The sequence below is a fragment of the Astyanax mexicanus genome, chromosome 25, assembly GCF_023375975.1.
Source record: "Astyanax mexicanus isolate ESR-SI-001 chromosome 25, AstMex3_surface, whole genome shotgun sequence".
Lineage (NCBI taxonomy): Eukaryota > Metazoa > Chordata > Actinopteri > Characiformes > Acestrorhamphidae > Astyanax > Astyanax mexicanus.
The window spans coordinates 7,084,271-7,206,166 of NC_064432.1; the positions used below are offsets into that span (position 1 = coordinate 7,084,271).

A 121,896-nucleotide genomic window follows, 5' to 3' on the forward strand; every position below is an offset into this window, starting at 1 on the left:
AGTGAGGTGTGTTTAGGTACATTTCTGGCATGTTTTTATCTTGGCGGCGGGAAATACAGGTGCGCTATTGACTGATCAAAACCCCGACAGCAGTCAGCAGTCAGCCACTCAATCCTATCTTAGCCATTTTGCACACACACACAACCCTGCTTGTTACACACACAAATAAAAAAACAAGACCCTAGGAATGGGAGTCAGATGGCATGTGATGATACGGTATTACCCACCATAACAATGTCATGGCATTTGTTACTGTTACTGAAGAGAATAAAATACTCTAAATAGCCTAAATAATCAAATACTAGGGATTATGGATTTATTGGTGTCAGTTTCACACAATTTTACAACCAGTATTCTTCACCCAGCTTTACTCTATTCATTTGATTATAGCGCCACCATGTGGAGTAATGAAGCAGTAACTTTAGTAAGTCAAATTAGGGGGTGTGAGTCTTAGAAAGGTTAAAGCATCTAATTTCCTATAAAAATATTTAACAAGTACAAATATATTTCTATATTTTTGTAGCTAAATATCTCAATATGCATCTCCTGCCTCTAGACTATAAACTCAAAGTATCAATGTATCACAGCCTGAGTTGCTGAAGGAACTGTTCACCAAAGCCTTATTTAATCTGGCTTAGTTTTACTTGGAAGTAGCTGTAGTTTAAGAGATCTAGAATTGATCTGATCAATCTGGCAGTGTATGTCGTGTCTACACTTACCTTAAGCAGATGGGCTTGGGCATACACACTCCGGTATAAGTTGCGAAGTGGTATCTTGTGAGTAAGGTTGATCACTGGCCTGAGGGAGACCTGATAGTAGGTGCCAGATGGATGGGACCTTTTGCTTTCAAACGTTTTTTTAGGGAATTTAGTTAGTTGTAGTGGTGTACTGGTTCGTCCGGTATATTAAAACCAGCACTGCGTACAGCTGCATAGAACAGCACCGCCAAAGAAGCAGATACAGCTTGCTAACTAACGCTAGCCAGTTAGCATAACAAGCTAACACACTGTAGTAATAGTAGCTCAGCTCTGTGGAGTTAAACGCTCGTCTCGCTCAGTCCTGCCTGGAGAGAAACGAGAACACAACTTTATCTGAGGAGCTCCTGCTGCTGTTCCTCACTGTATGAGTGTTTTTATCAGAGTAAAACAGACAAACAACAGCAAACAGCATTTATTCAATCAGAAAAGAGGGGAAAGGAATTTGAAGGATGATGATTTTAATACAGATTGAACTGAATTTATTTGTTAACTGGAGAAAGAAGGGAACTGTGGCTGATTTAAATACTGTAATGTCTCTAATGCCTTCAATAATAATGTATTGTAAATTGATATAAAATTTTTGACTTACTTGTGCAATAGAGCTTCTGAGAAATATTTTTTTAAATACATTTAGAGGTATATTTTAGGTTAATTTATAGTGTTTGTGGAACTATTTAAAATATTACGTATGTCTTTTAATGTCTATTGTTTATTATTCAGCTGCTTCTTCTGCTAATTAAGTCTGATTTCTACATATATTGTGTAATTTTGTGGGACAAAGTAGACCCAGTAGTAACCAAAGCTTTAATTTAAAGCCTCAGCGTTTTATATTATATGTACTCCTAACTGTGTGTGTGTGTGTGTGTCTGTGTGTCTGTGTGTTTTATTAGAGCCCACAGAGGAGTGTGTATCAGAGGGAGAGCAGCAGGAGGCCGATGCCTGGGCCAGACCTCTGGTTCATCTGTGGCAGAACAGAAAGCCCCATTTCCCCTCCGAAAAAGAGTACAACAGCACTGCAGCTAAAACCCCTCCACACTGCGCCGTCTGCAGCCTCTTCATGCCCTACTATCAGGTAGCACCACTGCAACACATTAATGCAGCACACAGCAGTATGAAGTACTGTTTAAAGTACTTTTTAAACCAATTATTCCAATTAGTATCCAGTACATAAAATAGTAGTCACTATTTTAGCAGCTGGTTTGGTAAATTGGAGCTTAATGATGGTAAATAAGGTGAGCTGGGGATGGAATTGAACTCAGATGATCTTAATTCTGTTGTGTTTTTTTTTTTGTACTGTATTATTCTTTACTCAGTTTACCATAATTGTAACTAATTTTGGTCTTTTTTTTACTTTAACCCATTTTTATCCTTCCCTACTGCGTTTACCGTGAACTGAAGTCAATTATTGCCTTTTTTACTGAATGAACCTGAATTTAACTCATTTGTGGTCTTTTTCACTGCAAAAGTCAATTTTGTTCTTCTTTACTACATTTACCATGAAATTAACCTTTTTTTTTTTTTTTTTTTTTTGTATTTACTATGAAATGATAAAAGGTTTGTACCCAGACGTTGTCCAATGTGGACCCAAACCAATAAACTACAGAGAAGGATTTAATTCTGACAGTGTTTATTTAAAGCGGCAAAACTTTTCTTGTTTACACTGCAGCGACACGGCATCGCTCTCAGTCGCTTTCTCCGCCTTTCTCTCGCCGCTTTGGGGGGAAAGACCAAGCAGTTTATCTGCCACCAGCAAGAATGTGTAGAGTTGTAGTTCAGTGCTGTGTATGAATGAGACGCTGTTCTTTTTTTTTATCACTCTGTGAACCCTGCTAAAACATCCAGTTCAGAACCAGCTGGCCCACCATCTGTTATTTTACAAAGGGGTCTCTTGAAGCACAAAAAAATCCTGTAAAAGCTGTAATCAGCCTCTCCTATCTCAGCCTCTCCTGTCTCACTCTGTAGTTCAGTCTGTGGTGTGTGTGGTGAGGAAGCCCTGTCCTCATGGCGCTGATTGGCTACTGCCCAGCGGAACTCGCTTCTCATTTGCATAAAGTTTAAAATATTTCAACTTTTTGCCGCTCGCTTCGCCTCGTTCGCGCCACTACCGCTCCCAGAGTTCTCTGTTCTCTGCCACCGCTCTCCATAGAAAACAGTGTGAGGCTGCCCCAGACCGCTGCCCCAGTGAGTGAATTAAGACGCGGCCTTTATAAAGAGATAGGGAGGCCGAGAACAGGCGGAAACTAAAGACACGCCGAGCGCGAAAGAGGGACAGGGGAGGATGTACACAATATCTGGCCAGAGAGGCATTTTATTATTATTATTATTATTATTATTATTATTATTATTATATATTTTTTTTCATCATAATTCAAACAACCTCAGGGGTCAGATGTTTCATACAAAAAATGTCATAAATTATTACATTATTATAAAATATATATAGTAGGGGTGGGCAGTATGGTCCTTAAATAATATATCGTTATCGCAAAAATACCATGAAATATCGTGATATTTTGCGATATGACAAAACACTTAAGGAAAATAAATATTTTAAGAATACACTACTGCAACAAAATGAAAATATGAAAAATTAAATGTTATTATTGCATACGATATGATATGGCACACCCCTTACTAAGGTATTAAAAAAAATCAATGTCAATGATCCAGAATGTCATGATATTAATACTACACTTTAAATATCTACATGTATCCAGGATTAAAGTAAAATAAATGGTACTGGACAGAAATAAGAACAGTGTGAATTATTCTTTTGCTAAAAACAGTAAAAAAGTAGAACCCTGATGTGATAATTAGGGGTGGGTGATATGGCATGATATTTCAGGGTATAATATCGTACACGATATTCAAAAATGTTGGCGATATTTTATATAAATATATATATATATATATATATATATATATACGCACATACAAGACATGGCACTGAATCATAACACAAGTTAACATTGGTGACGGTCCGGACTTTAAACTGACAAAATTTCTCCAACTGGACCGTACTGAATTCTAATTAAATACCCCTGACCTAGAGTTTCTACAGTTCTAAAAAGTGTTAACAGTTTGCTCTGTTTCCACAGCCTGAGGAGAGGTCAGATGAAAAGGAGGTTACGATGAGGGCTGAAGGAGAGTCTCAGGGAATGAGGTCGCGCCCCCTGATCCCGGAAATCTGCTTTGCTTATCGCGAGGGCTCCTGTCCCCCAAACACACTTCTGGAGGAGGATGGGTCCAGTCCCCTGGTGTCCTGCAGCCGGTGCTGTGTGCAGGTTCATGCTAGTATGTATCTGAACGCATCACACATACTTACATACATACTTACTTACTCATAAACACTGTTAAATGATTGTTAAAGGAGAAATCTGATGTGAAATGAACTTGGGTTGTAGTGCAACATGATAACAAGTATTAACGTTTGAGGAGTATCCCAACTTTATTAACCCCCAGCATTCCAAAATGCAGCGCTTTTAGCTGTTGATCCCAACAGGTTTACAATGCTAGTGATTGGGGCATAGTGTTACCCATGAAAAGAAATCACTTAATTCTGTGGAAATGCATGAATTCCAGCTGTTCCAGCTGAATATTTTTCTCTGAATTAATTTTGAAATCTGTTGCAGTGATGATAAACATTATCATTAATCTGTTTTAATGAAATGTGTGCTTGGATTTGCTCTTTACAGATCTGTGTTAGTTTTGTCATGTGATCAGAATGATGTGTAAATATGTTAAAAAAAAAAAAAAAAGTGTTGAGAAGGGAAATAAGTTTTGAATAAAGATGTAGATGTAGCTTACAATGCTAGTGATTGGGGCATAGTATCCCCTATAGGGATAGTGTTACCCATGAAAAGAAATCACTTCATTATGTGGAAATGCATGAATTACAATACCCAATTCTATCTATTCATTCACGCTCATTAGTTGACTTATCGCAACTTAATTTTAGGTCCATTTTACACCAGAGTTCTCCTTTAATAATTAGTTGAGATATTCTATTGAAAGTACTGGTAATCGATGTACTCTTATTGTAAAAGGTGTGTGTGTATATATATATATATATATATATTAGGGGTGGGCAATATTATATTGTATACAATATATCGTGACACAGAAATATCGTGATATTAAAAATCCATATCGTGATAATAGGACTGTTCTGTCTTAAAAGTAGTCTATTATTTACTGTGAAGCTTTAAGTGTATTTATTGTATAATTGTTTTAGTTTGCAGTTTATATGCATGCACTAAATATGCTGCAATATTTTTTTGCTGCATTATATTATTTTATGCTATATTATTTATTTTGCCACATTATGATTATTTTGTTATACTCTTATACTATATTCCTGAAATGAATTAAATATTTTTCTGTTTTCCTATATCGCCAAGTATATCGTTATCGCAAAAATACTCGGAAATATCGGGATATTATTTTAGAGCCATATCGCCCACCCCTAATATATATATATATATATATATATATATATATATATATATATGTTTAGTGTATTGTATAACCTATACAATGAGTATCAATATATCAACTAGTTTTGTTGAATATAAAAAGCAATGTACTTTTATGTTACGCATAAACAAAAATATCTTTTTTGCCTCTTTAAACCTATCCAGGTTGTTATGGTGTTGCTGCCCATGATGTCAGCCAAGACTGGACATGTGACCGCTGTTCATGTGGAGACGTAACAGCTGTACGTAATTAACCAGTAATTAAAAATTATATTTAAATAGTGAATCTTTTTTTTTTTTTCTTTAATTTAATCATTTATAACATTGCAGAGTAATTCGGCAGATATCTAAATATATATTTAATTTAAGAATTAAAAGCATTAAACTCTTTTCATTTACTAAAGTAGTCCTTATGTGTTCCTCGATAGTTCATTATTGATTTAATAAAAGAAAAGAAAAACAATTATGAATTAACATTAATGGAGGACATGTTTCCAAACTTTTGAGCTACTGTGTGTACACATAAGAAGTACTTGTCTATGTCCGCGTGTGTGTGTGTGTGTGTGTGTGTGTGTGTGTGTGTGTGTGTGTGTGTGTGTGTGTGTGTGTGTATTACAGGATTGCTGTTTATGTAACTTGAGGGGAGGTGCATTAAAAAGAACAACAGATAACAGGTAAGACCCTTAAATTGCGTAATCACAGTGAACTGCTCTTAATTCATTCATGTTTTATGTTGTAACATTATTATCATTAATCTGTTTTTATGTAATATTGTTGTAGATGGGCACATGTGATGTGTGCTGTGGGTCTTCCTGAGGTGAAGTTCGCTGATATAGTGAAGAGGAGTCCCATAGACGTCAGTGCCGTCCCCGCACAGAGATACAAACTGGTACATCTCTCTCACACACACACATATATATAAACACATATATATTATATAGATGTATTAAACACAGAGTGATCTATTTTAAGCATTTATTTCTTTTATAGATAATGATTATGGCTTAGAAAATTAGATTTTTATATAAGACCAATTGGTACTTTAGGCAGTGTGGGCAGTGTGCCAAATCCTGCTGGAAAATTAAATCTGCACCACCTTTAAAGTTGTCAGCAGAGGGAAGAAGCATGAAACATTGTGTGTCTCTCCACTCTTCCTTCAGACTCTCTTGATTTACAAATGAAATGTAAAATTTACTGATGATCAGTGATGGTTTGGAGAGACATGTCTGTCATCTGCTGGTGTTGATCCACTGTGTTTTATTATCAAGTCAGTGCAGTTTTGTCTTCCCACAAAATCTTACAGCACTTCATGCTTCCCTCTGCTGATGACAACTTTTATGGAGATGTAGATTTCATTTTCCAGCAGGACTTGGTTTTTTGTAATGCACTAATAGTGTTTTCAAAAGCATTCAATCCAGAGTAGGGAGGGAAGGCCCACTCCTCAAAAGTCTATATTAGCTTAAATAGTGTACTTTACTTATGTTTAATGCTATTGATAACTTATAATTGATCATTTTAGCCTCTTCTTATTTTGTCTGTATTGGAAAAATGCATTGAACTGAGACACTGAGTTTGGCAAATTGAGAATTAAGTATAAATACATTTCTACACTTCTTTCAAAATGTATTTTTGCACAGTTGGTACACTAACAATCTCTGGAAATGTAGAATATGCAGGTTTTAACTTATAGTGTCTTATATTTCGCAGTGCTGTGCTCTTAAATTTGCAAAATAAATGACTTAACCGAAATTAATTACCACTGCATACAACCATACATAGACATAAAAGTTCATATTAATGTTCTTATGACCCACAGTTGTTTGTAAATTATAGGGAATTTATTATACATCTTTTTACTCTTTTTACACAAGTTTGAATAGGTCTATGGGCTATAGTGTAGCCGTTTAAGGGCTCTGTCACTTTTATGCGAATTACACGTTACATTTACACGTTAGTGTTAATTTGTTCTTAATGGTAAAACACAAAGAAGCTATGTGATGTTTACTGTGACAAGAGCCCAAAACGTATTATTTGAAGGTACTTGCATCTTCCTCATCTGCTGACTTGCCACAGACAGTAGGTACAGATCCCTCCTTCAGACGATGTCTGCTGGCGGATTCTGCGGTGTACTGTCTGGGGTTTAAAATTAGCAGATAGAAACTGATCTATTGGGTCTCTCTCTCTCTCTCTGCAGAAGTGTATATACTGTCGTAACCGTATGAAGAAGCTGTCGGGGGCATGTATTCAGTGCTCCTGCGGCCGCTGCCCCACCTCCTTCCACGTCACATGTGCTCACGCGGCCGGCGTCACCATGGAGCCCGACGACTGGCCGTATGTAGTGTTCATCACCTGCCACAGGCACCAATCACGGAGCTCCAGTGCTGTGAGTATACTCACTGCTGCTGCGCTTCAGTCCCGCCCCCTATAGGTAAAGTCCCGCCCCTCACCTGTCAATCATGGAATCACTTCATTTCTTCTGAATAAGAACATCCGTTTTGCCTCTTTGCTCTACTAAATCCGTTCTGTAGCGTTTTCCATGGATTATGATCTTTTATGTTCTTTTTCCCATATGCTGTGTTGCTAAATCAGAACCATGCAGTAAACGACATGTCGTAATAATGTACGCAATAGTTGACTTGTCTTGTTAATCTTCCATTCTTGCACAAATTTTACAGAGCAAGTTAACATGCTGGTTCACAGGCCAATCAGTAACTATGTGTAAACTCCTGAAAGACAGGGTCCGAATGATCGCCTTAAGCCACGCAAACCCTTGACAGATATCTAGCGAGTTTGATATCTGGACTATCTGTTCATCAACTGCTACAGCCAAAACTATATTTTCTGCACTATAAAGAAATATTTAGAAACAACAATACTTGTATTTTAAGAGTTCAGAAATCAGTATTTGGAATCAGTGTCTTGGCATGCTCTCCACCCTCCACCAGTCTTACACACTGCTTTTGGGTGACCCTTTAGTTAAAAGGCTTGTGACCATCCATCTCTCTTACTCTTGATTACTGTTAATTTCAGAGATTTTAAATGGGGTTCAGAAAAACTGATCATTTTGAAGTGGTTTCTTAATTTTTTTTTTCCAGAGCTGTATAAACATTAACTGAAACATTTTAGCAATGACCAGTATTATTTCTTTCTATTTTTTTAAGTCAGGTTGTTTCATTACATACAGATTACTACAAATCAGCTGTACCCAGTCCTGTTTCAGGGTTATTAAGGTCAACGTTTAAGGGCTAACATTTTGTTTTTTCCTCAGAAAATGAAAGTGAGCCGAACGGAGCTGGCGCTGGGCCAGACTGTGATCACCAAACACAAGAACCTGCGCTACTACAGCTCCCGCGTCACTGAAGTAATGGCGCAAACTTTTTACGAGGTCATGTTTGATGACGGCTCGTTCAGCAACGACACGTATCCCGAGGACATTGTGGTGAGTAATTTAGTTCAAAATGTGAAACTTGTATATTTTATATATATATATGTATTAAACACAGAGTGATCTATTTTAAGTGTTTATTTCCTTTATTATTGTTGATGATTTTGGCTTTCAACCAATAAAAAAAAACAGAAATCAGTGTCTCAGAAAATTAGAACCCCTCTGAATACCCCTCTGCTAGCCCATGCCTGGCGTTAAATATGGTCCCAATAGGTTTGTATTGCACTTGTATGTGCTTTGCAGAGTCCTATTCTACAGGGACTAATCAAGCTGTGTCATCAATGTGTTGCAACTTAAAGTAGCTGAACATGTTCATTAAAAGGGGTCTATAGCGTATGTTGATATATTTGTATTATATTATATTGAGAATATGTTTAAATAACGATGTTCGTCTCCATCATACTCCACACAGAGCAGAGACTGTGCCAAGCTCGGCCCACCGGAGGTTGGTGAGGCTGTGCAGGTGAAGTGGCCTGATGGACTTTTCTACGGAGCTAAGTACCTGGGCTCTAACACCACGTATATGTACCAGGTAGGCAGTGTTGGACACGGTACTTTTTTAAAAAAGTAATTAGTTATAGTTACTAGTTACTTCTCCAAAAAAGTAACTGAGTTACTCCACTATAAAAGTAACTAGTTACCAGTAAAAATAACTATTTCGTTACTTTTGTGTTATTCGCGCCGTAAAAAAAAAAGAAAATAAATGATGTATATAATGATATTAAATGATATTATTTTTAGTAGAAAAATAACAAACGAAAATAAATCCAAAATGATGACAAAAAATATAATGTTTATTTACAGTAAGCTTAAGTTTCCAAATTTCTTCAGCACTAATGCTAAACCATTAGCATTAGCAGCTATCTGTTAGCGGGTAATGCTAATGCTGCCCCAGCAGTGCTACCCGGGGTTAGTAGCAGGGTACAGGCCGAGAATACTCCCCTCTGAACAGGGTAATAGTGGTTAGCGGCTAATGCTAATGCTACTTCAGCACCAGTGCTTGAGCACTAAACTGAGTCTCCTGTGTAACTCTGTTCTTCAGCAGAGTGGCTTTACAGCTCCTTAATACCTGACTGATAAAATGCATTATAAGGCGCACTGACTATTTTTGGGAAAATTAAAGGATTTTAAGTGCACCTTATAGTGTGAAAAATACGGTACTTCCCGCTAGCTAGATTTCTCATTCCACCTTAAATGGTACAACACACAGCTGCATCATTTAAGGTGGAAAAGAAAAATCAAATCATAATACTTAAAGGTATTTTTTTTTATTTTAGCTCCCCATCACAGAGGAATTTAGGAATATAGGACTATTATAATTAATTATGTATATAATTAATTAAAGTAAAATAAAATTCATGATTAAAGTCAAGTAGTTAACCCTTTCAGACCTGAATTATCTTCAGTGATGGAAAATAAAATGTAAGAATGCTGTTTTCTGTCTGTAATGCACAGAAAAGAAGACACTCTTAATAATCTACTTTAAAATGTATAAAGCAAATAAATCCAATTTACGAAAATATGATATTTTTAATTTTTTTTAAATGCCATGGGAGCCTGTGTGTAATAGTATATATTTTATATTCCATCCCTAAACAGTAAAAAAAAAACATGATTAAAAAGGGTTACACAGGAAATAAGGAGTAGGGGTACAAAAAAGAAACAGGATTGGGCCAAACACTATAGAAATATTATTGTTTTATAAATTAATTAATATCCAAAAAGTAACATCCCTAAAGTTTAAAATGAAAAAAGTTCTGAAGTTTAGAAAAAAGTAAAAAAAAAAAAGGACTATCAAAAAACAAAACTTGATTGATTGAAAGTTCTAAAATGTTAATTGTAACATTTAAAAAAAAAAAAATGTTAGCTGCGCTACTAAATCAATATCAATAAATATCATTCTTTTCCACATTTAAACATCATCTGGACATTCCAATGCCATTTAATCCCATGTTCAGCTGTTTCTATCGTTTTAATGTGAAGGAGACAGAAATAATTGGTGACTAATCGACTAATTGAGAAAAAAAAACATTAATTAGTCGAGTCTTAAAATATAAAATAATAATTAGTACAGCACAGTGTTGTAGAATGCGATTTAAGAAAATTTGCTTTAGTACCATTTTATTTGTGCACGTTTTAAACATTGAGAGAGTGTGTGTGTGTATCTGTGTGTGTGTGTGTGTTTGCAAGGTGGAGTTTGAGGACGGCTCTCAGGTTCTGGCTAAGAGAGAGGACATTTACACACTGGAAGAGGACTTGCCCAAAAAGGTCAAGGGACGCCTTGTGAGTTGTCAGTTGAGCTTTAATTTTTACCTTCACATGACACAGATATCAGAGTGGACAAAATATTGGAAACACCAAAAAAAAAAAAAAAAAATGATAAAGCTAATTGTCTCCTTGCAGTGATAATGCAGCTTTGATTTTTTTAACAGTTGGTGGTGGTGCTGGAGAAATCATACAACAAATAAACAAACAAATAAACAAATAAAAAGGGATAAAAATACAAATTTCTACCGAAGAAATGTCTGCGACAAAGTGTTCGAAATTGGTTACAATACAATGTACAATTTTTCATAGCTTGTTTTTCTGTCCGTCATAAAAAGTTTAAACGTTCACATTAACTGTAGGATTATTATTTTTTTTGGTGTCAATTGATTGATTAATCCAATTAATTAATTGATTTAATTAGTCACTTATTTGATGTGAAAGGAGTGAAGCTACTTTTTTAATGGCTAATTGTATGTATTTAAAATTGCCTTTTAAATACATACAGTTCCTGTTTTCAATTTATACAGAATGATTTTGTAAAATGAAACGTTTTAACAAACATTGTCATTTTAAAGAAAAATATAATAAAAAAAAAAAATATATATATATATATATATATATATATTTTTTTTTTTTTTTTCTCAGAAACAGTAAAGGCTAATAAAGGGTTGTCATACCAGGTCCCCATTAGTCAGCTGCTTAATGTTAATGTTCTACTGAGGTTTCCATTATTTTGTTCATTTATGGTGCACATTTGCTTCCTCGTAATTTAAGTTTACGATAAAATCCTTCCTTTTTTCGGGGGCTTATATATATGGATTTGTTGGTTGTGTGTATGTGTGTGTAGTCCACAGCCTCCAGCATGCGTTTTGAGGATGCTTTCTTCACCACGCAGGGCGAGAGGAAGAGGCAGCGGACGCCCAACTCTCGCTTTCAGAACGACTACGTCGCCCACCTCAGCCCCCGCGCCTGCCGGACCCCCGAAACGCGCAGCAGCAAAAACAACTGAGGAGCGCGAGAGGAAGATCGGCGGGGAGGAAGAGGAAGAGCGCGAGAGCGAGCGGGCGGAGCTGCGGAGGAACTGTGTAAAGAGTGTTTTTAGAGTTTAGAGTGAGAGAAACACTAATCGACGGAGTGCAGTATCAAGAGCTCCGCAAAACAACAGATTTATTTTTTTGTTTTTTTAAACATTTGTTCCGCGATCGTGTCTGTAACCAAAATCACTTAATTTTCGGGGATGGCCAAAATCCCCCCAAAAAAGTCAGGGACAGGACATTTTGTTTCCCCCCTCAGTGAATGTTGAAACATCTGAAGAATGCTTAATATTTCCAGATACTCTCTTCGTGTTTTTTTTTTGTTTGTTTTAGTTTTTTTTTTTTTGCTCTGAATTGTTTCCTTATTATTTTCATCGCACTTTAGATTGAAAGCTATTTTTGAGAGATTTTTTTCTTTCTTTCTGTCTTGTGCACTGTCCACAATCACTAACCTTATTATTAGTATTAACATTTAAGAGATAAAAGAAGTGCTAATTATGTTTAAGAAAAAAAAAAAAAAAAATCAAGAAACGATGTTGCTACTGACGTCCCTTTCCTCCGACCCGCTCCCCCCCAAAGCACATTTGGCCGACTTATGACTTTAATTCATCTTTGTATCTTATTTATTTGGATTTTTTTTCGTCTTATTTTTAGTGTTGCTCAAAAGCTGTAAAGAAAATTAAAGATATAATTGTTTGCCATGTAATTTGGATACTTTACCAGCGTCAGTGAAATTCTTTGTGGTTTCGTTTTTACGTTTGTTTAAACTTGTTTGAAGTTTAAGTTCTGCCAGTTCTGTGTTGGATGTATCAACGATTCCATCCGAACCCAAGGTTGATGTTCATGGTGTGCACCAAATTTAATGCCTGTGATAATCACAAAATGCTGTAAAGTATCATCATTGTTTAGGTAGTTGTGTTTACTGCCACTAGAGGTCAGCACTGCCCTATAGAAGAAGAAGAAGGAAAAAAAAAAAAAAGTCTGGACCACTGACTTCATCTCAACACTGATTACAGTGTTACCTGTATAAAACACATTAAATTAACAGACATTAAAAGTGTTTCTAACCAAACAGGAGGGCGTGGCTGAAGCATGACAGAAAAATAAAAAGCTTAAAAGATTAGTTTAAAAAGAAACCAAGGACACAAACTGAAGAACTGGTCATGGTCGTGTAACGTGTTCAGCTGTCAGGCTCTGGAACTCCTTGATGGCTCCTGTGATGCTGGAGAAAATGAAACCGAAACTTCATGTGAAGCGATTCAAACTTCAGTGCAGTCTATCAGTGTGGAGGAGCATGAACTGTTTTGGTGAGTAGAATGATTTCTACAGTTCTAACTGCCCTATCCGGACGTGATTCGTTTCTCAGGGGGTTCTGGGGTCATTTTCTCTTTCATCCAGAACGACCATGTGTGAGTTTTTCTCTGAATTATCTACTGTTTTTTTCTGAACCTTTTCGTGGCCTCCTGTAACGTTAGTCCCATCCAGACGCACATCTCTGAGTTTCGTCTTCTCTCGTTTAATAAAATAGCCTTTTGTCCACTGACGCACACCGTAATTACACTTTGGGTGCCATGCGTTCCCACGGAGATCCACGTAAACACAACACAACAGCGAGTGGAAATGGAGGAGCTACTGAACCTGATGTCATGTGACCGAGAGAGCCTAAAAACTCACTGCTCCTTCTCTTTTTTCAATTCCAATTGAGTTTGTTTTATCACTGAGTAGAAGTGTGAAATATTTTTCACAGACGTCCCCCTGAGAAACCAATCCCGTCCAGGTTCTTAAATTCTTAAAACGTTTTTTTTTATATACTGCTTATAGAACGTTCTGGGGACATTGTTGCAACATCACTTGAGCCAGAGTATTAATAAAATTAGTTTTTGGAATGTTACTTTCAAACATTTCCACAATATTAGTAGACATCTAGCTTTGAAGATTATGTGAGAAACGTTCTTAAAACGTTGTAATGCAACATTCCTAGAAGATTATTCCTGGAAACTTTTCAAAACAATGCAAAACATTCTTATATTGTTCACTGTTAGCCAAGCAAACGCTTTAGTTATGTCAGGGTCACAGGGTTACAAAATGTAAACATTTTTTAAACATTGGTGAAAACTTCTTAACAAACAGCAACAGAAATTCTAGAAAAAATTGGCATTTTAACATTCAGAAAAGTAGAAAACATGGTTCCTTCTTTGGCGCTACCTGGATATCTGGAGATGTTCATCAGTTCTGCATCCTTTTATCTCCATGACAACATACAACATGACAAGATACTGTAGTACCCTGGTGGTGGTTCTTTTTTTTTTTATATAACAGACCAAAGAATCACATGAATAATAATGATCTTCCTTCCGTCACAAAAGACAGTGATGCTTCCTGAAGTTGCATGTCAGGAGATGAAGCCACGTCTCGGGATGAGGGCATCACCTGAGGGTTCGGACGGTCTCCTTTTTCCGGAAGACTCGGGAGCAGGAAGTGCAGCAAACGTCCTGGTAATACGAATACACGCACAGCCGAGCCTCTACCACCAGCACACAGTTAAAGTATACGTCCCTGCAGGACTGATCTAGAGGAAAAAACAGAAAGACCAGGAACTAGTTTAGAAAATGATTGCATTTTTTTTTTTTTTTACATCTTTAAAAGTTTCCTCAAACTCGTACTTCTATCTCTTTGGGTCCAAAAGTGTTTCTACCGTGGCGTCACTCAAAGATCCCTCTGAAGCTCCATCCCGGCACAAATGTTTTGGTTTGTGGAACGTTTTCTGAACGTTACTTGAAACTTTGGTTCTTGGAATGTTCAATCTGGCAAATTTTATGGAGCTTTTTTTTATTCATGGTTTTTAAAAGTTCTGGTAACGTTGCTACAACATTAAATGGTATCAATGTTTTAAGTAGAAAACATGGTTCCTTCTTTGGATGCTACCATGAATTTTTGTTCGTTTGTTTGTTTAACATTAATTCAGAACATTTTTCTGAACGTTACCTGTAACTTTGGTTCTTTAGAATGTTCAAGCTGGCAAATTTTATGGATGTTCTTAGAGCTTTTTTATTTATGGTTTTGAAACGTTCTGGTAACGTTGCTGCAACATTAATTCTATCAACGTTTTAAGTAGAAAACCTGGTTCCTTCTTTGGACGCTTCCATGGATTTTTTTTGTGTTTTCTGAACGTTACCTGTAACTTTGGTTCTTTAGAATGTTAAATCTGGCTAATTTTATGGGTGTACTTACCATTTTTAAATGTTCTGGTAACGTTGCTGCAACATTAATTGTATCAACGTTTTAGGTGAAAAAAAAAAACAGGGTTACTTGTAACTTTGGTCCTTTAGAATGTTCAATCTGGCAAATTTTATGGATATTCTTTAGAACCTTTTAATTTACCGTTTTTAAACATTCTGGTAACGTTGCTGCAACATTAATTGTATCAAAAAACATGGTTCCTTCTTTGGATGCTACCATGGATTTTGTTTGTGTAAGATTAATTCAGAACATTTTTCTGAACGTTACTTGGAACTTTGGTTTTTAAAATGTTCAATCTGTGTCAGTGTTTTAAGTAAAAAAAACATGGTTCTTAGAATGTTCAATCTGGCAAGTTTTATGAAAGTTCTTAGACCTTTTTTTATTTATGTTTTTGAAACGTTCTGGTAACATTGCTGCAACAATAATTGTATCAACATTTTAAGTAGAAAACATGGTTCCTTCTTTGGACGCTTCCATGATTTTTTTTTGTGTAACATTTAATTCAGAACGTTTTTCTAAACAGTTTTTGGAACTTTGGTTCTTTAGAATGTTCGATCTGGCAAATTTTATGGATGTTCTTAGAACCTTTTTATATTTGCAACATTAATTGCAATGTAGAAAACATGGTTTCTTCTTTGGACGCTACCATGGATTTTTTTTTTTTGAGTCAAATTAATTCTTTAGGATGTTCAATCTGGCAACTTGGATGGATGTTCTTAGAATCTTTTTTATTTTATTTTATCTGGTAACGTTGCTGGAACATTAATTGTTTTAACGTTTTAGGTGAGAAAAAAAAAAAACATGGTTCCTTCATTGGACACTACCATGGATTTATTTATTTTTTTGAGTAACATTAATTCAGAACATTTTTCTGAACGTTACTTGGAACTTTGGTTCTTAAAATGTTTAATCTGGCAAGTTTTCTTGAATGTTTTATTTAACGTTTTTAAACGTTCTGGTAACATTGCTGCAGCAGTAATTGTGTCAACGTTTTTAGTGGAAACATGGTCCCTTTTTTGGACGCTACCATTAATTTTTTGTGTAACATTAATTCAGAACATTTTTTCTGAAAGTTACCTGTAACTTTGGTTCTTTAGAATGTTTAACCTGGATGTTCTTAGGACTTTTTTATTTATCGTTTTTAAATAAAACGGTCTGGTAACGTTGCTGCAACATTAATTGTATCAACGTTTTAAGTAGAAACATGGTTCCTTCTTTGGACGCTAGCAAAAAAATTACAATGCTACCTTATTTGTCTTGCTGGGATTGTTATAAAAGAAAAGTTCTAATAACAGTGATGCAAGCTAATATTATGTCTAGAAGATTTAAAAAAAAAAGAAAAAAAAAGGCTTTCTTTTATTAGCTCCACACTTTAATCAGTTAACTTTAATTATCACCAGGGGGCGCTATAGAAAACTACAGCTTCACATCATTAATGCTATGTCTATTCTATTCTAATTTATTTATTTATTTATTTACCAATCTCTGGCAGGCAGATGTGTGTGTTACACTCTTCCTGTCCAGCAGGGGTCAGAGCAGGATCACAGCCATCACTATGGGTCAGGTCATCTCCTAAACACTGCACCTCCCGGACCCTGTAGCCGCCTTCGCAGGAACGAGAGCACTGATTGGATAAGAGAAAGATCTGTGAGAAAAAGACATTTATCATACTGCCCTTCAGCAGCGGAGTCCAGCTCAACATGCTTGGAGGAGAACACGAACCAGGAGTGGAGTATAGCTATCCAAAAGCAGTGTGTAAGACTGGTGGAGCAGAAAAATGATAAATCATGTCCTGGAAGTTACGCACTTGCCCTCCCTGGCAAAAATTCGTAATTGGGTCTGTAGAATTGACTCTAACTCGACAATCTGCTCCACTGTGTGTTTTTTTTTATTGTGTATATAGTGTTTATTTGTGTGTGACATACTGAACTCCAGTCGGTGGTGTACCACTGTGCTCCACAGCTCTTCAGAAGGCAGGGTTGTGAATTCGGGGGGCGGGAAAATTGGGAACAGTTCGCATCTGAAGTGACTTCCAATTGGCTGTTGCTGTGGAGAACACAGACCACACCCCTAGTCTGGGTACCATTGCCACACTCAGATGAGCACTGTAAAGAACACAAACACAGTATTGTGATTAAGATATAGAAGATAAACCTGTGTAAATTGTGAGATATTGATCCACACTTTTACATCACAGACCCGTAACGTCACACTGTTAGACAACCTGTGACCTGTAACACCGATTACTGTTACACCACTCTTTCACAACACTTTATGCTGTTACACAATAGTCCTGTAACACTTTGCTAATAGTTATAACTTTAAAATCGAATGCTATACACTGTTACATGTCAGTGCTGTAACAGAAATCTGTTTTTAGTCAATGGTGTAACACTTTTCACAGTTTTTTTTTTCAATTTTACCAAATTGGAATATAATCAGGAAGAGGAAGATGGATGATCACAAGCCATCAAACCAGCAAACCAAACTGAACTGCTTGAATATTTGCACCAGGAGTGCAAAGCATAAAGTTATCCAAAAGCAGTGTGCAAGACTGGTGGAGGAAAAATGCCACATTAAAAAAAAAAAACAGGGTTATTCCACCAAATATTGATTTCTGAACTCTTAAAACTTGATTATGAATATGAACTTGCTTTCTTTGCATTATTTGAGGTTATTTCAGCCATTTCTCATTTTTTTTGCAAATAAATGCTGTAAATTACAGTATTTTATTTGGAATTTGGGAGAAATGTCTGTAGTTTATAGAATAAAACAACAGTGTTAATTTGACTCAAACATAAACCTATAAATAGCAAAATCAACCGGTAACTCCTTACTGTTACACCACTGACCTGCAACACTTCAGACAAGTTAATTTAAAGGAATTTAAAGTACAGGAATTCAGTAAAACTACTGTTGTAAATGTATGTAGTTTTGGGTACCTGTCCCCAGGGTCCTGTGTACCACTCTGTTCGGTGTGTGCAGGCTCCCAGGTTACAGGGTGTTATTTCCCCTGGTTTATCTTCATCCTCACAGCCGTCCAGAGGAAGAGAAGCAGTCTGACCCATCATACACACCACTGACCTACTGCGACTGCCCTGACCACAGTCTGCAGAACACTACAGACACAAGACAGACTCTTTTTTTTTTTAAATACCACTGACTTTATCTTTATCTACATTCTGTACATCTTTACACTCTACAGACCCATCAAAAAAACGATGCATCCTTTTCTTCTTGCATGACTACGTGGTGCTTTCAAGGTAAAGTATCTACAATGATCCATAATGAATCCGCTATTTATTAGGCTCTTTCATGCTATTTCTACTTGAAAGGAATTGCATAGTTATTTTAGGTAATCAAATGATTAATACAAAAAAAATCTAGAATTAATGTTGTTAGAGTGATATTAAAAGCAGCTGTAAGGAAAGCAGAAACAAAGCTTTAATGCTTTAAAATATTGTAATGTTTACCGTATTTTCTGCACTTAAAATGCTTTAGTTTTGCCTAAAATCATCAGTGCGCCTTATGTATGAACGTTTGCACGTTTTTTGCACTGTGCCTACAGGATCCAGCAACTTCTAGTGATGTAAAATGACCGTGCATTTGTCCTGTGTGGGCATCCATACTTTGATTATGTCAGGAAAGCATGGCAACATTCTTGTTCACTTCGATATAGGCATCATTAGTCGTGTACAACATTAAAAGGAGGGAAAAAAAAAAAAAATTAGCCCTCACACTACGAAAACTTAGTATGCTCTCTACACAGTTAGCAATGCTAAAATAATGTTTTATGATGGGATTTTTTGTGAGAATAAAGTTGAATTGTTCGTCTAAGGTGGGAGCAGGCGAGTTTTGGCACAGGAAGGCAATGCCAGGCGAGTTACGCCACTATCTGGGCTTCGAGTATGCTTTATGCTAAAAAATCACTCAACTGATAAACACTGAAGATGAAGAATTTAACGGATTTGTGGAAAGGAACAAACTAAAAAAAAATCAGTGTATTGTTTTGTATTTTACGTCTTACAACTGAACAATCTTGAGTTCATCTTGTTTCACGTAATGTGCCTGAGTGTGCCGGAGAGAGGCTGAGAGTCTTCAGCACAGTGATGCTTTTACAAAAGTTTGGAGGAAAATGAAGTGTGGATGAAAGTAGCAGATGGCTCTATAGGTAGACAGCATGGCCTTGAACACACTCCCAACAGTACGCATGCTTTAGAACATGGAATCGTACAAGCCTACTAGGAGGCCAAAGTGCGTTCCCATTACGCAAAATCTGTGCATGCTGTCAGCTCTGAATAGTTTTTTACCATTTGTAAATCAATTCAGCATCATCCACATCTGAACGAATCGAGATGCATCCAAAATCAATTATTTTTACCACCCCTACATTAGATATTAATAATTAAAGTATGTAATTAATGTGTAATGTAAACTCACCCGGTCACTCCAGTGTGTGTAGAACCAGCTCTGAGTGCAGGTCCCCATGTCACAGTTCTCCAGGTGCTGGGGGCGCATGGGTACGTTACACTCTTCATCGGACGCCACATCACCCAGGTTATCCACGCACACCACCTCCCTACTGCGCTGACCCACGCCGCACGGTACCGAACACTAGCCGAGAAAGAGAACACTCAGCACTAACCTGTAGCACTCTATACTATTACACCAGAGACCCATAACACTTCATATTGTTACATCACTGACCAGTAACACTTTACATTGTTACACCATAACCTCATAAAACACTACTTTTGTTACACAACTGACTTGTAAAACTCCACACATTTTACACTGTTACACAACAGACTCTCCGCACCCCACACTGTTACTCCCTTGACCTGTAACTTTCCATACTGCGACACCATTGACACATAATACTCTTCACGGTTACACCATAAACCCATGAAACTCTTACTGTTACACCATTGACTCATAAAACAGACCTGTAACTCTCTCCACACTCTACACTGTTACACCATTGACATGTAACACTCCATACGGCGACACCATTGACCCTGACACATAATACTCTTCACTGTTATGGCATAAACCCATGAAACTCTTACTGTTGCAACACTGACTCATTAAAATAGACCTGTAACTCTCTCCACACTCTACACTGTTACACCATTGACCAATAACACTCCATACGGCGACACCATTGACCCTGACACATAATACTCTTCACTGTTACACCATAAACCCATGAAACTCTTACTGTTACAACACTGACTCATAAAACAGACCTGTTACATTCTCCACACTCTACACTGTTACACCATTGACCAATAACACTCCATAATGCGACACCATTGACCTGTAACAATCCACACCGCTACAGTACGTACAGAAACATCTTCAAGCGGAATTTAGAGAATTTTTATTTACAATCTTATCTCTTAAACACACACCTGACTCCACTCCGAGCGGATCTGCCACTGACTGCAGATCTTCAGCTGGCATGAGGTCATCGTCTCTGGCATCTCCGTGTGATCACACAGCGCCGTCACCACGGTGACCGTGCTGTTGGTGTGTCGGTGTCCTCGGGTCTGGCGGCAAAGGACTTGCCGGTACTGCGTGCCCAGACCACACGTCTTACTGCACTCTGACCATTCCCCTACATCCCAACTACACACACAATACACACACACACAAACACACACACAGTTCAAGTCATGATAAATTTAATGATGGGTATAATGCACACCCTAGGGTCACACCTCAGGGGGTGGTCACTCACAAGGCTGGACAAAGCTGTAATTGGCAGTCCTCTTCTTGGGGGGCGGGGCGAGGGGTGTGGCTACAGTGTTCTGCTGGCACAGTGGTTTGAGTGGAGCTCTCCACACAGCTGAACAACACCTGGCGCCTGCCTAACACACACACACACACACACACCAAATTTAAATTGGTAGTTTACCTCTTGAAAGGTCCCCAAACTGAACCCTGTGGGACCTCAAAATAGATATTAAACTAACCAGTTACCAAATCAGCTACAGTTAATTAAACATATCAATTAATATCTGAATAATAAACCTAGGGTTCTTTAGGGTAACTGCAAATTCAATTTAATACAATACAGTTGCAGGCAATTGCTTTATGGTTGAGGCATGCAAATCCTTGGATGCTAATTGGTGTACATAAACTTTTGAAAAATTACCATTACCATAAGGCACACCGCATTATGAAGCACATTATCAATAAACGTCTATTTTATGGTCTATTTTTTTATACATAAGGGGCACCGGATTATAAGGCTTATTATGCAAAACTAGTAAGGAACAGGGGTGTCGCCATGTTTTCCTTCTAATTCAGCAGGTCTTGCCCCTGGTGGTGGTGGTGGGTGGTAACTAAGTTAAGTAAAGTTAAGCTGATGTTAATGTGTCTGATGTTAATCTACACAGATTTCTCTTCTGAAAACTGTTTATTTGGGTGAGTAAAGTGCTTCTGCTTATCTACAGTAAGGCTAGCCACAGTTAGCGCTAGTTCCGGTAAGCCAGGGCGATATTAGCTAGCAGTTCATCCCACGTAACATGTTTTAACATCGTAAATATGCAGGCTAGAGTCCAATAATACTCACCTCTGAACGGTGAAAAAACTACAGCTAGTGCTTAGCGCAGTTAGCAGCTAATGCTAATGCTGCTCCAGCAGTGCTGTCCGGGGTTGGCAACAGGCTACAGGCTGATAATGCTTACCTCTGAACAGCAAGAGAGATAGCGCTTAGCACAGTTAGCGGTTAATGCTAGAGAACTAAACTGAAACTCCTGTATAACACTGTACTCCACTATAAGGCACACTGATTATTTTGGGGGAAATTAAAGGATTTTAGTGTGCCTTACAGTGCGAAAAATACGGTACCTGTTAGCTACATTAGCATTACAATAAAAGTAAAAGGTAAACATTTGTACGGTTACCATGGACCACAACTGCAATACAATCCCCTGATCTGATGATACAAATCTGAATAATACTTAATATAGAAGTCAAAGAGCAGAGAATGAAACTAAGTTTAAAATCTAGTTTAGAATCACTTCTTTTTATTATAAACTTTAATGGACTTCCCTTTTCTGCTATCCCCTACCTGTCCCACAGGTGGCGCTGCAGGGAGTGGTTTTCTTGGCAACCCAGCTATAACGGGGGAGTGGTCCAGGGGTTGTGGGGTCAGATGACACCTCATTAGTGTGGGCTCTGCCCACTACCTCATTAGAATTGGCCCCACCCACTTGGTTTGGGGTCCTGTCATTGTTCCCCAGTCCGTCACTGTCTTCTGACCAATGGAGAAAGAATGATTAGATACAGAAATCAGCTCGTATTTAAGAACGTATATTATTGCTATCAGTAGTGTAACACAGTGTTACAGTTCTGTTTGGGTGTTACCTACCCAGAGGCAATATTCCTGATGAACTACGAGTTTCGGGGAGGGTGTTGATGTGGTTTTCTTTGGGCAAAATATATTCGTAATACACTGTTATATTCGGCTGCTGATATATAACCTGAAAAGGACAGAAAACATATTATTTAACCTTCCAGCAATTATGAATCACGGCATAATAACCTGCAATGAATTGTTTTATTTATATTTTTATGCCAGGTGGTTGCTAAGGCATTTCAAGATGGTTGGTCATGCCAGTTGGTTTTAATGGTACAGTCACATTCCCTGTCCTTGTCTCAGTAAGGCGACAATAAGGTCTCACATAGAGATGGAGCTCCTGATTGGTTGGTCCCGGAGCAGTGATGGACTCTCCGGCTCTGCTGCGGATCTCATTGGGTCGTTTATAGGTCAGTACAGTTCCAGCAGCATGGAACCGCCCCGGTCTGTCAATCACCCACGCCCCATTTATTACCGGCTCACCACTGGAGGTCCTCAGAGCTGAGAAAACGAGAGAGAGAGAGAGAGAGAGAGAGAGAGAGAGAGAGAGAGAGAGAGAGAGAGAGAGAGAGAAAGAAAAGAGGTAGAAACAGTAAAGGAGGGGAAAAAATACAAGAGAATGTGAAATTTTTCACTAAAAGAAAAGTAGAATTTGATATAGAATTTCAAGTAGGATTTCATTTTCCAGCAGGACTTGGCACACTGCCCACACTGCCAGTTGATCTTGTATAATATTAAAATTTTGTGACACTGATTTTTTTAAATATTTTTTTTTTATTTGCTGTAGCCATAATCATCAACAATAAAATACCAAAAGAAAAGAAAAGAAAGCCACGAAAAAAAGGAAAAGGCCTCAAAACCAAAAGGCTCACAAAAAGAAGCAAAGAGATCTAAAAAGAAAGCCATAAAAAAAGATATAAAAGATCTCAAAAGAAAGCAAAAAGTAGAGTTTTGAGTTTGGTTATGTTTTAGTTTGGTTTATTTGAAGCTGAAAGCTGTCTTTGGTTTGTACGTGCCATTTTGAGGCATTTCCTTTGTTCTGTTTCCCGCCTTTTTTTGTGCACTGCTTCAGGGTTTTGTTTTAACAGAGTCTCGTAGTACTGGATGTTGTTGATGCCACTAGAGCGTGAACTTTAAGGGAAAGTGTGCAGGGTGTAAGCAGTGATTTGGGGCGGGTCCAAAAAACGGATAAATTGTCCTTAATGGAGTCAGATTAGTCCCTGGCCATGTAGCACCATCTTGTGCAAAGAACCTACTACACCTAAATCTGTCTGGATTAACATTTATTAACTATTTACCCAAGTAGTTCCTGGTTTTTCCAAGCTCCTGGATTCTGATTCGCTGAGCTCTGACAGGAAGTTCCAGGAGTTTGTGGTAGCCACTAGAGAGAAGCGAACGAGAGACTGTTCCATTTCTGAGATCACATGACGTCCCGTCACCTGAACACACACCACACACATCCTGCTGATGTTCGTCACACTCCTGCAACACACACATATACAGGGGTTGGACAATAAAACTGAAACACCTGGTTTTAGATCACAATAATTAATTGTGGTGACGGACAGTTCTGGTGGAAACAGGAGAGTTGAGGTGCACATTGTATTCTGCCGTGATTTGATCAGCCGTGGTTTTATGTTTTTTTACACAATCCGGGTTAGCCCCCAAACATCCCTTTCAGACAGCTTCCTCTTACAGCGTCCACAGTTAATCCTGTTGGATGTGGTTGGTCCTTCTTGGTGGTATGCTGACATTACCCTGGATACCGTGGCTCTTGATACATCACAAAGACTTGCTGTCTTGGTCACAGATGCTCCAGCAAGACGTGCACCAACAATTTGTCCTCTTTTGAACTCTGGTATGTCTCCCATAATGTTGTGTGCATTGCATTATTTTGAGCAGTAAAACTGTGCTCTTATTTCAGTGTGGTTCTCTGGAGTCCCAAAGCTTTAGAAAGACTTTGTTACCTTTTCCAGACTGATAGATGATCAATGACTTCAATGTTTTCTCATCTGTTTTTGAATTTCTTAAACACACTCTCAAAAACTTCTGAGGAAAAGTGTTCATATTACAAGTGCTAAGCTCTGTTCTCCCCAATTTTAGTCCCTTTCAGAATGAGCCGTTTAAGGGCTCTATCACTTTTTTCACAAACTCTATGTTAATTCTAAGCGTTTACCACACGTTAGTGTTAGCTTGTGCTAAATTGCGAAACAAAGTTAGTTCTGTGGTAGAAACACACAAAAAAATAAATCTCTCTTCTCTGCTGCCTTGCCACGGACCGTAGTTCTAGATCCTTCCCTCAGACAAAGTCTGCATGCTAATCCTGCTGTGTACTGTGCGATGTTCTAAACCAAAAATATCACCTGTTCTAGTGGGTAGTTGATGGATGAGGGGTGGCACCAGGGTGCCAGGGTGGTTCTATGCAGGTTTCTCTCTATATCTCTACCCTAAGGCGTATTTAAAGACCCCCGGCCACAACATAGCAGCCATTCCAGGACCAATAAAAACTGACTGCAGTAAAGCAGAGCTTTAAAGCTGAGTGATCTGCAGTGGGCAGTTAAGACTGTAATGATTTTTTTGGCTCAGGCAGCGCCGGGCACTCGCTCAAACAGTTGTTTCCACTTTCTCCTCCTCTAAACCCAAATCACAGGGATGATCAGAGAGATTTCACTCCTTTATCTGGGAGCCTTGCCCTCCGCATTCCCTCCATCACATCCCTCTGTTTGTCCGATCTGCTGACGATTAAAAAACATTAGCTTTACAGAAAAAGATTCAGCAGCGTTCGCCTTATCTACAGAGAGAGCTAATCAAAAACAAACACACAAACAATCTCCATAATAACACAGATAACAGAGAGAGAGAGAGAGAGTGAGAGAATGAGAAAAAGAGAATACAGGTTCAGAAGAGGAGAGTGTAAAACAGGATTCTCTCAGAGAAAGAGAGAGAAGAAACAGAGCAAGTGAGAAAAAGAGAAAACAGGGAGAGAATAGAAAAGAGCAAAAGAGTAAAAGAGAGACAGAGAGAGTGGCAGATAAAGAGAAAGAGAGAAAGACTAGAAATGAGAAAATGAGGAAAGAGGAAAACAGAGCTTTAGAAAGACAGAGAAAGAGACGAAGAAAAGAGAGAGCAGGCAGCACGATATGTTACAGACTGTCATAACCTGAACCTATAGCCGACTAAGTTAAGTAAAGTTAAGCTTAGTAAACAAAACTGTAATAAAAAAAAAGACTCTGAGTGTTCCGGTAAGCCACAGACTACAGTCGAATATCCTTTCCTCTGAATGGAGAAAGAGCTAGCACGGTGAGCGGTAATGCTAATGCTACTCCAGCAATGCTAGCAAGCGTTAGCTGCAGACTGAAGGCCGATAATACTCACCTCTGAACGGGAAAATAAATTCATACACAAGGAGCATCGGATTAAAAGGAGAACTGACGATTTTGGGGAAAATAAAAGGATTTTAAGTGCACAAAATACGGTAAATATCTTTGAGTGCACTATAGAGGCACCTCTCACAAGAAATTAGACTACCCCAAAGGATAATAGCCTTTTAAAGTGCACTGGAGGAAGTATTTTACACCCCTCTTGTGGCAAAACACAGTATCTAATCTGATCATCCATACCTGTGCTGGTAATGATGAGCTTCAGTAATGACAGTTTTCAGTTTTTTTTTTAAATAAATGTTGTGTTGATAGGTAAGCTACCTATCTACACTCACTAAAAAAAGAGTGCAAACCAATAAATTATGCATTAAAATAATTGTCTAATTGAAAAACAAAATACAATTTTAGAATGATTTAAAAAAAAGGTCAATTCATCTTAAAAAAAATGGTTTGAAAAGAAACGTTAATTTATAAAAAAAAAAAAAGTTAGATTAAAGTTTAAAAAGTAATTATTCATCTTTGTTATTATTCAAATTATAAAATGAATTAAATCTTAAATCTTTATTTTATTATAAAATGATTTAAATTTATTATCAAACATTGTTAGTTTAATCTGAAAAAAAAAGGTTAGATTACTCGTAAAAAGATAAACAATAAATACATTCAATTAATCAAAATAAATATTGCTTGAATATTGTTTGAAGTTTTTAAGTTTCAGAGTCTGGGTTTGGCACCAAAGTAGACGAAATATTAACGTTTAAAATAGTTTTGTAAAATAAAATCAAATGAAACAGATTTTAGGCAGTGTAATTAATAAGCAACTTGTTGTTTTGATATAAAAAAAAAAGTTTTCTAAGGAAAGGCTGGTAGTAGCCGGTGTGTGTTCAGAATGTGTGCAGGTGGGGGTGGTCCGGAGGGTCTTACCTGTGTGGGGGTTGTGCTGGAGTGGCTGTGCTGGGGTAGAGGCTGGGAGGGTGGGCTGAGGAGAGACAGCAGGAGGAAGATCTGGATCAGAGTCTGGATCCTCCTGAAGCTGAAGCTCCACACTGCCTGCTGCTGAAGAGCCATCAGGAGACTGAACCCACCAAACATCAGCAGAGAGAGAGAGAGAACAGAGAGAGAGAACAGAGAGAGAGAGCGAGAGAGAACAGAGAGAACAGAGAGAGAGAACAGAGTGAGTGAGAGAGAGAGAGAGAGAGAGAGAGAGAGAGAGAGAGAGAGAGAGAGAGAGAGAGAGAGAGAGAACAGAGAGAGAGAGAGAGTGTAAGGGGTTTTATCGTTATCCCTCTGGTGTTTTTGTGTGTTCTTTTGTAACGACTCACTCATTCTCTCTCTCTCTCTCTCTCTCTCTCTCTCTAAAAGTCTCACTGGCATCTCTCCATTTATATCACCCTATCATTTCTCTCGCTCAGTTCTCCGCCCGCCCTCATCTTTCTCTCTCTCTCCTTCACTCTCTCTCTCTTTATATCTCACTTTCTCTCCCTTCTGTCTCTACAACTCACTCTTTTCTCACTTTCCCTTCTGTACTCATTTCTTTCTCACTCTTTTCTCACTTTCCCTTCTGTTCTCATTTCTTTTTCCCTCTTTTCTCACTTTCCCTTCTGTACTTATTACTTTCTCCCTCTTTTCTCACTTTCCCTTCTGTTCTCATTTCTTTCTCCCTCTTTTCTCACTTTCCCTTCTGTTCTCATTTCTTTCTCCCTCTTTTCTCACTTTCCCTTCTGTTCTCATTTCTTTTTCCCTCTTTTCTCACTTTCCCTTATGTACTTATAACTTTCTCACTTTTCCTTCTCCATTTTGTAAATCACTTTCTCTCTCTTTTCTTTTTCACTTCTTTCCTCCCTCCCTCTTGTCTTTCTCTCTCTCTACTCTCCTTTACTTTATCAGTTAAAATCTCACTTTATCTCCCTTTTGTCTCAGCAATTCTCTCTTTTCTCACCACACACACACACACACACACACAATGAAAACAGTGACACCTGGTACTGTGTGTGTGTGTGTGTGTGTGTACGTTAGCTGTGTGTAATTAAGGGTGTGAGGTATGTAATTTAGGGTGACCTTGAATAAGGCCTGAAGGTCATCAGAGAGAAAAAGAAAGTGTATGGAGAGAAGTTCAGTGTTCTTGTACTGCAGACCTACAGACGCTGGACCTGTAAACCAATCAATTATATCTAAATCTGAATTATTAATCCAGATGTAGAGGCTTTCATTTAGATATATAATGAGGCAATGTGAGGTAGACCAAGTGAAGCGAGACAGAGGGAGTTAGAATGATCGTAGCAAGGTAGAGTAAGACAGGGTGAGGTAGTGTGAGGTAGAGATCTAGATTAAACACCATACAAAACCAAACTACTTGATATTTCTGGGAAAATGAGAAAAGGGAAATCTAATACTTTTGCTTCCCTTGCAATTAATTGGCAACAAGCACAGGCCATGTGCCTGAAACATGGGGTCACAGTTAAGATCCCGGGTGGGACATTCAGCTCCTCCTATTTTAATGATCGACCCCCCGCCCGATGTTTTGTAATTATTTACCGATTTTTATTGTCATTCTTGGTCTTTGAGTCTTTTATCGGCCCTCGTTTTACAAGTCCCCATGCTCGAGTGCACTAATGAGAAAGAGCTGTCACTTTTACTAACGCTGACCCAGAGGACTGATGGTAATGCTGCAGAATACTGTTAAAAATTATACTGTAATAATAATAATACTGTAATTCCTGCAGAACACATAAAAAGATGATTAAAGGTTTAAGCCTGATGATCTGAGAACAGCTGAACTGAACTGTATACAGAACTGTACCTGTACCTTTAATAGTCAAGTCCAGGTCAAGACCATGACTTTTAGTAGTAGAGTCCAGGTCAAGACCATGGCTTTTATTAGTAGAGTCCAGGTCGAGACCACGACTTTTAGTAGTCGAGTCCAGGTCAAGACCAAAAGTTTTAGTAGTCGAGTCTGAGTCAAGACCAAGACTTTTAGTAGAAGAGTCCAGGTCATGACCAAAACTTTTAGTAATCGAGTCCAGGTCAAGACCAAGACTTTTAGTAATCAAGTCCAGGTCAAGACCAAGACTTTTAGTAATCAAGTCCAGGTCATGACCAAAACTTTTAGTAATCGAGTCCAGGTCAAGACCAAGACTTTTAGTAATCAAGTCCAGGTCAAGACCAAGACTTTTAGTAATCGAGTCCAGGTCAAGACCAAGACTTTTAGTAATCGAGTCCAGGTCAAGACCAAGACTTTTAGTAATCAAGTCCAGGTCAAGACCAAGACTTTTAGTAATCGAGACCAGGTCAAGACCAAGACTTTTAGTAATCAAGTCTAGGTAACGACCAAAACTTTTTGTAGTCGAGTCTGAGTGAAGACCACAACTTTTAGTAGTCGAGTCCAGGTCAAGACCAAGACTTTTTATTAGTAGAGTCCAGGTCAAGACCAAGACTTTTAGTAATCGTGTCCAGGTCAAGACCAAGACTTTTAGTAGTAGAGTCCAGGTCAAGACCGTGACTTTTAGTAATCGAGTCCAGGTCAAGACCAAGAATTTTAGTAATCGAGTCCAGGTCAAGACCAAGAATTTTAGTAATCTAGTCCAGGTCAAGACCATGGCTTTTAGTAATTGAGTCCAGGTCAAGACCAAGACTTTTAGTAATCAAGTCCAGGTCAAGACCAGGATTTTTAGTAATCAAGTCCAGGTCAAGACCCTGACTTTTATTAGTAGAGTCCAAGTCAAGATCATGACTTTTAGTAATCGAGTCCAGGTCAAGACCAAGACTTTTAGTAATTGAGTCCAGGTCAAGACCAAGACTTTTAGTAATCAAGTCTAGGTAACGACCAAAACTTTTGTAGTCGAGTCTGAGTGAAGACCACGACTTTTAGTAGTCGAGTCCAGGTCAAGACCAAGACTTTTTATTAGTAGAGTCCAGGTCAAGATCAAGACTTTTAGTAGTAAAGTCCAAAACAAGACCAAGACTTTTAGTAGTCGGGTTCAAGACAAGTCAGGACTGTCTTGTAGGCCTGCTGTAGGAGTGCTGAAACTGTTCCAGCGCTGACACTCAGTGAGACGTGATGGGAAAATGATCGTAACATTCAGAGCTATAAAATTAATTTCAAACCGGAACATAAAGTGAAATGATGTGAATTACAGCTCAAATCTGGTGTTACAGTCTTCCTTCCCACAAGAAAACTGACCACTCTCCACATCCCAGAGAAGAAGACCGACAGAGTGGCCTAAACGATCGTTTTACTTTAAATTGTTATTTCAAATATTTACAATTAGGAGTTATGCTAACTCCCATAACGTAATTGCTGATAAATTGCCAGCATCTCAGCATTTGTCGACATTTTGAGGTAAAATAAAATATTAAAGCTTCAAAGCTGACCTGTGGTCAGCGCAAACTGATCACCAAGCAGTTGCCCAGGTATCGCAGGGTTGATAGTTGGGTGCTGTTAGGCAGGTAATGCTTTGTTTTGGGCGGCTGCTAAGGTATTGCATTCCTTCCCATGGGAAATGACCAAAGTTGAAACAGGAAGATTATGAAGGCTGCTATTGTATTTCTAGGGGTTTCTTGAAAGTTACTATGCAGTTGCCCAGGTATTGCAGGGTGGTTACTTGGGTGCTGCTAGGCAGTTACCACAAAGTTTAGGGAGGCTGCTAAGGTACTGCTAAGCCGTTCCTTCCTGTAGGAGATAACCAAAGTTGAAACACCTGCATTGTAGAGCTATGGTACCTAGTGGCTGCTGCGGTGTTGTTTGTTCGTTCGTTTCAGTAATGTCACTTGAAAATTATCTGAAACAAATAAGTTGAAACAGCTGCTTTGCAGACACTGTACAGACAATAAGCAAAGCACCGTCTGCAAGCCCCCCATTCTCAAGTTGGCGCCAAGCTGGTTCGGTGTAGATAATTCAGAAAAATTGGGGAACAAGAGAAAATCCAGCAGAAAATGAAGATTGGTGGAGTTCAAGTGATGGAGGTGCCCAAGCAGGACATGGCTTGCAGTCCACATATGTTCAGAAATGGCCCTGATCCAGGGAATGCTGGAGTTTTCCACTCTAGTGAAATATCAGTGTGGCTCATTTTTGAAGAATCCGTTTCGTGGTTTGGTGTTACGGTAACCCTCAGGATTAACTAATCTCAGTGGACTGACTCATTGGCTCGATCGGACTGATTCACAACTAGACCCACAACTGAGCGGGTTCTGACTCACCGGAGTAGAACCCAGCGTGATTACCGTGAGCCCATGTGTGTAAGTGTGTGAGGCCTTCGTATGTTGTCGCCCTCCTTGTTTTTGCTGCCCCGCTCTGAGTCATGACGCTGCCAAGTTCCCGGAGACGCTCCAGTTGACACGCTGTCTGAGAATGCTCTGGAAAAAGGAGGAAGTTTGACATAATACTTTTCTCTTGGCATGAGGGGTTGCTCTGCAGAGCTTGGCATGAAATCAGTATTTGGTTTACAACACTGCGCTCCCTAGATTTACTAGTGGAGATCGTCCACCCACAGCCTTCAAAGGGCAACACAAATAGCATGTGAGCACACACACAAAAAAAACGGACTAAGCGACTACACAAACATTACAGAACACATCTCCCGCACAAACCTCTCTCTACACAGTCTGAAGGTTCACGGCTAAAAACAACAGCTTGAATTTACTAAGGCCAGACTTGAAGGGAGCAAAGAGTCCACTCATAAGGCCACTTTAGTTACATAACTCAGAAAACAAAGCTTATTCTCACAGCCTACAACATTGAGGCCAGGTAGTTAAACATGATATATGATCTACAACATTACCTATAGCCTGGGGACATGACTACACACTGATAGTGAGTGTCAGAAACTGAACAACTGGGTCAGAAAATGTTGCCGTGGTCAGTTCCTACCAGAAGTGGTCCAAGAAACATTATAGGACCAACAAACAAACCTCATTCTTCACAGTCTGAAGGTTGAGTTTACTAAAGTTACCAAAGGTAGCCTGGGGAAATGACTACACACTGACGTTGAGTGTCAAAAACTTGGTAAACATCCAGTATGCAAACAGACAAAGTGGAAAAGAAGCTACCAATGGCATCACAATTACTTAATTCAGGTTTTTAAGCAGATTCAACTCAAAGATCCCAAATGAATGTACGTTTATGTAGCTGTCGAAAAGGTGTCTCCACAAGAGCAGGGTTGGAGCTTGGTTGCTTGTCCAGACAGATGACGGGCATCTGGACAAATGAGGGAAAACTGATGGCGGAAAGCTTTTAGACAGGAAGAATGGACACAGGTCCATCTGTTTGAGGGTCTCTGATTGGATAGTTAAGTCTGTGCTGCACTTCAACCTGTCTTCTCAGGAAATTAGCACGTAGCTGTAGACAGTTAGACAGGTGGGCTGAAGGACAGCTCGTCTTGCAAGGCCAGACAGGCAGTGCTGTAACAGGAATGCATGTCTGAGGACAGCCATGAGGTTGGGAACAAGAGGTGGGGTCTACATATTAGGCAGCGAGTGAACAGACAGTTCTTGTGTAAGAATTTGAGACGCTACAAAAATGGCCAAACTGTGACTGTTGGACTACTGTGTCAGAACATGTCCAACATATCCAGTAGTACTGGAGTGGTCAGTTCTTAACAATAGTGGCCCAAGAAATGAACTATTTACAGGACCTCATTAAAGCATCTGCTGCAAACTTTAGGCCCAGTCCCATTTAACCCTTTGGCCCTACCAATTACGCCTAACCTCTTCTTTTCGGCCCAATCCCATTTCACCCCTTGGCCCAACCACTTTCCCCATCCCTTCTTTTTGAGTGTAACCCTTCCCCTTGGAACAGAGTCAGAAGAGGAAGAGGTTAAAATTCCACTGTAAGAATTGGGACAACAGTTCAAGCACTCAATATGTCATCAGGAGCGCTAAAGTTTCAGGAACCTACCTGGTTAACTAGGTAACTTTAGAGTTTATTGTATGTCTTCAGAAAGAGGGAAGATGTTGCAGAAACGGATTATTATTATTATTATTGTCCATTCCTTAATTCCTCTGTGATGAGGAGCTGAAATGAGCTCTCTTTTAAGGCAGACTTTCCCATTTCGCCTTAAATGCAGCCACTGCCTTCTGTTGCACCATTTAAGGTGGAATTGGAAACAAACTACTAGTGATCTCTTTTGTGCTTGTTATAAATAATTTGGCCATAAAATATTGATATTGAAATACACGTTAAACTATGGTAACACAGTACTAATCGTAACATTTAACAAGAAAAAAAATACATTTGTGGGTTTCTTTGGTTGCTCGTTCCTTCATCCTACCAGTGATTGTCATACCTCTTGGTTTGAAGTGTGCCTCTGAAAAATCCCTTTCCCCTACGTCTACAAACAGAGGGGTAGGGGTAAGTGGTAGGGCCAATGGGTGTAATGGGATTGGGCCTAGGTCTCGGTGTACCAGATACCACAGGACAATTTCAGAGGTCTTTTGAAGTTCATACCTCGAATGTTCACATGTGTTGTAGTGGCACAATGAGGTCACAGACAATATTAAACAGGTGGTACCAATGTTGTGGCTGATTAGTGAACCTTAGTCCAGACTTAAGCCATACAGCCGTAATACAGTTAATTAAAAAAACAGGACTCCAGCGGACTAAAGCTCTATCTGGACGGGATTAGTTTCTCAGGGGGACGTCTGTGAAAAATATTTTAAATTTCTACTCGGTGATAACACTCTTACATCCAGACCAGTGAGTTTTAAGGCATTTTCAGTCACATGACATCGCGTTCAGTAGCTCCTCCATTTCCATTGCTGTTGTGTTGACCTGGATCTCCATGGAAACGCACGCTCAACGTGTGATTACGGTGCGTAGCAGTGGACACATAACTATTTTATTAAACGCCAAGAGACAAAACTCAGAGAAGTGAGTCTGGAAGAGACTAAAATTAACGGAGGACCACGGAGTTCCGAGAAAAACAGTAGGTAATTCAGCCTGTAAATTTCTTAGAAGACATCTGAGAAAAACTCATACATGGTTGTTCCGCAAGGGAATAAAATCACAGAGGACCCCCCCATAAAAGAGAAAATTACCCCAGAACCCCCTGAAAAACTAATCCCGTCCGGATAGGGCTTAAGTCGCTGCCACTATGATTCCAGCAGCATGATCACTGGTTCGAATCCCGAATCATGCAGATTGCCTCAGCAGCTGGGTCCGAGAGAGAGCACAAATAGCCCTACTCTCTCGGTGTGAGTAGATGGCGCTCTCTCCTGTCATTACTCCTAGTGTGATCTGAGACAGTTTACAAAGAGGCGGAGTCTGGTTTCTAATGCCTTATGAGCTAATCTTGAGTGTTTGAAACATGAAATTATAAAAGAAAAAAGAAAAAAAAAAAACAAGGAATCCAAAAACTGCTTTTATTTGAGAGGCATGTACACAATATAAATAGAAAATAATCCATACATTTATGTACAGGAAGGGGAAATTATCAGCAGCAAATTACAATTTTCTAATCATACTAAGGACAAAATGGCACAAGTTTAAAAATAAAAAAATTACATTGTTAATCATATTATTGTTATCGGAGACTTTTGAGTAATGGAGATTGAGTATTAGAATTTAAACCTGAAGGATGAAGAATGAGTCGCAGTCTTGTATGAACTGTAATGTAGAGTTATATAGTATGCTATACAGAAAATAGTTCCAATTAACTATGTATTAAACCACAAACAAAACGTATTTAAGAATCTGTCTGATTTATTACATTGTGTGGCTCAATAACTAATCAGTTTTCTTCTTTTTTATACTGGCAAACAAATAATCACAACATTCTTGGAGGAGCTGAGTTAAAGGAACTGCATGGCTGCTAACGGAAATAAAAATAAAAGAGCTTTTGTTACTTCGTTAAAATTTGGTAGAATTGCATATACAATACTAACTGATTGCTACGCACAACCATGTTTATCTACCGCTTAGCGTATTTGTTCATTTTGATAGTTTTATACAGTTTCGGAACAGTTTTACCAGAAATGCTAAAGCTAACACTAGGCAGCATGCTGTATTTTATTCATGCTAATTCATGGCTACAAGTATCTGTCCATGTTTATGAACCTTAGCAAAAATATATCTATACTGACAGAACTGTTACTTTAGCATATTTGACAAAAAGTTCACTACAGTGTGAAAATTCAAACAAATTTGCTAAGCAGCAGCCATCAATTAGCTCAACAAACAATGTTGTACAGTGTTATCAGCTTTAGCATTTCTGACAGAACATTTATTTCAATGTTACAATTTCTGAAGTTTTTTTTAAGCCAGTTTTAATTGAAGCCAGATGCTAGCTTGCAGTTAACATGATATATGTATTGGAATCTATATCTATCTGTTTTAGTTGCATTCACTTTTCTGTTGATATGCTAAAGATGCTAAGAGTGAACAGTAACAATTAGTACTAATCATAGCATGTTTGTTCCAAGCTTTTATCTTTTAGAAATGCTACAAAAACAGATACACATAAATACATATACCATGCTAATTGATCACAAGCGTCTGTCTTTAGTCATCATTAAACAATTACTTCAGATTAGCCACTTTGCTTTACAAATTTGCTGTCAGAAATGCTAAGCTGCTAACAGTACACAACATTGTTTATTGTGCTAAATCATGGCTATAGTTTTTCAAATTTGTTTAAATTGTTACATTAAAGTAACATTTCTGTCAGAAATGCTAAAACAGCAAACATTAACTGTATGAGTTTCCCAGACAAATTATGAGTTTTTTTTATTTTACCAAATTGAAAACCTCTGGAATATAATCAAGAGGAAGATGGATGATCACCTTTGATCAACCATCAAACCACCAAACTGAACTGCTTGAATTTTTGCACCAGGAGTGCAGACATAAAGTTATCCAAAAGCAGTGTGTAAGACTGGTGGAGAAGAATGTGATGCCAAGATGCATGAAGAAAACTGTGATTAAAAAAAAGGTTTATTCCACCATATATTGAATTCTGAACTGCATCTTTTTTGTTATTTTAGCCATTTCTCATTTTCTTCAAATAAATGCTCTAAATGACAATATTTTTATGAGAAATTAGAAATTTATAGAACAAAACAACAATGTTCATTTTACTGTTATTAACAATGTTCATTTTCCAGAGCTGTACATATAACCGATGGCTAGCATCTATCAACTTCAATTACATTTGCATAATTCCTACACAGTTCTTACTTCAAGTAGCAGTTCTGTTAGAAATTCTAAAGTGGCTAACAGTGACCAGCACTCAGTTTATAATGCTAGAGTTTTTTTCTCACTATAAGGAGCACTTAAAACCCTTTAATTTTCCCCAAAATAGTCAGTGCGCTTTATGTATGAATGCCACTCTGCTGAAACACAGCGTTATACAGGATTCGAGACTGGAGCAGTATTAGCATTAGCCGCTAACCACGCCGAGCGCTAAGCTTACTGTGAATAAACGGTAAACACTTTACTCACCCAAATAAACAGTTTTCAGGAGGGAAATCTGTGTAGATTAACTTCCAGTACTCCAAGACTTTAAAAGAAAATGTTTTTTTTTTTTTAAGAATTACAGTTTTGCTGCTGAATTAGCAGGAAAACATGGCAACACACCTGTTCCTTAGAAGTGCCGCATAATGCACCTTATGTATGAAAATAGACCAGAAAATAGACGTTACTTTATAATCTGGTGCACTATCCTTATAATAATGGGAAAAAACGGTAATTGGAGGCTATTTGGAAGCATTTGCCCTTCTATTACAAGTTGCTACAAGTAACAGTTCTGTCAGATATGCTAAAAAAAAAAGAAAGAAGCTAACTGTAGTGAAACAGCACTTTGTTTATCATGCTAATTCATGGCCTTTCCTTCTTTTAGTCACCTTAGCATGTTTGTGTCTGAGTTGCTGGACTTTCTAGAGGAGTTAGCAACTTAGCCTTGCATATTTGAGCCAACAGGAAAGCAGCTAAGGCAGCTAACAGCGCTAATTGATTAGCAACACGCTAATCAGGCTTACTGAGGAGTTCTGAGGAGTTTGGGACTGATTTAGCCACGTTAGCATGCTTGTTTGACCCAATCCTTTTCAATTAAATTAAATATCTGTGAGAAACGCTAAGACCGCTAACTTTGAATAAACAATAATTGTGAATAGCCATTAATTAGCATTAATTATCAATAGAAAACGTAAAGGTGTCTATCCTATTTATCTGTTGTTAGCCATGCTAGCCTTTTAGCTCAAGCTGTTCCTGAAAGATCAGCACTGGAAGAAGCGTGTGTGTCTGCACCTGTAAATTTGGCCAGTAGAGGGAGACAAATTCTGAAACTCGTTTATTAACAACTGTTTCTTGCACAGCATCTCTCACTCTTTCTCTCTCTCTTCTTTCTTTTTCTCTTATTCTCTCTCTCATTCTCTCTCTCACACACACACACACACTGACACACACACACACTCTCTCTCTCCGTTATCTGCTACGCTTCCTTTGTTTGATTAGAAACAGGTTCTCGTCAGACGGCTGGTTCTTCAGGTCGTTCGCTGCTTTCCTCTCCCACTTCTTCATTCTGTTCTTCTTCTTGTTGCTCTTCTCTGAAGAGCTTCTCCCTGAGCCGAACAGCCCGCCAGACCTGAAAGGCTTCCCCGCGGACGACGGGGTGCAGGTTCCTCTGCTGTGGGGGCTTTTCTGAAAGCCTCTGGGGAAGTCCTCGTCCACGTCGACGATGAACGCGCTCTTGTTGTTCTTCTTGTTCTTCTTCTTTTTACCTTCCAGCTGTGGAACGGGCGTGTTCTTCTGCGCCGGCTTCCACGCGCTCTGTTTAGGCGTGGTCTGAGGGTGGTGCTTGGGGGTGTGCGCGATGCGTCTCTTCGGGGGGCGTCCGGTCGGCGTGAAGGGGAAGAGCGTGTTTTTGTTAGGGTTGGGTTTCTGTTTCTTTCGGGGAGGTTGAGGAGTTTGAGGAGGAGCTTCTTCTTCTTCTTGCTGCTCTAATAAACCAGCTCTCTGCAGCTCTGAAACAAGAGAGAGATAGACGCAAACCGAGAGACATCAAAGAGCAATCAAAAGTATTGGGACACCTGTTTATTCATAGTGTGTCTTCTTCTAACAAGTATGTCAGTTTTGGTTGATTTTTAGTTTACTACAAATTTTATTGAGGAATGAAGCAATAGAAAGCCTCCAAAATTACCTGAAATAAACTCTTTATACAGCTCTGGACTGAGTTTCTTAATCAGTTTCTCTGATTTTGCTATTTATAGGTTTATGTTTGAGTAAAATGAACGTTGTTGTTTTATTCTATAAACTACAAACAACATTTTTCCCAAATAAAACTACAGTCATTTAGAGCATTTATTTGCAAAAAAGGGGGAAATGACTGAAAAAAAAAAAAAAGATGCAGAGCTTTTTAGACATAAAATAATGCAAAGAAAAAAAACGAGTTCATTTTCATTTGTAAGTTTTAAGAGTTCAGACATCAATATTTGGTGGAATAACCCTGTTTTTTAATCACATATTTCATGCATTTTGGCATCATGTTCTCCTCCCCCACCAGTCTTACACACTGCTTTTGGATAACTTTATGCTCTTTACACTCCTGGTATTCAAGCAGTTCAGCTTTCAGGTTTGATTTGCTAAAATCAAAGAAACACATCTTTAGGGTTTTTAAGTGGTCTATTTTTTTTCAGAGCTGTGTATATATATATATATATATATATATATATATATATATATATATATATATATATATATAGACTTACACTGAGCTTAAGAAGGTTTTATCTTTCTGCTGTTTATGTTGAACTAATTCGTACAAAGTTTCTTAACAAAAGGAAAAATCTAATAAAATAAAACCTTTATTTAAACGTTGAGCGTAATTCAACATGTAATAAAAAATAAGTCTTTCATTTGGTTACTTACATAAAATATATATATAACACTGTGATACACAGGACCTATCAAAAGTTTGGACACACCTTAAATTCAGGGGTTTTTATTATTTGAAAATGTTCTGTATTGTAGATTAATAATAAAGTCATTCAAACTATGAAGAAAAACATATGACATTATTTAGTAAACAGTCACCTGGAATAGCTTTCAGTTAACAGCTGTGCTGAACTCTCTTAATGTAAACTCTTAATGTGTTTGAGAGCATCAGTTGTGAAGAGGTACAGTTGGTTGGTATACAGTGAATAGTGAATATTTTTAGTAATATTCTAATCAATATTATGGCAAGAACTACGTAACTAAACAAAGAAAAAAAATTACTTTGAGAAATGAAAGTCAATCAAAATTTAAAGTTTCAAGAACTTTAAAAGTATCCTTAACTGCAGTCGCAAAGACTGTCAAAAATATAAGGATGAAATTGGCACTCATCAGGACCACCTAAGGAAAGGAAGAGCAAGACCTACTCTGTTGTCCAGGACAAGTTTGTTTGACACTTGACTACTATGTGATTAATTTACTATGTGTTCCTTCATAGTCTGGATGACTTTATTATTCAGTATAATGTTAATGTTATCGGGATATATATTTTTAATTATATTGTTTATATTTTTGGCTTGGGGTTTACTAGAACGGTTCTAAAGGACTACATTCTACCAACCTTGCACGTAGTTCCTGGCTCGGTTCTCTAGGTATCTGAGGTCACATTGGGTGTTGTAGCCGGAGACAAACGGCAGCGTGGGATACGTCCCGTTAAACATCCTCTTCTGGGTACATTCCTACAAACACAAACACACATAAACACAATGTTAAATACACGTTAAAACTCCCCAAATGTTTGCCTTACTGTTACAGATTACAGTTTTAGTCACAAGGCTATAAAAAAAAAATAATAATAATAAATGCTGTATTTTGCACACAGGATCATATGGACCACTATCAATAAACGTCTGTTTTCGGGTTTATAAGGCGCATTAGCATTATGCGACATTAGTAAGGAACAGGGGTGTCGCTATGTTTTCTTTTAATTCAGCAGCTAGATAAACAAACAAAAAATATATATATTTTAAAGTCAAATGAGCACTGGATATTAATTTACACAAAAACTCTTTATTTGGGTAAGTAAAGATCTTCTGTTTATCTATAGTAAGCTTAGATTTGCAGATTTCTACAAATGCTAGCCGAAGTTAGAGCTACACTGAGCACGGTTAGCGGATTATGCTAATGCTGCTAGAGCAGTGCTAGCCGGGGTCAGCGGCAAGTTACAGGCCGATAATACTCACCTCTGAATGGTGAAAAAGCTGGCGCTTAGCGTAGCTAGCGGCTAATGCTACTCCAGTCTTGGTGCTGGAGAACTAAACCGAATCTCCTGTATAACTCTCTACTTGTAGTGGAGTGGCTTTACTGCGCCTTTAATACCTAACTGATACAATTCATTAATAAGGCGCACTGGATTATATAAGGTACACTGACAATTTTGGAGAAAATAACAGGATTTTAAGCGCACCTTATAGTGCATGAAAAAAACAGGTACTACAACTCTGGACTAGTCTTGTGTCCCATGACTTTTGCCATGTCCAATGGAAGCTAATTCTAGCTAAATTCTAGCCAGGTACCGCTGGTCACAATCATTACTTGGGTCCTGGGGTAATTTTCTCTTTTATGGGGGTGGGGTCCTCTGTGATTTTATTCCTGTCCAGAACGACCATGTACATGTTTTTTCTCAGACGTCCTCTGAGAGAAAATTACAGGGCCAATTATCTACTGTTTTTCTCTGAACTCCGTGGTCCTCCGGTAATTTTAGTCTCGTCCGGACGCACATCTCCGAGTTTCTTCTCCTCCAGTTTAATAAAATAGCTATTTGTCCACTGCCGCGCACCGTAATTTGGAGACGTGTTTCCAAGGAGATCCATGTAAAACACAACAGCGAGTGGAAATGGAGGAGCTACTGAACGCGAGGTCATGTGACTGAGAAAGCCATCTTTACATACAACTGTCCATACAGGTGCGGAGCATTCCCAAGATATTATTTGCACATGGCAAATGGAAAAGCTGGCCTGAAGCATCTAGTTCTAGGTAAAGTGTGTGTGGTTTGAGCAAGGTGTGACTTACGTGGCCGAAGTGTCCTCGTTTCGAGCAGTTGTAGCAGTACGCAGGGGACGTGGCTTTCAGATTAGGAACTTTCACAGGGGGACCCACTCTAGTCTAGAGATGGAGAGAGAAGAAAAAATAATGAAAATTAAACATGTGCTTCTGTAATACTTTTTTGGGTATCAAACACACCCAGCTAGCTACTGTAAAGATGCTGTAAAGGTACATTTCTGTTCAACAATATACAAACAAGGGCTGGGCGAAATATCGAGATTTTGAGAAACATCGAGAGATTTCCATACGAGATAAAAGATGATACACAATATCGTTTATATCGATATAGATCAGGGGTGTCCAAACTTTTTTTGTTGGGGGCCAGAAAGAAAAATATATTTGAAGTCACGGGCCACAGACTCTGTAATAAAACAAATAATAAAATATACCACTTTAAATAATACATTTTCCTGATTAATTCATTTACACACCATTTTACTTGACTTACTATCTTTATCTATCTTTGACAGTGTTGTGTAAACTAAGATTTTTCAAATTGATGTTTCATTTCATGATGTCTCTTAATATTAAACTCCTTAATTACGGCGACTTTTAGACTCTTTTGTCCTTGTTCTGCACTACAACTGAGCACTCTCTCCTCTTTTAGACTCTTTGGCCCGTTTTTCTGCGCTACAACTGAGCACTCTCGCCGCTTTTAGACTCTTTGGTCTGTTTTTCTGCGCTAGAACTGCGCACTCTCTCCGCTTTTAGACTCTTTGGCCCGATTTTCTGCGCTAACTTACATTCTATTACTAAAATACCTCGCGGAGCGCTCCAAAAAAGGAAACGGGCCGCAAATGGCCCGCGGGCCGTAGTTTGGACACCCCTGATATAGACTTTACTGCGTTCCAGCAAGTCCTGCAGGCAGCAAGAGTCTGGAGCTGGATAAACACATGACAAAAAGGTACAGAAAAGAAGCTATTTAGCAAAGTATATTTGCTGGTCAGATATCCCCATAAACACACTCCTAAACCCTGTATAAAGCCTTCTCAGAAAAGTTAAAGCTAGGCTCTACATCAGATAAGCAAATACTTCAGTATAGAAACAGAAACTGGATCGAGATGTTGCCAGGTAATGCCGCGGCAAGGCTAATTCTCATTTATCTCCCCCACATAATGTTAAATCGCCACGTTGAACCTGGCAACCATCCCATCTCTATTCATTACCAGAGTCCAGAGAATGGGAATCTATCTGGAGATGCTTACAAAAGTATAGCAGAGCATAACACCTCGTTTATCTCACGCAGTCCCCTCAGACAGAGTGTCGAGTCGCACCTTTAGCCGGCCCCCCATTCTATTACCCGCCGGCATCTTCCGCGGCTCCCTTTGTGCGGAGGGATGTGTGTTTAGCTGCACCTTCAACCTGCCCTCATTCTATTACCCGTAAACACTTCCTTTTATTCACTTCTTCTACACACACTGAATAAGAGGAGCTTGCTTATAGCCTGTCTCCTTCGTTCTCTCTCTCTCGCTCTCTCTCTCTCTCTCTCTCTCGTTCTTTCATCCCCCTCTCCTCCCTTTCTCATAGACATTCCATTTCTTCTTTCCATTAAGCAGATTGGAGGGAGTGATTACTGAGCCTATCAATGAAGCTCAGTAATACGCTACTGATAACACCGCCTTTGGAGAAAGTTGCTCGCTCGCTCTCGCTGTGTGTGTGTGTGTGTGTGTGTGTGTGTGTCCCCATCTGGTCCCGGAGAGCCCAAAGGCGTTTCACGCTCCATCGCCCTCCGTAAATACGCTCTGATAAAGAGAGAGTAAGCCGACTGGTGTGGGTGTGGATGTGTGTGTGTGTGCGTTATGCGTAAGTGTGTGTGTGTGTGTATGTGTGTGAGAGCGCCAAAAAAAAAAAAAAAAAAAACTATGCACATATTCTCTTTTAATGTCTCCTCAAGGGGCTTACACACATTCGCAGAGGCACACACACACACACACACACACACACACACACACTTTCAGTAAGAAACGGCACGTCATATTATAAATACAGTGCCCTCTCCTCTCTCTCTCTCTTTCAGTGTCTCACTCCTTCTCTGTCTCTCTTGCTCTCTTTTTCAGTCTCACACTCCTTCTCTATGTCTCTCTCTCGCTCTCTTTTTCAGTCTCTTACTTCTTCTCTATGTCTCTCTCTCTCTCTCTCTTTCAGTCTCTTACTTCTTCTCTATGTCCCTCTCTCTCTTTTTCGGTCTCTTCCTCCTTCTCTATGTCTCTCTCTCTCTTTTTCAGTCTCTCACTCATTCTCTATCTCTCTCTCTTTTTCAGTCTCTTATTCCTTCTCTATGTCTCTCTCTCTTTTTCAGTCTCTCACTCATTCTCTATCTCTCTCTCTTTTTCAGTCTCTTATTCCTTCTCTATGTCTCTCTCTCTTTTTCAGTCTCTCACTCATTCTCTATCTCTCTCTCTTTTTCAGTCTCTTATTCCTTCTCTATGTCTCTCTCTCTTTTTCAGTCTCTCACTCTGTCTCTATGTCTCTCCCTCTCTCTCTCTCTCTCTTTCTCTCTTTCTCTCTCCCTCTCTCTCTCTGTTTTCTCCACAGTAAACGGAGGGTCGAGGGCAGAATGTTATTAGAGGTGTTGGTCATTATCAGCTGGGGTCTGGAGGCCGCACCTCCATCACCATCACAAAGACCATAACCCCCCCAATATCCCACCAAAACCCATTCTGTCTCTCCCTCCATCAGCCCTCATATTCTCCAGCTCGTCAGTCTGTCTGTCTGTGTCTGTCAATCCCTCTCTCCTGCTCTTCCTAAGACCTGCAGCTCTAAACACTGGAATCATCTTCATTTCTACTGTAATCAGTACCAATATAGTGTACTGTAATCATACAGTGTTAGCTTTATTAAAACAATTCACTCTGGATACTAGTTTTCTAGCTGGACTCATGGATTCATGTTATGACAAGAGAATTCTGAATAATCCTTTCTAACAAATGAACAAAATATAATGCCGGACAAATATTTTTAACATGAATTACCATGTTAACATTCCGGATATTCATTTATCATCAATTTCTTCTAGATATTTATTTGATCAGAAATTGTTTCTAAATTATTTTTTTTATTATGAATTCATTCTGGATCTTCATTTAATCCAAAAATAATTCAAAAAAGTTAAATCAACTCCCATACGGCTATTCCATTTATTAAATTGATCAAATTTATTCTGGATACTTATTTGATCATAAATTCATTCTGGATATTCCTTTTATCACACATTCATTCGGCGATCCTTATTTTATCATAAATTCATTCTGGATATTCAGTTAGTCAGGAATTCATTCTGGATCTTTAGTTAGTCAGGAATTCATTCTGGATATTGATTTTTATCATAGATTCATTTTGGCTATTCATTTTCTCATAGATTTATTCTGGATAATTAATTTATTATAGACTAATTCTGGATATGCATTTTATTATAGATTCATTCAGGATCCTTATTTTATCATGAATTCATTCTGGATATGCATTTTATTATAGACGAATTCCGGATATTCATTTTATCAGGAATCCATTCTGGATATTTATTTTTATCATAGATTCATTTTGGATATTTATTTTATTATAAATTCAATCTGGATAATTATTTTATTATAGACTAATTCTGGATATTAATTTTTATCATAAATTCATTCAGGAAATTCATTTTATCATATATTCATTCAGGATATTCATTTTAGCATAGATTTATTCTGGGTATTTATTTTATCATAGATGAATTCTGCATAATGATTTTATTATAGACTAATTCTGAATATTAATTTTATCATGAATTCATTCTGGATTTTCATTTTATTATTGGGGGGGGGCTTGAAGTACTCCACAGAAAACTTCAACAAAAAGAAGTCGCTTAGGATTCTGTTACAAGGTGGTTGCTGTGGTGTTGCAATGCTAGGCAGTTGATCTGAACAGTTTGTGTCTTAAGAAGTTGTCACAACAGAATTCACAGTGGTTGCTATGGTGTTGCTTAAGTTGCTTTGGCACATCAAGTGGTTGTTACGGTATTTACATTGAATGATATGGTCTTGCTTATTGGCTGCAAGGTGGTTATTATGGAATCCCAAGTGGTTGCTTTGTTGTCACATAAGTGATCGCTATGGTGTCTCTTATTGGTTGTGAAGTGGATACTAGGGTACTTCTGGTGGGTGTTTGACAATGCTTAGTAGTTGCTAGTTGGATAATATTGTGGATATCATCAGCATTGCAAGGTGGTTGCTATGGTGCTGTGTTCAGTGTTTGCTAGAGTTGTGCTATAGATCGATTCTTTATTGCTTGGCACTTGTTATGGTATTGCTTACTGGTTGCTAGAGTGATGCTAACTAGCTGCTGTGGTATTCCAGGCGGTTGCTATGGTGTCTCAGGTGCTGTAAGCTATATAACAATATTGTACACAAGCCTGTATCGGTAAATAGTTATATATTTAGGCCTATTTTGAGTATTATGCTGTTTCTTGAGGAATCTGAAACCCAACTTTGCGAAGTATTAGCGCCCCTGCTGGGCTGCAAACCTTGTTTAAGGTCTTTTTTTTTTAAGGTGGACTGGGTTTAAACAAACACTCTCTTTTTCTTTCTCGCCTCTCTTTCCTTCTATCCTCTTTTGTTACTCTACCTTGCTCGCTTATTTCCTCAGCTCACCTCTGTCTTCTCCCTCTTAGCGAGCTATCTGTTCTTATCTCATCCCTTCTGCTCTCTCTCTCTCTCTCTTGTGCTCATCTCTCATGCAAATTGGCCTGTGGTACAGCCCCCCTTCAACCACCCCACCCACCCCCCCCCCCCCCAACACGCGCACCCCCCCCCCCCCCCCCCCCTTGACCTTGAGCTGCAGTTATTGCGCCTGGCCTCAGAGGTGGAGGAAAAAAGGAGGAAGAGAGCGAGCGAGGGAACAAAAAAAGACCACCCCTGCCCCCCTTCACCTCCCTCGCCCCCTCCATCCGGTCCTCCATGCATAAAGCTCTATAGCCCTATTAATTACCGCGCTTTTGTGCTCCTCTATCGGCCCCATCTAAACGGATTAGCAGGCCAGAGGGTGGTCTCTGATACGCTTGTGTTACAGGGCCAAGAGTCAGCCGCCGCTGTCGGGGGGTCACAGGACAGACACACACACTTAAGAGACACACACACACACACACAAACAGGTTCTACACGCATGCAGCATAGACACGTACATGCAGCGGAGATGCACAAATGTCTGCGTTTATGCAGTGATATACCTGCAAACGCAGGCATATGCATTTACACACACACGTGCATAAGTGTGAATATGTTCCCATATCCCATAATAAGTCACAATAAAGCCACAAAGGATGCAAAGGTGTTACCAGGTGGTTTCTATGGTTTTGCATTGTTAGGCGGTTGGTAATAAGGCTGGGTATCAAAATTCGACACAGAAAAGGCACCGACCAAAATGTCTCGACACAACTTGCACTTCTCTTTCGTACTTGCGCTGTCTCTCGGTAATTTGCACTCTCTTTTCCTCTTCCAACTCTCACTAACTCGTGCCAACTCTCTCTAACTCGCGCCGTCTCTCGCCAACTCGTGCCGCCTCTCGCTAACTCGTGCCGTCTCTCACTAACTAGTGCTTGCTCTTGCAAATTTGTGTCGGCTTTCGCCAACTCGTGCTGGCTCTCGTTAACTTGTGCCGGCTCTCGCCAACTCGTGCTATCTTCTGCTAACTCATGTCGGCTCCTGCCAACCCGTGCCAGCTCTCGCTAACTCATGCTGTCTCATGCTAATTCGTGTCTTGAAAAAGTATTGTATCAGTATAAACAATTTGAAAACGTTACCCAGTCCCAGTTGGTACAGTACACAGAGTGCTTCTGTGTGTTGCTACAGTGTTAGGTGGTTGCTACAGTGCTACTTTGGTATTCACGGCGGTTGCTTTGGTATGCCAGGTGGTTGCTTAGGTCGTGCTAAGGGGTTGTAACGGTATTAACAAAGCGTCGGTATGATGTTGCTTAGTAGTTGCAAGTTGGCTACTATGGAATCGCAGGTGGCTATTAGTGGTTGCTAGATTAGTGCTGCAGTTTTCTAGTGGTTGTGAAGTGGATGCTAGGGTATTTAAGGTGGTTGTTCGTCTTTGCTTTGTCACTGAACAATAGAAGCTACAGTATTGCAAGGTGGGATGAATGCTATAGAGAATACTAAGTGGACACTAGATGGGTGCAATAGTGTTTTGCCATTTAAGGTGGTTGTATGGTGGTGTTTACTGGTTGCTAGGGTGGTTGTTATGGTGCCTCAGGTGATATACACTGCATATTGGCCTAAATAGTACCAGCTGCAGCAGAGTAATATGAACAAAACCCGATTGAGGATTTCTACTTTCTGTTCCAGCATTCTCCACCAATTTATATACAGTACGACCAACTGTATCATCTCCTTAGTTAAGAGTCTTCTGATCTAGATATCTTTTAGAGGTTAGCACAGCCATACAGCAAAACCGGTACACACACACACACACAGTGTGTTACTGGCGAGCTGCTCTTCACTTTGGCTGCAGCTGGAGAAAACACTAATCCTAAAAACCACACCAAACTCAACTGTTACCAGTACAAGCAAAGAACACACACACACACACACACACACACACACAAAGCAAACAGTCTTTGTGTGGTTGGCGGATTAGAGCTAGGTAGTGGGATTTGGGGCGAGTTTTGCATACGTTACTGAAAACTCTGGGGGAGCCCTGGAGAAAGATTGATCAAACACTGCTCTGTCTGTCTGTGTGTTCCTCTGTGTGTGTGTGTGTGTTTTTGTGTACGTGTGTGTGTGTACGTGTGTGTGTAACTGAACTGAATCTATTTGCTGTAAAATTTAATGTAACTAATCCTTTCTTAAAAGAATATATTCAAAATGAATCATTGGTACAATTAGGATTTAGTGATACACTAAATCATTAAAAATTATTAGGTGATTTAATTGTGTTTAAACTGAATATTTTGTGATGTAATCAATCACTCTTAAGAACTTTGAAAAAAAAATAAGTCCTATATAAATGTTGGTTATATTTGGGATTCTGGGATGCACTGAATCATTCCTGAAGAATCAGAATTGTGTCGGGGTTCAATCTGACATGAATTGATACATTGAATCATTTATAAAGAATCTTATTGAAACACTTAATACCTTAGAAATAAATCGCTTTTGACCTTTTGACTTTTATGCCTGAAAAATCGTCGATGCCTTCATGCCTTGAGAAGAGACACATCTGTTATAGACTGAATCTTTTGAATGAACCAAATTGTGTTTCAATCTGAATGGAAATTGTTAAATCATAATATTTTGAACCCATTCTTAAAGAATCATAATTTGATCAAATTGGTAGAATTTTAGTGAACTGTTCCTCAAGAATCAGAACGGAATCATGGCTAAATAAGTACTGCAACTGAACTGAATCATGGTAAAGAGTTTCTGACACAGTGAATCACTGAATTTTGGAGGCCTTTTGAGATTTCTGCACTTTCTGAATCGTTTCCTAAAGAATCATAACCAAATTGAATCATAGTGAAACAGGAAAATTAAAGAGTGACTGAATCTTTCTTAAACTGAATCATTTGAAGGTCAGAGACTCAAACTGGGGTCTAAATAAATACTCTGTGAGGTATTAGGCGTGGAGAAATGATACAAACCGGGTGGTATTTCAGGTGGATGTTTGACTTTGGTTGATAATAGTTGTAAGAATTGCAAGGCTAGATGGGTGCAATAGTGTTTTGCCATTTCAGGTGGTTGTGAGGTGTTGTTTACTGGTTGCTAGGGTGGTTGTTATGGTGCCTCAGGTGATATGCACTGCATATTGGCCTAAATAAGACAGTACCAAGACAGTACCAGCTAAATAAGACAGTACCAGAGCAATATGAACAAAACCCGATTGAGGATTTCTAATTTCTGGCCTCGCATTCTCCACCAATTTATATACAGTACGACCAACTGTATCATCTCCTTAGTTTAGAGTCTTCTGATCTAGATATCTTTTCTGTTTCTCTTTCTCTCTGTCTAGTTTATTCCCACAGTCTCTCTCTCTCTCTGTCTCTCTCTCGGCTGGTTGGTCGGTGGCCGGAGCGGGTGGCGGCTGGGAGGAGGCGGCTAACAGATAAACCTTTTTTCTCATTTCCATGCCAGCAACACACACACACACACACACACACACACACACACACACCTTGTAATTCTATCGACCTCTGGTTCGCTCAAGCAGTGCCATACACACACACACACACACAGACACATACTCCACACACACACACACACACACACACACACACACACAGCTGCCATTCGACTGATAACCAAAAACTATCCCGCAAACCAGTGGAGGAGTGAGAGACAGGGAGTGAGTGAGTGTGTGTTGGAAGACAGAATGCATGTTTATGCACATGTGCATGAGAGTGTGTCAGTGTGCATGTATGTGAAACACACACACACTTTCTTCAGTGATCTAAAACTTCCTCATGACGATAATGACGATGCTCATCTGAATTCCCCTCATTTGGGAGAAACACGACTCAGCACAAACAAGAGAACACTACAGAACATAATTCAGACGATTACAGCAGATCCACACTCGTTTTACAGAAAAAAAAGCACAGAAAGAGAGAAAGAGAGAGAGAGAGAGAGAGACACTTGCTGTAACACACATCCACAGCATGATGCACCCAACCCCAAGCTTAACAGTTGGACAAGGTGCTCTTATCATGAATTTCTGAATACTTTCCTAACAGTTCTTGCCAATAAAGTTTGCACCCTTTTTTCTTTCAAAGCAAACCTTTCCTTAATGTCCATAAAGGTCATATTGGTGCAGGTGTGGCTGCACAGTAGAACAGTGCACCACCACTCCAGAGTCTGATAAACAATTACCACCTACCGTGCTGCCCACGGCGGGTGGTAATGCCTTCTATGACGTATGACGGATATAGGAATGCTAAATACCCACTAACCTTTTTGTTTAACAAATAAAAACAGTAAGAGGAGCAGAACATAAAGAGAGAGAGTGAGATAATGAAGAGATACGGCTCTTAAAACAGAAAGCTTTTATATATTTATTTGTATTACATCCAAAGGGTAGAAAATTGCATCAGCTGGATTTATTAATAATGACTCTGAACAAGTAACAGCTCTAACAAGCTTATTTAGCTCTGAGACCGGGGTTAAAGTTATCTGAGAACTCAAAGCACTTTAAGGTTCCTTAAAAGCATCTTAAGAGGTTCCTCCTCAGTTTTAAATGGAAAGAACCCTAAAAGATATGTGCACAGATGTGCAAATTTACACACAGCTTATCTAGTCCCTGGAAGAAAATGCATTTTGAAAGGCAAATACAAAATAGGTATAGAATAAGGTAAAGAGTGGTAGAGAAAAAGGTAGAAAAAGAAATACAGAGAGGCCAAGAGAGAGATATCAGGAAGAGGCAAGTAGAGAGAGATAAAGAAAGACGTAAAAAGAGGTACAGAGAGGTCGGGAAATGATAGAGTATGGAATACAGATACAGGTAAAGAAAGGTAGAGAGGTAAATAGGAGGTAAAGAGAAGAAAAGAGAGTGGTAAACAGAGGTAAAGAAAGAGGCAGAGGTAAAGAGACAAGCAGACAAGAAGGCAAAGAAGTGTGAAGAAAGTTAGAAAAGGAGAAAGAATTGGAAAGAGAGGTAACAATGAGCTAGAAGGAGGTAAAGAAAGAGGTCAGGAAAGTTTAAGAGATGTTGAGAAGGAGGTAGAGAGAGGTAAAGACGTAGACAGAGTTAGAGAATGAGGTAGAGAGAGGCAGATTAAGTCAAAGAAGGAGGTAGAAAGAAAGAAGGAGGTAGAAAAAAAGAATGAGGCAAAAAAAAAGAGAGAGGACAAGAGAGGTAAAAAAAAAAGAAGTTAAGAGAGGCCAAGAGATGTTGAGAAGGAGGTAAAGAGGTAGAAAGGTAATGAATGAGGTAGAGAGAGAGGAAGAAAAGGGTTAAGAGAAGTTAAGAGATGTTAAGAAGAAAATTGAAAGTGGTAAAGAGGTAGAAAGAGTTAGAGAAGGAAGTAAAGAGAACAAATGAGTCAGAGACTTATAGAAGGAGATAGAGAGATAAACGAGGTAGAGAGATAGAGAGGTAAATAATAAGCTAGAAACAAGTAGAGAGTTAGAGAAGGAGGTAGAGAGAAAGAATGAAGAGCGATAAATGAGGTAGAGAGGTAGAGATTTAGAAAGGTAAAATAAATATAAAGAGAAATATACAGAGTAAAAGAAGGAGGTAGAGAGAAAGAATGAGGTAGAGAGTTAGAGAGGTAACAAAGAGGTAGAGAGAAATATACAGAGTAAAAGAAGGAGGTAGAGAGATAGAGAGGTAAAAAATGAGGTAGAAAGATGTAGAGAAGTAGACTGGGGTAGAGAAGAGGTAGAGTGAGAGGTAGAGATAAAGGTTAAGAGATATTGAGAAGGAGGTAGAGAGATGTTAAAGAATGAGGGTAAAGAAAGAGGTAAAGAGAGAGGTAACAACGAGGTAGAGGGAGGTCAGAGGTCAAGAGAGGTAAAGAAAGAGGTCAGGAGAGTTTAAGAGACGTGTAGAAGGAGGTAGAGAGAGGTAAAGACGTAGACAGAGTTAGAGAAGGAGGTAGAGAGAGACAAATGATGTTAAAGAAGGAGGTAGAAAGGAGGTAGAGAGGTAAAGATAGAGGTTTAGAGATGTTGAGAAGGAGCTAGCGAGAGAATAAGAATGACGTAAAGAAAGAGGTAAAGAAAGAGGTAGAGAAGGAGGTAGAGAGATAAAGAATGAGGTAGAGAGAAGAAGAGAGTTAGAGAAGGAGGTAGAGAGAAGAAGAGAGTTAGAGAAGGAGGTAGAGTTAGAAAAAATAAGGTAGAGAGAAAAAGAATAAGGTAGAGAGTTAGAGAGGTAAAAAATAAGGTAGAGAGAAATATACAGAGTTAGAGACGGAGGTACAGAGAAGTAGAGTTAGAGAAGGAGGTACAGAGAAGTAGAGTTAGAGAAGGAGGTAGAGGGATAAAGAATGCGGTAGAGAGTTAGAGAGGTAAAAAAATGAGGTAGAGAGAAATATACAGTTAGAGAAAAAGGTAGAGAGATAAAGAGGTAAAAAAGGAGGTAGAAAGACAGAGAGGTAGACTGGGGTAGAGAAGAGGTAGAGATAAAGGTTAAGAGATATTGAGGAGGAGGTAGAGAGAGGTAGAGATAGAGGTTTAAAGATATTGAGATGGAGCTAGAGAGAGAGAGATAATAAAGAATGATGTAAAGAAAGAGGTAGAGAAGGAGAAGTAGAGATAGAGGTTAAGAGATGTTAAGAAGCAGGTAGAGAGAGAGGATAAATAATGAGATAAAAAGAGAGTTAGAGAATGAGGTAGAGATAGAGGTATGAAGAAAGCGAGGGATGGAAATGAAGGTATAGTGAGCTGTGCATTAGGAGGCACTGTGTGACGGGGAGCGCTGACGGATTCGTGGAGGAGCAACAAAGGGGAAGCGCTCGACACATTTGGAATTTAAATCTGCCACAATTAGTAAGGTACACTTAATTACAAACATCATTTGCATGTAAACACACACAGCGGCGCACACCTCACAATGCGGCGCTCCGCACACACACACTTAACATTTGCCACGCATGACTGAATGTCAAAGGATTAATTCAGCACCACGGGAAGAGCAATGCCCATCCTCAGCGCTGTTCCTGCAGCGGCCACCAGGAGGCGTCCTACACCTACAGTCCAGACCCAGCTGAACCAGTGCAACATTCCCATTACTCCCAATTCATTCCCAAATCATTCCATTTCAGTATCTTTAGTCAGTTATTCCGAAATTTATCATTGTAAAAAGAAACTTCTGCTTCTGTTCTTCTGAGAAGACTATACACTGCATTTTAAAAAGATGGCTGTGATGATTTGATTGTATTCAGCCACAAGAATCATTGCAATAGTGATATGACATTTTAGGGGGAAGGGAAAATTTGGAACTCTCCAATTAAATCTTTTTACTGCAGTTCTTTAAGTGCTTTTCTATTTTTTTAATGACCTCCTGGACGAGCTGTCCATGCCCTTTTGGAGTAACTCTGGCATAATGTGTTGCTTTCTGAGATCTTTTATCCTGCTTCTTGTTAACTTTTAGAAAGGATTTTACTCCAAGTCCTTTTGTGGCATTTTTATTAGTCCATTTATCTTGAAATTCGTACACAATATAAACATTAAAAGACAAAGAACAGCCATTAAAAAATAAAACAATGTACAACCCACCAATTAACATTACTCAAAATGTTTTCCATACTCATATTTATTAAATAAATTATATTTTCTTATACTTTTCTCCATACAAATAATGAAAAAAAATTTTTTTTATTTATTTTAAAGAATAAATGAAGGTAAAATACTTCAAAAATATAACCATGTTATAAAATTTCAAGATGAATGGACTAATAAAAATGCCCCAAAAGGACTTAAAATAAAATATTATCTAAAAAGTTAACATGAAGCAGGATAAAAGATCTCAAAGAGCAACACTTTATGTGGAAATTACTCCAATAGGGCATGGACAGCTCATCCAGGAGGTCATCAGTGTCAATCAATTTATTCTTTTATAGCTGTCTCTTGTTTTTCCTTTTATTTTGTTATTGGTTTTCGGTTTGTTTTGTGTATGTAATTTTATTTACTTATTGTTTAATTGAAAATCTAATTTTAAAAAATCAATAAATAATAACAATAATTAAAGAAGAATTGTCTTTTAAAATAGGACTTCTCATGTCTAAAACAATAAACAACTGATTAAGTTTTGTATAGACAAAAAAAAATTGATAGCTAAAAAAAAAAACATATAATTTCAAGTTTATTAAATAAAAGAAAAATAAGAAAAGCAAAAATATGGAGGTTCCATCATTTTTTGTGCATGTTTGTGTAAACGCCAATTCAAGTTCACGAGTTGCTTCAGTAACTGTCTGAAATGACCGAGCTGAAGTGACCTCTGTTGCTCTGTAGTAATTAAAGCACAAATGCTTTGAAATCAGACGCAGATGAAGTTTCTCAATCCCGGCTCAATTATCCAATAGCAGCGCATGAAGGATGATTGACGGACAGGACGGGAAGAAGCAGATGGATGAGGAGGAAAAAATAAAGAGACCACTTCAGTTTATTTGATTAGCTATTTAGTGGAATAACCCTGGTTTTTAATCACAGTTTTTTTCATGCATCTTGCCATCATGTTCTCCTCCACCAGTCTTACACACTGCTTTTGTATAACTTTATGCTCTTTACACTCCTGGTGCAAAAATTCAAGCAGTTCAGCTTAAATTGGTTTGATGGTTTGTGATCATCCATCTTCCCCTTGATTATATTCCAGAGGTTTTCTATTTGGTAAAATCAAAGAAACTTATCATTTTAAGTGGTTACTTATTTTTTTCAGAGCTGTATATCGAGATCAGGAGAGAACGAGAGAGCGAGAGAACGATAGAAGGAAAGAACGAGAGAAGGAGGGAGAGGAGGAGTGAGAAAATGGATCAAACAGCTTTATCTACGAGTACAAGCTCAACGTTCTGACAAGAAATCCTGCTGAGATGTTCACCCTAGGCTAACGATCAATAAACTCAGACACACACACACACACACACACACACACACACACAATTCTATATTGCTGTTTATAGCATTAGAAAAACAGCACTACATGAAAAATGTAAGGTGCCCTTAATTACGTTTTCAGTTATAACATAGTAAAACTACTTTTAAGTCCATAAAGGAAAATGTTTGTTAGAATTTGTAGAAAATCTTTAAGACCTTTAAAAAGCACTAAAAGTGGTTTGTCATTGGTATCCCTCAAGTAACCATTTAAAGCTCCTTTATTTTTACTGAATTTTTAATTTTACAGTAATCATAAAAAATCTAAAACTTCTCTTATTCCAAAAAGAATCATGTTTGTAAAATGGGAAAGACTAAAAAGTGGTTCGTCTTTGGTATCCCTCAAGTAACCATCTGAAGCTCCTTTATTTTTAGCATTTTTTTTTTAATGATTATCATTTAAGACGAGTTATGCCACAGAAACCCACTTCTAATTCCAAAAAGAAACATGTTTGTAAAATGGGAAGGACCTTTAAATTGGAAAAGAGAACCTTTAAGAACTAAATCTCTAAAACTAAAAATCCCTAAAACTCTAAACTCCTCTTATTCCAAAAAGAATCATGTTTGTAAAATGGGAAAGACTAAAAAGTGGTTCATCTTTCGTATCCCTCAAGTAACCATCTAAAGCTCCTTTATTTTTAGTAATTTGTTTTACAGTAATTATATATATATATATATATATATATATATATATATATATATATATATATATATATATATATATATATATATATATATATATAAGAAGAGTTATGCAATAGAAATCCACTTCTAATTCCAAAAAGAATCAAGTTTGTAAAATGGGAAGGACCTTTAAATTGGAAAAGAGAACCTTTAAGACCTCTAAAAAAAAGAAAAAAAAAGAAAAAAGTACTTTAAGTGGTTCTTCTTTGAATCCCTCAAGTAACCATCTAAAGCTCCTTTATTTTTAGTGCATTTTTAATTTTACAGTAATTATTACAAAAATCTAAAACCTTTTTATTTCAAAAAGAATCATGTTTGTAAAATAGGAAGGACCTTTAAATTGGAAAAGAGAACCTTTAAGACCTTTAAAAAAGTACTAAAAAGTGGTATCCCTCAAGTAACCATCTAAAGCTCCTTTATTTTTAGTGAATTTTTATTTTACAGTAATTATAAAAAAAAAAGTAAATGTGCTTTTTAATGATTATTATTTAAGAAGAGTTATGCCGTAGAAAACCCACTTCTAATTCCAAAAATAACCATGTTTGTAAAATGGGAAGAACTTTTAAATTTAAAAAGTTTTAGAAGTGATTTTTCTTTGGTGTCCCTGAATTAACCATCTGAAGCTTCTTTATTTTAGTGACTTTTTACAATAATTGTTATAAAAAAAATAACAATAATTATATAGTGGCCATTTGAAACCCCTTTATATTTTGAGTATTAGATAGTGTAGCCTGCTGTAAATAATTATTTGAGGTATTAAAGGGGTTCTTCTTTGGCATCCCTCATCTGAGGTCTCTTTATTTTTAGTGTATTTTTTGTGTAACCGTTAAAAAAAATTTAAGGCGCTTTAAATGATTCTTTGAGGGACACCATATTTGTAAGAGAACTGTGTGAATGGGAAAATGAAAAATCAATTGATAGAAAGAACAATTTTTGACATTTAAAAAGTAAAAGTGGTTCTTCTTTGGTATCTAAAGCCCCTTTTATATTTTGAGCATTTCCAGTATTTTCAGCATTGAAGGTGCATCAAACTAACTAAAGGTGACGTAAATAATTTTTTTAGTCATGCATATAGCTTTAAAAGTTAATAAAAATGATTTAAATGATTCTTTAAGGGAAACGATATGTGTAACAGAACTTTGTAAACAGAAAGACATTTTGAAATTGATAGAAAAAAAAATATTTAGACATTTAAAAAGCACTAAAAGTGGTTCTTCTTTGGTATCCCTCTAGTAACCATCTGAAGCCCTTTTATATTTTGAGCATTTTCAGTATTTAAAGGTGCTTTAAATAATTATTTAAGTGATGACATATAGCCTTTAAAATGTATTAAAAGTGTTTTTTAATCACAATAATTATAAACTTGCATGCATATGAACTTAAAATCATTTTTGTTGACTTTAAAAGTCTATTATGTTTTTCCTTGCATGTTTGTTCACATACCAATAAGCTCACAAAATAAACAATATTTTAATATTATATACTAGTCGAAGAATGATTAATGCATTAATAATAGTGCATCCTAATATTAAGTAAAGGATTTTTGACCTTTAAAATTGTGTAATCACAATCCATGGGACAAAAAAAATACTTAATTATTATTATTTTTTATTTAAAATTAATATTATTTAACCTAATCAGAATTTCTCATAAAACACAATAAAAACACACAATAAACACGACAACAATGCATTACAACAACTCATACACACTTCTTTCACCCTGATCATTCCTCCTGCAGGCCTACAGATGGCGCTGGGAGTCTAACTCAACTCCATTCATTCCCATACACACTCAACCACACACACTCAAACAGGGGACTCTCACTTGCTCAAACTCCCACCCCCCCACAAACCAACCAATCAACCCACCCCCTCCCACCTTAAACCCCTCCTCCCTCCTCTACAGGCCGTTCTCCAGCCAGGTTGAGTTTTATTCCCTCGTCTCCTCCTCCTGACCTTCTCCTGATCTTCTAAATTAATAGAAACTCTCTCCATTTTCTCCAATTCCCTTATTTCCATCCTAATTCAATTCCGCCAATCTTTCACTTTAAGGATTAATACACTAATCAATTGGCGGAGAAGCCGGATTTCGGAAAGCGCTTTTGGAAATGGCAATTAGGAGCCGATATCCGAGATCCGCAACGTGCCGGAAAGCTCTTTTTATTGCGACATGATTAGGAATGGTGGGCTTGTATGCAGCTTTTTGATCGGGTTTTATTATTCCATCGTTTTTTCGTTTATTTTAAAATGTCTAGTTGTGGTCTCTAGTATAAATAATTTATATTTTTTTTCCGGTAATCCGGTTTCAACACTGCTTTAGTCTGGTGAAGGAGTGGGCCAGGAAAAACGTTAGGATTTCGGCTCTTGCTCATGAATATTCATACATTGAGAAAAAAAAAAACAATCGCCTGCGACACCAGGAGGCAGCGAGACGGACAACAGTTAGAAACCTTTTAAAATAAAGACTTTTTACACTAACAACAGTCTTTGCAATGTCATATGTTACTTTACAGCGTGTGTAATAATGCCCTGCTAAGTGCAGTTCAGCCTACACTGACCTAGTCTTAGAGTCTCTGTAAAACACAAAATCCACCGGAGATCCTATGTAAACCTATAATACTGAATCAGGTGGGTAGTCCAGGTCCAAAAAGTAAAAACCACAGCAGCCACAGCAGAGCCTCCCTGGTGCAGCAATTTACATACCGTTGAGTTGTGAATTTAGGTGACAGTGTATATACAGCTATTTTCACAGCGTTTCACTACATGATTTAACAATTCCATTGTGATCGTCTTACACAAGAAACACTGTTGAACCTTCCCAGAACTGGCCTGTCTACTGAAATTACTCCAAAAGGGCATGGACAACGCATCCAGGAGGTCACGAAAGAGCAACTGGCCAGTTAAGTGTTTACCTACTGGCCTCATTCACAAGATAGCACCTCATAACGTAGACAGGAGTGCAAGATAACGCTAAGGTAACATTTCGTGAACAATTTACACACTATTGCCTCGTGAATTTGGGCTAATTTCATAGCGTTTTACTACACGATTTAACAATTCCACTGTGATCGTCTTACACAAGAAACACTGTGGAACCTTCCATGAAGTGACTGGTTTATTAAAATTACTCCAAAAAGGGCATGGACAGCTCATCCAGGAGGTCACGAAAGAGCAACTGCCCAGTTAAGTGTTCACTAACTGGCCTCATTCACAAGATAACACCTAATAACGTAGACAGGAGTGCTAGGTAACGCTAAGGTAACATTTCGTGAACAATTTACACACTGTTGCCTCGTGAATTTGGGCTAATTTCACCGCGTTTCACTACATGATTTCACACGTCTCGCTTAGAAACCAGCAGCTTTCGTTCACTTGCTTTCCCTCCTTTTTCTCTTCATGCTCTCTCTGGGGTCTTGTGGCGGCGTCGGAGGAGTTGGGAGGTTGTTTGTTAGTGAAGACAGGTGCGGGAGACACACACACACACACACACACACTTGCGATAAATAGACCCAGTAGCAAGGACTGGTCTGACAGAATGCCTTTTCACACCTGACTGGGCCTAGCACAGGGCGACAGGCCACAGCTCCCCAAAGCAACACACACACACACACACACACACACACGTACCTGCACTGTATTTAACTTTGAGCCCTCAAGTCTCAGATAGTTTAAAGGCCTTAAACGCCGTCTGTTGAGGGTAAGTCCATTTTAACCACGTTTACACACACACACACACACACATACACACTCCATCACACACACACACGCAGTCTGCAGGGCAGGACCCAAAGGATAGGAGTAGCTCTGCAGCAGATGGGCAAAGCGCAGCAGAACCGAACAGGTCCATATGAAACTATCATCAACTGCTAGACTCCATTATAAAGTCACTCAGAACCCATTATACATCATTACACCCACACCACCGCCGGGGCGAGGCCGGCCCACTCAACTGTGGAAGAGTCACCGACACCACCATGCGTTATCACTGATAAAATATACACACGCCACAATTCACGTTTTCACTTTTCTAAAGATGTCGAGAGCATCTTCGGCACGTTTTCACAACACCTAAGGGCAGATTTTGAGCAACAGCTGTAAACAACAGCCGACCAAAACTAACTACAAGGGGTGGGCGATATGGCCCTAAAGTAATATCACGATATTTCATGATGTTTTCGCGATAACGATACAAAACCCTGCATTAAAAAAACATTATTTCAAGAATACACTACTGCAAAAACATCAAAATACTAATAACGCACTCCATATATATATATAAGTTAGTATGTTAGATAATTTGAGGGTGGTTATTTATTATATGAACTGTCGGAGTTAGCATTACGGTGATGTGTATGAGCAGAAAATGTTAGGAATCTTGCATATTAATGACAAACAATAAGATATTAAGTAAAAAAAAAACAATTACTTGAATCAGTTTTTCTCAATTCTCTGTTCATTTTTTCAGACTGTATGCAGGAGGCCTGCACTGTGCTAGTGCTAACAGTGTGGCCTTTTCATTACACAGGCTAACTAATTAGACCGTGTGTGTGTGTGTGTGTGTGTGTGTGTGTGTGTGAGTGTGACAGGTCGAGTGACTGCTCGGCGGGTGCTGTGCGATGCTGGCAGCCCATTTCATGCTTTATCACGTCTTTTAATTGACAAACAACCTGCTCTTTTCTCTTAAACTGAGGTCTATATTCCACCACTGCGCCAGTGTGCGTGAGAGTGAGTGAGTGTGTGTGTGTGTGTGCGTGTGCAGTGTGTGTGTGTACGCTGTGTGTGTGTGTGTGTGTGTGTGTTGGTGCAGATGTTCCGGCGTGCCCCTTGACGTTTGGCAGTGTGTGTGACTGTCACATGCCTTCTCAGCCCCATGAATCTTTAGGGAGCAAACGCTTTCTGACTTTGCCAATTACCTACTTTCAGCCTGTGTTCCTGAGCAAAACACACACACACACACACACACACAGTTCATATAATAAACAGCCTTAAATTTGCTGCTATACAAACTTTACATACTGCATGTTCTACCTGCAGAAACTTTACAAACTGCATTACAAATATTAATAAGTAGAAATGTAATATACAGCTCTGTAAATTAAAGATTAAATTTAAAATTTTCTGAATCAGTTTATCTGATTTTGCTATTTATAGGTTTATGTTTGAGTAAAACAAACATTGTAGTTTTATTCTATAAACTACAGACAACATTTCTCCCAAATTCCAAATAAAAATATTGTAATTTAGAGCATTTATTTACAGAAAATGAAAAATGGCTAAAAAAATATCTGCAAAAAAAAGAAAACAAGTTCATATTCATAAAGTTTTAAGAGTTCAGAAATTAATATTTTGTGGAATAACCCTGGTTTATAACCCACAGTTTTCATGCATCTTGCATCATGCATGTTCTCCTCCACCAGTCTTACACACTGCTTTTGGATAACTTTACGCTCTTTACAGTCCTGGTGCAAAAATTAAAGCAGTTCAGTTTGGTGGTTTGATGTTCAGCTTGTGATCATCCATCTTTCTCTTGATTATATTCCAGAGCTTTTTAATTTGGTAAAATCAAATAAATCTTTAAGCTGTCTCTTATTTTTTTTCCCCCAGAGCTGTATTACAAATTATGATATAAAACTATGAAAATATCGATGAGATGGTATAACTTATGTAATTTGGATATATAAATTTAAGTCCAAGCGTTACAAAATGTAATATAAAAACTTTTAGTAGTGTTGCAGCTCCGAATGGTCCAGTGGTCTAAAGCGCTGCCACTATAATCGGGAGATTGCTGGTTTAAATCCTGGTCATGCAGCTTGCCATCAGCTGCTACCAGAGCCCCGAAAGAGAACCCAGTCGGTCCTGCTCTCTCTGGGTGGGTAAAGTAGATGGTGCTCTTTCACCTCATCACTTCTAGGGTGATGTCGAGCAGCTCAAGGCTTCTGTGAGCTGATGTATCAGAACCGAGTTGCTGAGCTTTCCTCCGAATTGGTGTAAAATTAAATATGGATAATAAAAATTATATGTATAAAAAAATTATAATTTGCAGTGTCAACCAATTACAAAAAAACTTTTCCTTCCTTAAGACTAAGCCTCTGATAATGGGTATTTAAATGTGAATAACAAAATCAGTGCTAGAAACACATAGATTTGTATTACTGATGCCAATCACTTTAAAAAAAACAATATTTTTTTACTTAATCATGGATTAAATCATGATTACATTTTTTTTTGATACATAACATTAATAATACAGTGTCGTTTACATCTGGAAGACTATATCCTATTTTACTGTGTTGTAATATATAGTTTTAATCAATATATTTTGTAAATAACTAATGAACTAAATAAAAAAACAAAAAATACTTTAAGAAAATATATAAATGAAGGTCAGTCAATGTAAAAAAATTCGAGAGCGTATTTGAAAGTATCCTTGAGTGCAGTCGCAAAGACCATCAAAAACGTTATGATGGAACTGGCACTCATCAGGTCTGCCACAGGTAAGGAAGAGTCAGCAGCTTCAGAAACCATAAGTGACTTTTGTAAAATTGTATAGAATCTTAAACATAAACTCAATCTAGGGATGTTTAGTAGTTTATGCTTATACAATGAGACTATATTCATTATGTACTTATAACTATGTAATTAATTATGTAATTACATCATACAATGGTAAACTGACAGTATTAACTACTGTATGAGAAGAGGTTTATTTATTATAATGCATCTTTGAGGAATTATACAAAGCTAATGTCCACACACACACACCCACACCCACACACACCCACACACAATAATAATGTGTGTGCGTGTGTGTGTATGTGTGTGTGTTGGCGTGTGTGTGGCTCTTGGACTCTTACCCTCTACCTGCTCCTTCCTTTATTCCTCTTTGTTTATCACCTCTGCTTAAATTGCCCTCATTAATTCAGGCTGTTAATAAACTCACTAAATTGGAGGATGCGAGTGTGAGTGTGTGTGTGTGTGTGTGTGTGTGTGTAAGAGACAAAAAGAGAGAGAGAGAGAGAGAGAGAGAGAGAGAGAGAGAGAGAGAGAGAGAGAGAGAGAGAGAGAGAAAACACAAACACACAGATACATTAGGGATTATTTATCTTACTGTGATGTGGTACTGCCTCCAAATGTCTGGACAGAGCTGTGGAGAGAAAGACAAACACACACACACACACACACACACACACATTAGTTAATAAATGAAACAGCAGTTCAAAATGGATACAGCCACTATAAGCTTACTTTACATTACTCTAATTACTATAAATGATTCAGTAACTTTTATGAATAAAGCTTACTTTAACTGACTCAGATATAGGGTTGCAGCGGTAACCGGTTTCACGGTATACCGTGGTATTAAAATGCACGGTTATCATACCGTGTGTGTTTGCTTATTACCGGTAAAACGCAAGCCAGCGGAGAAACTCACCCGCGCATGCGCAACTCTGCTCCGCTTCAGCTACTCAGCACACAGCGGTGAGAACAGCAGAAAGTGCATCAGACTAGAGCTTCATTAACAATTATTATTGTTAATGAAAACGAACCAAATAACGAAAACTGAAAGTGAAACTTAACTAACTTATTTATAAGCGCTGTTTTCACTCCCGCAGTTCTACAGCGTGAGGTGTTGTGCTGATTCTGTCCGCGAAGCGGGAGTCGGATTGAGCAGGGAGTCGGATTCGGCACAACAGCGGCAGCGCGGCAGCACCTCGCGGCCCGCGGTGTTAGTTGTAAGCGCTCGCGCTAGCCGCAAAATACGACAGAAAACACTGAGAAACTGCAGAATTATGTATTGGACTAAAATGAGCACGAGGAGATAAAAGAGAATCTTTACCTGTGAGTAGCTCATATCAGAACACGCAAATCTCTCTCTCTGTCTCTCTCTCTCTGTGTCTCTCTCTCTTTCGCACGTGAACTTCTCCGCACTGTGTTTAGCTGTTCTTAAAAATCATTTTAATTAAATAATAGTTCTATGCTTCTATGTTAGTGTTAATTAACATAATTCTGATCATATTTCGCTCATTCAAACAGCCTGAAAACAGACTTGTAATCTTGTAATCAACAAGCTTGTAATCAATGTGGCCGTAAAGTCACAGCTAAAGGAGGAAATACATCAAACCTGTTCTCCCATCTCCGAGAACACCACCCCGCTGTGCAGCGCAAAGTATGTGTTTAGTTTATAATTTTAATCTGAACATAAATAAAACCTCTTTGTAGTCGTGCACAACCCATGCGGTAAGCGCCCGCAAAAGCGCTGAGTTATCCGAAATTTGTGCACGCAGGTACAGGCGTGAAGTGCGTGCTACGACGGATTCACGTGTCCGTGTAAAGGTCCTGGCCGGACTGGATGTGAAAGACGCCATTCATTTACATGCGTTAATTTTCAAATTCTGACGTGCCTGTTTTTCATATGTTGAAGGTTTTAAGGTATGAAAGCCTTAAAATAGAAATCTCTATTGTGAGGATCATGTCAGAAATAAATCCCCTCTTTCTGCAGTATCTGGTTATTTACCAACTTTTTTATATATATACACTCTTAATGCCCTTAAGAGTAGTGGAAAAACATGGTTTCCTTCACCTGATGGTGTAGTTTCTACAATAAATAGTTAATTGAACAAAAAACCTTTGTTGTAATTTCTTTAAGGGTCAGTTTAATAATATATGTAACAAACTGTGATACCGTGATAACCGTGATACCGCGGTATTTTCCGAGACGGTTATCATACCGTGAAAATCTCATACCGTTGCAACCCTACTCAGATACTAGTATAAATTTGTTAACTACTATGATGATTCAGTAATTATTCAGTAACTATTATGAATGATTCAGTAACTAGTATAAATGATTTAATAACTATTATAAATGATTCAGTAACTACTATAAATGATTCAGTAACTACTATAAATGATTCAGTAACTACTATAAATGATTCAGTAACTAGTATAAATGATTTAATAACTACTATAAATGATTCAGTAACTACTATAAATGATTCAGTAACTACTATAAATGATTCAGTAACTACTATAAATGATTCAGTAACTACTATGAATGATTCAGTAACTATTATGAATGATTCAGTAACTACTATGTATGATTCAGTAACTACTATAAATGATTCAGTAACTACTATAAATGATTCAGTAACTACTATAAATGATTCAGTAACTACTATAAATGATTCAGTAACTAGTATAAATGATTTAATAACTACTATAAATGATTCAGTAACTACTATAAATGATTCAGTAACTACTATAAATGATTCAGTAACTACTATAAATGATTCAGTAACTACTATGAATGATTCAGTAACTAGTATAAATGATTTAATAACTACTATGAATGATTCAGTAACTACTATAAATGATTCAGTAACTACTATGTATGATTCAGTAACTATTATGAATGATTCAGTAACTACTATGTATGATTCAGTAACTATTATAAATTATTCAGTAACTACTATGTATGATTCAGTAACTATTATAAATTATTCAGTAACTAGTATGAATGATTCAGTAACTATTATAAATTATTCAGTAACTACTATGTATGATTCAGTAACTATTATGAATGATTCAGTAACTACTATGTATGATTCAGTAACTATTATGAATGATTCAGTAACTACTATGAATGATTCAGTAACTATTATAAATTATTCAGTAACTACTATGAATGATTCAGTAACTATTATGAATGATTCAGTAACTAGTATACATGATTCAGTAACTATTATAAAAAAATTCAGCAACTACTATAAATGATTCAGTAACTACTATAAAAAAATTCAGCAACTACTATAAATGATTCAGTAACTACTACGGATGATTCTGCAACTATTAAAAATGATTCAGTAACTAACAAATAATTCAGTACCTGCTATAAAGAAAGGGTACTTTAAATGACTTAGTACATATTATTAATAAATGATTTGGTAACTACTACAAATGATTCAGTAACTAATATGAATGATTCAGTAACTAGAATAAATGATTCTGTAACTACTACGTGCTACACAGGAAGGTTACTTTAAATGATTCAGTAACTATTATGAATGATTCAATAACTAATATGAATGATTCAGTAACTATTATGAATGATTCTATAACTAATATGAATGATTCAGTAACTATTATGAATAATTCAATAACTAATATGAATGATTCAGTAACTATTATGAATGATTCAATAACAAATATGAATGATTCAGTAACTATTATGAATGATTCAATAACTAATATGAATGATTCAGTAACTATTATGAATGATTCAATAACTAATACGAATGATTCAGTAACTATTATGAACGATTCAATAACTAATATGAATGATTCAGTAACTGCTATACAGGAAGGCTACTTTAAATGATTCAGTAACTATCATGAATGATTCAGTAACTATTATGAATGATTCAGTAACTACTATACAGGAAAGCTAATTTAAATGACTCAGTAACAACTACGAATGATTCAGTAAATGGTATAAATACTTTGGCAACTGATACAAATGATTCAGTAACAATTCTGAATGATTCACTAACTAGTATAAATGATTCGGTAAATCTTACGACTGATTCTTTAAAGGAAGGCTACTTTCATTTTGTAAATGATTCAGTAAGTACTTAAAAAAGGTTAACAACTACAGAAAAGATTCAGAAACTCTACCCAGTACAAAAGGCTCAAGTACTACAAATGAATCAGAATCTACTACAAATGAATCAACTACTATGAATGAACCAGTAACTGCTACAGCTCATTCAGTAATCTAATGACGATAATAACTAGTGTAGTAACTACTGTAAATGATATAAAAGATCTAATAATGACTATAAATGATTGAGTAGCTTCTTTCTGTATTTTCTCATCTGTGTGTTCCTCCAGCCAGCGTCTCACACAGCCCCACTCTGCACTCTCTGCCTCTCGGTGGGGCTGTTGTCAGGGGGTGACGTGAAGTGTGTGTGTGTGTGTGTGTGTCACACTCATGGCCTGTGAAGCGTCTGTCTTAATGAGAGAAGGGGCGACCCAGGGGAACACACACACACACACACTCTTTCTCTATAACACTTTTTTTTAAGTATCTTGCTTACAAACTTCTAACCAAACACACAGTGTGACAGGCCTCTCCTCACACACACACACACTCTGAACACACTGTGGACGCGTGTGCTGTTGTTACTCACGTCGATGTAGTGTCCGGTCATGCCGCAGCGATGACAGCACTTCTGCCAGTACGCTCTCTCCAGACAGTCGTCGTACGTGTGACCGGGCAGGAAGCAGTTCGAGCAGTGACGACTCGGGCAGGCCCTCACAAAGTGACCCTGAACACCACATAACGAACAACACGGCAGCTTCTGTATACACACACACACACACACACACACACACACACACACACAAAGAATGAGGAAAGACATATTGGGAAGCAGCCAAACTAACCAAATGACTCAGTAAATACAGGAACTCTAAATGATTCAGTAACTCCATTAAATTACTATTATAAATGATTCAGTTCAATACTCTAAATGACTCCGTAATTAGTATAAATGATTCATAAACGACCATAAATGACCCAATAAATAGCAGCTATCCTGTAACTACTCTAAAAGATTCAGTAACCACTGTAAACGATTCAGTTACATACTCTAAATGACTCAGTAATTGTATAAATGATTCATTAACTACCATAAATGACCTAATAAATAATTGCTATACTGTAACTACTCAAAACGAATCAGTAACCAGTCTAAACGATTCAGTTACATACTCTAAATAAATCAATTAGTATTAATGAATCAATAACTACCATAAATGACCTAATAAATAATTGCTATCCTGTAACTACTCTAAAAGATTCAGTAACCACACTAAGTGATTCAGTTACATACTCTAAATGACTCCGTAATTAGTATAAATGAATCATTAACTACCATAAACGACTCAATAAATAATTGCTATACTGTAACTACTCAAAACGAATCAGTAACCAGTCTAAACGATTCAGTTACATACTCTAAATAAATCAATTAGTATTAATGAATCAATAACTACCATAAATGACCCAATAAATAATTGCTATCCTGTAACTGCTCTAAAAGATTCAGTTATCACACTATTATAAATGATTCAGTTGAATACTCTATATGGCTCCGTTATAAGTATAAATGATTCATTAACTACCATAAATGACGTAATAATTAATTGCTAAGTGATTCGGCAACTATTATAAATGATTCAGTTAAATACTCCAAATGACTCAGTAATTAGTAAAAATGATTCATTAACTACCACAAATGACCGAATAAATAGCAGCTATCCTGTAACTACTCTAAAGGATTCAGTAATCACACTATTATAAATGATTCAGTTAAATACTCTAAATGACTCAGTAATTAGTATAAATGATTCATTAACTAGTATAAATGACTCATTAAGTAGTAGCTATTCTGTAACTGCTCTAAAGAATTTAGCAAGCCCCCTTAATGATTCAGTTACCACACTAAGTGATTTAGCAACTATTATAAACGTTTCAGTAATTGTATAAATGAAACATTACCATAAACAACAAATATTAAACACATTATAATTAACTCTATTGGTCTGAATATTCATGTGTAGAAATTACAGTATCTTTTTAAGGCATCATTAGGGACATCTTGGGTTTTTGCAATTAGAAGTGTGGGATTGTGGGTAATGTAGTACCTTTTGTGAGGGGCAGTTTTTGGAGAGGTGGCCAACTCTGCGACAATTATGGCAGGTGACCGTCTTCGGGGAGTAGTACCTGTTCGCCAACCGCACTCCGCCCTGCCCTTTATTAAATATCTGGGCCTACACACACACACACACACACACACACACACACACACACACACACAAACAGAAACACAGATTAGCATATATGTACAAGGCATTATCTCAGTGGACAGTACAGTGGGTTGTTAGCACACTGAATGAACACTGAAGTGATCCAGATTATGAAGGAACACATAAGGAATCATGTAGTAATTTATAAGTGTCAAACAAAGCAAAATACTCCGTAAAGCATTTAGGTGTTCTTATCTGGGGTTAAGCTGTTAACTTGCGTTTGTTTCTGAGGATAGTAACTCTGATGATCTTATCCTTTCCTTGTCCTGATGAGTGCCAGTTTCATCATAATATTTTTGATGGTCTTTGCGGTGACTGCATTTGAGGATATTTTTAAAGTTCTTCATTTGTTTCGAATTGATTGACGTTCATATTTTCTAAAGTATTTTTTTCTTTACTTTCTTTACACATTAAGAGGCAAGAAATTCTAGTAATTAACTCTTGACGAATTCAGCACAGCTGTTAACTGAAAGCTGAACATTCCAGGTGACTCTCCGTCATAAAGCTCATGAAGAAAATCCAGGCAAGATGCGCAAAACTGTCTCCACCAAAGCAGGAGGTGCTACTTTGAAGAATCTAAAATATAAAGCACATTCTGGTTTTGTTTAATAAATAATTCCATAGGTTTAACTTCATGGTTTGAATGACTTTAGTATTTATCTACAATTCAGGACATTTTAATGGGGCATGGCAGAAAAAAAGTCATGAGTCTAAAGTTAAAAGAAAGGAGTCAATTCATACCTCTTTATCTCTGTCTGAGACGGTCCAGTTCTGAGGTCCACCTTCATGTCTTACAAAGTCTGTAAGATAAAGGTAAAAGATAAAAACATGATCAGTATCTCTCTCTCTCTCTCTTTATCCTGATGTTGCTGCAGTAAAGCCTCATTCACACTACACAATTTAAAGATTTTACACTACCAGATTTTCTATGACTGAGATTGGAAGCGATTTTAAGGCTAAAAATCAAGTCCAGGACCGTTCGCTCTGACTGCACCAGAGTCTGCAGACCTGGATCAATTGGAAATCTGGATTAAAATCAGCCAAAAAGTCTGAACAGAATATATTGGAATGGATCGAGCAATTCGAACATTCCGTCCATATGCCGTTGTTCCCGAAACCACTTGCTGGGAATCAGAAAAAAAAAATCAGAGAGGGCGTTCAGTTTTGTCCTGATGTTTGTCAAGTTTAGATTGTGGTGGGATTTGTGATGCAGATTGTGTGTGTGTGTGTGTGTTGTATGTGTGTGTGTTTGTGCGTCCAAAGGCATTGTCCAAGAGCCCCCGAAAACACCCCTAAGGAGCCCCAATACAATAGACAGGAAACATTTCCTTTAATCCTGATATCCCCCCTTTTACCCCCCGTTTTTCTCTCTTACACACACACACACACCTCCGTGCCCCTATGTGGGGAACCGTCTCGTCAGTCACGGGCCAGCAATCACACACAGCCAGGGAAAGGAGGAGCTCAGTATGATAATCCTGCTACGGCTATTCACAATAACACACACACACACACACACACACAGTATCATGGCATTTTCAGGACAACTAATATCGAACACCCTACCACCTACCCCGTATTTTATATAATTACACACACACACATACACATATATATATATATATATATATCAGATCTAAGCGTTTATTTGTCTTATTGTTGATGATTATGGCTTACATAAAACCAAAAAAATCAGTGTCTCAGAAAATTATAAATATTATAAAAGACCCATTGATACTTTTGGCTGTGTAGGCAGTGTGCCAAGTCCTGCTGAAAAATGAAATCTGCATCTCCATAAAAGTTGTCAGTAGCAAAGTGAAGCATGAAGTGCTGTAAGATTTTGTGGGAAAACAAAACTGCACTGACTTAAGACTTGATAAAAAACACAGTGGATCAACACCAGCAGATGACATGTCTCTCCAAACCATCACTGATCATCAGTAAATTTTACATTTCATTTGTAAATCAAGGGAGTCTTGAGGAAGAGTGGAGAGACACACAGTCCAAGCTGCTTGAGGTCTAGAGTGAAGTTTCCACCAATCAGTGATGGTTTCCTCACAGGAATGCAAATACAAACTCTCGAACTCCAAAACTAGAAAGTCTTCCCTGGACAGTAGACACGGTTACTCCAAAACTACTACAAAAGAGCATAAAAATGAAATGAATATGTTGTGTCTCAATACCTTTGTGCACTGAATGTAGAATTTTGCACAGGCCTATTTGTATTATCCTTGTAAACCTATTTTGTTGGCAATCCCTCAATAAAGGGGGCGCTAGAGAGACACAGTTAGAGTCCAAGTGTAGCTTTTTAAAGGATGGAAAAAAATGGAAGACTCCAGCGAGACAGAAAGGAAGGAAAAGAGCGGAAAAGAGAGGGATGAAAGGTGCTGAGGGAGGGGAGGGAATTGCGACAGATGCTACTTGTCAGTCTCTTAGGTATGCTAATTAATATAGAACCAACAAATAAAAGTAAGAGGTGGGAGTGTGTGTGTGTGTGTGTTAATTCCAGCTGACTAATAGTCTGAGAGAGACGAAAGCTGGCGTGTGCCCGGTGAGAACACAGTGGATGTGGCAGAGAGGCTAATTAGCCAAGATCCAAAGAGAGATGCTTCAGAATGTGTGTGTGTGTGTGTGTGTGTGTGTGTGCATAAGAAAGAGAGATGAAGCAAACCTGCTGTAAATATTGCAACAACTTAACACTGACCGTCAACAAACCTAATGTACTTATAACATTTGCACTAACAGGCCAAAAATAGGACCTATCCCATGATTTTTGCCAAGTCCCAAAGAAGCTAAATAACAACGTGGGGTCTCCTGCATTCCATGTGGACATGACTTCTACTGTTAGCTGTTTGTTTGCTTGTCACGTGGACAATTCTAGGCAGATGCCGCTGGTTACGATCATTACCACCCACCGCACTGTCCTGTCCACTGTGGAGGTAATCCCTTTACAATCATTTATGCAGCACAAGTGATAAATCTCCAAAAATAAAACTCTAGATACAAGGTGCAAAAAAGCTTCAAAAGCAGAACCATAGTCCTTTTAAATATTTTAATACTGTTGCTTGGATGCATCTCAATTCGTGCAGATGTGAACAATTCTGAATCGATTAACAAATCGATGCCAAAAACAATTCAGATTTTCCAGCATGTGCACTGTAGAACCCAACAAGTTAAAAAGCAGTACACTCAACCAATCACCTAATAAATTTTAAGCTAATGTAATACAATGTTAAAGTACAGTGAACTTAACAAATATGCTTCCCTCTGCTGATGACAACTTTTTTGGTGATACGGATTTCATTTTCCAGCAGGACTTGGCACAATGGCAACTCTGCCAAAAGAACCAATTGGTCTTATATAATATTCTATTTTCCAGAGACACTGACATTTGTTTTTTTTCATTGGCTGTAAAACATAATCACCAATAATACAAGAAATAAACGCTTAAAATAGACATAATTTATATATAATAATATATATTCACATTTTGAACTAAATTACTGAAATAAAGTAAGTTTTCAATGATATTCTAATTTTTTTGAGATGCACTGGCAGGTTATGCCTGAAAAGCACTACTTCTAAGTTGTTGAAAGTTTTTTTTTCCTGTTTATTATCGCATTGAACCCACTGGACGCATAGATAAACCCGCATTGCATACGCTTACACTCACACAGATCGAAGTCAACCCTTCCCTTAAATATCTAGTTTTGCGTTTAATTGTAAATATGTCATATGTCAGCATGAACACAAAGCAAACCAGGACTAAACTCTTACAATGCATCAACTCTCAAGTCTAAAACAGAACAATTTTGTACTAAAATGTACCAATACCAACACAAATACACAACCCAAATTCCCTAGGTCTTTCTGTCTCCCATAACAACCTCCTTCAAGTGTAACCACGTAGATTCCTCCAGCAGGCCAGGTCCGCTGTTGAAGGGGTGTTGGGGGTGGGTAGGGAGGCTTTTGGGGGTCCCGCGTCTCAACGCCAGATCAAAGCCCCGCACGGCCCGCACCCCCTGGCCCCCCGCACACCCTCCCCGACACCGCGTTAACCAGTTTTGGGGGTCGGGACACTTTTGTGCCGAGCTGTTGACGTCTGCCATTAAGGCGGCGCGCCGGACAAAGCAGCGGAAGAGAGGCCGAGAGTCAGATTAATACAACTCTACACAACAATGGAGGGAGGAGAGAGGGAGCGAGCGAGAAAGAGAGAGAGAGAATAAAAGGTAGGCTTGTAGTCCTCACTATAAGCCTAGACATGTGCAAGTGTGTGTGTGAAGAGGCAACAGTATCCATTCCAGGAAATTCTGGATTCTGAGCAAAAAAAAAAAACCAAGATATCATCGATATACATCGAATTACTGACATTTTACTAGTGTACATCTTGGAGTACTTTTTCTTTTTTATTAATTATTTGTTTACATCCAAAGATTACAGGCATCAGAATAAAATCTGTGTGCCAATAGCTTAGTAACACGGATTTCCCCAAAACCAAAGTGCTTTAGAATTGTGGATGTGCCTCTGGAAATGTGTTCTCTGGAGAACCAAGTTATGCTTCTTCTCTATCTGGCAGTCTGATGGACTGATCTGATTTTGGTGAATGCCTGAAGAACTTTACAGTTGGCGCATTACACTCAGACAAGTAAAGTTTGGTTGAGGATGGATAATGCTATAAATGTTATGGGGTAGTTGATATTGTCACCTTAGGTCTAATCAGTTTGGCCAAAATCAAAATAGTAGGTGTGAACGACAAAAAGGACAAAAAATGTATCTAGTTTTTGGCTTACTCCAAAACTTGGTTTTATGTGTCCAGAAAGAGCAACGCTATTCAAAGGTTCTAGCATGATAAGGGAAATATATTTTGCTACATATTTATTAAATTAGGTGTTTAAGATCTTTAAGATCTTCCCTGGTGTTTTTTTAAAGCTCTTTCATGTTCTTTTGATTTGGCCCAAAGAGATGTTCTTATTCCAGACCAACTGAACCATGGACTGGTTCATTTGAAGTGGTTAATTTTTTTATATATATATATTATTTGGCCTTTCAAATCAATACTAAGTATTTGTTTGCTTGTTTGTGTTTTGTGCCATGTCAGCAACATATTGGCTATTTTATGACATCGACAAGGTTCGCGACTTGAGCCTCACAGACTTAAATCAGGGTCTTCATTCGTAGGACTTTCAGAAAATGAAGTATTTTAGCTGGTGGAATCCTTTCAAACAGTTCTTTCATATTTGATTACAGGAAAATAAGACAGACCATCATCACCCACTAAACAACAGAAGAAGAAAAAGAATGGTGCCAAAATTTGACTTTCCTTATAGAAACATGCAGTAAAATAAGTACAACAGATTACGCTAGAGATTCCTGTTTTGTACCATAACTGTAATGGAAGGAAACTGATTTTGGTAGGCATTGTGGACCAGGACATCTTGTCCAACGTCAGGTTTGACCTTTCATATGCTCTTTAGGTTGCTTCTGAATGAAATGTTCCACATACACACTCCAAAATTTGGTAAATGGAAGTGGAAGCGGATAGAGCTGCAAAGGGGCACTGACTCCAAACTAATGACTATGGATAATTAAGTTTTATTTCATACTTGTTCTTGTCTGTTTTCTTAATTTCGTTTGCGTTTTTTTTACCTATCTGTTTATGTACAGCACTTTGATGTTTTCCTTTTTTCTCTAGTTCTTTGTTCATTTTAGGAAGTCTGATGTTAAACATGGTGGCAGGTGATTTATTGACCATGAAAAATAAAGAGTTAAAAAATGAGGCACAGGACCTACATTTACTTGTTCATACCAGCAGCACCCAGTGTGTGGGCAGGAGCTTTAAAGCTGAGTGTGCTGCAAGAAGGTTGGTTATAGAGAAAAAAGTGATGTGAAAATTACTATTTTAGAGTGTGAGCAAAACTTTCACTATTAAAACACACTTTATTTGCATACAGTTCACACCATATCACTTACAGGAAAACGCATGGGGCTTACTGTAACAGAATGAATGGAAAGTAGTCCAACTAAACTTGTCTACTGAGTAAAATCAATGAAATCCAATTACAATGAACTTAAAATTAAACTCCTTTTAATTATAAAACAAGTAGGTTTTAATACATTTTATTGATTTCATTTTCAATTATATATAGTGTATATATATATTGTGTTATATATTGTGTTGATAGAAGATATATTATATATATACTTTTGGCCAGTGTCTAAGATGTACATAGTATGTACATTTACAATATACTTCAAGTGTATTAAAAGTGGTGTTTAAAAAGATAAAAGGTAAAAAAGGAATCAAAGGCACAACCTAATGCTTTTATGTTGTATTAAAATATAGCTTAATTACAATTGAAACATACTTACATTTCCATAAGTTGTTTCAACATAGTACATTAAGTGTGTATTTAAGTACATATTAATTTATATGTTAAAAGTATGTACTTCCCCATGTTCGGTACACTTTTAAAATATATACTTAGCATACATAAAAAATGCTTAATTTTACAGAGGTGATACTATTACATTTAATCTAATTCCATTCAATTCATTTCAATCGCATTTTATGAAATGTAATCCAATTCTATTCCATTTTTATCTTTAGTTTACATTTTCTTATTATACTAGTTCATTCAATCTAATCAATTTATATCCAATTCAGTTCTGATTACATTTCTTATAATTTAATTTTATAGGTACATATTCTATTACATCTAACTAGCGTTGAATGTCAACCTAATTCAAACTCCATTCAAATAACCCAATTCCATTTTATTGGTTTTGTATAGATTCAATCCAACTCCATTCCAATTCCACTGCATTTCTATTACATTTAATTCACTTTCGATTCAAATTCACTCTGCGACATATGAACAAGCCTATAGCCAATCACAGAACGGTCTACGACTTTGCGCTGTGAGCATTCTGACCAATCACAGATGAGTCGTGGGATGTCAGGGCAAATACTTTTGATCAGGACTATGAGCAAATCATATCAAAGAGTTCAGGAATTTCTAAATTATTCAGGAAAAGTGAAATATGGTAGAGTTGCCGTGTCAGTCAGTCCTGCGTACACACACACACACACACACACACACACACACACGGGTGGTTGTAAAGGTTACGTGTTGGGGCCTGTAAGGGGTGCGGAAAGGCCCCCGGAGAGCCAGACACGGGGGTCAGGGGTTTCCTGCGTCGCTCGCACAAAGGCCTGACATGGACCACAGAGCAAACGCATTACCCAGCCATTCACCCGCACAGGGCAGCCTTAATCTAATCAAAGGGTGGTAAACACACACACACACACACACACACACACACACACACACACACACACAGACACACACAGTCCTGCTCACTCGCTTGCTTGAGCAAAGGCATCTCCTTTTTCCTCTCTCTCTCTCTCTCTGCTTTGCCTAAATCTCTCTCGCTCTCTCTTCCTCGCACTTTTTTGTCCACTATGAACGAATCCCAACGATCCTTTCATTCTCCGTCTCCGTCCATCCCTCCCTCCCTCCACTATTAGACCACCGGGGTCTAAACAGTCCGCACCTGCGAGGCCTGTCCATTCCCAGAGCCGAGAGCCAATCGGACGCGGGCATTCAAATGAGCAGTGCGGTGAAATGCATCATGGCCCCTGATCACACCACAGCGAGTTAGGTGAGCAGTGGAGAGTGCGAGCGTGAAAACCGAACAGCGTGTGACGACGATGCCACATTTCAAACACACACTTTCACCTGCGCACACACTTCACACACACACACACACTTCACACAGTCAGAAATCGACTGAGTTACAAAAAGAGAGAGAGAGAGAGAGACACAAAGACAGAGAGAGAGAGAGAGAGAGACAGAGAAAGAGAGAGAGAGAAACAAGTTTTCCTCTCACTGAGCTCTCTCTTTCTTGCTCTCTATCTCTCTCTCTCGCGTGCCGTCAGTTTCGGAGCGATCGATAGGCGTACAGGCCAATTATGGATTACAGCAGCATTTCGGTTTAGCGCTCTCGCGCTCTCTCTCTCCCTCGCTCGCCCTGTTTGCAGCGCTGCTAAGGACGCTAACATGGATTACAATGATAACTCTATCCATCACACACTGCCCGTACTGTCCGCCAACGCGTGTACACACACACACACACACACACACACACACACACACACACACACACACACACACACACACACACACACAGATCAGGGAAAAGCTCTGTTGTAATAGTCAGTACAAACACAACACAGATTTTCCCATTAAAGACACTCAATTCCAATCCATCCAAATGAACCCCATTCTATTCCATTCAGTTCAATTCAACTCAAATTCTATTAATTCCAAACAAATTCCACTCAAACCAAACTGATTCTGGGAAATTTAGACCAATTCGGCACGAAAACTTTCAGTGCAATTTCATTCCATACAATTCAAATTAATTAACATCAAATTTTATTCCCATTCCGTTTCATCAGACTCCATTCATTCCATTCATAAAGTGAATGTCCCATAGGAGGAAAAGTTTGCTGTTAAACATGGTGGCGGGTGATTTTGAAAAAAGGATTTTAAAAAGGATCTGATTTAATTTAAATCCAATCGAATCCTATTCAGTTCCATCAGATTCCATTTAATCTGATTTTACTTAAATCCAATCAAATCCCATTAAATTAAATCAGATTCCGTTTATGCTGATTTCTATAAATTCAAACAAATCCCATTCAGTTCCATCAGATTCCATTTATTCTGATTCCATTTAATTTCAATCCAATCTTATTTACTTCCATCAGATTCCATTTATTTGGATTTCATTTAAAATCCAATCCAATCTTACTCAATTCCATCAGATTCCATTTATTCTGATTCCATTTCATTTCAAGCCAATCTTATTCAATTCCATCAGATTCTATTTATTTGGATTTCATTTAAAATCCAATTCAATCCCATTCAATTCCATCAGATTCTATTTATTCTCATTTAATTTCAATCAAATCTTGTTCAGTTCCATTTATTCTGATTCCACTCAACCCAGTTCCATTTAAATCCAATCAAATCCCATCAGATTCCATTCAATCTCTTTTGAATCAAAATAAATTCTATTCCATACTATCCAATTAAATTCAATTGCCTCATATTATATTCAAATAGATTCCATTAAATACAAACTCTATCAAATTATATTTCAAATCAAATTTCAACCAAATAAAAAAAAGACACAATTCTCTCAGATTCTATTAGAAAAGACTCCATTATTTAGTCACAGAGAATCTTCAATTCTATTCCTTAACAGCAAAGTACATAAACGCTGTGTGAGGTTTAATGCAAGACACAGCTTTGGAAAAATTAAAAGGCCACTTCAGTTTTTTAATCAGTTTCTTTGATTTAGCTATTTATAGGGTTATGTTTGAGTAAAACGAACATTTTTGTTTTATTCTATAAACTACAGATAACATTTCTACCAAATTCCAAATTAAAATATGGTCATTTAGAGCATTTATTTGCAGAAAATGAGAAATGGCTGGAATAACTAAAAAGATACAAAGCTTTAAGACCTCAAATAATGCAAAAATCTATCAGAAATCAATATTTGGTGGAATAACCCTGGTTTTTAATCACAGTTTTCATGCATCTCGGCATCATGTTCTCCTCCACCAGTCTCACACACTGCTTTTGGATCCATCTTCTTCCTGATTATATTCCAGAGGTTTTTAATTTGGTAAATCATCAGTTTTAAGTGGTCTCTTATTTTTGTCCAGAGCTGTATATATATATATAAGTATGTATATATTTAAGTAAAGAGTCGTTCTTGCTAAGCCTCTATAGACTGTAAACTTTAAAGGAGAGTTTTTGAGCTTATTTAGAAAAGACTATTCCTAACACAGCACAGTTCTCAGTAAGCAGCTGTGTGAGCGCTGAAATAGCTAATCTGTATGTTCTATATGTGCTGGAAAGCCTAGAGATTATTTTCACCATATCATCAAACCCCAAGATTACAGTGCAATATAATCCTTAGATGTAATATTGGTCGGCACAAGCTCCGAGCTGGAGGAGGCACTTCTGCAGGATTAGACCTGCTGCGCCTCTTCCTACAGAATCACCTACAACCAACACACGGTTTATGCTTAAGCCATACACACTATATGTACGGCTCTGGACCACTTAAAAATGAGTGTCTCTGATTTTAGCAAATTGAAAACCTCTGGAATATAATCAAGAGGAAGATGGATGATCACAAGCCATGAAACCAAGCTGAACTGCTTGAATGTTTGCACCAGGAGTAAAGGCATAATGTCATTCAAAAGCAGTGTGTACGACTGGTGGAGGAGGAGAACATGATGCCAAGATGCATAAAAACTGATTAAAAACCAGGGTCATTGCACCAAATATTGATTTCTACTCATTTCAGCATTTCTCATTTTCTGCGATTAAATGCTCTGAATGACCAATTTTATTTGGAATTTGGGAGAAATGTTGTCCGTAGTTTATAGAATAGAACACCAATATTAATGTATATTTTACTCAAACATATATCTTTTTATAGCAAACTTTAATATTAGACAAAGATATCATTGGTTGTTCCACCTTTGGCAGCAACAACTGCAATCAAGCTTTAATGATAACTGGTAACAAATCTTTCATATCTCTGTGGAGGAATTTTGTTCCACTCTTCTTTACATAATTATTTTAATTCAGACACATTTTTGGGTTTTTCAGCATAAACAGCCTGTTTAAGATCATCCACAACATCTCAATCAGACTTTGACTAGACCACTCCAAAGCTTTAATTTTGTTCTCTTTTACTAAGTCATTCAGAGGTGAACTTGTTTGTGTGTTTTGGGTCATTGTCCTGCTGCAGAACCCAAGTACGCCTGAGCTTGAGGTCATGAACAGATGGACGGACATGTTAATCTATGCAGATTTCTCTCCTGAAAACTGTTTACTTGGGTGAGTAAAGCACTTCTGTTTATTTACAGTAAACTTAGATTTCCAATACTTTAGCACGGTTAGCAGGAGCGCTAGCTGTGGTCAGCAGCTCTTAGTGCTAGTAAACTCCACCGGACAGCGCTACAGTGAGGAACCCTGAGTGTTCCACTAACCCAGGGCGCTATGCTATCAACTAGCTGTTGTTTTAACACAGAAGACGGAGGCTACAGTCCGATATACTCCTCTCTGAATCGTAAAAGAGCTAGCATGACGGTTAGCGGCTAATGCTAACACTGCTCTATCCTTGGCACACCAGATTATGAGGGTGCACTGACGATGTTTTTGAAAAATTAAAGGTTTTAAGTGCGTCTTATAGTGCAAAAAAATACATAAAAGTAGATAGATGTGAACATAAAAGTACATAAACAGTTCTACTTCACCAAGCCTTGTGCCTTTGCTGTATTTGTGTTTGTGCGTGTGTGTGTATGAAAGTGTGTATAAAGACATACATTAAGGGTCGCCCGCAGTCCCCTAACCAGGCGCTGACAACCATGCTGACAATCACCCTTTCCCCATTACCAACACTCTACACGGCTGCCATGCGGAATCAGGGCACGCAGCCAAATCCGCGCCCCGCTACCCCTAATGCCGAGGGGCGCTCAGTGGGTACGGCCGTGCCCTCGGCTCTCCACGACCCCCACATGTTTAACGGGGGAGGGGGGGGGCGGTGGTGATGGTTGGGGTAAAACGGGGCAGGTGGCCAAACCTGTCCGTCACGGCGGCGGCGATGCCGCACGCAAACCCAGAGGGGGCCCAATTAACGCTCAGCGGGGCGCGGCATGGCAACAGCACGGCGGCCGCACGGCGGCCGCACGGCAACCGTACGCTCCAATCAGAACGGCAGACGGGTAAGTGACAGGCGATAAGGGGGTGTGTCACATGGGACTCGCGAACTGAGACACACATACACACAACAAAAAAAACACAAAGAAAAGTGATACCTAAATAAAAACCCTTAAAATCAAAATACACCAACCAGAAGCATCCAATCAGATTTCACTACACGACATGAGTAAAAGTATTTCATGACATGAATTTGAGTTCTCCCAGGAAAAAAAAAGTATATTAAAGCATATATATTTATTTTAAAAGTATGCTTAACATGGAAAAATTACATACTTTTAACATTAAAATTAATACGTACTTAAATACACAATAATGTTAATTTTCTTTCTTCGGATAACTTAAGCCCCAGCCAAATGGGATCAGTTTCTCAGGGAGACATCTGTGAAAAATATTTCACACTTCTTCTCAGTGATAAAACTCTTGCATCCGGACTGCAATAGAAAAACAGGAGGACCAGTGAGTATTTTGGCTTTAAGTCACGACATCACGTTCAGTAGCTCCTCCATTTCCACTTGCTGTTGTGTTTTTACATGGATCTCTGTAGAAACGCGCGCCCAAAGTGCAATTACGGTGCGTGGCAGTGGACAAATAGCTAATTCCTTAAGCGCGAGGTATATATATATAAAGTCCAAAATCACATTTTCACTACATATATCTGTTTAACAAACTCATTTCTGCCAACTTTAAGAATTTTCCAAATATTGTACTTTGTTTAAGAAAGATCCACGACTTCTGAAATTCAGTGTTCTTTCATTATTTTAAAATGTTAATTTTATATTTATATTTAGATTTTACATTTCTTCCAAGTAGCACCTCTTGCTTAGATTGAGAAAATCCAGCCAAGACGTGCAAAATTGTCTCTGTCAGCTTTATGAGGTAGAGTCACCTGGAATGTTCAGCTTTCAGTTAACAGCTGTGCTGAACTCGTCAAGAGTTAATCACTTGAATTTATTGCCCTCTCAATGTTAATGTGTTTGAGATCATCATTGTGAAGTTGAGAAGAGGTAGAGTTGATACACACTGAATAGCCCTGTGTGTGTATAATGTAATCCTTATTATGGGTAGAACTACTCAACTGAAGAAAAAAAATAACTTTTCAAGAACTTTAAAAGTTTCCTCAAGTGCAGTCGCAAAAATGTTATGATGAAACTGGCACTCATCAGGACCACCCCAGGATAGGAAGACCAGGGTTACCTCTAATGCACAGGATAAGTTCATAGTTACTATGTTACTAGCCGCAGAAACCACAAGATAAGCGCACCAAAGCTATGGGAATGTCGTCTTGCAATTTTGATATTGTTTGCATATGTTTTTTTTTTTCTTAATTGACTTGATCATACACTGTTTGATGTGCCTGAACATCATCAGTGAGGTTATTGAATGGATTTATGGAATATTTATATAATGGGGGTATCTGTGGCATTCTTCTATTCAGCTTAATCCACATGCGTTTATTACCTATTTTACCATAATCTTACAGACTTCATAATATTAAAGATATTATTAATGTTATTACTAATAACTTTATTAATACTACTACTAATAATGATAAGAAGGTGATGATTATCTCGCAGTCTTACAGTCAAAGCCACACATGCTGGAGAGCTTGTGATGATGAGGTGATGAGATGAGAGGGGGTTGAGTGAGTGGAAAAGGAGAAAAAAAACAAAACAAACCATAAAAAAAAAAAAACAGAGAAAATGATTTTAATAAAACCGCTGGGTTGCGACTTCAATTTCATTTTGATGAAAATTCTCCTGTGGGAGCGTTTTCCTGTCGGGCTGAGGGGCAGATCGAATTTTCATGATTGTTATTATTGTTATTATATGAAGAGAGATAAACAGCGGCGTTAATCTGCTACATTTCCTGCCCTTATCGCCTCGGCTGGAGAAAAGGAAGGGCTTTCGCTGCCTTTCTCCTCGCCCATCCACACTGTAATTAGTCTCCCCCTATTCATTCTCTCTCTCTCTCTTTCTCTCTCGCTCTCTTTCTGTACTCTCTCTCACACATGATGGTTTTGCCATCCTTGTGAGGACTGTTCAATTTTTATAGTAATAACTGCAGCCAAATTACACAACTAACCCTACCTTACCTTTATGTCCGTGACGAAAAGTAAACAATTTTCACTCTTTATATTTTCTAATTAAATTATCAGTTTAACAAAACAAAAAAAAAAAGCAAAAATCTGAGGACCACCAAAATGTCCCCATAAAGGATAATTTCAACGCTTGAGAGGTTCTCACAATGGCACCAAAACAAGTACACACACAGACACACACACACAGAGAAGGGGGCGAGGGCCGTGTTCGCCAAATTAAAAAATTTGTCATTAAGTGGAATTTACCATAATGCCATTTTATCTTCCAGCGGTTGGGCTGAGGGGGGTGGGTGGGTGGTTTTTAGAGGGGGAGGGGGAAGGTGGGGTGGAGATAGTGTGTATGTGTGTTTAAAGGGGGTGGTGGGGAGGAGGGAGGGCACTATTCTGTAAATTGAAAAAGCAGAATAATCCTGCCCTCTCTATCGCCCTCCTCGGTCCGCACACACACGCGTTGGTTTTTCTGTCCTTGTGGGGACCGTTCCATTTACACACTAATAACTGTGGCTAACTCCATCCCTAAACTTCACCTCAGTGACCAAACGTATATATCATTTCTCTCTTTAACAATTTCTAATTAAAGTACAAATTTGTTGTAAAAACATCAAATAAAAGCATTCAAAGTTATGGGGACCACCACACCAAAATGTCCCCACAATCCGCCAACACATGAAATGTCACCTTCATTGTGGGGACATCTGCTCAGAGGTCCTCACAAAGGTAGTTAAACATGGATGAACACACACACACCAAATCCACAGCCATTGGGGTAATTAAATAATAGCGCTTTAAGGTTTTAATTTGCCTTTTTCCCTGCTACTGTAGCCGCAGTGGCCACAGATTCCTGAAAAAAGCTATTATATTATGGGATGTAGAGGGAACAGGTGGGAGAAGAGGGTCTGTTTCTTACATACACACACATTTAAATTTATGTATATATAGTAAATAGGAACATACGAAGCTAGAATTATTAGAAAGCAGTAAACCTTAGTATTACTTTATTTAAACCATTATAAAATTGCAAAAATACAACAGGATTAAAAAATCTGTTGAGGGTCTGTTTTTTTGGGGGAATTTCAGGGTATATGTGAGAGTGTGTGTGTTTGGGGGTGTGGGGGGTGTGGTGGGATGTGTTGGGGGTTGGCACAAAGGTGGTTGGGGGGGGACGTCCACCCTCTCGGTTCAGCATGGACAGCCTGGAATAGAATATGAGTTTGGGTGGGGTTGCTAGCCTGCAGCAATGTAACTGCTCTGATTATGGAAAAACCACACGTGATTCCGAAAGCAGAGGCCAACCGCTCGGAATAATATCCCTGATGGCTTGTGATGGACACAGGCCATCTGATTCACACAGTTTTAAAAGGTACGGTCCAAGAACGTGCCCATATATGAATGTTAATGTGGGCTTGAACCCTGGCGGCATCCTTCACGAAACCAGAAAAATAACTAAAAATGAAGAAATTAAAATCATATTTAAAAGAGAGAAAGAGATGCCAAGCAATGTAGTGCATTTGTATCATATCCTAGATTGCATTGCGCAAATGCAAAAACGTGAAAATACATTAATTTAATTTCTGTGTTTGCTTCTAATATTAAATAAATGTGCATTTTATTGGTTGTATTATATCTTTTAATACTGATGATGGAAAAACAACCTAAAGAAACTGTATTTAACATTGCCTAGTAGGCATTGTTACAACTGAAGTAACATTCATTTAAACGTTCATGGCTTTGAATGTTTGGCCTATTATTTGTTTTATAAGTACCTATTCAAGATATGTTGGATGACAAAAGAATGAAAGCAAAGTTTAAGACAAACAATACAAAAATGTTAATTTATGTGCGCAAATGTTGGGGATAAACATTAGAGATGGAAAATTCAAATGTTTTTTGTTGATTTTTTTTTTAAATCAATTTTAATAAAGAACCAAGCTCTATTTTATAAAACAGATCAAACTATATAAAAATGACCTTAACTGAACAATCACAATCACAAACTATACACTTCTTCAAATGTATCCCAAAATATTTAATCCAAAAAACTGTGGCAAGCCTTCATTGGAATTATTTGATAAACTATATTTTGATCACTAGATACTTTTATTAGAATAACTGATTCATTGTGGCTGGCCTACAAAGCGAAAGTAGGGATTAAACATATATTTCAATATTGGCATTGATATCTTAGAAATGGGAAGCTCAATAATGCAAATCATACTAATTTAAGTCATTTTAAAAGATTAGATTAGAAAACTAACCACAGCATATAAAATGTTTCAAACAAACTAATCTTTTCTAATTAGACTGAAAACCTACATAAAAGTTGATGATACTTTACAATAAGGGTCACAAATAACAATACTCACTAATATGACAGTAAATAAACATTGTTAAATGGTTAATTAAAGTCTCAACCAATTACATATTCTCACTAGTTAAGGTATTATCAACCCGTACAGACATAAATTCAGTTCAATCTTCAGTGATGGAAAAGAAAATGTAAGAATGCTGTTTTCTGTCTGTAATGCACATTCATCTATTCAGCAAATAAATCCAATGAACTAAAATATTTAATATTTCCATTGCATTGAAAGCCTTTGTGTAAATAAAAATATTTTTTACATAAAAAATAATATAATATTGACCTTTTTATTTAATCAATTAAATTAGTAAAATAAGCTTTTAATTTGCCTCAATGGCTCTAGTAGAGTTTTTCATGTTTTTATGCAATGGGTGGGGCCAAGCTACTGATTGTTTCATTGGTTTATAAACTTGACCTTGACCTGGTTTATGGTCTCTATTCTGCTAGACAACAACCAGCTCTTAAATATTGTTATGTAAAACAAAACATTTAAAAATAAAGAAAATACATGATGTCCATTGTAATGAACATTAATCACTATTAATTTTTACTTCTAAGAATGTGAAACAAAACATTTACAATTATTAATAATGTTCACCTTGAAATATTGTGATATTTTAGGTTCATATCAACCACCCCTATAGAATACACAGCCAATAGTTCCACAATTATGTTTATAGTATATTCAACTCAATGAGACTTTAAAAATATGCAGAACTGTCAGGTAAATTGCAAACAAAAATACTTAAGATTTAGTCAACTAACGAAAATAAAACAATTATGGAAGAAATTTAGAGAGATTTATCGGGAAAACATCTTAGTAATTATTGCTGATTCTATTAGATATTTTTTTTAAACAATATTCAAACAAAATCGTTTTTTAATTGGGAGTTTGTTTTAATTCAAAAAATATTAACTGTATACAAAAAAACACCACATTTTTTTTCATATATATAAAAATTTATTTCTGTGGAGGAGCTTCCAGAATTCCATCAAATTGGTCAAAATGCGTGAAAAAAATGGATTTTTTTTTGGTCCGTTTTATTTTGGACTTGTGGTGGACAGGCGAGGACAGACAGATGGTGGGGCTAGAGATGGGTAACGAGGGATAAAGGGGTGAACGGAAGGAGAGAGAGAGAGGGAAAGAGAAGAGTGGGCTTGGGTGGAGGGGGTTGAAGAAGGTGCAACAAGATGGCTTGTCCTTTTATTTTTCGCTCTTTCTACTCTTTCCCCCAAAGCCATCTCTCGCTTTCTTTCTTTCTTTTTTCTCCATGTTCTCTTGGAATTCTCCTCAATCTAGTCTATTTTTTCTTGCAGTTTGTTTATTTTTCATTAAGGGTCACGCTGTTCTGGGAACATTGAACATTGAAAATCTACTGTGAATTTGTAGCAAATGACTTAGAATTTAGTAAAAACAAGAGAAACGTGTAGGGCCTTGATAAACTGGTAGGCAAAACGGGGACAATGAAAATGAACCTGAAAATAAGAGGACAGTTGGTTGGAAAGGGGATATTTGTGCTTCTTTAGATCCTTAATTTTTAAAATTCCAGTCAATTTTTCGAAAACCAGGTACAAAAAGATGAAGCCTAAAGAAACCAGTCTTATCTTCATGGACAGTTATGAAAAGAAGATACCGAAGACAGCACAAGACCCCCTGGAAAATTTGTAAGCTATTTACAGCATAAGGCTTAATATTCCCTTAGATTTACCATAGGGGTAGGGGTTTAACGGTACGTGTATTCTTTATAAACTCTCACGGTACAGGGGTCACGGTTCAGTTCGCGTAAACACACGCAGAATATACAGTACACAGGCAGTCTATAGAAGACTTGTGGAACCAATGAGCATAACACTGAACTAACAGGTGTGTTTCACCCGTCGATGTGCTAAAAATCCCACCCTGCCATAGGAAATGAATGGTCGCCAGGGTTAGGCGCTCGTACTCCCTTCTCTCTCTGTCTGTTTCTCTCTGTCTCTCTCTGTCTGTCTCTCTCAGTCTGTCTCTCTCAGTCTGTCTGTCTGTCTCTCTCTCTCTCGTGCGAGCACCTACAAGTGGGCGTAAGTTTATTCGCTGGTTTAGATACTAAATACTGTACATCTAGAAAAGTGAATTCTTTGAAAGAACACAGAATAGTTGCGCAGCTGAATTTAAAGGAGAATTCTGGTGTGAAATGGACCTCGGGTGTATTAAAACATGATAAAAAGTGCTTGTGATTAAGCATTGATCAATATTAATTATTCATTCTATTCAGTCTTTTTACTTATTTGATCAAATACCGTTTGCTTTTGTTTTTTTTTGTTTTTTCTAAGCTAAATAAGTTGGTTTATCGAATATTTGGTGCATCCACAGATTGCTTACCATTAGGCATTGATCGGTATGAATTATTTATTCGATTTAGTTTATTTACTTATTTGTCCAAATACTGAAAGTGTTTTTTTTTCTTTCAATTTTAGGCCAATTAACCACGATTGCCAAGTATTAGCTACATCCACAGACTGTTCACAATTGGGCATTGTTCGGTATGAATTATTCATTCTGTCTTTTTTTTTGTTTGTTTTTGCCCAATATCGAAAGTGAATTTTCTTGAGATTTTAGGCCAAACACTTTGGGACGCCAAATATTCGCCGCGTCCTCAGTTTGCTCACCATTAGCCACTGATCGGTGGGAATTATAAATTTATTCAGTCTTTTTATTTACTTGTCCCAACACTAATACAATTCTTTGGGTTGCCGAAAAAAATTAGCTTGAAATTTGGCCAAATATTCAGTGCATCCCTGGATTCCTCACAATACCGTAGAAACTTCTTTAGCTGAAACTGTTGCAAACCGAACATGCTGTTGCTTTAAGCGTATCCACCGTTATTACTATAAGATTATTATGATTTTTTTTCTTCGTTGTTGACGTGCACGTACGACTTCATCCAATCTCACGTGTCCATCTGGAACCGTCATGTTGGGAATATGTCGGCGGAGAACGTCCCACTTTTGTGGTGGCGGAGGGCCCCGGCGGGGCGCGGGACGTAGGGTGCGTGCCTCGCCCCTCCGGCCGCCTCGCTTTTCTCCACACTTGTGCGAAATCCCATTACATCCTCGGGGATCAGCAAATTGAATTGACGTATTTCTATGAACAACGGGAGGTTTCTTTAATACACCTTAACGTATGCCTAATGCCCCCGCTAATGCCTCTCCATTTGAATGTAGTCACTTTAGGCCCGGCCTTAAAAGGGGAAAAAGCCGTTAAATACGCCGTCAAAGAATACCTGCGGTTTAGCCCCCTGAAGGATTACTTTCCTTTCGCCCACCCCTGCTTCTACCCTGCTCTCTCTCTCTCTTTCCCCATCTCTCTCTCTCTCTCTCTCCCTTTCTCTCTCTCTCTTTCTCTGCCTCAGTCTCTCTGGTGCATGACAGAGACAGAGAGGAGGGGAAAAAAAAGAGGAGAGCGAAATAAGAAAGGATAAAACGAGGAAGAAAAAAAAACTAAAAGAAAAAAGGAAAGAAACGGGAGAAAAAGCGGGAGAAAGATTTTTAGATTAAAGGTAATGCTGAATAAATATGGGGAGATTTACGAAGGAAAAGTCAGTCACGCTCCGCACCTCGTAAACACTCTCCATTTTCTCCTTCTGCTGGTCCGCCGGGCCGCTAAGCTGGCCAGGCGCCGCAGACCCAATTACTATCGATCACGCCGCACTTAGAAAGGAAAGCGGCGAGACGCAGCCGGAGAAACGAAAGTAGACGACCACGAAAAAATAAATAAAAGCGCCACAAAATTAAATGCTTGGGAAATAGGACAGCGCATCTTTAACGTACGACCAAACAAATACCGCTAATTCAAAACGTGCAAAATTCAAATTTCAATACAATTTCATTCCTCAATTTAATTAAATTTTATTTATATATAGCGCTTTTTATACTAAAAGTTTTACAGTGAAAAAAAAAATGAGGTCCAAGCCTTTTTTATGAGCAGCACCACACAGATGCATTAACAGGAAGAAACCTTAGAAAGAACCAAGACAACAGCACATTCATTTTTTGTTAAATTCTAAAAAAAAAAGACAAAAAAATAACGGAAACCTTGTATTTCTAGTACAGCTATACCTACAAATATAGCTTAGTTATAGTTGCATAAAGCTAATTGGTTCTTAGTCATTTGTATTAGTATTTGTTCACAACCACTCTCGAAGAAAAGGGTTTCAATAGACAAGAAAGAGAGAGAAATGTGTCAATCATTGCAATCACAATAATTTACATTAATTACGTAATTCGTACTAAAAAAAAAAAAAACGTACGCCCTCTATAAAAAGCACAGCAGCAGACCAGGCCTAATTCAATCGAGCGAAATATAGAGAAGAAAAGATTGAGTTTGATATACAGCATAAAAAAAAAAAGAAAAAAAGTGAAATTAGGGAGATTAAAGACGAGACATAAACATAAATGATGGGACTCACGAAACATAAATGCAATATAAAAATAAATGAAATCCAAAGCTAACATAGAATCAGAGAACAGAGAAGAGGTGATGTGAAACAAACAAGACATAAAAACAGAAAATAAGCAGAAAATAAGCATTTTTTTAAATAATTATATAAAGCTAAAATTTTTAAGCTAACACTGCATTACTTACAGTCTAGATATTAAGTGAGATGAGTTCTAAACTGAATTATTTGGCAAAGTTTTAAGAGTTTTTAGTCACATACAAAGCTAAGATGCTAACCATACACACCTCTGGGAAAAAATAAAAAAAAAACACTGGAAAACCTCTGGAATATAATCAAGAGGAAAATGGATGATCACAAGCCCTCAAACCATCAAAATAAGATGAACTGTTTGAATTTTTGCACCAGGAGTGTAAAGAGCATAAAGTTCTCCAAAAGCAGTGTGTAAGACTGGTGGAGGAGAACATGATGCCAAGATGCATGAAGAAAACTGAGATAAAAAAAACAGAACCAGGGTTATTCCACCAAATACGGATTGATTTCTGAACTCTTAAAACTTTATGAATATGAACTTGTTTTGCGTTTGCGTTATTTGAGGTCTGAAAGCTCTGCATCTTTTTTTGTAATTTCAGACATTTCTCATTTTCTGTAAATAAATGCTCTAAATGAAAATATTTTTATTTGGAATTTGGGAGAAATGTTGTCTGTAGTTTATAGAATAAAACAACAATGTTTATTTTACGCAAACATAAACCTATAAATAGCTAAATTTAGAGAAACTGATTTTTTTTCTGAAAAATTCTTATTTTTTTCCAGAGCTGTTTATAGTCCAGTTATGATTTTTTAAATTATTTTTTTAAAGATACATTCTAACTTGTACTCGACCTCCGCCAGGAAGACAAGATAATTATTTAAAAAAAAAAAAAAAAAGGAGCTAGGAGGAAAACAAAATTCAACATAAGAAAATCATCTATTTCCAATTTTGTTTGTTTTATTGTTTAAAAAAACAATAAAAAATAAGAAGCTAATATTTTGCCCCAGATTATTTTATTTATTCATTTACTTTTTTTTCCCTAGAAATAAGCAGTCGAGGTCAACATAAGCCTAATGTCAGCACTAGCAGCCCTAACAGTAAAGACGTTGCGGCATATAAATAAAATATATAGTGTATATACTGCATGTTATTTTAAAACATGTAAATAAAAAACTAAAGCTGAACATAAGTTACAGGTAAACACCTGAAATTTGAAGTATTTGAACTTAACAATAAGAAATATACACATTCAAAACATTAATAAAAATATCTAATATTTAATTGTTAGAGAGAAGCAGCCAACGTCTTGTGTGTTAGCATTTTTTTTTTACATTTTTAATCATTAAAATGACAAAGAAAATTCAAATAATGAAAATATTGTTCATGTCAATTCTCTAATGAAACAAGCCAGGCCTAACAGTAACATCCAAAACAGATAAGAAGGAAAGCTTGTTCTTGGATTTTAGGATTTACATTAGAAACAATGCAAAATTTAAATGCTAAAAAGAAGCGAATTGTACATTTTAGAGCAATTCTATCTACAAAAAAGGCCAGAAGTGATGACAACACAATAGAATGACTGTTTGTATTTGAACTTCACAATAAAAGTCACAGGGGGACTCATTTATTATATTATTATATACATTTTTAGGACAATTTTGCAAAGAAACAGAGCAAAAATAGTGATGCTAAAATCCGCAACAGAACAGAGAAACTGCTTGTACTTAAACTCCTAAAAATAAAAAAAGCTAAAATGCTAACTGTAGAATCAAAAACAATCGTATAAAGAAACAATCAGGTCTAGAATTACCAGACACACTTGGAAAAAATTGTTTTCTTACTCCACAGGCTTAGTAATAACTTCCATAACATATAACATAAAATAACTGCTTGTATTTGAACTCCACAAGAGAAAATCACATGTTAAGATCATATACTAATAAAGCTTTAACAAAAACTCCAGCAGCTTGTTTTTAAACTCCACAATCCAGGTCAATTCTACAAATTCTACATACCAGGTCTAGTGTTACCAGCCTTAAAAAACAAAATAATTGGTTGCAATTGAACTCCAAAATAGAAATGTGAAAGAAAACATATATTAAGTAAACACTAATAACCATTTTATTCATTTTAAAAAGGTCTACAAATCCAGGTCAATTCTACAAATTCTACAGGCCAGGTCTTGTGTACAATATAAAAAAAAAAGATGAAATACTAATATTTGAACTCCACATTGACAATTAGAGAGAAAATCACATATTAATTAAACACTAATGAAGCTAAAACTTCAATCCAAAAAGCTACAGGATAATTCTTATAATAGCACTGCTAACATAAATTCATGAAAAAAAGCATTGCTAAGGTAAATGTATGATTAGAATAGCACTGTGACGAAAAATTTATGATTAAAAAAGCATTGTTGAGGTAAATGTATGCTTAGAATGGCACTGCTGATGTAAATTCACGATTAAAAATGCATTTCTGAGGTAAATGTATGATTAGAATAGCACTGCTGACGTAAATTCATGATTAAAAATCCATTGCTGAGGTAAATGTATAATTAGAATAACACTGCTTGTTTCGTACTCAATATTGGAAATATTAGAGAAATCACAGTAAAATAAAAATAAAAATAAATCATATATTAATAAAACAAACTTCCAGGTCAATTCTACAAAGAAGCAAACCAGGGCTAGTGTTACCAGCCAAAATATATATAAAAAAAAAAATCAACTTTACATTGGAAATAAAGAGAGAAATTGCATATTATATGATTAGAATAGCACCGGTGTAAATTCTTGAGAGAAAAAGCAATGCTGAGGTAAATTAATGATTAAAATAGCACTGCTGATGTAAATTCATGAGTGAAAAAGCATTGCTGAGGTAAATTAATGATCAATATAGCACTGCTGATGTAAATTCATGAGAGAAAAAGCATTTCTGAGGTAAATTAATGATTAAAATAGCACTGCTGATGTAAATTCATGAGTGAAAAAGCATTGCTGAGGTAAATTGATGATTAAAATAGCACTGCTGATGTAAATTCATGAGTGAAAAAGCATTTCTGAGGTAAATTAATGATTAATATAGCACTGCTGACTTAAATTCATGAGTAAATAAGCATTGCTGAGGTAAATGTATAATTAGAATAACACTGCTTGTTTTGGACTCAATATATTTTAATAATATTAGAGTCACAATAAGTCACACTAAAATAAAAATAAAAATAAATCATATATTAATAAAACTAACTTCCAGGTCAATTCTACAAAGAAGCAAACCAGGGCTAGTGTTATCAGCCACAATATTAAAGAAAGTAACATTTGAACTTTACATTGGAAATGAAGAGAGAAATTGCATATTATATGATTAGAATAGCACTGCTGAGATAAATGTAGGACTGAATAGCACTGCTGAAGTATACTCATAAGTAAAATAGCAATGCTGAGGTAAGTTTATAACTAAAATAGAACTGCTCAAGTATATCCATAAGTAGAATAACAGTGTTCAGGTAAACGTATGATTAAAATAACCTTGCTGAGGTAAAAGTATGATTGAAATAGCACTGCTGGGGTAAATGTATAAATATAATAACACTGCTTGTTTTGGACTCAATATTGGAAATATGAGAGAAATCACAAATATAAAAAAAAAAAAATCTAATATTAATAAAACAAACTTAAAAGGCCCAAAGTCAATTTTACAAAGAAGCAAACCAGGCCTAGTGTTACCAGCCACAATATTAAAAGAAAAAGCATTGCTGAGGTAAATTAATGATTAAAATAGCACTGCTGATGTAAATTCATGAGCGAAAAAGCACTGCTGAGGTAAATTAATGATTAAAATAGCACTGCTGATGTAAATTCATGAGAGAAAAAGCATTGCTGAGGTAAATTAATGATTAAAATAGCACTGCTGATGTAAATTCATGAGTGAAAAAGCACTGCTGATGTAAATTCATGAGAGAAAAAGTATTGCTGAGGTAAATTAATGATTAAAATAGCACTGCTGATGTAAATTCATGAGTGAAAAAGCACTGCTGATGTAAATTCATGAGTGAAAAAGCATTTCTGAGGTAAATTGTATATTAACTAAACACTAATACAGCACATTTAAAAAAAATACAGCATAGCAATAATAACAAAAATTACATAATAAAGCAATTAATATACTAATAAAACATATATTTAACACATAAGTAAACCAGGCCGAGTGTTAACAGCCACAGCAGCTCCACAGTGCATTAGAGACAGACGATTCCATCACACCATTTATTTCCCAAACACTCACGTTACCCCCAATCATAAAAGGAAGCGGGGTCCCTGAATTCATACCGACACATTTCACCATTCACGCCATAGAACTATTTCCCCGTGCACATCATATAATGGCATCGTATAGTGAACCTGGGCCCTGCGTATGATAATGCGAAGGATGGCAGGCTAAAACATTATTGGCCTCTGCAGATAAGCCGAGCAGGCCGTCCTCCCAACGCTGCAATCACGCAGACGGTAAATGGGTAAACGGCAGGAAGACTGTGTGATATGTGAGACTGTGGAAGAAGAGAGTCCCTCTCGTATTTTCAAAAATATATCGCAGCGTTTTATTGACTGTAATGTATTTATACAGGCTGCCGTCGCTGTACGTAGCATTAGAGTGTCTGGAAAGTCCACTGCAAGGTTTACGACTGTGGCTTCATGGCTTCATTCCTGGCACGGAGCAGTGCTTTAAGCTTAAACCTACAGACTGGCATGCAGGACGTATATTTAATATATATAACAAAAAAAAGAGCCTTCAAAAGCTAGGAATGCACAAATATGAATTTCTTTGGCCAAAAACAGCAACATTTTCACTAGTTGACAATTTAAATTGCTAACATCTACTGTTTTCTCACTTTTCAAAGAAAAGCAATATCAAAACCACAAGTTAAAAACATCAATTTTGCTACAAACATGTTTTGTAACATCCAAGCAGACTAAAACATTGACGCACAATAAATGTACCTCAGTACCTGAGGCAAATGTATGATTAGAAAATCCCTGCTGAGGTAAATGTATGATTAGAATAGAACTGCTAAAGTATATTCATGAATAGAGTAGAACTGCTGAAGTATATTCATGATTAGAACAGAAATGCAGAGGTAATTGTATGATTAGAATAGCACTGCTGAAGTATATTCCTTCATACAATAGCATTACTAAGGTAAATGTATGATTTAATGTATTGAAGTATACTGATTGGTAGAACAGCACTGCGGTAGATGTATGATTAGAATAGCAATGCTGAGGTGAATGTGTGATTAGAATAGCACTGCAGAATATATTCCTTTATATGATAGCATTACTGAGGTAAATGTATGATTAGAATAACACTGCTAAAGTATATAACTTTATACAACAGCATTACTAAGTTAAAGGTATGATTAGAACAGCAATGCTGAGGTGAATGTATGATTAGAATATAATTGCTGAGGTAAATGTATAATTAGAATAGCACTGCTGAAGTATATTCCTTCATACAATAGCATTACTGAGGTAAATGTATGATTAAAATAGCACTGCTGAGGTAAATGTGTGATTAGAATAGCCCTGCGGAAGTACATTCCTTCATACGACAGCATTACTGAGGTAAATGTATGATTAGCGTAGCACTGCTGAAGCATACTGATTGGCAGAACAGTGCTGCAGTGGTAGATGTATGATTAGAATAGCAATGCTGAGGTAAATGTATGATTAGAATAGAACTGCTGAAGTGTATTCATTAGTGGAAAAGCATTGCTGAAGTAAATATGTATGATTAGAAAACTACTTCTGAGGTGCATGATAAGAACAGCACTGCATAAGTATAATTATGAGTACTCTAATCATACATTTACCTCAGAAGTGCGGTCCTTATAATACATTTAACTTAACCTCACCAGCGCTATCCTAAGCTTAAACATTCCTCAGTAATGCTATTTTAACCATGAATTTACCTTAGAAGTGTTATTGTAATAAATGTATCTTAGCAGTGCTATTTTAATCGTGTATTTTCCTCAGCAGTTCTACTCAAGTCACATGCAGCGAGATCGTGAAGACATCTGAAATCAAGCGTGATCAGTGATGCTGAATGTTCTATTTTTTATTTACTTTATTTTAACACAAATAACACAGAAATGAACTGCCGTGCGATTTTAGCGGAAGGTCGGCTATAGTTCTATTTGCTCTTTAAGCTTTTTTGCATCTCGTATACAGAGTTTTAAGGAGTTTTATCACTCCCAGGACTGATTCTGTGCTCACTCATCTGGAGGACAAGAAGAACTTCGATTGTAGAATTCCATTTGTCTCTTTTCTGAGTGAATAAATGCTGTTTGCCGTTGTTTTTCTATTTTACTCGGATAAAAACACTCATGCAGTGAGGAACAGCAGCAGGAGCTCTTCAGATAAAGTGTTGTTCACTTGTCACTTAAATGTTTCTCTAGGTAGGATGGAGCGAGGCGAGTGTTTGACTCAACAAGTGTTGTTAGCTTGTTATGCAAACAGGCTAGTGTTAGCTAGCAAGCTGTGCTAGTAAGCTTCTTTGGTGGTGCTGTTCTACACAGTGCTCCTCAGCGCCTCTAGTGGTGTGGCGGTATATGAAAAAGGCATAGTGGTATTTTAATTTTCTCTGTGGTATAAAACACAGAAATGACACTTATAATTAATCCAAACATAATGTTAATGATTTTGAATATGGAACCAATCACAGTGCACTCAGTCTTTCCTTCGGTAGGTACTGTTTTACATCGCACACCTTCGTTCTTTCATCCTCTACCACGGTTCTGATTTCTGTTCTCTCGTTTTTTTATGTCCGTTCCCCACCGCTTCTATCTGTTCCCCCTCTCTCCATGCCTCACTACCCTCTTACTGAACAAGTAAAAGTTGTTTTTCACGCTGCAACTTCGGTTTAACAGTCCGCGCAACCCCTACACACTTTCTCGCTGTCTGTATCTCTCTCACACACACCACACACACACACAGCAGTTCCCAGAATATGTAAAGAAGGCCCTAATAATAGCGAGGTGCCGTTTTCTGGAAGGTCCCGCAGGGAGTTAAAAAGGCCTGAGAGATTACAAACACTGACACACACACACAAACACCTCAGTCTCAGGGGTACCAAGAAAAGAAAAAGAAAAGACCACTGGCCCTCAGACCCCTCAGTTTATAAGGACTATGTGGGGACCCTGTAAAACAGTTCAGTAAGCTGTTAGCATAACAAGATAACGCACTATAGTAATGGTAGCTCAGCGGCATCAAACCCTTGTCTCGCTCTGTCCTGCCTGGAGAGAAAAAAGAAAACAGCACTTTATCTGAGGAGCTCCTGCTGCTGTTCCTCACTGTATGAGTGTTTACATCCGAGAACAATAGAAAAACAACAGCAAACAGCAATTATTCCCTCAGAAAAGAGTGGAAAAAGAATGGAATTGTGCAATCAGTCCACAGGTTGGAGAAAAGTTTCTCTCGTCCCCCAGACAAGCCCAGAGTCGGTCCTGATTACAGAATCATTTATTCGGCAGTAATAACTCCCTAAAACTCTGGATACGAGGTGCAAATAAACATCAGTCATAGTAGATAATGAATAGTTAACAGCGGATACTTAATAGTTCAAAGTAAATAATGAATAATTTACAGTAGATTATGAATAATTTACAATAGATTATGAATAATACATAGGAGATACTGAATAACTAATAGCAGATACTTAATAATTCATAGTAGGTAACAAATAATTCAGAGTAGATACTGAATAATTCATAGTAGATAGTAAATAGTTCCTAGTAGACGCTGAATAATTCACAACAGATACTGAATAGTTCATAGTAGAAACTAAATAATTCATGGTAGATACTGCATAGTTTACAGTACACATTGAATAATTCATAGTAGATAACGCATAATTCATAGTAGATATTGAATCATTTATATTACACAAAGAATAATTCATAGTAGATACCAATTAATTCATAGTAGATACTGCTTAGTTCATAGTAGATAATAAATAATTCATAGTAGATACTGCTTAATTCATAGTCAATACTAAATAATTCATAGTAGATACTGCATAGTTTATAGGACACAATACATTAATTCATAGTAGATAATGTATTTAGCAGCATAATGTATTTAGCATAATGCATAATTCATAGTAGATACTGAATAATTAATAGTAGATAACGCATAATTTAAAATAGATGATGAATAATTCATAGTAGATAGTGAATAATTCATAGTACACAATGAATAATTCATAGTAGATAATGGTTATGAAAATTCATAGTGGATATTAAATCATTTCTAGAAGACACTGAATAATTAATCTCAAATAACAACAGCTGTAAAATAATTCACAGTAGCTGCTGAGTAGAATTGTTATTGAATATTCAATATACAACACTGTAGTTATGTACCTGAAAACTAATTCATACTGGTTTTATTGAATGAGGTCAATAATAAATATGTACAGTAGATTCTTGATATTGTTTAACTCTTTAGGGTCAGGTAACCCTGGTAGTTATTAAATAATAAGTTAGTAAATGAACCAATGAATAAAAATAGAGGTTTACAATACGATAAAAAAAAAAAGAAAAAAAAAAAAAAAGAAAAAGTGTGGTTTACCCAGCAGCCCATTCCTGACAGTACCGTAATTCTGTTTGGAGAGAATATAAGGTGTGTGTGTGTGTGTGTGTGTGTGTGTGTGTGCTCGCTCTCGGACGGCTGAGCATGGCTGCCATTCACACAGAATCAGAATCACCCCCCCCCCCCCCAAATACCCCCTCAATCTGGCTGCCCTCTTCAACCCCCCCTCCCCGAATCTTATTGAAATAATTTTAATATTTATCATCCCATCCCCCACCCAGACCCCAAAGACCCGGCACCCTGGGCTAACTGTTAATAAAGGCCTTACTTCCTAAATCCACACCCCGAGACACCCCACCCCACCTAACACACACACACACACACACACACACTATAAAAAAAAAAAAAAAAAAAAATTAATCACGTCTCACGAGGGTGCCTCTTTCCTCTGTCGCCGGGACAATAATTTGATTTGATATTAAATGACTGCTTAATTATAATGGATTTTATTGGTAATTGTAATTGACGTTTTTCCCCCTCCCCTCCACCCGTCCCCTTTTTCCCCCCATTGCTAAGCATAAATGATGAGGGACAGTGCAGAGAGCCACGCTGAAAAATTTAGCCCTAACCTGAACAGTCAGCTATTAATCATGAATTAATGAAGAACCATTATGTTCCCAGAAATGTTTAGAAAATACTGGAATAAAAATACCTTTTTTTCCAGCAAATTCAAAAATTTAGACCCAATTTTATAGTAAACCTCATACTTCATAGTCTAAATATACTGTATTTATCAACGTGAACCAGTAAACATGATGTATCCATGATATCAAACCTGACAGCCAGAAAGTCCTCAAAAAAATATCTATAATTTATGATAAACTTCATATTCTAATATTTGTGCAGGTATGGATGGATGGATAGATCATCTATTCAAACCTGATGTTCAGAAAATCCTGTAATAATCTACATTAATAGTTTCACAGCAACTTTAGGCCTAAATTTTATAGTGACATATGTAGTAAAACAAATAAGAGATTTTTTTATTTTTTTTATTTTGTCACTTTGAAACATTTCTATAGGACAATTCATCACAAAACTGGAGCTTAAATGTATATTTATGTAAAAAAAAAAGTGACTAAAAGTGATAAGTGGTGCTCTGATTTTGCCATTTATAGGTATATGTTTGAGCAAAATGTAGACCTAAAAGCAGTGTGTAAGACTGGTGGAGGAGGAGAACATGATGCCAAGATGCATGAAAAAAAAGGATTATTTCTGAACTCTTAAAACTTTATAAATATGAACTTGTTTTCTCTTAGCACTTTTTTCTTATTTCAGCCATTTCTCATTTTCTGCAAATAAATACTCTAAATTCGTAAAATTGTTGTTTTGAGTTACATCAGGATTTTAGCCTTAAAATATTTTAAGTTATATGCGCACAAAGAAAAAAGAACATTAATGAGCTTCTCACTAAAAAAAATGGGTCTGGGCTTTTACGGGTTAATGGAGCTCAACTATTGTTTGTCTTTTATCATTTAGGATTTGACACGATATAAAAGTAGAACTGCCTGATTCTGATTGTCAAAAAGCAAAAATTGAAAAATGTGCACATTTTTATCCGAGAGAAGCGTTTTTTTTTTGTGACATAAGTATAGATTTTACTGCTAATACTTTTCGTACTAGTTTATACATTATTGCTTTTAGAAAGAAAAAAAAACTTTTAATGAAATTCAGTTTAAAAAGATTAAAATCACTTTTAAAGTCACTTTGAAACATTTCTAAAACGAAACGACAAAAACACACAAACACAATCATTTTTATCACCTTATTTTTTGTGCAATAAGTAGTGATTTTACTGCTTAAAAACTCTCAAAATTCTTAACTTTTAATGAAATTTGGTGTATAAAGATCTATTTTTAAGTCACCTTGGAACATTTCTATATAGGAGAACTCATCATAAAACTGGAGCTCACTGTATTTTTATGTGGAAACTTTTAAAAGATCCAAATTGATCGAGCAAAAAATAAATAAGTAAGTAAGTAAATAAATATTAAATTAATTAATATGAAAACAAAACAACAAAAGCAACACAAACACACACACACAATCGTTTTTATCACCTTAATTTTAGTGCAATAAGTAGTGATTTTACTGCTAAGTTTTACTGTACTAGTTTAATACACTAGTAATACACTGTTTAATTCGAAAAAGAAAAAGAAAACTTTTAATGAAATTTGGAGTATAAACATCTATTTTAAAAGTCACCTTGGAATATTTTTTATAGCAGAATTCATCATAAAACTGGAGATTACTGTATTTTTATGTAGAAACTTTTAAAAGATACAAATTGAACGAGTTAAACATAAATAAATAAATAAGTAAATAAGTAAGTAAATAAATAAGTTAATAAATAAATAAGAATAAAATCGATTTTACTGCTAAGTTTTACTGTTCTGTTTAATACACTAGTAATACACTGTTTAATACGGAAAAGAAAAAGACAAATTCTACTTTTAATGATATTTGGTGTATAAAGATCTATTTTAAAGTCACCTTGGAACATTTCTATATAGGAGAATTCATCATAAAACTGGAGATTACTGTATTTTGATGTGGAAAATTTTAACAGATTCAAATCGATCGAGCTAAAAAATAAATAAATAAATAAATAAAAGAAATAAATAAATGATTAAAAAAAACGAGTGTTTTTGTGTGTTTTTGTCACCTCATGACACTAAAAGTGATGAGCGGTGGTCTCAGAAAGTTCTGAAAGGTCACAGAACGTCTGCTAAAAGTTTCAGAGCGGGGACCTCAAGACTGGCGCGGTCACGCTCGGACGCACCGGGCGAGCCACGAACGAGCGTACTCTCATTTCCCCCTGCGGAGAGGAAAAAACAACACCACAGCGCTTCTGCCTTCACTCGTTACCACATTTAAATAATTACTTCTCACTTTTATAGAACGTGAAAAAAAAAAAATCTATAAACTTCCTGCGGAACTGGCTGCGTAGAGGAGGACGGCCGCGGGACGGGCGGGGGGACTTTTCTCCCCCGTCCCACCGGCCCTTTATCAGAAAACAACCCACACCAACGTTCTATATTCAACAAACGCTCGCCACAAACCAAATGAGCACCTGCGAAAAACAAACACAGATGTTGCACATTTGAGGTTTTCCGGCGAGCTTGCATTTTTATGCTCCTATATCTCGCCGTCCAACAGAGCGGTCCGATTTAATGCCAGTTTAAAAAAAAAAATAATAAAGTTAAAGTTAAAAAGTTATGAAATGCTAATTCTAATGCTAATATAAAAAATCAGTATATATATATATAAAAATATTTATACATAAAAATTGTAAAAATATGATGCGAATGCTAAAGCTAATGCTAACAGGACAAAAATAAATAAATAAATAAATAAATAAAAAATAAAATACAGTAAATATAGAAGCCAAAACCTTCTAGTTCAATCAGAGCAGCAGCAGCTTCAGCAGAAGCTTTATAAGAACTGAACTTAAAAATGAGGTTAAAATTACAGATTTAGACTGTGAGAAATGTGGGGAAAAACAGCAACTAAAGCACAAAACAGCCACGAAAAATGTCTAGTATGTATTTTAAAAAAAAAAAGAGGTAAAATTTCAAAAGCAGACATTTTTTTTTTTTTTTTACACTTGAGACTTTATTGAGAATGTTGAGACAACATTTGTCCCAAATTCCAAATAAAAATATTGTCATTTAGAGCATTTATTTGCAGAAAATGAGAAATGGCTGAAATAACAAAAAAAAAAAAAATGCAGAGCTTTCAGACCTCAAATAATGCAAAGAAAAAAACAAGTTCATATTTATAAAGTTTTAAGAGTTCAGAAATCAATATTTGGTGGAATAACCCTGGTGGTTTTTATTCACAGTTTTCATGCATCTTGGCATCATGTTTTCCTCCTCCACCAGTCTTACACACTGCTTTTGGATAACTTTATGCTCTTTACACTCCTGGTGCAAAAAAATCAAGCAGTTCAGTTTGGTTTGATGGTTTGTGATCATCCATCTTCCTCTTGATTATATTCCAGAGGTTTTCAATTTGCTAAAATCAAGGAAACTCGTCAAGAGTAACATAGCAAGACTCCAAATTGATCGAGATAAAAAACGTATCTGATAAAATGAAAAAAAAAAATTAATAAAATAAAAAACTTAAAAAAAAAAAAAAAGTAAAGTAAAGTAACAACCAAAAACAGAAGCTACCAACACTAAAGTTCAGCATATTTAGTGCCTGCATATAAACTTCAAACAAAAAAAATACAAATACAAATAATTTGGATAGACTCCTTTTAAAAAAAAAGCTATTATCTTGAAACAATATGGAGTTGTTTTATTGTATCAAAACATTAAAATAGCGATATTATTTCGGATAATACGCAAGTTACCGAAGCAGTTAGCGAATATCTTTCTCGTCTTAGTTTAGAAGCTTATTTAAGCCAACATTTGTGGCAAGTGTGCTAAAAACCATAAGGGCCAAAAAGGAAAACCACGTCGTTTAAGGTTGCCAGTTCGGTTGTACTTACGCAAAAAATACGCAAAAAACAAAACAAGTCTAAAACTTCAACTTCAACCAACCAGTCGTTAGGTAAAACTTTTTGCGGACAAGCTTGTTGGTTAGACCTGAGGATCATAACCCATCCCCCCCCCTCCCCAAAACACCCCACCCCCCCCCCCCCCACCCTCCAACCTCCAGCAAGGACAAAACCCGTGGCGGCGGAGCGGGAACCGGTTCCTCCGCTGTGCCCCCTCTAATCAAACCTGGGGTGTAACCATTTTAGTATGAAATTGGGATGGAAGCTTGCCATCACGCCCTCCATCCACCCCCCTCCCCACCCCACCCAGACCCCCACCCCAAAATCTACTCCGTAACATGATTAAGGATACCTGCTGTCCCATGCAAAGCCCACCCAAAAAGCCAGACGTTAAAGGCAGGGACACACGCGGACCCTCGCAAACGGGATTACTCGGCCCCGCGCTCAGAGCCCCCAACCACCCGCCGGCGGCGCCGCCGGCCATCAAAATCACCGGCTCTCCACGCTCTTATCACTCCGCACGTTTCACTTTTTTAGATTTAGTGCTTTTTTTTGGCTTGTTTTGGTCAAATTCTCATGGAAAAAAAAAAGTCCAGCATGTATTTAAAAAGAGAATATTACGCGAATGCTAATGCTAATGCTAACAGGACGAAAAAAATTAATAAAATGAAATACAGTAAATATAGAAGCCAGAACCATCTAGTTCAATCAGAGCAGCAGCAGCATCAGCAGAAGCTTTATAAGAATTGAAATTAAAAAATGAGGTTAAAATTAATTAGATTTAGACTGTGAGAAATGTGAGAAAAACAGCAACTAAAGCACAAAACAGCCACGAAAAATGTCCAGAATGTATTTTTAAAAAGAGGTAAAATTTCAAAAGCAAATCCATTGCTTCTGTCATATTCAAAAAGCTTGCATTTCCAAGTTCAATCTTTTTTTTTTTATCAGAATTTCTCTGATTTTGCTATTTATAGGTTTCTGTTTGAGTAAAATGAATATTGTTGTTTTTTTCTATAAACTACAGACAACATTTCTCCCAAATTCCAAATAAAAATAACAAAAAAAGATGCAGAGCTTTAGACCTTAAGAGTTCAGAAATCAATATTTGGTGAAGAGACCCTGTTTTTATTTTTTTTAATCCAGTTTTAATGCATCTTGGCATCATGTTCTCCTCTGAATTCAAGCAGTTCAGTTTGATTTGATGGCTTTTGGTCATCCATCTTTTTCTTGATTTTATTCCAGGGGTTTTCAATTTGCTAAAATCAAAGAAAGGCATAATTTTTAGATGCTCTATTTTTTTTTTCTCCACGCTTTTATCACTTCGCATTTTTCACTTTTTTAAATTGAGCTCTTTTTTTGGTTAAATTTTCATGGAAAAAATGCATAAATCATCAATGTACGCAGTTTTAACCCTTTAATTAAGGTTAATAAAAATTCTTAAAAAAATAAAAATAAAAAAAGAAACACACACTAACACACAGCTTTATTATTAGGCATGCCAGACTGACAAAACACCAAGATCAGAACTGGCAACCGGCCAACTTACTCTTTTACTTTAGCCAATTAGTGCTGAGCTTTTAGTGATTAAAATTAGTCTCTTTTTGTTTGAATTACAACTGAATTTAATTAAAAGAGGAAATAAAAATGATAAAAATGCATTTTTTGGTAATGGATTAGTGACAAAATAGAGGACATAACAAAAAAAAAGTTAAATGTGAAACTAGAAAAAAAAGTGCTTAAAATACTATATTCAATACTTTTCCCAGCTTAAAAATTTAACTAAATTTTTTAATTCTAATCTGAAAACTTTTCCAGTCTTAGAATTTAGGCTCTAAATTCTACATTCTAAACTTAAACCTTTTCCAAACTTAGCATTTAAACTTACAATTCGAAATTCGTAACTGAAATTGTTTACAGGCTTAAAAAGAAAATTCTAAACTAAAAGCTTCGCTAAGCTTAAAATTTAAACTCTAAATTCTAACTTTGAAACTGAAAATTATCCCAAACTTAGAATTTAAACTCAAAATTCTAAATATTACACTGAAAATGTTTCCAGGCCTTGAATCTATGCTCAAATTAAGAACTGAAAACTTCTTTAAGCTTAGAATTTACACTCAAAATTATATATTCTAAATTGAAAACTTCTTTAAAGAAGTAAACTTAAAATTCTAAATGCGAAAATGAAAATGATTTTCAGGCCTAGAATGTAAACTCGAAATTCTAAACTGTAAACTTCTCTAAGCTTAGAATTTAAGCTCTAAATTCTAGATTCTAAACCGAAAACTTTTCTAAGCTTAGAATTTAAGCTCTAAAATCTAGATTCTAAACCGAAAACTTTTCTAAGCTAAGAATTTAAGCTCTAAATTCCGGATTCTAAACTAAATACTTCTCTAAGCTTAGAATTTAAGCTCTAAATTCTAGATTCTAAATTAAAAATTTCTCTAAGCTCAGAATGTAAACTCAAAATTCTAAACTGAAAACATTTTTAAACTTAGAAAGTAAACTTAAAATTGTAAATTCTAATATAAAAAGTTGTCCGAGCTTAAAATCTAATTCTAAATTCTAATCAGAACATTTTCTAGGCTCAGAATTTAAAATCAAAATTCTACATTCTGATATGAAACCTTTTCCAAGCTTAGAAACCCATGAAAAATATATATATTAAAAAATGTTATGGGTATCAAACATTCAGAAATTAAATTTCTAACTGAATTCAACAATAAATCTCTAAATAATACACATTTAATAGCAAACTTATTTTAGTAGCACAATTTTCAAAAAAAATTATTTAATTTAAAACATGTTTCATGACATCTGATGCAGGCCTTGAAGCACGGTCTGAAACTTTTTTTTTTTTTCAATTAAATAAAGAAGAATGCATGCAGAGTTATTAACGACATCTACTATAAAATATGGGACAAAAATTTAATCTGTGCCGAATAAATTACTATTAACTTCTACTTTAAGGTGGCTTTAATTGAGCTTCAATTCAAATACAAAAAAAGCAATGAATAAAACCAGAAAATCTTAAAAATATATGATTTTATTGATCATATGATCATGAGTGCAGCGCTGCATGTGTACAAATCTGTTTTATGATAAACACGCTGTAATAAATATAAAAAAAAACGAGAAACACGAGCGAAAAACGAGAGATTAGAAATGTCAAAATGTTTGAGCAGAAAAAAAACCCTCTTTGCCAAAAAACAGGATATTGAACAAACACCTCTCACACTCAAGTGATTTTGTTGTGTGTGTGTGTGTGTGTGTGTGTGTGTGTGTGTGTGTGTGGACGTGGCGTCTGTTCAAACACACAGAGTGGAGAAATGGGTGTGGTGTTTCAGCTGAAGTGGCACTGCTGTGCCCAGATAAGGGCTGATGCCTATCCCTGCCACACACACACACACACACATTACCACACACACTGCCCTATTCTTGCACTCAAACCTTCTTAAGCTATGACAAGGCTACAAAAATACACACAAAAACACAAACACTCTTCTACTTGGCTCCTAGTCTGTGCAGTCCACACTTTATTCACCCCACCAAAACACACACACACACACACACACACACACTAAACCCACATACAGCTTTGAGTTTCTCTGATTTTCCCAAATTAAAATCCTCTGGAATATATTTAAGAGGAAGATGGATGATTACAAGCTGAACATCAAACCGAGCTGAACTGCTTGAATTTTTGCACCAGGAGTGTAAAGTATAAAGTTATCCAAAAGCAGTGTGTAAGACAGGTGGAGGAGGAGAACATGATGCCAAGATGTATGATAAAAACAGGGTAATTCCACCAAATATTGATTTATGAACTTGTTTTCTTTGCATTATTGGAGGTCTAAAAGCTCTGTAGGGGTGTAGCTGTACAGAAAATCCACGGTTCGGTTCACAGCTCTGTATAAACCCCACATTTCTATACATTTTGGGTGCGGTTGGTGAAAAGAGACTCCATCTTTTAGATCTTGTTGGAACAAACAAACAGTGAGCATGATTGTGCCTCTTTGTTAAAAAAAAACGTGCATGAGAGAGAAAGACAGAGGAAGAGAGAGAGAGTGAGAGAGAGAGAAAGACAGAATTTAAAAAAGACTTTAAGTACCTTTAATCAACCATTTTTTACATAAGTATGAGTATAAAGCTGTTTACTCTTAGTGTGTAAACAGCATGGAGCAGCAGAGACTGGCTAAAATATGAGATTAAACTGAGCCCATAGACTGTGTATAGCTGGACAGAGCATTGTCTCTCAAAAGTGAAGCCACCACAGGTCGGGCGCCCCCTGCTGTTCGGTTGCAGAAAGCTGTGTAACCCCACCCACCATCCCCATAGGTTTCAACTTTCAATCACGTTTTTTTTCCAATATACTGTAATTCTACCTCCACTATTTAAATGCAACAGCTAGTGTAACCTCTGCTTATATTGTCAAATTTTTATATCCCCACAGAATTCATTTTTTAAAACGTTATTCAGCTCTATTTAAAAAGGTGTGGTTATTGTAAAAGGGCTGGTTATGGGCGGGACCAATAACAGACCGTCAGCTCCGCTCTGCAGCCTGTGACCTCGAGGCAGCCCTCAGGGGCGGGGTTATTTAAATGAGTAGGCTGTCTCTCTCCACAGTCTTTCTCCCTCCTCTGGTCTCTACTGTGCTCTACAGACTCGGGTTTCAGGATCGCCAACATGGCGGAAGATTTTGGCTTAATTTTCATTGAGTGAATGGGAACGGCGACACGGCGTCCATCACGTTCTCACCACAAGCGAACCGCTAATAAATATATATATGAAGAAACGTGTCATCGGACATTGTCCGAATCTAATTAGCATATTCTGTCCCCTCCTATCTCGGCAACACTACTGCTTTCATTTTTAAAAAAAAGCACTGTAAAAACTGTAGGGACTGCTGCTTTAAAAAATCTTAGATTAATAATAGAATTTTTTTATTTTTACTTTTTTCTATCAGTTGTGACCCAGTTTCACCTGCGCGTGAATGCCGAGACGTGAAATTATACATGATGTAACAATAACAATTCATGATTCATCATATACATCACATGCTTACCCAACCCACATTCACAAAAGCCTCATAAGCATCCGACACACATTTACATTTATTATACACAGGTATAAACAGACACACACTAACCCACACACACCGACAATAGTAAACGCAACACACACACACACACACACACACACAGACACAGACACAGACACATATATATGCAGAATGTAGGGAGGTGCGGTAGGTGGGGGGCTAAAGGGGGGGGTGCACGCACTCCTCCACACGCTCTGAACATGAGCATTCCTACATCCATCACATTGTAATGTGTGGAAGTTTCTAGCAGAAGCATTTCCATTGTAAATGCAGCCCTTTCACTTCCTTTGAAACAAGCCGCTGTAGCGTGAACCTCCGAGAGGCCATTCTCTCTCTCCCTTTCCCTCTCTCTCTCTCTCTCTCTCTTATTCATTCTTTCTCTCTCTCTCTCTCTCTCTCTCTCTCTCTCCCTCTAAGCCAACGTAGACTCTGTGGAACAACGTTGGCCCACTTAAGAATGTGCTGATGTTCTCTAGAAACACAGATCCACCACACTTAGGGAACACCACACACACATGCACACACACGCACACACACCCCAATAGGAATCCCTCCAATGTAGACCAGAGAACAGAACATCTGAACACAAGCTCCAATCCTTCAACTCACACCCTGTGATCTGTGCTCTATAACAGCAGTGATCAGTGCTCAGGCCCCGGAGATTTATATGAAGATCCTTCCTATTTTTATAAAAAAATGGAAATGGACATTCAGATATTATAGCAGTTACATCAAGAGTGTCCTCATGTGAGAGATAGAGAGAGAAGAAAGAGAGAACAGAGAAGAAAGAGAGAATAGAGAGGGAGAGGGAGAGAGAGAGAGGACAGAAAAAAGACAAAACGTCTGAAAAAGAAAGTACAGCAGTAAGACAAAGAAAGTGAACATGTGATTAAAGGAACAGACAAGAAGCGGGAAAGAGACAGGTCAGACAGACAGAGGCAGAGAAAGTAGAGACAAAGAGACAGACACAAATAGAAATAGAAAGACGGAGACAGGTAGAGACAGAAACAGGTAGAGACAGAAAGATAGAGAGGCAGAGACAGGTAGAGAGAGAAAGATAGAGAGGCAGAGAGAGGTAGAGACAGAAAGACAGAGAGCCAGAAACAGGTAGAGACAGAAAGATAGAGAGACAGACAGGTAGAGACAGAAAGACAGGCACATGTAGAGACAGAAACAGAAACAGGTACAGACAGAGATAGAGAGGCAGAGAAAGGTAGAGACAGAAAGATAGAGAGGCAGAAACAGGTAGAGAGAGAAAGATAGAGAAGCAGAGACAAGGAGGGGGAGGGAAAGATAGAGAGACAGAGACAGGTAGAGCCAGAAAGAAAGAGAGGCAGAAACAAGGAGGGGGAGGGAAAGATAGAGAGGCAAAGACAGGTAGAGAGAGAGAAAGATAGAGAGGCAAAGACAGGTAGAGAGAGAGAAAGATAGAGAGGCAGAAACAGGTAGAGAGAAAGATAGAGAGGCAGAAACAGGTAGAGAGAGAAAGACAGAGACAGAGAGGTAGAGACAGAATCAGGTAGAGACAGAGAGATAGAGAGACAGAGACAGGTAGCGACAGAAACAGGTAGTGACAGAGAGATAGAGAGACAGAGAGATAGAGAGACAGAAACAGGTAGAGACAGAAAGACAAAGACAGAGAAGCAGAGACAGGTACAGACAGAAAGACAGGTAGACATAAAAGGCAGAGAAGCAGAGAGAAAACAACCGAATGAGAGACAGAGAGAGAGACACAGAAAGACGACAACAGTCAGAGACTTGGAGAAAAAAAAGACAGACAGACCAACACTGGCAGGGACAAGGATAGAAAAGGACAGACAGAATGACAGAGACACAGACATCAGAGACAGAAAAACAGCCAGGTATCAGAGACACAGACAGAAATACAGACAGAGAAGAAGAAACATGAAGAAATGACAAACAGGGAGAGACACAGACACACATATTTCAGAGAGAGAGAGAGAGACAGGTGGGCAAAAGACAGACACATACACACACACACACACACACACATAAGAAAAGAGAAAGGCAAAGGGACAGACAGAGAGAGCTTCTGTCTTCTGTTCACTCCAACTCATTATCATGATACTGCTAAACAAACGAGCCTCTATCCAATCAGATCGTGCTTTACTGTGCGCTGAGGGCATCCTGACCAATCACAGTGCTTCTAACTTGCTCTCTAACCCATATACTATACAGTATATATCACAATACCAGTGTTTAGTAGTAAAATATCACACAGCCCTGTTCTAATCTGTAATAAAGTGTAATAAAGAAATCTTACCTTCACTTCAGAGGGATCATCACTTTCTTTCACACTTTCACACATACGCACTCTCTCCGTTCTCTCTCTCTCTCTCTCCGTTCTTTCTCTCTTTCTCTCTCTTACACACATTAGCTGTTAGATTCACTCTGCCCCCAAAGCTCAGACTAAGAACAAAGTTTGGTGATCAAGGGGCGACGGGGCAGGAGGACAAAAAGAGGGGGATGAAAGGGGGGAGGGATGAGAGGAAATGAGAAACCGGGGAGAGAAAGGAAAAAAAAGAAAAGAAAGTGTGCTCAGTGAAGAAGGTCCAGAAAGTCAAGTTTAAACAGCCGGCCTCCTTTTCCCTTTCAAAACTTCTTTTACACTTACTTTTCTACTTTTCTCCACTGCTCCGAACCAAACACACCTCCCCCAAGTTAAGGGTCTGACACTGTGTGTGTGTGTGTGTGTGTGTGTGTGTGTGTCTCTCCATGTGTGTGTGTGTGGTGTGTATTTGAGCCGACACTCTCTCCACTGGACTGTAAGGACAAATAGGGTATCCAGGAAGGATTTGGGGATGTTTCTTTTTCTTTTCCTCCCTCCTCCCCTCCTTTCTCTCGCTCACCACCCACCCACCTGCCTGCCTGCTCGTCAGAGCGGCAGTGACGGATAACTGACATGAGTGTGAGGCTGCGTGTGTGTGTGTGTGTGTGTGTGTGTGTGTGTGTGTGTGTGTGTCAGCTGGGATTCCACCTTACACAATACCAGAGTGGAAAAATGAGAATTTTTAACCAAACTGTAATTTAGACTGTACTGATATTTTTTTTACTATTATGATTGGTCTTCTCACGACTCATTAATTGCAGTGTTCTGTGCTTGGGCCCCGTTGATTGCCATTTGCTGAATAATAATTTGAAGATGGATATTCAGCTGTTATAGCAGTTGCAACAATCGAGAAAGTGAGAGAGTGAGAGAGAGAGAAAGAGAGAGAGAAAAAGTGAATTATAAATAAATAAATATAAATAAAGCCAATGTTCGGTGTTTGGACCCCAACAATAGTATAGATCAGAGGTCACTAATAGGCGAAGCACGGTCAGGGTCCGGACCCAGACGTTGTCCAATCCGGACCCAAACTGATAAACTACTGAGAAAGATTTAATTCTGACCGTGTTCATTTAAAGCGGCGGAACGTTTATTTTCTTTATGTTTACGTGCTTTATTACAGCGCAGTAAACTCACAGACCAATCACGTGTGCTGTAAGATCACCAAACGCTCTCCTCAGCCAATCAGATCTGTGCAGATACGAGAGCACGGAGCCACACAGGAGAAGCAGGCAGTGAGAAGTGGGAGAATAAAGCGAGAAAAGATGAGAAACAGATGGTGCGCACCAGAAAAAAACATTAAAATACTACCTTTATAAAACATACTAACAGTAATGTAACCGAGCGGTGTTACTTGGAGGAATTAAAGAAAAACAACCGAGACAAGAGTGCAAAATATTCCACTTAGTCCACCTGATCAGGAAAAAAAAAAAAAAAAACTCACTCCCTACTCCCAAAACAACCCTACCTCAAAACTAAGGCAACCCCCAGGGGACAAAAAGCATTGGCAACTTCCCCCATCAGTTTTAAGCTCAAGCTCACTGTAATTTACACATACCAGCGTGTGTCTGTGTTTTATCAATGGCTTGTCCACAGGCACAATGCCGTTACTATGAACAGATTTGGATTCCCGTGTGTGTGGGTGTGTGTTCGTGTGTGTGTGTGTGTGTGTGATTGTGTGTGTGTGTGTGTGTGTGTGTGTTCGTTCAGCTTTTATCGGGCAAATGAAATTAGTCACTCCTGTCGGAAACTCTTTGCTTGTGTGTCAGAATTGTAACAGCATAGTCGTAGATGCTCTCTACACACACACACACACGTACACACACGTACACACGCACACGTGTACACGCATGCGCTCACACACACAGTGTCAGACTGAAGCCATACATCACATACATATTTAAATGCCATTACCAAACACATGACCATGACCACCCATGACCTGCCCCCAACATCAGCTAGAGTAGTAAATATCCACCATGTCCACCTACAGCAGCTAAAATCAGCTACAGTATCAAACATCAGCCAGACTACTTAACATCTTTTCAAAATCAGCCAGAGTACTTAACATCTTTTTAACATCAGCTACAGTACCTAACATCTTTTTAACATCAGCTACAGTATCTAACATCTTTTTAACATCAGCTACAGTATCTAACGTCTTTTTAACATCATCGACAGTATCTAACATCTTTTTAACATCAGCTACAGTACCTAACATCTTTTTAACATCATCGACAGTATCTAACATCTTTTTAACATCAGCTACAGTATCTAACATCTTTTAAACATCCGCCAGAGTACTTAACATCTTTTTAAAATCAGCCAGAGTAGTCAACATCTATGTAACTTCAGCTACAGTACCTAACATCTTTTTAACATTAGCAAGAGTACTTACCATCTTTTTAACATCAGCTACAGGATCTAACATATTTTTAACATCAGCTACAGGATCTAACATCTTTTTAACATCATCTACAGCTTCTACCATCATTTTAACATCAGCTACAGTACCTAACATCTACCTAACATCAGCCAGAGTACTTAACATCTACCTAACATCAGCCAGAGTACTTAACATCTACCTAACATCAGCCAGAGTACTTAACATCTATTAAAGATGTTAACTAGTTTTACACGTTTACTGTCCTAGCTGACGTCAGCTAGACGTTTCCTATTCTGGCTGATGATAACTAAAATGTTCACTACTCAGCTAGATGATTACTATTCTAGCTGATGTTAGTCAGATGTTAAATTTACTAGATAAGTGTTAGCTAGATGTTAGCTAATGTCAGATAAATGTTCACTGCAAACACTGATGTGTGCATTTGCATGTGTGCGGTAGATCACTCTGCTGTGAGAGATGTAAATGAATTAATTCCAAACTCATTGGTTTGACTGGAATTTACTTTACCAGCATAAACTGGCACACACACACACACACACACACACACACACAGTGTTACTTCCTAAGCCCCCTCCAGTGTGAATGACTCCCGAAGTGAGGGTCAAACCCCAGAGATCAGAAAGTCGGAAAGGAGAAAAGAGGAAAAAGATAGAGAGTAAGAGACAGACCCCCTTTACCCCCCCCTCTCACATCCCTGTGTGTGTGTGTGTGTGTGTGTGTGGGTTTGGGGGGGTATAAAAGCGGTCCAGACTAAAGGCCCCTCTATCTGCACATGAGTGTGAGAGGCTTGAGCAGCAGAGCAGAAACAGCAGCCCACGGAGCCACCGTAAACCCAACCCATTCAAATGAGAGAGAGAGAGAGAGAGAGAGAGAGGAGAGAGAGAGAGGAGAGAGAGAGAGGAGAGAGAGAGAAAGAGAGAGAGAGAGAGAAGAGAACATCCGAAACGATCCAAAAAGTCTGCAGAATGGAAATCAGGACAACAGAGAAATCAGAGGAGTAAAAAAAGAGAGAAAAGAAAAAATATTAAATCATAAGGATGGAGGGAGCTGAGTGGAGAGATAAATGAGAAATAATAAATAGAAAACAGAGAGCAAAGAAAGAAAACAGGGAGGGAGAGAGAGACACAGAAAGAAAAAGTGTCGAAAATAGATAATAATAAAGATGGACAAAAATGATACTGTGATCAATCAAACAGATTAGAAACCACAAACACGAAAAGGGAAAAATACAAAAAAGATACTGAGGAGAGAGTGATGGCCAGGGGACAGACAGAAAGGAGACAACTAGAGACATAGAGGTGACAAAACTAGAGACAGGAAGAAAAAAAAGGAGACAAACAGAGGCAGTAAGAAGAAACAAAGAGAGAGACATGGAATAAAAGAGAAAAAAAGAAAAAAGAAAAGAAGGAGACAGAGAGAAGGCAAAAATGAGAGGAGAGAGGAGAAAAAAATAGAGAAAACCGGAGAGAGAAAGACGAAGAAGCAAAAAGAGGAGACAGAGAAAGAAAACAGAGGGAGAAAATAAAGAGAAAGAAGGAAAAAGATAAATTGGACACAAAAAGAAGACAAAAAAAGAGGGTGAGCCACAGAGGAGACAACGAGAGAGAAACAGATAGAGACAGAGATGGACTACAAAAGAGACAAAGAAATGTAATCAAAAGAGAAAAACAAAGAGGAGACAAACAGAAAGAGAGCAACAGAAAGGAGACAAAGAGGACAGAGAAATATGAGATAAAAGAGAGAAAAACAAAGACCAAGAAAGCCCAAGATGAGGAAAGGAGAGAACCAGAGGGAGACAGAAGGAAGACTACAAGAAAATGATAAAAAGGAGACAAAGAGGAGACAGAGAGAGAGAAATATGAGAAAGAAAAACAAAGATCAAGAGAGATAGTGAGGAGAGAAAGGAGAGAAACAATGTGAGGCAGAGAGGAAACTAAAGGAAAACGACAGAAAGGAGACAAGGAGGAGACAGAGAAATATGAGACAAAAGAGAGATCTGTGCTGAGGTTTGCAGGTCAGGCTAACGCTCTGATCTTGCAAAGATTTGCAAAGGTGTTTTTTATTCATCTATGATTAAGAGTCTCTCGCTTATTCTCTCTCTCTCTCTCTCTCTCTCACTTATTCTCTCTCTCTCTCTGACACGGGGCTTTGTTTGTTTCCTCCAGCACATGCAAGAAGATTCCCCTCATTGACTCTCCTGCATGTAAACACACGCATGCAGATTAGTTTTACAACACACACACACAAACACACACACACACACACAGTAATATTTACCAACATTTTTACATTCACTTGTTCCACCAAGACAAACACACTGACGTGACTCCCAGAACACCACTTCAGACACACACTCACACACACTCACACACACTCACACACACTCACACACACTCACACACACTCACACACACTCACACACTCCAACGTATGCCTGACTGAGGTAGGTTGTTTCTAATAAAGTGGCCACCAGTGAGTGGAAGCACAAGCTTCAGATTTGATGTGTTTCTAATAAAGTGGCCACCAGTGAGGGTCGGCACAAGGTACTTTAGTAGGCATTTCTAATTAAGTGGCCACCAGTAAATTTAAGCACAATATTTAGAAGGTGTTTCTAATAAAGTGGCCACCAGTAAATGGAAGCACAAGGTACTTTAGTAGGCATTTCTAATAAAGTGGCCACCAGCAAATTTAAGCACAAGATTTAAAAGGTGTTTCTAATAAAGTGGCCACCAGTGAGTGAAAGCACAGTATTAATAAAAAAAAAAAAAATCTTACCTTCTTGTTCTTCGTTCTCCTCTACGGCAAGGTTAAGCTGAATGTTCTGATCTCCGGCCTCTTTTCCTTTTCCCAAAAGCATCCAGTTTTCCAGTCCATCTGAATCCGAATTTGAATCTGATACAGAGTCCAGATCTGCCACAAAAGGAGGAACCGAGTCTGAATCCGAACTTTCGTCTGATTCCAGTTCCACGACTACCACCTCTCCCGCCTCGTTCTCAGGCGTTTTCCTTAGCGGAGGGCATGAAGACGCAGTGTGACGCTGTTTTTTTGTGCTTGCACTTCTACCTTTGATGGCGCAGACGCTGTCCTCGGTCTCAGTGTTGTCCGAGATCAGGATAACGTCTGGACCGGAATCGATTGTGATGATTTCTGGAGGTGACAGAGGAGTGGGCTCCTTTCCTGGCATGGACTGAGGAACCTTAGTGTGAACGGAGCCTAGGATTGAAGAAAAAAAAAATATTATCACTTGTAAATCTATAGTTGAGTTTGACAACCAATGTAACCAATGCTTTAGTCTGGAGTCTGTCCCCCTTTTCAGATTCCACTCTACTGGGAAGTCATTCTATAAGAGCTTAGAGTGTGCCTGTGGAACGTTTTTGCCTATTCATCTCGGAGAGCATTTGGGGTTCCGCTGACATGGAACCGACAGCATTCTAGTTCGCATTCCAAATTTTGAACCGTTCCCCACGTTTCCACTCGCCACGTTTCCATTAACAAACGTTCATTCGCGGTGGAACCTCAAGAATACTTGGTTCTTTAGCATGAACTGTGTTCACCACTGCTGTGCAACCCCTTCTGTTGAGGGATATGATGTGACATTTTGACGGTTGCCAAGCCTTCAGGAATTTCACTTTGTTCAATGGAGTACAGTACTGCCACAACAGAAAAGGGCCTTCCCCAGACTTTTTCCACAAAGTGTTTTTTGGCCCTTCATCTAGGAGAGTGTTTATGGACAGACATTGTTGTTTTACACTGGTTCTGGTTCGCAAACCATTCGCAAACCATTGAACCATTCGCCAAGTTTTCTCCCAACAGAAGTAGGTCCTGGACCCAGGAAATTTCGCTTGCAGCAGGAACCCCAAGAATAGTAGCTTTTTCAGCGTGAACCATGTTCTCCGTTGCTGTGCACCGCCCTCTGTTGATGTGTCCGTATGATGTGACATTTGGATAGTCCCAATGAAACTTGTGGAAAAGCACCACTGCTAAGTTTGGCCCAGTCAAGTTACACTTAAAGTCTTTTCCCCCCCAAGGAAAGCTTTTATGAATTTCACCTTTTCACTGGGGGGTACAGTCATGCTGGAAGAGAAAAGGGCCTTTCCCAGATGGTTTCCACAAAGTTGGAAGCATAAAATTGTACAAAATGTTTCGGTATGCTGAAGCATTAAGAATTCTCTTCACTGAAACTAAGGAGCACAGGCCAACCCCTATGAAACCAAATAAAATGTACACAGTATATCACAAACAATATGCAGAGCTACCTGAGTCCGCATTGCCCTGCTGCTTGTCCCGATTCTCCTGGTTGTTCTGGTCCTCAGCACCGTAGTGGAGCTGTGAGTAGAGCTGAAACTCCAGCTCACTGTCCAGCTCGGACAAGCTGCAGTCCTCTTCATCTTCCACACGGTACAGCTCATCTTCATACTCCTCCCGCTCCTGGTACCCCGAGAACATGTCAAGGAAACACCCTAAAAAGAAAAATAAAGATAGTAAAAAAGGAAGAGACTTGTATCATACAATACTGAAAAGATGACATTTTAAAGGTGCCTAATGTCCACTTAGAAATTAAATCGATTACGAAATATAATGATTATTATGACCAGCAACCATCAAGCCAAAGACAGCGCACTTAAGGTATCAGGTTTCAGAAGGGGCTCGGTTTTACGCGTCATAATCAAACACCAATCAGTTTAGAATGTTACAATCGTCACAAAATGTTTTGATAGACTGTAGAATTAAGACTTCTCTTTAATCCTATAGCATTGTCCCTCCTCCACCAACACAGTCAAGCAAGTACCATTGCCCTGGCATTTGCCAAACTCTTCCCACCAATCATGATTAGACTTGACTTCACACATCAGCATATTCAAGTTTTAGTTTTCAGGTTGTCTTTAACATAATCAGGGATCAGTTTACACCCCAGTTTGGACATTGCAGTTTTCGTGCCATAAGCCCTGTCTGGGGGGGATTAGTTTCTCAGGGGGACATCTGTGAAAAATATTTTACATTTCTACTCAGTGATAAAACTCTTGCATCCAGACTGCAACTGAAAAAACAGGAGGACCAGTAAGTTTTTCTGGGCTTTTTCTGTCACGACATCACGTTCAGTAGCTCCTCCATTTCCATTCGCTGTTGGGTTTATGTGGATCTCTGTGGAAATGCGCTGCGCCCACAGTGTAATTACGGTGCATAGCAGTGGACAAATAGCTATTTTATGAAACAGTAGGTAATTCAGCCTGTAATTTTCTCAGAAGACATCTAAGAAAAACACATACATGGTTGTTCTGAGGGCGAATAAAATCACAGAGGACCCCCAATAAAAGAGAACCCCCTGAGAAACTAATATCATTTGGATAGAGCTATAGTCAGACACCAGTCAGCTTGAGCTAGGTTTAGAGTGGCATGTTGCTAACTTTTGAGAAGTTTGGTTTGGCATTTAATCAAAGCAATCCTTGTTGGGAATACTGAAATACTATTCTTTTTACTACTTTTAATACTAAGTTTGGACATTAAAGTAACAAAATAACAACATGTAGAACAACCCATAAAGACTGCAGTCAATACACAACTACTGATGCTTGAACAACAGCCTGACAATAACCATCTGGCTAACATCAGGGTCCAAGAAATGTTTAAATGTTTAAAGGTGTATTTTTATGGCGTCAACAGTTTACTGGTAACTGTTGTCTTTGTCACATCGCAGCGCTTCGGCCACAAAAACGCACTCACAATTATGTTTTCACCATAATTTACCTCAATTCAAGTCAATATCTGTCTTCAATACGTGAAAACACAAGACAGAAACCTATAGCTATAGCTGCTTCAAAATCACAGATCACACCTATCACACGGTCTTGTCTAGTACATATCGTTTTCCGTCGCCACAGCCAACGTAACATTTACATTTAGGGTATTTAGCAGACGCCCTTATCCAGAGCGACTTACAACAGTGCTTTGATGTTACTTCAAATATCCATAGCTAGTTCATTGACTCAAGGATCAAGAGATTGGTCACAGAGCTTGGTCATGTTTAGAACCCTAGGAGTTCAGTCGACGTTTGAAGACCGCGAGTGACTCTGCTGTTCAGACACCCAGTGGAAATTCATTCCACCACCTCGGTCTTGCAGCACAGAGAAGAGTCTGGATATCTGTTTTCTGTGGGTTTTAAGGGATGGAGGTTCGAGTCGAGCCGTACTGGAAGCTCTAAGAGCTCTTGGAACAGATCTGGCTTTGACCATTGCCCTCAAGTATGAAGGAGCTGGTCCATTTTTGGCTTTGTAGCCCAGTAACCTTTCACCCCACACAGTCCTTCCCTCACAGCCTGCCACATTCCAACGTGCGCCCTCTACCATGTCCGCTACATCGCTCTCAATCCACTGAGATGCGACTTCACACCATCACATCACGGGTCAGCAGCCCACGAGGTTCGGAATGAAAAACACCGGCAACAAACGAACAAACGGGGAAGCAGCAGAACCCAAATCATGGCCTTTTATATTCGTCCCCTCTTCTGCACAGTAAAACTGGACCGCAAAAAGGACAGGTCCCACAGTACCAAACTCAATGACCCATACAGTACATACAACAGAGCCTGAGGACCAGAACTGGACTGGAACCAACCGGTCGGAGTGGATAATATACTGGCATAAACACAACATCACACACGGCAAGGGCAGCCATCTTTATGATACGCAGTGTTGACCAGAATAGATATTTTAATGCAGTAATACAGGGATATGCATGAAGTCATGGGACAGGATCTTGCCATATGGATGTCCAATGAAAAACACCATTTTTGACGATTTTTAGTTTACTACATAATCCATTACACTGTGCCAAAACTTCTTGTTAAACGGACCAATAGAAACTCTTCAAAACTCTTTTTACATTGACTTCCATTGAAAGTTTACTAGGTTTTTTCTCTCACCTGTAAAGTTGCTGTTTTAGAGATTAGTGTTTTTCATTGGACAGTGACGTATGGAAGCGGAAGACTGCTACAATGACCTGTGGGATATGCATACGATTTCTGACAAAGTTGCTTGTCTGTTCACATCCAGACAGTGCTGTCCACTGTAGGTGATAATGCTTCTAGGATATATATACAGCTAGTCTTTTTAGCATGCCACCCTGCCACCTGTTAACAGTACTAGCTAGCTTTATATGGCTACAGCACTGTGTGGAATAGATGCTAAGCTAAACAACCTATTTCAGTATATTCAGAGCAAGCTAGCTAACTAGCCCAGCTTAGCATAAATGCTTGGCCAAACAAGCTTCAGCTAGTTGTCAGCTTTTCACCCCGTGTAGCTACCTGTTACAGTACTAACTACATTATGGCTATGGTATTGTGTAGCATGGAAGCTAAGTTATGCTAAGCTAAACAACCCTTTCAAACTTATACAGAGCTAGCTGGCTAACACAGCAAACATAGCCTAAAAGCTTGCCCAAACACTATGCTAAATAATAAATTATATCTTTTTAGAATGCCACCCTGTGTACCTGTAACAGTACTAGCTACAGAACTGTATGGAATAGAAGCTGAGTTATGCTAAACTAAACAGTCAAACTTATATTAAGCGAGCTAGCTAACTAGCATAGCTTCCGCTAAATGCATAGCCAAACATTATATCTGTAGCTAGTTTTAGTATGCCATCCTGTGTACCTGTTACAGTATTAGCTAGCTACATGACTACAGTACTATTTGGAGGGATGGGTGCTTTATTTATCCCGAAGAAAAATTAGGAAATTAGAAGCTATCCCTAAGCTAAACAACCCATTTAACCTTATATAGAGCTAGCTAGCTAACATAGCAATTATAGCCTAAATGTTTGGCCAAACACTAAGCTATAACTTCAGCACGTTTTCAGCATACCACCCTGTTTACCTGTTACAGTACAAGTTAGCATTATATGGATTATATTCCATTATATTCCATGTATAAGCTAAGCTAAACAACTTATTTACCATTATAGAGAGATAGCTAGCTTAGCCTCAAAGCTTGACCAAATACTATAGCTATAGCTGTGTACCTGTTACAGTATTAGCTAGCTTTATATGACTACAGCACTACAGTTTGGAATAGCAGCTGAATTATGCTAAGCTAAACAACCCATTCAATTTATAGAGAGCCAACTAGCTAACATAGCAAGTATAGCCTGAATTATTGCCCAAATACTAGGTTATATATTCAGCTAGTTTTCTGCATGCCACCATGTGTACCTGTTACAGTATTTGATAGCTTTATATGACTACAGCACTGTTAGGAATAGCAGCTGAATTATGCTAAGCTAAACACCCCATTCAACCTTACAGAAAGATAACCAGCTAACATAGCAAGCATAGCCTGAATTATTGCCCAAATACTAGGTTATATATTTAGCTAGCTTTCTGCATGCCACCCTGTGTACCTGTTAAAGTACTAGCTAGCTTCGTATGGCTACAGCACTGTTTCGAATTTAAGCTATTCCATACATATATATTAAGTAAAACAGCCCCTTTGAGCTTATAGAGAGCTAGCTAGCATAGCACAAATGCTTAGCCAAATACTAAGCTATATCTTTAGCTTGTTTTCATGCCACCCTGCGTACCTGTTACAGTATTAGCTAGCTTTATATGACTATAGCACTAGAGTTTGGTACAGCAGCTGAATTATGCTAAGCTAAACAGCCCATTCAACCTTATAGACAGCTAACCAGCTAGCATAGCAAGTGTAGCCTAAAAGCTTACCTAAACACTATATCTTTAGCTAGTTGTCAGCATGCCACACTGTGTAGCTACCTGTTACAGTATTGTCTACAGTATAGCTACAGTATTTTGTGGAATGGAAGCTAAGTTATGCTAAACTAAACAACCCCATCAACAGTATACAGAGCTAGCTAGCTTGCTAACTATCATAGCTTAGCATCCTTAGCATCACACTCTGTTCAGCAACCTCACTATAACTTTATCTAGGTTAACAGCTAAGTTACAAATTTAAGAGTACTTTTACATAAGTGTTCCCCCACTTCTATAGCTCTATATTGGTAAGCTAGCTAACATTAGCTTCATATACCTAGGCCTTTAGTGTAACTATTTTAGAGTTCGATTAGCTAGTTAGCTAGCTAGCTGTTAGCTAAGTTAAATAACAAGACTCTGTCTGTTTTGGTCTAATCCAGACCCCCCAAACTCCTCCAAACATCACTTCTCTCTTTTATAAACAACACATATGTTTGTTTGCCGGTTTTTGTGTTTAAATTCGCTGTTAACGCAGTAAATTTTGTGTATTTTAGCTGATTTAAGTGTTTTCAGCTCCCCAGCTCTCCAGCTCTCAGCTCTGACATCCACGTGTTCTCTGTCTAGGGAGAAGCCGGCTGCTGTTTTGTGTGTAATCGAGTCGTTTAACTCATTTAAAACCACGTTACGGCGGTGTTACAGTTGTGTAGACATGTAAACGCGCTGAAATCGCTGTGTTTAAGGTGTGTGAGAGCCGTAATCTCACCTGTTTCTGGATCACACTCCGCTGTTTTGAAGCGCTGCGGCTTCCGTGGCTGTAGGAGGAAAACAGGGTGGCCGACCGTGAGCTAGCGCTGGGAGCTGTCTCCCATACAGGAGAGTTCACCACCAGTTCAGTCTCATGCAGACAGACAGACAGACAGTAGTGTAGGGCTTTAATGTTATGGAAATACATTTATTTCCCTTTCCTAGGTTTACAGTATGTGTGATACACAGGTGTGCACTTCTTCGTGTACTGCTGCTTTCAGTGCACTTCCACAAGTGTGATCAATTTTGATTTGCTGTGTTGAAGTTGAGACACCTGTTCTTTCACTGACTTGCAACCAAAGTGCATCCCACTGCAAACTGTGTTTTAGTGGGTAAAATATCTTTGCAATTCGTGTCTAAATAAGTGAAAAGTTAAAGATTAAAGTGACCATTGAATAATAATAATAAATGGGTTCAGGGCACTGAGGATTTGGTTCAGACAACAGGGTTTAGTGTTTTAGCAATCAAGAAAAAAACTGTATTGGACCTTGTGTTGGGTATTATAACATTCTGTTAGCTGTTACAGGACT

General features: G+C 37.7%; 3 protein-coding genes across 12 annotated transcripts in view; 1 reads left to right on the forward strand and 2 right to left on the reverse strand.

Annotated features, from left to right (window-relative positions):
* Positions 1-14,054, forward strand: part of kdm4c (lysine (K)-specific demethylase 4C) — a 26,957-nt gene extending 12,903 nt beyond the window's left edge. For 4 of the 9 annotated variants that reach the window (XM_022681734.2, XM_022681737.2, XM_022681736.2 and 1 more), the window contains exons 13-22: positions 1,649-1,830; positions 3,857-4,052; positions 5,399-5,475; positions 5,852-5,907; positions 6,014-6,122; positions 7,428-7,616; positions 8,502-8,672; positions 9,091-9,210; positions 10,869-10,968; positions 11,842-14,054. In XM_022681734.2, the coding sequence (XP_022537455.2) occupies positions 1,649-1,830; positions 3,857-4,052; positions 5,399-5,475; positions 5,852-5,907; positions 6,014-6,122; positions 7,428-7,616; positions 8,502-8,672; positions 9,091-9,210; positions 10,869-10,968; positions 11,842-12,035 (1,394 nt within the window). In that variant the 3' untranslated portion in view covers positions 12,036-14,054. Of the gene's footprint in view, positions 1-1,648; positions 1,831-3,856; positions 4,053-5,398; positions 5,476-5,851; positions 5,908-6,013; positions 6,123-7,427; positions 7,662-8,501; positions 8,673-9,090; positions 9,211-10,868; positions 10,969-11,793 lie in introns of those variants that run through there. The other 5 variants (XM_022681738.2, XM_022681742.2, XM_022681739.2 and 2 more) reach the window with 4 other exon arrangements.
* Positions 14,055-14,058: 4 nt separating this feature from the next.
* On the reverse strand, positions 14,059-27,128 carry adamtsl7 (ADAMTS-like 7). Of its 2 annotated transcripts, none has more exons than XM_049472197.1 (12): positions 26,894-27,128; positions 23,888-24,071; positions 22,915-23,090; positions 22,602-22,713; positions 22,302-22,484; positions 20,964-21,093; positions 20,635-20,851; positions 19,661-19,834; positions 18,163-18,339; positions 17,146-17,325; positions 16,700-16,844; positions 14,059-14,549 (listed from the first exon to the last, which is right to left on the reverse strand). In XM_049472197.1, exons 1-12 carry the CDS (start codon positions 27,059-27,061, stop codon positions 14,407-14,409), a joined length of 1,989 nt encoding a protein of 662 aa, XP_049328154.1. In that variant the 5' UTR covers positions 27,062-27,128; the 3' UTR covers positions 14,059-14,406. The 2 variants fall into 2 exon arrangements, with proteins under 2 accessions (XP_049328154.1, XP_049328153.1); XM_049472196.1 differs by having other exon boundaries at positions 22,302-22,487; positions 26,894-27,127.
* A 7,182-nt stretch (positions 27,129-34,310) lies between these two features.
* Positions 34,311-121,565, reverse strand: zcchc7 (zinc finger, CCHC domain containing 7). The gene is made up of 10 exons (XM_022681743.2): positions 121,326-121,565; positions 116,116-116,319; positions 114,635-115,072; positions 68,854-68,912; positions 67,951-68,076; positions 66,432-66,602; positions 62,351-62,386; positions 40,962-41,054; positions 39,511-39,628; positions 34,311-37,921 (listed from the first exon to the last, which is right to left on the reverse strand). Exons 2-10 carry the CDS (start codon positions 116,303-116,305, stop codon positions 37,383-37,385), a joined length of 1,770 nt encoding a protein of 589 aa, XP_022537464.2. The 5' UTR covers positions 116,306-116,319; positions 121,326-121,565; the 3' UTR covers positions 34,311-37,382.
* Positions 121,566-121,896: the final 331 nt, after the last annotated feature.

Excerpts from the sequence above, each read along its gene's own strand:
- zcchc7 (XM_022681743.2), bottom strand. The coding sequence starts at position 116,305 with ATGTTCTCGGGGTACCAGGAGCGGGAGGAGTATGAAGATGAGCTGTAC. Across the intron at positions 115,073-116,115 it reads GCAGGGCAATGCGGACTCAG|GCTCCGTTCACACTAAGGTT; the intron begins GTAGCTCTGCAT and ends CTTCAATCCTAG. Across the intron at positions 68,913-114,634 it reads GGAGAACGAAGAACAAGAAG|ACTTTGTAAGACATGAAGGT; the intron begins GTAAGATTTTTT and ends TTTATCTTACAG.
- adamtsl7 (XM_049472196.1), bottom strand. The coding sequence starts at position 27,061 with ATGTTTGGTGGGTTCAGTCTCCTGATGGCTCTTCAGCAGCAGGCAGTG. Across the intron at positions 23,091-23,887 it reads AAAAACCAGGAACTACTTGG|CTCTGAGGACCTCCAGTGGT; the intron begins GTAAATAGTTAA and ends TCGTTTTCTCAG. Across the intron at positions 21,094-22,301 it reads CAGCGCCACCTGTGGGACAG|GCAGGCGCCAGGTGTTGTTC; the intron begins GTAGGGGATAGC and ends TGTGTGTGTTAG.